This window comes from Mercenaria mercenaria, chromosome 17, assembly GCF_021730395.1.
Source record: "Mercenaria mercenaria strain notata chromosome 17, MADL_Memer_1, whole genome shotgun sequence".
Taxonomy (NCBI): Eukaryota; Metazoa; Mollusca; class Bivalvia; order Venerida; family Veneridae; genus Mercenaria; species Mercenaria mercenaria.
The window spans coordinates 50,936,621-51,080,799 of record NC_069377.1 but is presented as its reverse complement, the minus strand read 5'-3'; the positions used below and the strand labels follow the sequence as shown (position 1 = coordinate 51,080,799).

General features: G+C 34.5%; 6 protein-coding genes across 8 annotated transcripts; 3 read left to right on the top strand and 3 right to left on the bottom strand.

The window, feature by feature from the left end:
- The first annotated feature begins 9,558 nt into the window (after window positions 1-9,558).
- LOC123536703 (retinol dehydrogenase 7-like) lies at window positions 9,559-12,403 on the top strand. The gene is made up of 4 exons (XM_045320073.2): window positions 9,559-9,965; window positions 10,105-10,366; window positions 10,530-10,693; window positions 10,978-12,403. Exons 1-4 carry the CDS (start codon window positions 9,632-9,634, stop codon window positions 11,226-11,228), a joined length of 1,011 nt encoding a protein of 336 aa, XP_045176008.2. The 5' UTR covers window positions 9,559-9,631; the 3' UTR covers window positions 11,229-12,403.
- Window positions 12,404-24,244: 11,841 nt separating this feature from the next.
- LOC123535727 (protein PFC0760c-like) lies at window positions 24,245-28,986 on the bottom strand. Its single transcript, XM_045318476.2, has 2 exons — window positions 28,920-28,986; window positions 24,245-26,574 (listed from the first exon to the last, which is right to left on the bottom strand). Exons 1-2 carry the CDS (start codon window positions 28,984-28,986, stop codon window positions 24,245-24,247), a joined length of 2,397 nt encoding a protein of 798 aa, XP_045174411.2.
- A 3,988-nt stretch (window positions 28,987-32,974) lies between these two features.
- On the bottom strand, window positions 32,975-36,505 carry LOC123537157 (uncharacterized). The gene is made up of 2 exons (XM_045320736.2): window positions 36,352-36,505; window positions 32,975-34,823 (listed from the first exon to the last, which is right to left on the bottom strand). Exons 1-2 carry the CDS (start codon window positions 36,416-36,418, stop codon window positions 34,051-34,053), a joined length of 840 nt encoding a protein of 279 aa, XP_045176671.2. The 5' UTR covers window positions 36,419-36,505; the 3' UTR covers window positions 32,975-34,050.
- A 9,785-nt stretch (window positions 36,506-46,290) lies between these two features.
- On the top strand, window positions 46,291-48,661 carry LOC128550307 (uncharacterized). The gene is made up of 2 exons (XM_053529118.1): window positions 46,291-46,444; window positions 48,033-48,661. The coding sequence occupies exons 1-2, from the start codon at window positions 46,378-46,380 to the stop codon at window positions 48,482-48,484; spliced, it is 519 nt and encodes a 172-aa protein (XP_053385093.1). The 5' UTR covers window positions 46,291-46,377; the 3' UTR covers window positions 48,485-48,661.
- Window positions 48,662-60,247: 11,586 nt separating this feature from the next.
- Window positions 60,248-62,697, top strand: LOC123536891 (uncharacterized). Its single transcript, XM_045320383.2, has 2 exons — window positions 60,248-60,405; window positions 62,006-62,697. Exons 1-2 carry the CDS (start codon window positions 60,339-60,341, stop codon window positions 62,509-62,511), a joined length of 573 nt encoding a protein of 190 aa, XP_045176318.2. The 5' UTR covers window positions 60,248-60,338; the 3' UTR covers window positions 62,512-62,697.
- Window positions 62,698-67,640: 4,943 nt separating this feature from the next.
- On the bottom strand, window positions 67,641-105,414 carry LOC123536080 (mucin-3A-like). Of its 3 annotated transcripts, XM_053528155.1 has the most exons (17): window positions 104,435-105,405; window positions 98,978-99,214; window positions 92,765-95,887; window positions 92,275-92,462; window positions 91,542-91,710; window positions 90,589-90,797; window positions 87,548-87,735; window positions 86,928-87,025; window positions 84,788-84,885; window positions 84,361-84,445; window positions 83,930-84,050; window positions 79,553-79,598; window positions 78,202-78,320; window positions 75,239-75,295; window positions 73,020-73,042; window positions 71,967-72,091; window positions 67,641-68,922 (listed from the first exon to the last, which is right to left on the bottom strand). In XM_053528155.1, exons 1-17 carry the CDS (start codon window positions 104,511-104,513, stop codon window positions 68,314-68,316), a joined length of 5,574 nt encoding a protein of 1,857 aa, XP_053384130.1. In that variant the 5' UTR covers window positions 104,514-105,405; the 3' UTR covers window positions 67,641-68,313. The 3 variants fall into 3 exon arrangements, with proteins under 3 accessions (XP_053384130.1, XP_053384128.1, XP_053384129.1); XM_053528153.1 differs by having other exon boundaries at window positions 92,765-99,214; window positions 104,435-105,414; XM_053528154.1 differs by having other exon boundaries at window positions 83,930-84,020; window positions 92,765-99,214; window positions 104,435-105,413.
- Between the last annotated feature and the right edge of the window lie 38,765 nt (window positions 105,415-144,179).

The following is a 144,179-nucleotide window of genomic DNA, read 5'->3' as shown; positions in this document are numbered from 1 at the left end:
AAACACAGCATACTGCCAGTAGTGAGTATTTTTAGTCATTAATTATAATAAAACCTGACATTGCTTGTGCCAGTCCCCTGTCGCTCAATGCCGCCTACTTCGTATATTTTATAAGCTCATATTCTCTCATTTGCTCTACAGAAATCCATTTTAATATTCTGTTTAAAACGCATCAAAATACTTTGATATAGTTACACTCTTTATTTAATTCACTTCATTTTCGTACAGGTGGGTTTTGGTGATTCATTATGTTTTAGGTAAAACTGTTCGGCGTCTCTGCGTAGTTCGGTTATTTACATGAAACTCCAAGGACCTAGAATAAAACAGATATAGCTATTTTAAAAGGTACACTGTTTTTATGCTCCCCGAAAGAGGGGTAGGGGCATATAGTCACCATCTTGTTTGCCCGTCCGTCTGTCCGTGCATCATACTTCTTGTCCAGAGGACAATAAAAATATTAAAGGTACCAAGTTGTAACTTTATACAATGGAAGAGCTCATTGAGCGGAAGTGCAATGACAAGGGACCATAACAACACTGAATTATCTACCTGTTTTTGAAAACCTTGTCTTGGGCATAACTTGAATACTATGTAAGATATTGACTTCATACTTTAAATATTGATAGAGGTCAGTGAGAGGGAATGCAGTGACAAGGAATCATAACTCTAGGTGGTTCCGTTTTTGAATTATCTTCTGAAAAACTTGTATTGGTCATTTCGTTCCCCCAGTTTTCGGCCCATCTTTTCATACTTATTTTTGTCGAAGTTTGAATAACAGCTACGGCTAAAAAGTATAATAGCTAAAAGTGCCAGACCTTTCAGGATAACTAAGCACCACTTCAGAAGGACCCCTATTGTTTCTCTGGCAATATGTCAAATGACTATGTGCCACTGGAGGACTATCCCTATTGATTTTTGATTGGTAGCTCATAGGCCACAGAAACACGGATAACGCCCCCTCTAAATATTTTTGTTTAATGTCCAGTTCAGTTTTTCGGATCTGAATATCCTCACCCACACCCACACCGCTCCTCTCCCCCTCCACATTTTTTCTTACCTAGTCTGTTTTCTGTGTTTCTTTTTGTCCAAATGCCTCCACCTCTCCCAGACCCCAATTTCATTGCTGGGATGCCCATTTGACTGCCATGTTCTGTTCAATTTGTGAACGGATGTATTTATTAATGGCTCATTTAAAGACCTCAGGTTGAAAAATTTAGCTAGTTTGTTCATGTTTGTACTGATGTTTTTCATACTTGGCCCTTTCTAAATTCTGGACATGTTTATGATTAACTGTTAAAATAGTGTGTCCTTTGAACGGTAATACACAAAGTTTCTGTATCATTTATGTCACTAATGAGTTTACTAACCTCTAAATTATCATGTCCTGTCTATGATAGCAATGTGCAATAGGAGGGTAATTTCAACAACAGTAAACAGTGTACCGTCATTTTAAAATTTTGGAGATAACATTATCACATGCAGACGTCTGGAGTTAGAAGATAACCGACTTTAATCTATGATAACTTAATTTAGTGTAAGTGTTATCACACAATATACCATTAAACCGTCCTTTATTTTAACTTAACACTGAAAGTACACGTAACGTTAACCACTGTGAGTCATTTTTCAACGGATTAGTGACCAATTTTCAACGTTGAAAACTGACCCGTCCCGTTATTTAATGACCCACCCACACGTAAAAGAATGACCCTCGTTGAAAACTGATCTAGTCAGGTCATATTTCAATGTTGAAAACTGACCCCAACAATCTTACGCAATATGTCTATTACCATACAGATAAAAGATTAATATTTCTGTAATTTTCAGTAATAAACGTTTAGGTATACATTCGAGCGCGCCACGAGCTAATAATACTTCTAATTATTTGCCAATTCATCGGCAATAACTCTGCAGATACTGGTCAAAAAAAAAAGAAGTTAAAACACATCTACACATCTTTGGATGTTTATTAAAGAACTGATCAACTACAGTCTGGTCATATTTCAATGTTAAATTCAAAAGCTCTCATCGATTTTGGGCCGATGGTTCGAGTGTCAGTACTGACCTGATTGTTTATTACACATAATTGTATCACTAGTGTATATCTGATTATAATCAGACACAAAGAAATTATTTGTTTCCGTATTTAACGAGAGACATTGCCTAGTGTAAGATTAGACACTATATCAGTTTTTGGTGAGCAATTTGGCAAAATATTTGAAAAACATTTCTCTAGTTAGGACAAACGAAACATAAAACGACTTTTCATAATTTTCAGATTTTGAAGAAATTATCAGGTGGGACACCTTTAATTCCATGCTTTCAGCGAAGAGTAGGACACTTAATTGCTCTAAGCGTTTTGTGACTAGAAGAAGGCGTAGTTAACCGGCTAAGGGGGATAATAGTACAGTGAACTTAACCTAATTGTTAATCATGATATGTATACAGACTTTGGCTGTACGATTTCCGAATAAAGGTTCGGAATGTGCGCAATACTATTTCATTTCACAGACTGGTTCGACTTGATCCATCCATAATATATTAGGCATTCGTATCAGTTAGTGTTTTGCTTTTGGTCATGTAAAGGTGTTGAAAGTTATATTTAGACCCGGTCGGTAATTTACATAGGGGTCATTTTACAAGGTTGAAAATTTACCTCCTGGGCCATTTCAGCGTTACACCGCCATAACATGACAGACTATTTCTAAAAGCCATATCTGTACATTCTATGAATGAATTAAAACAGTAGATTTTACAAGTTCGTAAAATGACCCTAATTATGAGATAAATTTCAAACCTGGAAGACAAAAAAATATATCTCTTTGTGTTAAAGAGATATCACTATAATTTACAGGGATATCTCTCATACATACCTTGTTATAATCAGAAAATATGCTCCCTGTCGAACTCCGACCACGTCCAACCACCTATCGGAAATCATTGTGTTAAATTTTCGATAACAGTTCCCTGTCCAACATAAAGATGATCTTGCCTACCTACCTCGGCGAAATTGTCAGTCTGAGCCCGGGCTCGGCCTTGTGAAATTCTTTTTAAGAAGCTATCCAGCAAGCCTGTGATAGTTTCTGGTTCTTATCAGTGTGTTTCTCTACTACAAACAGACGATCGACGTTTAATTTAAATTTAGCTGTTAAAAAGTATGGCGTACCGTTAGGGTCGAAAATGCCGATTTAGCTTTAAGACAATTCGAATTAGTACGACTCTGGGTCGGACATATTCCAATTAGCTTTAAGCTAATTCCGAAATAGTATGACTCTGAATTAAGATAAATCTATTTAGCTTTAAGACAATTCGAATTAGTACGACCCTAGGTCGGACATATTCCAATTAGTATGACCCAGGGTCAGACATATTCCAATTAACTTTAAGATAATTCGGAATAAGTATGACCCTGAATTAAGATAAATCTATTTAGCTTTAAGACAATTCGAATTAGTACGACCCAGGGTTGGACATATTCCAATTAGTATGACCCTGGGTCGGACATATTCCAATTAGCTTTAAGACAATTCGGAATAAGTATGACCCTCAATTACAGCAGTCATCTTTAGTACGACCCTGGGTCGGACATATTCCAACTAGTATGACCCTGGGTCGGACATATTTACAATTAGTATGACCTTGGGCCGGACATATTCCAATTAGCTTTAAGACAATTCCGAATTAGTATGACCTTCAATTACAGCAGCCATCTTTAGTACGACCCAGGGTCGGACATATTCCAATTAGTATGACCCTGGGTCGGACATATTCTAATAAGCTTTAAGACAATTCCGATTTAGTATGACCCTCAATTACAGCCGCCATCTTTAGTACGACCCAGGGTCGGACATATTCCAATTAGTATGACCCTGGGTCGTACTAAATTGAATTAACTTAAAGACATATTATTTAGCTTTAAGACAATTGAATTAGTATGACCCTCGGACAAAATACCAGAATGCACCAAATTCACTGACCAATGAAATCAGGTGTTACATTTTCCTGTACATAATCGTCTATATCCAGAGGCCACCATAGGTCAGTTGAAATAAAATTTTGAAATCTTGAAAACAGTTATCATAAAATGTCGCTTTCAAGTACGCGTACACAAAACTGTGTAAATGATCAATCGATTAAATTATTCGCTTATGAGGCTTAATTAGTTGCTTTTAAACATTAATGCGCATATGTACCAGGTTCCAAGCTTATCACAGGCCAGTGCCATAAATACACATCTGATTCTTAATGGGACATCATGCTGACGAGACAACAAGCCTGAAATTTCAAAATCAAAATTGATTTCCAGCTGCAGACACTTGTCCTAGGCAAAATAACGTATCTGTTGAGAATGCATATATAGCCATATACCTGAATCACTGCAACAATCACTTAAGATTATTAGATCTCTATTACTGGTTGCAAAAAAGGAAAAATGTTACATAAGCAAGATCAAATAAATGGCACGAAATACAAATACAACAAAAATATAAATAATATTCTAACATGGCTCGATTTGATATCCAGTTAAACAAAGAAGAAAATCAAGCTCTATATATTCTGCGATAAACAACGGCTGACGCTCGAGAGCATTATGACGTCAATTATGACGTCAAATTGCCGCAAGAAGTCTGATACATTACTCCTCGCGTATGAAGTCCAGCATAATATTTATTAAAATGTATCAATGAGCATGTCAGACATATTCCAATTAGCTTTAAGACAATTCGGAATTAGTATGACCCTGAATTAAGATAAATCCATTTAGCTTTAAGACAATTCGAATTAGTACGACCCTGGGTCGGACATATTCCAATTAGTATGACCCTGAGTCGGACATATTTCAATTATCTTTAATTAAGCTAATTCCGAAATAGTATGACCCTCAATTACGGCAGCCATCTTTAGTACGACCCTGGGTCGGACATAGTTACAATTAGTATGACCCTGGGTCGGACATATTTACAATTAGTATGACCCAGGGTCGGACATATTACGATATGTCTGACCCTGGGTCGTACGAAATATGAAATAGCTTTAAGCTAATTCCGAACCTGGGTCATACTAAATACGATATGTCCGACCCTGGGTCGTACTAAATGAAATAGCTTTAAGATAATTCTCAACCAGGGTCATACTAATTGGAATATGTCCGACCCTGGGTCATACTAAATCGAATTGTCTTAAAGCTAAATCAGCATTTTCGACCCTAACGGTACGCCATAAAAAATGACCCCATTACTGATCAAAATTTAATGACTGATCAGATCTCAACGACATTTTGATCACAAATTAATGTTGAAATGTTGGCGGGGTCAATTCTCAACGTTGAAAAATGACCTAGGATCAATTCTCAACTTTGAAAAATGACCCATGGGGTCAATTTTCAACGGGGTCAAAAATTAATGTTACAGGGTGTAACCGGCATAAGCTGGATTAAAAGCTAGCAACGAACGGAACAATAAGACTATCTGAAAATAATTATCCAATGAAATATTACCCAATGAAATATTCACTAGTTTTGATAAAGTTCCACAAAGATCAACACGTACCGAACATTTGCATGAACACTGTCGAAATAAATCCAATAAAATCCTCTCTGGAAAAATAATAACAAATAATCATGTCTTCCGCACCACTGTGGTGGGAGACATATTAATTTACCCCTGTGTGTGTGTGTCCGTGTGTCCGTCCGTCTGTCACAAATCTTGTCCACACTCTAATTCGAACATTTTTCATCCGACCTTCACCAAACATTAATAAAATGTGTTTGCCAATAAGTCCTCGGCCAAGTTCGATAACTAGCCAAATCGGCCAAGGCCAAAGGGGTCCGACACGTGTGGGTCACCTTAATATGGCATAATAAATAGTCCTAAGGCACTGGGGGCAAAAACATTGGTCAATAGATATATAACTGTGACCAGGGAAATTGCTCTCTTTGGGCCCTTCAACTATCTCACTCTACAAAACCCCCAAAATTTTTAACACGCTTCGTTGCATCCATTGTTTCTCTCTGTGAATTACAGGGCTATGCATTGCCACTTATGAAAACACATAACTTTAATCCATGCCTTAAACGATGTTCATTTTCTCAAGCTTTGTATGTCACAATAACGAATAAATTTCGATCCATTTACACGCGTTCGTACACACGGAATGCATCAGTAAAATGAATCTTAAATTCAAATTATCGGCGAGTAATTGCTACAGATCGATAAACAAACATATTTTACTAACACTCACCACTGTTGAAATGTTTCTGTTTCACTTAACATAGACAAAAATCAGTTCCAAGTAAATTTCAAAACTTTTTCGCCAACATACTCCATTTTCCATGTCGCGTGCTATTGACAGAACCGGTGATGTAACAAATGATTTGATTGGCTAAGCGCTTTAAAATCACTTGTTACATCATCGGTTCTGTCAAATAGCACGCGCCAGTAAAGATGGAGGATGGTGGGGAAATATTTTTAAAATTTACTTGAAACTGATTTTCGTCTGTTTTAAGTAAAATATAAATATAACATTAGTGGTGAGTGTTAGTAAATATGTTTGTTTATCGGACTGTAGCAATTTTTTACCGACAATTTACGTTCAAGAGTCATTTTACTGATGCATTCCGTGTGTACGAACGCGTGTAAATGGATCGAAATTTATTCGTTATTGTGACATACAAAGCTTGACAAAATGAACATCGTTTAAGGCATGGATTAAAGTTATGTGTTTTCATGAGTGGCAATGCATAGCCCTGTAATTCACAGAGAGAAACAATGGATGCAATGAAGCGTGTTAAATTTTTTTTGGGTTTTGTTGAGTGAGGTAGTTGAAGGGTCCATAAAGAGCAATTTCCCTGGTCACAGTTATATATCTATTGACCAATGTTTTTGCCCCCAGTGCCTTAGGACTATTTATTATGCCATATTAAGGTGACCCACACGTGTCGGACCCCTTTGGCCAAGGCACTTCGAAATAACAGCCCTTGAATTACTGAACAAAAACCTACTCCTGAAGTGTAGTTTCAAAACTTACTCTTGAAGTGTACTTTTTTTACTATTGAAATGATTATGCAGCTGTGGGAGACATGCACTTTTCTCAAAAGCAGCTCTAGTTACACCTAATAATCTGCTAGTTAATCCTTTCAAACAGAATCCATTACTATATTTTAACTGCAAACCAAGGGTAGACAGATCAGGAAAGTGTTGCCTTGTATATATATAAGCTGAAAATATTTCTAGAACTGTCCTCGCTACTTCAATGCATAACTAGATGTTCTCTAGTTTCCAGAAATAATAATTTCTGGGGTCTTCGTCCACCATCAAACATGTGAATATGAATGTCATAAAGAAAGTGATTGTTTTGTTTTATCTGTGTAGAGACGTGAAATACCTCTCCGAAATATATAATTTTACATTAGCATTATACAGACCTTTGGTGATTTCAGCGAATACAATTTCATAAATCGTTATACACTTCCTTAAAATTGTTTCACATTTCATTACAAATTGGGTTCCCGCTACTTTTCAAGGTCATCATTTATTGCAAAAGACCCGACTTTGTCCAAAGAAGATTTTGCTTGCAGCATTTGAGTATTTTTCTGTTTAAATGTATTTGCTTATGTGCAAAGAAATATTTGCCAACATAATTATTTCAAAAATAGGCGAAAGTGGATCTCTTGATTGATCAAATTGAAAGTAAAATTTACCAAAATGCTCCATTTTCGCCTATAGAGATTTACTTAAGTAATAAATGCATTTGTATTTAAAGTAACTTAAATACATGTCTCTTTTTGCGGTAAAATCAATCGTAGCTTAAACTAGTACATGTTATTTTGTTTTTGTTAATTGTTCGCACTCTAAATTTAAAAATGAATGTCATAGTTTGATATGTTTACATCAAGTAAGTTATCTATCACATACAAAAGTATCACTACAACTGATAAAAACTGTCTGTACGTCTGTCTGTAAAGTGAATTAGTAACGAAAGTTTAAGGTCGTTTGACTTTCATGAAAAAGAAACGTGTGAATATAATTCCATTCAGTGTTAAGTTTAAATATATAGCGGAAGGCATGACTCTTCTGTACTACATGTAAGTGCTTGTAGCGGATCAAGTTTGAATAAATTGCAGAGATGCACCCAGAGATGAAGTCTACCCGCCCCTTTAGTTCAGTAGAGAGAGAGCGCAGATCTGCAGATCACTGGGTCATGTGTTCGATCCCCGGTCGAGACGTATATTCTTTGTGACGATTGTTAAAGGCATAATGCATTCAATCATTAGTCCTCCTCCTCCTCTGATAATGTGGAGAAGTTTGCAGTTATTTAATACGGAGAACAAGTTAGTCCTGGACTGGTTAGCTTCACTGCCCACCGTTACATAACTGAAAAAAAAAACTGTTGAAAAACGGTGCTATGCCAAAAACAAACAAACGAGCCACCGAAACATGTATTTACTATATGACCTAAGCTGTGCCGATTTGACCGAAACCTAACACAATAAACAATAACAAATAAAAGTGAAGCTGTATGTATCTAACTGAATTACAAAATCCTGGAAAAAAAACTTACACTTTACTTTATTTCTAGACATGACTGTAACATTTTTTTTTCATTTTTTTTTTGCACTATTAATTCTGATATCCATTATGGTAAATGTTTCATTCGGAATCTTGCATCATGTTTAATATAAGACACACATCAAAAGAATGTTAACTGTTAAGATCTGAAAGCATACCGAACCATTTAAAGACCCAAAGTTTGTTTAAATTTTTGATCTCCAAAAAAACCTTAATACTGACGAAGGTAAGAAAAACACCGAAAGAATATTACAGGTTTTATTATCACCAATTCACTGCGGGAAGGAAGATACAGACAACGGACCAAAGGACCTCACAGCAACATAATATATTGCGCGATGATTTGTTTATAATTACAATGTAATTAATTTGGAAAAGGACCACAAATCCAACCTATAATAACTGACCTGTTGTTAAGCTGATTTATAACGGAGTGCAGTAGTTTTTGTTTACTGTTGGTAAAACACTGTCCTTTCAAGACATAACATTTTTGCAGAATCACATTCATTACATCGGTTTATCTGTCAATATTCATTAAGGAACCTGATGAGGTGATTTTTTTACGCCCTATTCCTGTTAAACTTTAAGAAGAAAGTGACTGACTGAAAAACTATTTCATCTATCATACTTATTATTTTGGTCGTACCTGTACTGTTTTATTGTTATGTAGAATGAAATGCAGGTTACTAAATAAAATAGTGTGGTGAAAATGTAGCAAAAAGAGTTAAGATAATAGCAAGTATATATCGTGTTAAATAACAATATTTATTTTTTAAAGTCTGATTAATGTAAGCTTACATAATAAACACCCTCAACACTCTCTGAAACCTGTCATAAGCTTAAAATGCTAATTATAGAGTAAATTACATTGATAGATATAAGTATATATATTTTTGTTTTTAGATGTCTTACTACCTTAAACTGAACCCGTGACGTGTCTTTTTCTCACGTGATTTCAATTAAACTCATATATAAATTGACCGTTGTCCACGCTACCTACCTGTTGTCTCGCTTACTATCATTAATAAACATTGGTAACAAACAGTTTCAAAAAATAAATAACAATGTGGCTTTTTGCTGGATTAATGTTTGCTTTTGCATCAATAGTTATATTTTTGATCATTCTAACACACATATATATATCTAAAGCAGAAATTGAGTCTCTTGATAAACGCTATGTGTTCATAACTGGTTGCGATACAGGATTTGGGAATCTCTTGGCGCGTACCCTTGACGCAAAGGGTGTCAAGGTGATTGCTGGCTGTCTAACAGAAAAAGGCTCCAATGACCTGAAAGAAGTAACTTCATCCAGACTAAAAACTGTTCTTATTGATGTAACCGACAAAAAGTCCATCAAAGCTGCATATGAGTTTACTCTTGAACATACTGGAAATGAAGGTGAGAAGTTAATAGTCATAATATGGGCGAATGGTTTGAAGGAAAAATTTTCAAAAATGAAAAATGAAATGAAAATGTTATACCGTTAGTTGAATGAACTATTAAATAGATATATCAATACATTTATGTTCTTTTCTAGGATTGTGGGGATTGGTCAACAACGCAGGGATAATGCCGACATTCGCTCCAGTCGAATGGACACCAGTTGAAGATTTTGAAGGGGCATGCAAAGTAAACCTTTTTGGAACTATTTCCGTCTCTTTGCAATTTCTGCCTCTCTTGCGCCAGTCTCAAGGCAGGCTTGTAAACGTCAGTAGTGTGACGTCCACGTGCGCATACCCGGGTATTGCCAATTACGTCATCTCTAAAGCTGGCGTCAAGATGTTTTCAACCTGTTTACGGTACGTCTGTTTCCCATTTTGTTTATTCCTTTGAATATATTCTCTATAGTCTAGCATTAAAAATAATAGTATTCAAATTTCTTTTTATATAAAGATAGTCAGCGATAAATACCCTGATAACAGGCTATTGCGCAATCACCCAATTTCTGCTATTGTCTTACAGTCGTGAACTGCTTAATACCGGCGTAACAGTCCATTCAATAGAACCAGGAGGTTTTAAGACGAACATCACCGAGCAAGACCGTTTAATAAATATCTTGAAGAAAGCTTATCTGAGAGCGGAACCAGAGACAAGAGAATTCTATGGCGGTCAAATTACAACCCGTAGTAAGCAATCTATTAAAATATTCTTGTAAATGATCCAACCTATATCTTTAGAGATCATGTATAATTTAATCGTATCGACTACTTAATCAGTTAGTCATAAGAGTAAAAAAGGGTGATCAATCTTCTTTGTCACTGAACTTGAACCGGCCTTCTTCAAAACTCTGAATCATATTTGCTTATTTGAATTTATTTTCAAACGTGTGCATTACGTATAACAGTTTCTGTGTTTCGGTACAATTTGAAATAAAAAGAAAGTTTTGAAAATAGTTAAATTTATATTTCAGTAATCAATGGGATGAAACTGTCAGCAAAGCATGTGAGGGGTCATCCGCAGACTGTAGCGGACGCAATGACCCATGCTCTTGTTGCTAAGCAACCAAAACTGCGTTATCTTGTCGGGACGGACGCTCATCTCTTCTTTAGGCTCCTGTCTTGGCTGCCGGAATGGATTGTAGATCACATAATTGGATGGCCTGCTCCGTATGGCGAAGTAAGCCGAGACTTTGAAGAACTACATGATCTGAAAAACAAATGAAATCATCGATGTAAAAATGCCAAAGATAGGAGAAACATAGCTGCACGGAACAGATACAAGATATGCTGAGCGTGTTCATCTATTAGACGTATCTACCAAAGTTTCCATTTTTCATTTTCATTTAGTTTACTCATTTATTTGCAAGAGAAGTTTGTAATTTTTATTTCATGACAGTAAACGTAACATAAATCATGAAATAAACTGTTTTACTAATTTCCAGGAAAATGTGTACATGCAAGCTTTTTTCAAAACTCCTGTCTATATGTGTCATATATATGATAACTGTTCGTTTTTATTTGATACGAGTTTTTGTGATTCATATCCTTATGTTTTTTTGTATTGAAAAATGAAATATTAAAGAAAAAGATGGATACGTTGGATATAGATATGTATACGTGTTTATTTAAAAAGATGCAGACAGCCAATGGTTTTCGTTTTTACCCGACATAATTGTGTGTCTACTTTTATTTACATCCTAAAATTCTATTCCCCACAAATATAGGTGTTGTTCAGCAACTGTTATAATGAAGTTATTATGACATTTGATGCAAATGTGCAAATGCCCTCATTACCTCGTTTGTCTATTCTCAAATAATCAAACATTTTATGAAAAAGAAAACGAACTTTCTTGTTTAATTATACGATTATACTTTTATTCTGTGAAAATATGTAATTTGAGTGAGTGAGTTGTTTATGTTATGAGTACATAATTGCTTTGATTATGTTATGGGTACATGATTGCTTTGATTATATATGTCTAAAATTAGGCCTAACTGATGAGAATTATGACAGAAAATACTGAATAATGAGGTGTGTCCACATTATTTTCGTGTGAATTTCATAATGTATATTTCATCATGCAACAAAGCAATGCAATTTATATGCTTTAAGGTAGTGTATCCGTATTGAAAATCGGCAATTTCCGTGTGATTACGTATTCGTAAACGTTACTTTGGCATTGTTCGATCGTTACTGTGCCCCTTACGAGCACATGGTTTCCGATAACAACCGGAGAATGCCGAAGTCTCATACGGAGAATACGTATTCGGACAGAAGTTGCCGGTCAGTTTTTAATCTCAAATCCATTGTCAAGGATGTTTTGGTGTACATTTTGATGTTTATTTATTCATGTTTAAATTTTCACGGTGTAGTTACTTAGTAAAGGATAAAACAATCATGCTGTTGACTTATTTATTCAAATTCATGTCAGATAATATCAAATACAGAATGTAATCAATTATAGAATATACAAAGAATGTACAAAATCAACATTGGACATGATGTACAAAATCAACATTGGACATGATGTACAAAATCAACATTGGACATGGTGTACAAAATCAACATTGGACATGGTGTACAAAACTAACATTTGAAATGATGTACAAAAATAATATTTAACATGTTTTGTGGTTTCCCCATTAAGTACATTAATGATATATTGAAATAAAGGTAGGCAGTGGATATTTTAACTTGATTATGATTACCTACGAACGAGTAATACCATATTTATGAGCATAAGTTTAGTCAAATGTCGTAAGACATTCAATGGGTTAACAGACATCTTTAACAGTTGTAATATACTGTAGCTGGTTTTACGCCGTTTTGATAAATGAACAACAAGTCTGATACACAAAGTGCTCTTTATTGAAACTACATATGCAGTGTTCTAAACTGACAACCCCACCCCCCAACCCCCCCCCCCCCCCAAAAAAAAACAAAACAAAAAAAAACACATAACAACAACTGAGAAACAATCATCCAAGTAATGCACCGCCAGCAAACGAACATCGATAACGTCTGTCATAACAGTGAGGTTCCGTCATTCCTGTACATTTGGTACAGTCAGTCTTGTCTAAACAGTGTTCTGAAATACAGAAACATTAGGACAGCGTGTAAGTAGAGCAGGTCAAAATAAACAAGTACATTTTTGATATTGGTTTAAAGTGGAATTATGCGCATTTTTTCAGTTAAAATCCAGCTGAAATAGATGTGTGTGTGTGTGTGTGTGTGTGTGTGTGTGTGTGTGTGTGTGTGTGAAAAGGGTGGAGAAAATTAAAGCAAACACTTCCTGTTACTAGTACGAAATAAAAACTTTGCAAATGTGACTTCTTTTTTTGACTGGGGCAGTCTTTTTAAGAAAAGTGAAACTGCACGCAGGGGTTGCTTCCCTTCAACTTCAGAAATCTCTACCTAAGTAAGGGAGATCACTGAGTAGAAGATTGAAGAAAAGAACTATTATTTTATTAGTCCAATTTCTTTATTTCTAAAGCTTCAACTTCAAATTACCGTCAATTTAACACATTTAACTGTACAGCGACCAAAATGTTTTCTTTTATAAAACATTCACCAAAATACACTATGTGCAGTAAAATGCGCATAATGCCACTTTAAATTAAAATTAACGCGGTCATTGTTATGGCAATAGTCTATCAGTAAATCTATATCTACATGTTACTCCCGAGCAATCGTTAAAGAAACATAAATACTGACTGGTTCACACTTATCAAACATTTAATGTGTTTATATCTGTCTGCTTAGCTGGCACGTATAATGATCCGTAAGTTAAAAGTGCCGAAATATACAAGTTGTAGTGATTTATCTGTATGATATGAATGTTAAAATTGCGTTTTAAAGCCATTTTTCATCACAATAACGTCGTTATATGGGCGGTCAGAATATAGTTAAAGCCATGCCGAAGTATTGGACTCGTGCCTGAACTAAAACTTGGGTCTAACTAGGCTATCAATAACTGTAAAGTATCATATGACCTATAATTGTGTCGTTTTCACGTAAAACGCACCAAAAAAGATTAAGTTAACTCTTACCTGCGTTATCTACTTGGGGAACAATACAGACACACATGTGGACTGTTGTAGCACAGATTAAAGTGGAATTTTGTTCGCAGACTGTTACTCCTTGTTTAATGCAAGCTGCTGTGTCGGCACATCTCTCGGAATAAACCATACCTGATATTGCATTTGTAAGTGACTATTAAAGGTACATCGCAAATGGCTAGCTTTGGAACAACCTTCAGAGAAGTGAACATTTAAAATAAAAAAAGATGTTTTTAGCATTCCATCTGAAAACAAATGAAATTTTCCGGAACAAAATTGGCCGAAAAAAAATCTGTCAGTTGTGCATTTAGATAAAAAAAATATAGAAAATACCAAATATACTACACTTCGTTTTATAGCAATTCTCTTTAAAGCAAACTGTAATAGAATTTAATATAGATATTACCTGCTAAAGCAGCAGTTGCGAGGAGAATCAAAACACGCATTTTTCTGAAGTAGCTTTGACACAGAAGTACTTATCTTTCCGACTGATAAGCGGCAATATAAGTATCTTGGTATATATATACTAGTGAGAAAACACATTGCCATGACCTTTTAAGGTTTTTAACACAGTTAACGTCGTAATGATGACCACATCTTTTAACTCGGTACCTGAATAAAGGAACTTTATGAAATATTTTCAGACATCAACACGATAAGTTTATATTCATCGAAGAGCCGTTTGCAGCCCAGCTTTTAGCGTCGGTTTCGTACTGATAAAGGCCGTTTGACATGTACTATAACTAAAACGACACCGATAACAGTCATTCTGCTTTACTGATAAGTACAAAGTAAGAATACTTTACTTATTATAAGTATTATAAAGAATGTTTTCGAAAGTAACTATTTTACAAGTCGTAAATTACTGCATCAGTGTGTGTGTGTGCGGATATTAATTCCAGCTGATACCCAGCTAGCATTCTATATCGGTCCGATGTTAAACCGACGTCGTTGTCTATAACGGCCCAATATCGGCTTCAATTTCTGCTGCAAAAAGGAATGATGTCGACCCGACGGTATCGGGCCAGCATAATAATGACATTGGTCCGATATTGGAAAACGATATTTGGCCAACATCAAAATGATATAGGCCCGATATTGGCAGATCATATCGTGGTCGCGAAATAGTGTGACACGCAGTGCTTTATCAAAGTTTTCTTAAAATATACACTTTATAATTTCTCAGAGAAATTTTCTTGAGAACTGATGTGTCTCGCATTTTATTGATATAATATTTTTCAAAACTATATACTGCATGTTTTATACAGTTACGTAAGCTTTCTGTATATTCTTAACACTATTAAAATTGTTCAATTAGAACTTTAAACATATTTATATTTTAATTTTTTTGTAAATATAAATATTTCTATGGCGGCATTTTACATAAAAATAAAAATGCATCTTAATTATTACCTCCCTTTATTACCTATAAAATTTTGATAAATACCGTCTACAAATTTTATTTGGAACCTAGTTTGATTAATTCTGGTATGCATCATATTTGCTTAATAAATTAGCACATATAAACAATTAGATTGCTTTTTCAAGTTTATCAATACTATTTTAAAAAATATAGTTATAATAGAGAATCCAATATCGGCCCGATATCAATCCGACGTACGAAATAGTTACACTGATTGATGTCAATCTACCGATTTCAATATTTTGCGGCACTACAACGGCCCGACGTCGGCCCTACATCGGCACATTTTGCCGACATTCCGACATTATACCTATATCGTTCCGATATAGTCATGATGGCTGGGTTTGTCGTATTTCTTGCTTTTGTAGATATTTATTAATCACCAATTACCAAAACAGCAGTATTTAAATGCCATGTACCGGCTGTTATAAGTTTCCCCTTGGACGCAGTGTTATTATATTATCTGGTCATTATGCACATTATATACATTCTTGAAAGTGACTGACAACAAGCCCTTGCCTGAGGTATCAAAATCAGCATATACATGTTATATCCGCTATTTCAATAGGAAATGGAACCAAAACCATATTCAGTCGTGTCTTCTACATTTCCGCCGGGTGTTCGTTTAACATTTGTTTATGTACAATGATATAAATGCCATTGTTTCCATAAACAATAACTTACGTTATTTCACAAAATACTAAGCAGAAAATGGGTAAGAGTACGTGAATACCAAATACAGTAGTGGATATTTCTCAGAGGAGTAACAGCTCTCTCCGCTGTCAGCATCTAGTACATGATATATTTATTTTACTGCATAATTAAGATATCAGATAGAAAAAAAGAGAGATTTATTCGTCCTATTAAATAGCAAAATTATTATGTCTCGAATGGGGCGACACAATTTTGCAACATATGACAACATACTATATACATAGTATTTAAAGTTCGTTCCTTAAGGCTTTTAATTTTATGTTAAAACAGACAAAGCAACTGTTCTTTTAGACGATATGCATAATTACATGGTTTGAAAAGCACTACTTTCATTATTGCACATAAACGTACACAATTTGAGACAGAGGGGAAGTTATCATATACAATGGTTGTAATAGTATTTCCTACTATGTGGATTAATATTCAATTATGAGAAAACAGTAGGATTTTAACAAGAAAGAGACATATGTTTTCTTCATAGTGAAAATACACAAAAAACATTTTGAGCCTTTAACGGGAAATTTCTGTTATGGTCTTGAATGCTTCCTTCAGTCCAACGTAGTAGTACCATATATGAGATAAAAAGAATATAAAAGTAAAAAGCATCAGCTGTATTCATTCAAAATCAAGTACAAAAAAGATATATTTGGTTACATATACGATCCTTTGGACTATATACTATTATCTAATTAAAATAATCGTGTATTTAACCGTTCGGTTGAATTTGGATTGAAACAGCCTGGGTCTACGGAAGATCGTGCAGTATATGGATTTCGTACAGGTAAACTGACGTGCAGAGGATAATTGTTTGTTTCAGTGTAGGGTCGAAATTTCCTGCTTGAAATATATTTTGGAAAGAATTTCCGATTTTTTTCAAGTCATATATTTTCACATTCAAGTGTAGTTCCGTACCTGTAAAATATCAATTATTATACAATTTATTTTGAACTTCCTTGAAACATTGAAAATATCAATAATTGTATTTCACTGGACAGGTATATATTCCAAGTATGATCTCCACAATGAAATCATATTTAGAAATCCTACACTATGTCTAAGCACCGCGTGAAACTCATACACAAATGTATTTGCGAACATTAACTGCATTGAAGAAGTCTTTGTCGATAGATACCTTGCTGGACAATGATGATACCAACGTCTAACCCAGAAGGTCTGCGATAAGTCAAGTGTTTACTTTATTCTTACAGTTTTTTTCTCTCGTTACTTTGTTCATAAAAAAGAAAAGAACTTGGAGGGGCTGAAATTTTGCGTTAATGGTCAGGAATTGGGCAGTCCCAAACTGACAATATGTAGACATTAAAGCGGGTACCAGCGCTTGACATTATGCAAGTTAACAGTTGTAGTTCTAGGCCTTATTACTCATCAACTGATGGTAGAGAAATGTGTAAAATTTCTAACTCCTGTAGTATTCAAGAAACAAGAAATTCATTTTTTTTCAGTACAAAGAGGCCATAATTCTGACAAAAGTGAGAGTTAGCAAGGGCTCTTGGCCTATTTACTCATGTTTGATAAGTTTATTTCATTTCTTTCAGAAGATCAGAGACTCATGAGTATAATCAAACATATATACAAACATGGCGATAAAGCAGAAAAATATCATTACATATGATTATATGTACAAGTTATCATTTATCTGTTCTATGAATGTCTAGTTTTGGGAAAAATCATCAAGTTATTCATGAGAATATTTCAACAAAGTACGTTGGTTTAATGTTTCTTGGATGACTTCTACAGAAATAGCTTGTTTGATTGCCACAGTCATTAATTGGGGCAAATTTGTTAATGTTATATTGATACGTTTAAAAGCATAGTCACCATGAACATGGTTTATTTTCTCTATATGTCTTGGCAAAACAATATTATGTCACCGGCCGTTTAATTAAGACTATTCACACATTTTGATTCGTACAAAAACTACACCGCTATTTGATGGGAAATTGTTTCATATCTACTTTAAGTTATGAAATTCAGACGATCGATCTAGGACCATCATAGCCCTCTTGTTTAAAGATAAAATTATCTAAAGCACATGAAATCTTATCTCGAGTGCATAACATCTTATTTAGATCGCCCTTCGTCTTATTTCGAACGTACGGCATCTTGTTTTTAGTTGAAGGACAATTTATCTCGAGCACACCTCATCTTCTTTCGATCGCTCGACATCTATTTCGATCGCTCCACATTTTTTCGATCGCTCCACATCTTATTTGGAACTCGCGACATCTCAACAATTTATGTTAAGCGCAAGAGATCTCATCTTGATCGCTCGACATCTCCTTTCGAGCGCACTACGAGGGGTCTTCAAAAATACCCGGAAAATTGCTTTAAAATCACTAATACTCGTCCTATTTTTTGTGAAATTTGAACATATGATGGATACAAACATATCTAATGTGGATACTTTAATAGTCAGATATCAGGACATGATCACTCTTCATTTATTTTTTTCAACGGCAACATCACTTCCATTAAATTGTGTCGTTGTCATATCAAACAAAATGAGTCAATACAAATTGAGATTACCCGTGGTTCAATATATTTTTAACATCTTACTAAGAATATATTAATCTGTTAAAATAAGGATAACAATGAAATGGTTTTGCTGCGACTATGTTTTGTCATTTCTACGTCAGTGATAAGTCAGAGTCAGATAGGTAGAGCTTTTTGTCCCCTGCCTTTTTCGAACAAAATGGGACACACAGAAATGGGTTCAGTCGGTCCGTCACACTTCGTGTCCGGTCCATAACTCTGTCATTCATGAATGGACTTTGAAATAACTTGGCATAAATCGTCCATATAATTAGACAACATGTCGCGTGCAAGATTAAGACCCCAAGCTTCAAGGTCAATGTTAGAGTTGTCAATGTCAATGTCAAAGGTTAACAAGGTCTGTTCCAAGTTCGGTTCATTACTCTGCCATTCATCAAACGTAATGAGACGACATGCCATGCGCAAGGCCAAGGCCACTAGCTTAGAAGTCAAGGTCACACTTGGGTATCACTGTTTTAGAGCATCAATTTCGTGTCCTGTCCATTCATCTAGGGATTTCAAAATCACTTGTCAAAAAAGTTCCCAATAATGAGACAAATGGCAAGAGAAAGGTACCAGTCTCAAATCTGAAGGTCACACTTAGAGGTCAAAGATAATAGGTCATATTTGTTAGTCTTGTCAATAACTTTGCTTTGCATGGATGTATATCCAGGTAGCTTGGCACCAAAAAGTCATCATTACAAGTTAATTTGTCACATGTGAGGCCCAGACCTCAAGATCAAGATCACACATGGAGATAAAACATTTTTGGTCTATTTTTGTCTAGTTTCTAACTTTTCTTTGCATATGTATATGGATGTATATTTAAATAACTTCATCATCACAAGACAATGTGACATGTGCAAATGTCAAGGTCACAGGCACCCAAGTTAGCTTTTTTTCTTTTGTTGGTATATGCAATGGCTTCCCTTTTATATGATTAAGTACAATACTAATTTTTCCATAAATCAAAAATGAAATACTGTTTAAAGTATGATGATTGGTATAGATTGATATAAAAAAGCTATTAACAATTGTAGATTTCCAGAATGCAAACTCGGGGCACAAATTATAAACTTTTTGTATATTTAGGTAAATTCAGCATAACTGAGATTGTAAGGTTTATGGTCCATACAAATGTCATGCATTTCATTTGTTTATTAATTTCTTCCATTTAATATAAAACAAAACAATACATTTTCATTTACTTTTCCTTAACAATTTAAAAGCAAAATCTTTAAGATACAGATATTAACATTTGAAAGGATTGACCAATTGTCAATTATAGATTTCCAGAAATTATCATGAATATCATGATACATAGGTACAATTAATAAAGATTCTTATTATGTAGCCGTCTTTATTACATAATGTATTGCTACGCAGTACGCATGACTACGAAGTATGCATGAGAAAAATGGTCCTAGGCAGGGAACGTTGTTTACCATATGAGCCGTGCCATGAGAAAACCAACATAGTGGATATGCGACCAGCATGGATCCAGACCAGCCTGCGCATCCGCGCAGTCTGGTCAGGCTCCATGCTGTTCGCTTTTAAAGTCTATTGGAATTGGAGAAACTGTTAGCGAACAGCATGGATCCTGACCAGACTGCGCGGATGCGCAGGCTGGTCTGGATCCATGCTGGTCGCATACCCACTATGTTGGTTTTCCCATGGCACGGCTCATATTACAATTTCTTCTTGACCATAGTCAAAATAATACCATAACCAGGTTATCTTGCTATATCAAGACTATAACACATTTGTCAAAATCGAAATATCTTAGCAGTGTTTCAAATTCAGAGTCAGATCAATTCCATTTTAGGTCTGACCATCAATCTTGTGTTTTTCTCCTCTGCAGCTATGAAAGCCAGATCAGCATCAGTCCACATTTGTTGGCATAATAAGTTTGTCAAAATGAGAGTGTCATGAACATTTCACAACGTCACACGATTTTCCAACACTTGGTTTTGTAATCCAGGAGAATAGTTGTACATGTGATTCAGCAATTTTTTAGACAATCATACGGCATTCTAGAGGAAAACATTTATCAAACAACAGCAAGGAATGGTTTAAAAGGTACCTGAGTGCAGTGAAAACCGGTAAGTAATTATGATGTTGTTATTATCATGTATTTTAGAAATATAGGATCCATTTAAATGAGTTTTCACACGACCCTTAAGAAAGTTTGAATTCTAATATTAAAACTTGTTATTAGAATTAATTATATATTAACTTAATGTTATGTATTTTATGCGCAATCCTCTGAAGAAATTTACTGTTTACTGTTTTATTCTTATCAGTTGTTAATAGGGTAAAATGTCAAGGTCACCTTAACTGAGATCAATAACTGTACGACCTTTAGACCTACAGATGGCAAATATGCCACAAAACCAAAAATATTATAGTTTCCTCACTAGTGCCCAATTCATTAGCATAACAGATCTTCCCATGATGGATGGAAAACTTTCAAAAGAAAGTTGTATCTGTTAACATGATCAAACACAACCAGAGCATTTCCATAAGTTAGATATATCCTGGTTAATAATATAACCATTACACAACCATTTTAGTTCCTGCTTCTGACTGTCTTACAAAACCATATAATTGTTTTGATTAATATTGACCTTGGCCAAGGATGTGTTTATAATGGGAGCCATTCCACAAATGTTGTGCATTATTTTTCAGTCATGGTCAAAATATTGCTGTGAGAGAGCTAACTCATGGTCAATAACAATTACCAAAACCACAGTCAATTCAGTTCCAGATTCTGACTTGCTACCATAACCGTATCAAGGGTATGATTAATACTGAACATGGTCAGACACGTTTTCGCATTAGGGGCCAATTGGCAAACGCGATACATTATGTTTCAAGCATGGTCAAATATTTCCATAAGTGAGTTAAATCATGTTCAGTAACATCGGCCGAAACAAAGCCTTTTCAGAAGCAATTACTTACTGGCATGAAATTAGCATATCATGGTTAAAACTATTACTTAACTATCTCATGGTCATATACATCACCCCCTACTCCCCCCGCCCCCTCGCCACACCAAAAAAAAAACTCAAAAAGGCATATCCCTGTCTCAACTATCTTTGACCAGTGATGCATCATGGTCAAGTCACGTTTATTTTTGACCATGATCGAACTTATTTCTGGTAATGGGGACCATTTTACAAACGTGATATATCATGTTTCAAGCATGGCCATAATATGATCAGAAAAGCTCCTTCCTCGATTATCATATTTGTAATTATTTTTTTATCTTAACTCCTCTCTCGAATATGAAATAAAGAAAGTTGGTAAACTAAGAGTTGTCAGAACTTATAAACGTAAATATTACTACTGGGCGTTGCGATAACCCGTCATTCTGACATCACTGGTAAAATGAGATCTGCAATTAAGTAATTCATCTATGTTTGCAAAAAAAAAACAACATTGCTTGTGCAGAAACACAGAAATTCTTAAAGTACACACCGAAACGACGGAACCAAAGGCCTTATGACCAGCGAGGTTGTTGTCAGACCGGCTGTCATTTTTCCTGATAAAGTATTTTATACCTTAAGCCATACTGCAAACGCAGGGTACCTTAACCACGAAGGCCCCTTTTAGAATCGGCACCAAAATAATGAAAATACCGATAAAGCTTGTGGTTTTCTTTTAGATATTTATATTGATTTTTTTTCCTGCATAGGATATAATCTTAATTGCACGATTAATCAATTGCAATCTGGAAGCAGGTTTTTAACATCTTTTTTAAAACAGTTATATTGAAACTAGTACACAGTCTGTAAAAATGGTAAAATAAATCGACCGACGAATTGATAAAAAATATTCCGAGCTAATTAGAATTATACATTTATATATGCAGAAGAAAAAACAAATCAATTAAATTTTCGTTTTATTGTTAATACAACTTACGATAAACAATAAAATGTATATTAATTTTCAACAACATAAACAATTTTATCAATCATACTTTATATGTCAATCAAATACATTTTTAATATCAATTAGTACTGACGTACAAAACAATTAACTATATTGCCATTTTTTGTCACCGTGTATAATTAAACACGCATAAAAGACTTCTTATACAGTCCTCTAACTACAATCTATTTAACAGGTACACGCTTACATTTTAGACAACGTTTTTATTGTCTTCATTTACAAATATTCTAATGTTTGCATTTAGAAAAGAAGAAAAAATTGCATTTAGAAAACGATCTCCTCCATCTATTTCAAAGCGTTTTGAGTGTTTTATTCTTTTAATTCACAGCATGATAAGTTTATATGCTCACTATAAAGAACTGAACTTTTGTTAAATCATTTTGATTCGAAAAATGTCCGAGCGAGTTCGTTTAAAGCCATAAACTAGTTTTGCAAACTGGATTTATTACTTGTAAAACATGACTGATAATTGTAACTTAATCTATACATCATGCTTTCTCTTTGTTTCCATACTTGAGAAAATGTATTAAACCTACAAATTGTATTAAAAAGTGTAGACGTGAAATAAAAAAACTTAGTTTTTAAGTGTAATCTTCAATGTTCAGAGCAATATGAGAACAAAAAAGAAAAGGAAGAAAGAAAGAAAAAAAATCTAGAAATAACACGTTCTGTACAATATGAGAATATTGACAATGCCAGAATTAAAGTGATTCACACCATATGAGAATAATGAAAATGATAGAAGTAACATGTTCTATGTAATATAAGGAAAAGGACACCACTAGAATGTTCTGCGCAATATGAGAACAAGAATATTTGAATTTACATGTCCTTCACAATATAAAAATATGGACAATGCTAGAATTACATGCATCATATAGTTATAAGAAAATTGTAAATATGAATCCAATAATTTCAACTGACACATCAAATGTCATATGTTCCTTTCCCTGGATATGTTCCGCTTTTTTCCTGATTCTGCACAGACATAAGAGGAAACTAAAAAATAATCATGATTTGATAGAATGTTTTAAGAAATTGTGCACAATTAATTAAATATCCCTCAAATAGATAATGAGTGTTACCTTTTTTCCAAACAGCATCATTGGAAACTTTCACAATAAACGCAAGTGTTATAGTAATTAGATAGTACATTCTTTATAGAAAGTCACAGTGCTGTCTAAGGGGAAACAAGCCTCTTTCTCTATTATTGTCTTTCCTTTCATCGCAAAGGAATAAACGAAAAACACGAAAAGAAAATACAAAACAAATAAATTGAGATCATATCAAGAATGGAATTATGTCTAAAAAACGATACATTTGTCAGTTTCCATTCGCTCTGTAGTGTTAAGGTATTATAAATATTGATATATCTAATCTCATTACATGCAAAACATATACAAACTTTCAGCAGTATCTCGTATATAGGATTTCAAGAAATTAAAAACAGTGTAAAACGTGAATGAAGACTGGACCAGTTTAAACTTAGGCGCGATAAAAATAAAGAATGACTTGAAAATAATGTCATCATCATTTCCTTAGTTATTTGTAGATTTTACACTAGACCAGATATTGAGAAAGCTGCTCCAAGAGTTATCATTATCATTATTGTAGTCGTTACGATCGTCATCACCATCATCATGAACATCAAGATTATCATGATGATAAACATCGTCAAACCAGTTATTTTTATCATCATCCATGTCTTCTATCCGATCTTCAGTTGCCTCTGATTTATCTTCGAGGGCGTCCGCAACCTGTTCACCATGTGTGTTTTCAATCCGATCTACTTTATTGTCAACATAATCTTCTAGTCCGTCCAATTTATTGTCAACCGCTTTTTCACTGGAACCCCATATGTTCGATAAAAAAGAATTCCAACCACTTGATTGTGAATCGGTTTTGGTATTATTTAAACTATTCCACAAATTGCCATAGCCTCTGTCATTATTTATGTTATTATTGTCATAATGGTTATCAATTTTGTCTTCAACTTTATCTACCCTGTTTTCTATCACATCTTGTGTTGTATCCCATCTGTCTTCAATAATATCGACAGGATGGTCATCATGTGAGTTTTCAATCTGTTCTATTCTATTTTCAACATGTTGGATGTTTTTTAAACTATCCCATAAACTGACATAGCCTTTATCATTATTATACAAACGGTAGTTATTATTGTGATTGTCAGTTTTGTCTTCAACGTTATCATATAGGTTATATAAATTATATTTGTTATTATTGTTACCAATTCTATCCTCAACTTTATCTGCTTTATTTTCTATTAGATCTTTGGTTGTATCCCATTTGTCTTCAATAATATTGGCCGATTGATCACCAAGTGTGTTTTCAATCTGTTCTATTCTATTTTCAACACGATTATCTGTCGAGTCTAATAGATTGTCAACCGCGTCTTCAAAGGAATTAGATTCACCTCCTTGTGTATTGGTTTGAACATTATTTAAACTATTCCATAAATTTGAATAGACTCTAGCGTTATCATAAAGGTTATATGAATTGTAATGGTTGTTACCAATTCTATCTTCAACTTTATCTACCCTATTTTCTATTAGATCTTTGGTTATATCCCATCTGTCTTCAATAATATTGGCAGATTGATCACCAAGTGTGTTTTCAATCTGTTCTATTCTATTTTCAACACGATTATCTGTCGAGTCTAATCGATTTTTAACCGCATCTTCAAAGGAATTAGATTCACCTACTTCTGTACTGGTTTGAACATTATTTAAACTATCCCATAAATTTGAATAGCCTTTAGAGTTATCATAAAGGTTATATGAATTGTAATTGTTATTGTTGTTACCAATTCTATCTTCAACTTGGTCTATTCTATTTTCTATTAGATCTTTGGTTGTATCCCATCTGTCTTCAATAATATTGGCAGATTGATCACCAAGTGTGTTTTCAATCTGTTCTACTCTGTTTTCAACACGCTTTTCTGTCAACTCTAATCGATTACCAACCGTATCTTCAATGGAATCCCATCCATCTGATTGCGTATCGATTTTAGCATTATTAAAACTACGCCATAAATTAACATAGCCCCTGTCATTTTCATTTTTATCGTTGTTTTTATAGTGGCTGTTTATTTTGTCTCCAACTGTATCTACCCTATTTTCTATAAGATCTTTGGATGTATCTAATCTATCTTCAGTAATATCGGCAGGTCGATCATCGTGTATGTGTTCAAATTGTTCTACTCTATTTTCAACACGACTATCTGTCGAGTCTAATCCATTGTCACTCGCATCTTCATAGGAAATCCAACGGTTTGTTACAAAAGAGTCCCAATCGTTATTGTTGACCTGATTTTGTTTCTGTTTTTGGACCATTTCAGAATAGTTAGAGTCTTGTTCAACTCGACGTCCATCTTTTTCAGCGATATGATCTTGCAAATTTTCAACCCGGTTCTCTGTTTGGTCTTGTAAGTCTTCCCTCCTATTTGCTTGTGCAGAAAGCATACGACTTCGGCCTCCGAAAAGTGACAAACGTGAACCTTGATTATTTGTACCATAAACTGGCTTTGACTGGCGCTCGGCTTGTTGGTGCGATTGTCTATTCTGAATACCAAAATGAAGACCTTCGAAAAGTGACACACGAGGACCTCGAGAATAGCTACCATATTCTGCCTGCAACAGAGGCTGTGCTTGTTGAAGTGTCTGTGTATTTTGTATTTCGAAACCATGACCATCTGAAAGCAGCATACGAGAATCTAGCGGATAAGTACGATAACCAAAGTAAGACGGTGACTGAGGCTGTACTTCACGGTATGCCTGTCTATTCTGTCCTCCGAAACCAAGTTCTCTACTTCCTAACAATGATGCATCGTTACGAGTGTGATACTGTGCTGCAATGTTAAGAAAACAAATTAAGGCTAATATTAAATATTGTTTCATTTCATTGCATATAGTCAAATCGCAACTTAGCATTTTCATCACATACACTGTGCTGATACTATGTTCATGATCTGGGTCACCAAAATTGTATTCGTACAGAGACAATTAACTAAACAATTAAAGCTTCTAATTCTACAAAAGATCAGGAAGTGTTTATTCATCATTTGTTATATTTAAACTGTATCTTTGTCAAGATTTAATAGACATTGCGAAATTAATCTTAATTTCTTTTTTGTTTACTGTGAAGTCATTATTATTCGTGGGGGATTAATTTTCGTGGATTTCGTTGTTGAGCTCAACCTCGAATTTAAGTCCCAACAAATAAATTATGCCCACGATAATTTTAGTTCAAATAGTTGTACGCAAAGTCGCCAAAAAAGACACCATAGCGGTTCCATCTGATCCTTAGTTGTATGCATGCGGTAGTACTAACCTGCAGCTTTCGTGTAGTTTATGGAGGCTCCATCAACGATAAACATAGGTATGCGTGAAAAAAACGACTATTTTATTTAGAAATGTACCCGTGGTTTGTTTATATGACATGCTTGTCAAAGTAAAGGTAGATACTAAAAATAGAAGTTTGACGTAGCGCCACGTGCCAACCACACTATAATACGGCTCTTATTTGATTGTTCGGCCCTACTATGCGGTTTTTATACACTAGATTTTATTTTTACCGACATGTAGTAAAATACTACGACTTTGGAACTATTAAATATGATAAATTATTTGCTAGATTTGTGTCCGATGCATTAATACCTAATTTACACTACACGATTCTCGGCAGGAAATAACACATGCACAAGTTCAACAGCTTGTAATTTTAGATGCAGACGCGTATTCATTTTCCAAAAAAGAAAGAAAAATCGGACCAGTTTATAATAGTTGTTATAAGGATTTCTATGGTTACACTAGTACTGCGGAATAAAAACATTTTTATCTATAGTTTGTTTTGATTAGCAGTACAATAACTAGTTCTAGTTTAAAACACCATCAAATGATCAATGATCAACTTTATATTTGTTTCGATTATGAATGCTAATTGTGCAAAATGCTATGGTTTTGTCAATTTTTAATTGGCGCCGACTTTTCTTATTGAATATTTCACAGTTTTAAAAAGTTTTGCAAATTAGGGGTCGTATAATTATAGATAACGCGGTCATTAATTGGAACATCATCACTCGCTAATCTCCCGCGACGTAGATTGCAAACTCGGTAACCATGGTAGCGCTGTTTGACACGTGTAGGTTTCACATGCAAGGACAGAAGTACTAGTAGATCTATTCCTTTGGAATTTATGATTTAAAAAAAAAATGAAAATCCACGAATTTACGTCCCCACGAAACAGCCGTTTTGGCCAAAACCACGAAATTACGTGCCGACGAAATTAAATGATTTCACAGTATATTATCAGTGTCATGATGAGTTGTTAATATTTCTTTATTGTGATAATCATAATTTCAATTTACCCTGAAAATTGTTTGAAGGTTTACAAATTATTTCTAAAGGCAGTCTAAATTTTAAGAATGTGTATTAAGTATTTGTAAAGACATTGGGAAAGTAACAAATGGCGGGTTAGCTGTTTTGTTCAGTATATTTGTTTGTGATTTATGATATTCAATATTCTGTTTTTTAATTTTTGAATTTCGATGTTTATCTAGAGGCACTCACCTTTAATTAAGTTATAAAACATACTTTTGCAGGGGTAATCATAATCCCCTCTGTGATTTTCATTATAGATATATAGATATCAGTGCTCCAAATTATATTATGTTTGGTAAAGGTATTGTATTTACGTGCTTTATGCAGTAGACGTTTAAATTGTGTATAGTTGTATTTGAACTTGATGAAATAAGTAAAAATCGTAGAGGTAATTATGATAACCCCTGCAAAAATATGAAGGGGATTTTGTAACACCCTGTCATTTTTTAGTGAAGGGGATTTTGATCAAGGGGATTTTGATTGTCTCCCTATAAAACCAGATATGGAATGGTTAAGGTCGCTGACTACGAATCACTTGCTGTAGGTTCTAAACTTTGTAAGGTTTGCAAATATATTTCATATGAGGAAGCTATCAAGTTTGCTTACGGAAGTTTAATGGTTCTATCCAGGTCCACTCTTGCGCGGAGAGTCACCTATGTTCTTCCCAACATCAAAAGCTGTAAAGTCGCCATATGCTTTATAAATTGTGTCGATGCGACGTCAAATCCAACAAGAGCAAAAAAAAAATCAACAACAACATTATAGTAAAAAAAAAAAGACAAATAAATTTAACGTGACAAAAATATAAACTTACCTATGCAATACAGTGGTGTGAAAGTCAATATACAGAAGAAACGTATTGCTTTACTTAATATATCCATTTTCAAAAACTTTTGTTTCGATCTTCAGATAACAATACAGTCTCTTGACAACTTGTAAATGTAGAATGATCGGTTATATATACATATGATCGGCTATATATACATAAGGATCTAAGACGGAAGACGACATCTGTAAAAATGCTAAACAGATTGATGGGATCGTACATTAAAATGCATGAGCGGATGTTATAAGGTATCTCATGCATTTTGTTTATTTATATCACATATTATTAAATATTGATTAATTGCATACCAAGAGGAAATAAATAAATTATGAAGTCTGTTTCAATAATTCGATGTATCACCATATTCGGCAACATCGGTGACGTAGATGTTAAAGTAAACACACTGTGAGACAGTGAACTTCTCGGGTTAATAACCGGAAGCATTCTCTAGTCTAATAGTTATCGATAAGTGTTTGTAGACTATTTTCTAACTCGAAATGTTCATTAATCCCAAATTTTTAACAAGACTGGTATGAAACCATGACGTCGGAGTATTCATTAGACAGTCGTTTTTCATTGATATAAGAGGAAAATTCTAAGTTTTGTGATTTGGTGTTTTATGTTTATTTAGAAGTATCAATTTAATGAACGGGAAATGTTATGCTGCTTCTACGTGCATCTGTCTTCTGAAATTATGTCCGTCCGCAACATTTTCGCTGCGAATTTAAATATTGAACCAATGTGAATTAATGAGACCATGCAGTGTATTTTGGCACGGTCACTATTTTTACGCTTTTTTTCACTGCTTCTTTCTTAGCCAAGAATACTGTGACAGTCTTTTGCGTACAGATGTCTCCTGAACATCTAGGGACACTGAAACAGTGAAATCATTTAAAGTCTAAAAGATACTTTTTCATGGAAACATTTTATATTTTCATACAGTTGGTCCTGTCCGTGATACAATTTGATACATATGAAAAATTGGCTAGGGAGGTGGAGGTGGTGCATGGCTTGTGTTACTGGTTCCAATAAAAAACTGTTGCGCGAATGAGTGTACTTTGTTATAAAAATACACACATATAAGACAGCATCATGATGCGTTTTCATGGGTGATTTATGTCAAAGAATAATTTATGATAAGTTATGTGCCTTTGTATTTTTTGTGATCAAGTTCTTAAGACTAAGATATGTATTTAAGCAAAAGATAGACAACGTTCGTCAAGTCATGAAATAATCGAAAAATCGGGTTTCAGTTTGCCTGTCGTTCATAATACTGTCGACTGATTGATATATATATATATATATATATATATATATATATAGCGGCTATAGACACGTTCAGAATATATGTCAGTACAGATATTTTCTGCTGCCTGTTTTACTCTATCGTGTTCATGGGTTCGTACGTAAACTAACGATTAAGGAGTTTCAAGTTGATACGGATACAAAATACAGCTAAAAGCAGTCCAGGAAAGAGAGTTCTTTTTTACTGATTAAGTCTGTTTGCTGTCATCATTCATAAAACGACCGGGAACAGTATACGATGAAGGATCTAAATAACCCAGTAAAGTTGATATCACGATATAATCTTAGAAAATTACAAATTCTCAAAGATATGGTCGTTTGACTTTTGCGAACGTGATTGTTGGTTTAAAATTAACGAAGGTTTCTAGTTACTCTACCCCGAATTTCCCAGCTTTCGTTTCGTCGACCAATCATATTTACATTGACTTTGCTCATAGAATACGTTAATTTTTCCAGAATCATTGATTTTACCATTTTCATTCCAAAACCCCAGCCAAGTTCTTAGTGTTTTGAAAAACTGCATATCATTCTTAATATCGCTTTACATTAAAACTATCAAGATATTTTTATCTGAAAACATGCATAAGAATTATCCGACTGTGCAGTTTGCGTTTATTCAGCTGGCTCTTGCGAGTTTCCTACACATTTTAGTCAACTGAAAGTCACTAATCAAGATTCATCATTTGACTTATATTAGAACATTTTCACCAATCAGCATTTATATAATGTGGCTTTTCCTAACTTAGCACACATTTTCAGCCTGTTAACCTTTCAAACAGAATCAAAAAGATTCTAGAAAAAAAAAATCATTTTTTCCCCATATACTAGTACGTAACAAGGAAATTGACGTGAAATGAAATTTATGTTTTTTTTCACGTTTTGTCTCAATCGCATACCCGTTTTAGTGAGTCGATAATGTAGACATGTGACTGTCCCATAATAATACTGTCACGTTTGTTGATCTTGTGTTGTAGAGCTGCATGTGGAAATATATCGTTTTATATTTTAGTAACACGTATCCTGTGATATTTTCGATCATATTACCCTCCAATAAACGCAGTGGTGTACAGAGACACGTTCCGTTACAAGTTTTGTTGCAATCCCTCTCACCACTCATCATGGCAAAATAATCGTGTCGCGGTTCTTAATGGACAAAAGTGGTACAAGATAAGAGGCTCCAAGGTATCATAAATGTTTACGTAGTATGTTGGAAATTGAGAATACCATAATTTCAACAAAATCCGGCCGCAGTTATATTACCGTATACCGCTGTCATGTTCATGTCTCGAAAATGATCAAATGAACAATATTTGGTCTTGGTCTGGTAATGAATGTATTGTCGCTATTCTTGCATAAAAAACATTACACGACGACTTAATGCATTGTTTTCATATGTGATGACTTTACTATTCTGGTACATTTTTAGTTACCATTCGGTTGTTCTTGGAAACGGTAAACATGTTTTAAATATCCATAACCAGGGCACACATATCAACAATAATTCCAAAAGCGTGATTTGAAAGTTTTTGAGCATCTTATTTTTATTTCTAGTTATTACAAACGTTATATTACCCATAATTTTGCATATAACTTAACATTTGATTAACAGGAACACAATTTTAAGAATAATAAATTTACATTCGAATTATTTTGAGTACGAACACATTTAGAGTATGGATGAGTACCAGGGTAGTGACTAGCTTTCAAGGTTTATTATATGAATTCTGCGAAAAAATCAGGTAAAACATATCAATTGATACTAACAAAAATCATAAATATAATACCTAAAAACGAACAATAGCACAAGTTACACGCGATTCTTATTTATTCACACTTATTTACAAAAACTGAACAGACGCTTTGTAAAGGGAGTGAACTCTAGTGCGTACATTGATGGGGGGGGGGGGGGGGGGGGCAGTACGTTTGGGGTTGGAAACTGATACAGCTAAACATACTATGGATTACATTGTATCTATAATGCTACAAGATGTTGTTATGGAAGAAACAAGACGCAAATGCCAAATATCAGTGTGCGCAAAAACACATACTTTTGTCCCTGGCAAAGCATTTCAAAAATAAAAATCATGTATTAACAGCACGTGAATTGCCTTGTTTGCACACGATTTTTCTCCCGTTTATACATGGGCGGATCCAGTGAAAAAAGTAGTTTTTATGCAAGAATATATCTGAATACTTCTACATACTATCAATTCCAAATGTTCAATCTGTTGTGAAAGTATGTATTATATATTTTAACATTTCAGTTAAATTAATTAACTTGTATCAGGTCATATCAACTGTACGAGTCTGTATCAAAGGCGCATTGCTCTCCCTTTGTTTACAATAGCTAATATAGATGCACATCGCATTGGAAATTCCCTCTGGCATCAGATGCTATAACTGAAAACGAAAAGTAAATTATTCTATGCCTTGTTTTAATTTAAATTAACTAATGAAAACAGTGCCTATAGAAACAAAAATAAAATTACAATAACAACAGCAATAATACTGATGTAAAAATCATACAATGTATTGCCATTAAATTGGCTACTACTTTCTAATAAACAATAAAGTCAAAGTTTCTCGGGAGACAACGTCAATAAAGAAACTTCTTGCATTAAGGTCTTGGACCCGTAATAGAGTACCTTCTTTTTGAAGAGTATTCAATTCTTACCATAAACCTACTGTGTCTGCAATTTTCAAGGGCTTAGGTTCAAGCCCTACTGGGACAATTTTTTTTTCCATATTTTCCTTTTTTTCTAGTAAGTTTTTACTTCTTTCAAGACTAATTATGGATGTATTGTATAAAAGTGGAAAATTTTCATTTTATAAGCGATTTCTTGCTGTTCAAAGTGAATTTACCACTGAATCAGGAAGGGTAGAGTTAGACATCTTTTAAAATACTGAGTTACATGCGGTAAAAGTTATCTATTTTGCCTTCATTCTTTAGATTACATATTGTGGAAGAAATGCAGGTAGGTTTTACTTCTGCCCAAGGTTATTTTTTAATAAAGTGCGCAAAATTCAAAACAGACCCACAGGATTCCACCTTACTTTTTCAATGTTGGAGTTAAAATTCTGTCTCATTAAATCTGTTTACCTGAGACACCCTAGAAAAAAATGATATTTACAGTTTTATTTTGTGTTTTATAATTGTTTAACAATAGTTTTATGTTTCTTTTATCAAAATTAATGCTGTATTGAATTCTCTGCAAACGTTTTAGATAGTGGCCATCACATTGAAATTAGTTTTTACTTGAGCTTGAGGAAATTCCATAAATTATACAAAATTTACAAAAAAAAAAAAAACAAAAAAAAACAAAAAAAACGGCACGGTAAAAGTTGTTTAAAATTTGCAACACAATGCGAAACATGGTCAACTTTAAGAATATACCAAGCAAATGCCATTTTTAAACATTACTATTAGGGGTCCAATACCTTAAGAGATCACTTTTTCTGTTTCCATTGTTTTATTATACAACAAGTTTTTTTATGTTTTTAGATGCTCTCTTTCTGCAAGGTGTGATATAATTTATAAGGCTTTTTTGAAGCAACTAAATAAAGCTTTGAAGATTAGGGTTTAATGTCAGAAACTTTAATTTTCACTAAGCTGAATAGTTATATAAAATGTAGAGTCCGTATGTAGCAACGCGACGGTGTTTTAACTGCAAGATTCATTTGCTTTATGTTGTAAAGGTTATGCAGATTTCATGACATCAGCATTCAGTATTCATGCAATGTACAAAATATCAGCAATAGGATTTTAAACAGATGTATGTATTAATTATACGTTTTAAACGTTCATGTATGCAAATTATCTATCGTCATCATCGAAGTCCCAGTTATTTCTAGATCGTATTCTGGGCCAGGGATTGATAAAAATTCTTCGCAAATCATCATCATCATCATCAGAATCATCAGAATCAGAATCAGAATCAGAATCATCGTCGTCGTCAATATCTTCTAACCGATCTTCAACCGCATCCCACCTGTCTTCATAATCATCCATATCTTCTGAGCTATCGTCATCTGAACCCCATCTATTTGATAATATGGAACCCCGTCCACTTGCTCGTGTATTGGTTCGGGTCCGTCTGTTTCGTCCTCGGAAACCCAGTGACCTTAGAGAACCTTGACGGTTTCTACCGTACGTTGCCTGTGAGTGAGACCTAGCTTGGCTGGCCTGTCTATTCCGTGTTCGGTATCCACGGTTTCCAGGACGCAACCTATGAGAACCCCGACGATTTCTACCGTAAGTTGACTGTGAATGAGGCCTAGTTTGACGGCCCTGTCTATTCCGTGTTATGAATCCAAGGTTTCTAGAACGGGATACACGGGAACCTCGACGACGATTTCTTCCAGAAGTTGATGGTGACTGAGGCCGTGCACGTAGGTTTGTCCGTCTTTTCTGCCCTCCAAGATAAATGTCATCTGAACTTGACATACTATAACCTCGGCTATTTCTTCCATAGCTTGGCTGTGACTCAGGCTGGATTTGTGAATTCACCTGACCAGTCTGTCGTTCGTAAGTAAGGCCTCTGCCAACACTTCTTAACAGTGGCGGATCACTTCGATCGCGGCGATGTGCTGCAATTGTAGAAGAAAAAAACTAATAAGACTTGTTTACTTTTCTTCTCTCATTTCTGAAATAAATTGTTACATTTTATAAGCTTTTTCTTAATACCATATTTCAGCGAAGAAACTTGGCAATTGAATAAAAGTCAAACTGAAATAGGGTAATATTCATTTTCTTTATTTTACGTTAAATTGCATTTATGTCTCAATTAGCTTTTCATACGCTCAATCGGTATTCTAGTCAACAGAACATACATTATATTTGCAATGTAAAAACGTTGAAAACGAATATAATTAATTATTTAAGTATATATATGAAAATATTTTATCTGTTTATTAGCCACAAAGTTAAAATGGTAACTGCAGACATTTTTCCAAAATTATGTGCTAAACATTACCACTGCCATTGTATAATGATGATAATACATGACCAAATGATCAATCCTGAAACTTTAAATAATTATCGTATGTACACTGTGTTACAGTTGCATTAAGAGAAGGTTTTATTAACTAGGTGCTATTATGTAAAATATTGTAAATTTAAACGCGAATGAAAACAATTTTGAATAAAAAAATCGGCGCCATGCATATACAGTCCAACAACTAATGATGCCAATTATATTTTTAGCAGCGTGACATCAGAATGACTTACATTTACATATACATGGAAGTTCGGCGGATATGCTGACAATGTACGTTATCGAAGAATTCGAAGACGGATGAAAAAGTCTATATTGTTGTGCCTTGTGGGCTGCGCCGCCGCTCACATCTGACCTTAATAAAAGTATTTTGTGAAATAATCTTTTTGATAAAAATCATTTATAATTCCTTGGAAGTAGAAAAAATAGACGTGTGTGTAAAATAATTACAATTAGACATCTACAAATACTTTATTGAACTGAAATAAATATATTTATGTAAGTACGGGACGGTATGGATTTTAATGTTGTTCAGTTGCGGAGCAGGAAAAAATAGGCGCAAAGTATCAAGAACTTCAAAATCGCCAATAGAAGAGGTTCTAGCACGTACAGTTCTGATGTTTTACTACAATTTGATGCTGATGCTACGGAGCTCCAAAGAGATTACAATTTGTTTGGACAACCCTCGTATATTTACTATATTATCTAAAAAAATAAAAACCTACAGAGAAGTCAAAATAAGCCTCACTAAACATGACATTATGTAAACATTATTTAAAATGATTTATTATACGTTTTATCTCGAATGCACATTTATAGTAGCTGCATATTAGGTTAGAAGGCGGGTCATACGGTCTAAAAAAAATTTAAAGGCGAGTTCTAGCGAAGCTTCTAAATATTTTGTCCCGTGCCAAATTATCTACTTTTCATGTGACTCTTTTATTATGAATTCAGTTAAAACGTTAAAATACGCGTTTTCCGCCATTTGCAACCAAATTTACACAAAGCGCGGAAAATATACATCCGTGTTCCAATTTAGTTTTATTATCTGTAGCGTAATGTTGTGTGATTTGTCTTCAGTTAGTATTAAAATAGTTTTAAGTGGATGAAAGTGAACTTACCTCTAGAATACAGTGGTATAATGATAGCAAGGCAGAAGACACCTATCGCTTTACTTAAAAGTTCCATTTTCTAAAACGGTTGGTCCCGGTTTCAAGGTTTCAGTGTCCGAAAATCTTTAATTTCTGAAGTGCAGCGTGAATAATCGGTTATATATAAATGACGATGAAAGAAGGAAGCGTGCTGCACAGCTTGATGGATTAATGTGCACGAGCTTAGTTTTTTTTTTTTGTAATTGATACAGTATATGAGATATTTCAAAGTTTATTATCTTGGCCAAGAATTCATGTTTTTTCTTCTTTAAATCATGGCAAAAATCAACAGATTGAACACTTAATTACATACCTAGACGACAGAAAACAATTAATAACGCGCCACTGACAAAAATCTGTTTTATCTCTGTATATTTGATCCAAGTGTCCCATTCATGAAACATAATTTTCATTATGGGCGTGTTTGCGTTATTTCCTTATGATAATGATTTTACAGCGTTGGAATTTGAAATAAAATCATTTTTATAACCAATTAATATTGCAATATTTCTTCCAAACAGCAGTCATGTTGACCATTACATTACCTCTGACGAATAGCATCAATCAAATATGGTCTGCTATTGATTTACAGGGTTGCGTCCCTTGCTTCATCGACGCTCGGTAAATTCCGTTTTGTTTGTTTGTTTGTTTGTTTTGGATTTAACGCCGTCTTTTAACAGTATTGCAGTTATGCAGGGTCACTCAAATTTTTTGAAATCCCCGAGTTATGTAACGGCTGGCAGTTAACCTAACCGTTGTTCCTGTATTCTGTACCAGTATAAACCTGTTCTCCACAAGTAACTGCCAACTTCCCCACATGAATCAGAGGTGGAGGACGAATTATGTCAGACACAAATCGTCACGGAGAACATACGCCCCGCCCGGGGATCGAACTCGCGACCCCATATGATCCGTAGATCTGAGCGCTCAAGCGGGCAGGTGGTAAATTCCGTGCGATTATGTATAATTTCCGTATCTTACTTCTGTATTTTTCTTCCATTACTGTAACTAAATCAATCACGTGACGGGAAATGCTAAAATTACAAACAGATAATACGTTATCAATCGGAAATAACAGACCACTTCCATTACAAACAATCGTCAATTTTTCTTCTTTCCTTTTTGTTATTTTTTTTCATTGGTTTTCTTTTTCCATTGGACGCCCTGACACGTATTTTCGCAATATGGCATACAATGATATATCTTTTTATTTACCCTCCACCTGCGGTAAAAGTTTGACGTACACCGACACCATGTATTACATTACCAACATAACCAGTCTATTAGGTGTACAATTATTCAAACAGTTGTGTCAAAAAGCGTTTTATCTTTTGGTGGATAATATCTAAGGTCAAAGTATTCTCAATTAAAATAATGTATGCATAATTACCATCACAATAGTACGATATCATTATTTATGAATAGCTTTTACCTAATGTAATTTAATACATTCGTCTTCCGCATTTGTATATGATTTCATATATCATATTCATTTATAAAAATTGAATAAAACATTTTTACTATTCATAACTGTGTTCCATATTTGACTAAAATATTCATGTCATTTATAAAAATTGAATAAAAACAATTTTACTATTCATAACTGTGTTCCATATTTGACTAAAATATTAATGTCATTTTTAAAATTTGAATATTTTTTTTTCATATATACACTTGTGTTCCATATTCGAACTGAATTTACATGTCATTTTCAAATCGCCCCCACCCTTAATTATGAGTGAACACTGGTAGTCAATGTCTACCAAAAAGAATGGTACGATTTCGAACATCATTAGAATTTCATAAAAATGATTATTCTATGCAGATTTCGTGTACATCATGTAGAATTTTTTTTTTCAAGTGTGACTAAGGATTTTTTTTATGAATGACCTAGTTTTAAACCCAGATGAACAGATTCTAACTTGAACTAGATATCGTAAAACAATTATTCTTTAAATTAAGTTGGAAAACGGGTCTATATACCATTTAGAAAATGTATCTTTAATTTGATCTAAATTAGTGAGCTAGATTTTTACCAGATATGACCTAGAATCAATTATTTTAGAGTCTAAAGATTGCTGTTATGGAACAACAACTTGATCAAATGTATGTATTTTATTTCATATAACAGTAACGCTATTTCTTACATACTGAATTCATGATTAGATACTTGTCGGCTGAAATTCGACATGATAAATTCACTCTAACGAAAGAAGTATGAAAATCAATCAATACAGAAATGTATTAAGTCAGGTATGATCTTTTTTCTCTTTCGGGATCTTAGATTCATTCATATGATAATTGTTTGTTTGTTTGTTTTGGGTTTAACGCCGTTTTTCAACAGTATTTCAGTCATGTAACGGCGGGCAGTTAACCTAACCAGTGTTCCTGGATTCAGTACCGGTACAAACCTGTTCTCCGCAAGTAACTGCCAACTTCCCCACATGAATTATCAGAGGTGGAGGACGAATGATTTTAGACACAATGTCTTTTATCAAATCGTCACGGAGAACATACGCCCCGCCCGAGGATCGAACTTGCGACCCCGCGATCCGTAGACCAACGCTCTCCCTACTGAGCTAAGCGGGCGGGGACTCATATGATGATTGAGTTTAGGGTTAAGAAAGGAGACAGATAAATAATGAGATATGTGACGGAAATATGTAATGATCAATATTTATTGTATCATTTTTATAATCATTTCATGCACCTCATTAAATTAATCAACACTGACCTTCGATTGACGTTGAAAGTAATTTACATAGAATGAATCTTTTAGTTAATGAGTGGCTATATGAAATGAAATTCGTTTGATGAAAATGGATCCTTATTAAGTTCCGCATTAACGTATTTGATGTTTCTTAAATATATCTTTACTTAAGTATAAATATATCTAATCAGTTGGACAAAGTAATTAAATTACACCAATTGTTTATAACAATTTGATTTTTATGCCCCCGAAGGGAGGCATATAGTTTTTGAACCGTCTGTCGGTCTGTCAGTCTGTCCGCAATTTTCGTGTCCGGTCCATATCTTTGTCATCGATGGATGGATTTTCAAATAACTTGGCATGAATGTGTACCACAGTAAGACGACGTGTCGTGTGCAAGACCCAGGTCCGTAGCTCAAAGGTCAAGGTCACACTTAGACATTAAAGGATAGTGCATTGATGGGCGTGTCCGGTCCATATCTTTGTCATCAATGGATAGATTTTCAAATAACTTGGCATGAATGTGTACCACAGTAAGACGACGTGTCGCGCGCAAGACCCAGGTCCGTAGCTCAAAGGTCAAGGTCACACTTAGACTTTAAAGGATAGTGCATTGATGGGCGTGTCCGGTCCATATCTTTGTCAACCATGGATGGATTTTCAAATTACTTGGCATGAATATGTACCACAGTAAGACGACGTGTCGCGCGCAAGACTCAGGTCCGTAGCTCAAAGGTCAAGGTCACACTTAGACGTTAAAGGATAGTGCATTGATGGGCGTGTCCGGTCCATATCTTTGTCATCCATGGATGGATTTTCAAATAACTTGGCATGAATGTGTACCACAGTAAGACGACGTGTCATGCGCAAGACCCAGGTCCGTAGCTCAAAGGTCCTAAACTCTAACATCGGCCATAAATACTCATTCAAAGTGCCATCGGGGGCATATGTCATCCTATGGAGACAGCTCTTGTTCTTTCTCTATTTTGAGAATATAAGATACATATTTAGATACAATATCTGATTAAAGGATCAATGTATAAATAATGATGTCAATATTTACATGAATTAGGCTACATTTACATGAAACAATATCTTTACTGAAGTAGCATTCCTTAACGCTATTATTCTGCTCAAAGTTCACCCTTGTGGCAATGTATTACAGACGATTATATTTAAACTGTAGAAATTCTAGTCAAAAGCGCTTGTCAACTTATGGGCATTTTCTGTAGTACCAGCTTGAGCTGGTTAGAGAACTAACAGGATGACAATTGACAAACAGATAATTTGGTTAGAAAATATTCGATTAATGCTATTGCAGATTGTTAAACCAGGACTTTACCGGACGGTTAAATTAGAAATTAAGATTTTCTAGCAACTGAGTTATTACATGTATTTATCAGGTAAAACCCCAATATACCATATCGAAGATATTGCGGCATCTCATGCGAATACTAAAGGCGATCACTCTATATTTGAATTTCAAACACACAACAAATCAGGCATTGTTGATGATAACTGAATCTCATATGCTTGAATATCTTTTCGTAGCCGTCATGCTGCTCACTAAACACTCATTATCCTGATCACGTCCTGTCATGTATACAAAACGTATGATATCAGTCCATAGCCAGAAATTTCTGGTTTCTTATTATAACGCGCTTTTTATTTACATTATCTTCAGTTTCAGCCTTAAATTTTGAAATAATATAATTATCAGACGCCGAAATGCTCCTTATATATTTGATGACATCATTTTCATCTCTGTTGTCCTTTTCTGGATGTATCTCTACATTATTTGGATTTGCTCGAGGAGCAGGATTGGTAAGTGAGGTCGAACTTCCACACAGTAATATACATGTATCATTGTTCTGTTCACCGTTCTTTTAATGCGAAAACATTTTCATATTTAAAAAAAACACGAACAATTACTTCATATAGCTTATGTAAGCATAAAATTTACAAGTTTTACGTGTATCAACAGTACTATATGCATTAGGTTCTGTACAAATGTATAGAAAAACATAGTATATATGTGCACTACCACTAAAATCTGTCTGTTTTTTTTTTTTTGTTACTGCATGACTTTTAATTATGAATGTAGTTCTATATGCAAACTTAATTTATATATTAAGTAAAGTTAAATATATTTGAGCCGCGCCATGAGAAAACCAACATAGTGGGTTTGCGACCAGCATGGATCCAGACCAGCCTGCGCATCCGCGCAGTCTGGTCAGGATCCATGCTGTTCGCTTTCAAAGCCTATTACAATTAGAGAAACTGTAAGCGAACAGCATGGATCCTGACCAGACTGCGCGGATGCGCAGGCTGGTCTTGATCCATGCTGGTCGCAAACCCACTATCTTGGTATCCCCATGGCACGGCTCATTTAATGATTTTTTTTAAACATTTGAAGTAAATATCTAAAGATAAAATATTTTAGTGAAAGATGGCCATTGGTTAGCTTTAATGCCTTTAAACAGTGAAACTGTTTTTACATTCATTGAATTTATCTTACATAATATATATATATGAACGACATGTGATCAAGATAGTTTAGTACGATGGTTTTGACAGACTGAATGTGAATAACTTATCAGGAAAAGAAAGGTATAATTTTCATAGTTTATGGGATAGAATTTTTAACAACATAGGCTAACCATATGGGGTTCCGAAATATAAATTTCAGAACCTTTTGTTTCATCCTAACAGGAAAACGATCCAAGAGATCAAACTTTTTAATTTGTTAGTATACTAGAACTTTTCTCAACAACGTGGTTAACGATTTCTTTATGTAATTTTGTTTATGGGGCATAGATATAAGCACCACTTGTTAAGAAATGCAATATTATCCCTACGTTTCAAGAAACGCATTGTACATGTTTAAACTAGTGTAAGCGGGGTTGGTAAAATCTTTCGACGTCTCTATAGCTGAATAAAAAGTAAAATTTCATGATGATAAGAAATGATAATTACTAATATAAATAGTATAACCAAACAAGATTGAGGAATTTAGTATTTTAGTCAGGACGGGCCATCCCTCCGTCACATAAGCTTAACTACTCGCCCATCAATGCACTATCCTTTAACTCATTCCTTTCCTGATGGATTTTGACGGAGTATACACCACATAATTATGGACCTTTATCAAATCATCCAAGAATCACATGCGCAATTCATAGATTTGCAAAAAACAGTTTTACATATTGTGCATAATTAATCTATCCTTTACAACTTTTGTACACTCGCCCAAGATTTTTTAATTTAGAAACAAGAGTTGATAACCGTTGACTCAAGATTATTTATTCAAAATGCATGATGCCACATTAGGGTTTATTCGTTTGATACAGTATCATCTCAATTACTTATTATCATTTTAATTAAGAAATAACAAGTTCCCAAGTGTGGTTTATCGTAGAATAACCCGTGTTTTGAGTTCTTATGCGTAAGAATAAATCACGAAGGCCATAGGCCTGAGTGATATATCGTTTCACATAAGAGCGAAAAACTAGGGTTATTCTACGATAAATCACAATTGGGAACTTGTTATTTCGATTCTAAACCGACATACTAGTATCAACAGTGTAAGAAAAAATTGTAACTACTTTTTACGACCTACTTTACGACCTACGCACCTGGATCGGATGACGTCATTGCACGCGAGTGGTTTATTGCAGAATAACCCGAGATAGGTTTTGCTCTACATGTATATAGGTTATAGAATAACACATATACAATTTCAAAATTGCTGGACAACATGTATATGTTTAAAATGGAATGTTAGCCTTAAACGTAACTTTGACACAATTAAAGGTTATACGGCGACTTTTAAGCTTTTGGCGGTAGGTAAGAACCCTCCAGTCATTGTCGAAGTAAAGGCGGCGCTCTGGGTTGAACAATCGATAACCCGTAAGCCAGTTGGATGGCTTCCTCACGTAAAGAATTCTACAACCTAAGCGATGTTTCGAACTCACAGAGGTGAGAAGTTATTGATTTGAACACAGCGACCTTAACAACTCGTCCACAGAGACACTTATGATACCCTTTAATTCAAAATCTACTTTAAACTATACAATCGGAAGTAGATAATGTTTGAAAAAGATAGTGCGCTTACAAAATACTATAACACATGAAGAAGATGACAACATATTATAACACGATCCGATTCATTTTCCTATCAAACAAAGACGGCTGAAAACAGTGAATTATTATCAACAATTCACTGTTCTGACGTCACAATTATTACGTCATAGCGTCAAACAGCATAACGGCGCCGATTGAATACAGGCAAATATTTAATGAATGCCGTCAAGGATGTACTTTAAAGTCCTTGGTAACTTATTAGAATCGAAATAATATATCTCATTTAGTGATTTGCTCTTCGATCATCTGAACTCCAAACGATGATTTATTCAGCGACAAATCACTAGATCTAAATGAGATATATGATTTCTTACATAAATATTTTCGTCATGATAAAAATGAACTGGACATAATTACATTTTTAATTAAAAAGACAACATGCAATCGGAGGATGACAGCTCATTTAAAAAGAGGAGACCGATTTTATTGTGCAATATTAGACAGATGCGCAACTAAAAACATTGCAGACTTGTATATGAGCCCAGAATTTTAAGTGTTACTTGTGTTGCCCATGGCTTGTTATCGACGTATTAAGTAAAAGATTTTCATTTTCTGAAGAAAATAAAGTGTAGAATGGGTGAACGCAATGAAACATTAATAATAGGGCAGCCATATCTATTTCTTGGAAAACAAATTCAAAGAAATAATAAGACTACCTTGTAATAATCTACATTTTATACCTATCAAGTGTAAAAGTGGTCATGGAGGGAATTGGAATGCTGGGTGAATTGGATACCATCATGAACATAATACTATGATTCAATGGACATTATGTATGAAATTGTACGAATAAGCTGCAAGTTAAATAGCGCATTAGTCGGTTACCTTGAAAATAGTGTACATACTTTTTTAGGCAAGCCAAAACACTGTATTTAGTTTTTGTAGGTAATACGCTTTTTTGCAGATAATTATATAATAAAAAGGTATGCTTTTATATTACATAAAAAATGCAACTATGAGGTCGAAAATGTTTCAATGTGAACATTTGCACCGGTTAATAGAAGCAAGGAAAACATAGTTTAACGAAATTCATGATGACAAATACTTTAATTATATTCGGGTGGTCAGAGGTCAACAATATTAAATATTCATATGAAAACATTTTTGGTAAAACTCAAGGTAGTTACTTTTTACTTTGATGTTCTTGCATAAAGAATGAAAACGATTTGTCAGCGTCTGATACATTGGATTGTACTGGCATGCAAGTATGGTTATAAACAATACAGAAGAAAACAGATTAAGTTTTTACTGAGATATACCTCTTACTAAGACGAAAATAATATGAGCCGTGCCATGAGAAAACCAACATAGTGGCTTTGCGCAGTCTGGTCAGGATCCATGCTGTTCGCTAACAGTTTCTCCAATTCCAGTAGGCTTTAAAAGCGAACAGCATGGATCCTGACCAGACTGCGCGGATGCGCAGGCTGGTCTGGATCCATGCTGGTCGCAAACCCACTATGTTGGTTTTCTCGTGGCACGGCTCGTATATATCTATACTGAAACATTGTAAAAACTTGTAAGTATTGAAATAAGAATCATTAATATGTAAGTGTATGTAAACTGAACGGATTGACCGTGGTTGATATACATAGGCAAATGATGATGTTAATTTTAAGTGATATAGAGTCATAACAAAATCTATTTGCATACAAGTTTATTTTATTTATTTGGGTTTTACGGCGCACAAACACAGTTTAGGTTATATGGCGCCAAACAGGACTACAAATTTTGGTTCCACATCTCATTTACATGTATTCATAAACAAAGATCTTAGGTGCAGTTCTAATACAATTAATGAGGATAACAACAGCTAGATGACCTTCTTGGCGAATCCTAAATGGCCAATGCCCTTTAGCGCAGATAAAATAGTCATACTCGATTGATGACAAATAGGTAATATTGGACATTTTGCCATAATTCATGCTGTAACATAACATAACATAACATCGTGCTAAAATACAAAATAATGGTTTATATCTTATATGTCATATCGCATAAACATGGGATAATGCAATGAAAAAAACCAGCTGACCTTCAGTGGAAAATGTAAGAAATGAAAAGGGTAAATAGAGGATGATTGTTTGTTAAACCACAGCACCCGTAATAACAAGCGGTCATTTCTGTTTGAGAAGGTATCCTTTATAGCCATTTCGACATTTCACGAAAAGTCATGTGATTGTTTGTTTGAGCTGTATTAGTGGCGGAAGAATACCGAAATAAGTGAAGGAGATCTAGTAGTAGCACGGAAGTTGCCGAGCTTCATCACGGGTCCGCTATCTTTGTAAGTGACATAACTGAAAAATCTAGTTTGCAAAAGTTTAAAATGTGAAACATACATTTTTTCCGATTTATTTGCATAAATGTGTTCATTCATCATTAACCTTTTGTCTTTGTATAACATCACACGGAACATTTTATGCCAAACATGTGATAATGTTTATAAAGATATTTTTCTTTTCATTTTTATGCAAATGAGGGTAAACAAAACATAGTACTGTAACTTAATATATGTCAAATCTTCAAGAAGAAATAGAAATACCGACAAGCATTGTGTCCGAGTATGGGGTACTACGACCGACATATGGACATTGATTGGTTATAAGTGAAAACTTTTAAGCAGAAAGATTTTGTTTAACTTGCGACTCTGTATCATTTTCATCAGCATAATGCAAACCCTCTCAGTATAGAGATCATAAGCCATGAGCACTCCATAATTTTATATAGAAGACATTTGAAAGTCCACAATATATCAGTGATATAAAATAACACGGTTTTAGTTGAATAAAAGTCTGACGTCGACGTTCCTTTAAATAAACCAGCTGGTCGAATAGACATTACCTATAAAATGTACAGAAAGATGAAAGTTAAATGTTCCAGCAAGAAAAGGTAACCTGTGAGAAAACGAGTATTACGTTTGTGTGAATTTATTAACATTGATGCATCAATTCAATATGAAAAGACACTCATGTAATATGCTCTAATTCCGTCGCCTAGGAATGCAATTAAGCATTCAATCTGTTGCAAGGTCGTTCAATTTAATCCATCAAATTGTGCAGCACGCTTCCTTTTTAGATCGTCACACATATATATATAAAGCCGATCACGCCTAGTTCACTTCAAACTGGGACCAAACGTTGTAGAATATGGAACTTCTAGGGAAAGTGATAGGTGTCTTCTGTATTGCTGCCTTCATACCGGTGTGTTGCAGAGGTAAGCTGAATTTTATGAATTTAAAACTTAGCAGTATTTTTCGTAAATATAATGCATTGATGATTTCTATTCGTTTCACTTTTGTATGAGATTAATATGCTGTTGTTTTGGGGTATTTTCATGAAACTTATTCATAACATAAATGTACGGTTTCGCACAGTTTATGAAAAGAAAAGAGTAAGACAGAAGTAATTTTATCGAAGAAAATATTGTACTGAAGTTTGTTTTACGAACAATGAAGAATTAAATATTTTACACTGCTCTCTGTATTTCTCTTGATTGAAAATATTTTAGGAAAAAAACCACTATTACGCTACAGATAATAAAATTAAGCAAGGACTATATACTGTTGTACGCCTTCGAAGCGCCCTTAGTCTCAGGAATTTCACACAATACTAATAATACCTTTTAGCAGTTTTTACCATTATTTGGTACTACGAGAGGACACAGAATGTCATGGCACTTCAGTTTTGTCCTGTAGGATTTTGTATATTCAACTTTTGTCCTATCAGTAAGTCGACATGTCAAGAAATTATTAAACGAAACTGGTATATGTAATAAAAAAAGGAAGTTGATTTGAAGATTAAAATCCTTACTAATTTACAATGGTCTCACGATGTTATTGGAATATCTCTTGTAGGCAATCCGTTAAGGTGATTTTATTGAACAAATATTTTAAGTGGTCCTGCGTTCTTCTTTAGAAAATATGTTGTGTTAAATGCTTCCGTGTGTGAAAAATATAACATTTTGTAACTAAACTGCATGTATTTTTTTCACATTTCGAGTGATACCTTCCTAAGCACAATCCATTTTTAATTCATATTGACATTTGAGACTATGACAGTTACAGTTAGAATGAAAGGGTTAAAGGTTTAGTGAGTGTTTTGGGTGAGTAGGGGAAGGAGATGGGGTGGAGGGATGGAAACGTCTGTGTTTCATATAGACAGAAAATTTATTTACAAATTTAGATGTATGCATGTTATTCCAACTAGTTCATAATGCTGAAAGTTGGCTATTAACATTGATTGTTTGAATACAGTTAGTTAAAGTCATATCTTACTATAATACTGTTGATTTCTTTTTACAGAATTATCATTTAATAAATTAACAAACGTTGCAGGTTCCCTACTCACTTATTCAAAATTGCATTCAAATCCTTAGGGAATTATAAGTCTGAAGGTTGTTTTAAATTTGGTCATGTATAAATATCATTATTCAATTATGTCGGTTTGTGGTTTTGTTTAGCACTTGGCTTTTGAAAAAATATCTGCAGTTCTCTTTAAATCAAACGGTTATAAACCTATACGATATTTTGAATATACTTAAATAATTAATTCTTTACATTGCAAATATATTTCACGTGTTCTTAGGTAGAATACTAATCGGGCTTATGAAAAGCTAATTGAGACTTCAATGCAGATTATCCGAACGTTAAAGAAAAGAGAATATAAACATTATATGAAACTATAATTGCCAGGTTTCCTTTGAAACATTAAGAAGGGGTTTTAAAGAAGTTACTTAAGAAATAATGTCATAAATGAACGGAAAACAAAATTTTATATAAAAGTTTTTTCTTCTTCAATTGCAGCACAGTATCGCAATCTCAATGATTCGCCTTCGTTAAGACGTATTTTCAAAACCCTAAGTATCGAACGTCATGCCAGTCAGGGAAACCAACAAGCTGAGCCCGAGTCTCAGCCAGACTATGGAAAAAGTCATCAAGGATCCCGAATGTTACTTTCAGCTGTCCTTGGTTTCGGGGGGCTAAATGAAGTTGCCCGCCATTTAGCTCAGTCTCAATCACAGCCAGTTTACAGAAGAACTCGTCAAGCTATACATGACGACATCGAAGATAAATGGGATGATAACAAGTTTGATGATGATAATGATGATGACAACGATGATGACGATATTGATGACGATAATGACGGCAACAATGAAGATGATGGTGATGATAGTAAAGATGATGACGATAAAAGCGACAATAATGATGTTGATAGTAATGATGATGACAATGACAAAGATAATGATGATGATTAAGATGATTATGATAATTATGATGATGGTTATTATTACTATTTAGGCATATTTTTATAAACACTTGACTCAGAATACAATCTATAAATAATTGAGACAATTATGGTGTTGAATGATTTTACAGTATTTCAGCTGGATCCATACTTCACAGAGTTTTATGCGAATAAATATAAGCTTAAATCTGTTTTGTTTTCTTTTTGGGGGTGTTTAACGTCGCACCGACACAATTATAGATCAAATTGCGACTTTCCAGATTTTAATGGTGGACGAAGAACCCTGGTGTAGCTCCAGGATTTATTTATATTAAGGCATGAGAGAACTGGATAACTTCCTCAAATGAAAGAATTATACCCTAACCTCTAGCGATCCACAATTAAATCGATGATAAAAGCTGTTGACCGATAAAAGTATCCACATGGCGCGACTGTTGGACCATTCAACTGCGCATGTTTCAATTATTTTATTCTTTCTACTTTGCTAAAAAAATGCATTGTTAAGTACAGTACTACAAGTATATTCAGCTTGTCACTTTTCAACTGGGTACTCATTATGTCTCCCCCCAACACAGTGGTGTGGGACACATATTGATTTACTCCAGTCTGCGTGCGTGCGTGCGTGCGTGCGTGCGTGCGTGCGTGCGTGTGTCTGTCTGTGGGTCTGTCACAAACCTTGTCCGCACTCTAAGTCAAACATTTCTCATCCGACCTTCACCAAACTTTTACAAAATGTGTTTGACTATAAGACCTCGGCCAAGTTCGATAACTAGCCAAATCGGTCAAGGCACTTCGGAATTATGGCCCTTGAATTACCGAAATATGCTCCGGTCTTGGGAGCTAAAACGGCCCATATACTTCTAATCATTAGTAGTATAGGAGTCCCTTTGGGGCACTTTATGTGCGCTCTAACTGCAAGCTTCACCAAACTTGAACAAATGTGTTTGACTATAAGACCTCGGCCAAGCTCGATATCTAGCCAAACTGGGCCAGGCACTTCGGAATTAAGGCCCTTGAAATACCGAAACGGCGTTTTACTCTTGTCAACGGCGTTTTTGCTCTTGTCCGCACTCTAAGTCGAACATTTCTCATCCGATCTTCACCAAATTTAAACAAAATGTGTTTAATCATAAGACCTTCTAAGTTCGATAATGAGCCAAATCGGTCCAGGCATTTTGGAGTTCTTGCCCTTGAACTGTATTGAGTAAACAGTATATAAAGACTGACTTGCTATTTAGATGTTTAGGCAGTTCGTTTAGGCAGTAAGAGACATTCACTTTTCTCAAAAGCAGCTCCAGTTTAAATATAATTATCTCCTTGTTGTGGGCAGGGCAAATTTTAATAATCTAATATACTACAACATTCTGAGCTATCATTTCTCCTTGTACACCTTAACTGCAGTACTTTATTACCAGTCAGTAGCCGACTCTCCGGTCATTTAGACCTTTGATATTTTTTCGCGGGTATAAGTTTATTCCATTGTTAGTATATTTTTTAAAGATCATCAGAAGTATCAGAAGGGCAAAAATATTGTCTAAGTTGAATTAAACATCGCTGTTGTATTGTTTCATTCAAGTGTTTCAGGGTGGATGAATTTTCAAATCCATAAAATTTGATCTAATTTATTGCTTCAAGAAGCAATTTGTAAAAAATAAGATAGAGAAATATTTTATTCTCTGCAAGTTATATGGGTTATAATAGCAGACGTCTGTCTTTTGATATCACTATTATCAGGCTATCGATAGATTGGGGTGGAAGAAGTTCTGTAAATCTCATACCCCTCTAGCCCATACTGACTTCGCATGATAAAATTGATATCAAAGACAATAGCCGTTATTGCTAACTTCCTGATTGGTATGGTACAGATGGAGTAATGTAAACACCTGAGTATCAAAATAATAGAGGATAGGGAAAGTTACGTTTTCTATGATAACCTGTGTGTTTCCCTACTCTATCTATTACTAATCCCATTGATATCATGTAAAAATCTTGCTTTCCAGAGACAAAAGTGATGTACAATGTATATTAATATCTAAATATTTAATTATATGTAATACTGTTTGGTTTATTCTTATTTATTTAGAAATTGTCATAGGTCATTTTACTTAATATCATAGCCGTTAAAAGTACTACATTCTCTATACAGATAACGCATAATGTTATAATGTTGCAATTTTGCTAGCATTCCCTAAAAGCAATCAAACAACTCCTTTTAAGCAAGCTTTAGACCGGTCAATACAAATATTGTACAGATCAAGTTAAGTGTAGATCTATCAAGTGATGCATAAGAGGTCGTTTATTTTTTCTATTTTTAGCTCTGTCGGTCATTAGAAGGGGTCAATCGGAATTATTTGAATAAACTTGAGAGAAGTCCATACTAGGAGGCTAAAAGCTAAGTTTGGTGAAAATCCATAATGTGGTTCATGAGTTCAGTTGGCCCGTAAAAAGATGTCAAACGGAGTCATTTGAACTTGAGAGAAGTACGCTATAGACGGTGTTTGGTGTAATCCTGACTAGTTGTTTCAGAGCATAAGAGAAAAGTGTTAACAAAGTGATAATGAGTTAAAATCGTAAAAGTTCATGATAAATCTATACATTCTACGGTAACAATTAATTTTTTAATCCCCCGCCGTGGCGGAGGGCTTATAGGAATGGTCTGCGTCCGTCCTTCCGTCCGTAACAAAAACGTGTCCGGTCCATATCTCCTAAACCCCTTGAAGGATTTTCATGAAACTTGGGTCAAATGATCACCTCATCAAGACGATGTGCAGAACCCATGAGTTAGCCTTGTCGGTTCAAGGTCAAGGTCACAACTCAAGGTCAAAAGTTTGAGCCTTCCATTTCGTGTCCGCTCTATATCTCTTAAACCCCATGAAGGAATTTTATAAAACTTGGGTCAAATGATCACCTCATCAGGACGATGTGCAGGACCCATGAGTCAATCATGCCGGCTCAAGGTCAAGGTCACAACTAAGGGTCAAAGGTTTGAGCCTTCCATTTTGTGTCCGCTCTATATCTCCTAAACCCCTTGAAGGATTTTCATCAGTCTTGGGTCAAACGATCACCTAATTAAGACGATGTGCAGAACTTATGAGTCAGCCATGTTGGCTCAAGGTCAAGGTCACAACTCAAGGTCAAAGGTTTGAGCCTTCCATTTCGTGTCCGCTCTATATCTCCTAAACCCCTTGAAGGAATTTTATAAAACTTGGGTCAAATGATTACCTCATCAGAACGATGTGCAGAAATTATGAGTCAACCATGCCAGCTCAAGGTCAAGGTCACAACTAAGGGTCGAAGGTTTGAGCCTTCCATTTGGTGTCCACTCTGTATCTCCTTAACCCCTTGAAGGATTTTCATCAAACTTGGGTCAAATGATCACCTCATCAAGAACTCATGAGTCAGCCATGTCAACTCAAGGTCAAGGTCACAACTGAAGGTCAAAGGTTTCAGCTCTGTATCTCCTAAACCCCTTGAAGGATTTTCATGAAACTTTGGTCAAATGATCAACTCATCAAGACGTTGTGCAGAATTCATGAGTCAGCCATGTCAGTTCAAGGTCAAGGTCACAGCTAAAATCAAAGGTTTTACCCTTTCACTATCCATAGCAGTGGCGGGGGATTTAGCTGTCTTTCAGACTGCCTTGTCTTAATACAGACGTAATGATGTAAGGTCATGATATAGTTATGAATTCGCGCGTGTAAAATACGCATATTTTGGGGTTCAACAATTAATATTAAAAGAGCAGTTCTTTGTTTCACATGCAAGATAAAATCATTACCATCTTTTACGGTTTTACTCACGGCTGCGCCACTTGTAGGACTGACCATTTTGTCTTTTCTCGCTAGAGCTGATACCAGCTACCCATATATAATTTGGTACCTTAAAACTTATGATGAGGTTTCTATGGAAGCCCTTTTTCATAAAAAGAAACTACATAAAAGCCTTTTTATCAAAATTGCTACGTTTATTATATATTGTACAGATAAAAAAGAACATTTTTAAGATACAGTTCAAAATTCGAATGTCAAGAAATTTTAAATTCTCTTAAGATATGTCACAAAGATATTGCCATAATATCTAATACTTTATCAAAAGCATAGATGAAGAAGATATCGTTGAAGTCGTAGATATTCCCTATTCTACATATCTCCAATATGTCCAATTCTTTTCTTCCAAACACACAGATTAATTCGTCCCTTTTCATTGTGACAATGTTTTTGTCATTCAGTTTCCCAGTTATTGGGGACTCAACGTTCCTATATTCCTTTAAGAACTCTAGCTCCATACTTCCTCTCTTCCGCGCGTTCAAGGAGCAACATACCTCAATGATCAGTTGGCGTGGCTTATCATATTAGGGGCGCTTGAAGGTCACTGGTAAGAGTAAACCGAATGTTTCTGAACAGGAATGTAAGTGCGACGCCGAAGTGTGGTCATACTAATTATACAGAACGTCACAACATTTTTCTACCTTAAGATTAGATACTGCAACGATTCAGTCGCTCAGAAAAGTAAGATTAAGTATAGAACAGTTTTTTCGTTTGCTTCATAATAATAACAGATCATATTTTGATATAACGTTATTTCTTTTCTATTGTGCCTGTCAATAAAAAGTTACTCGACACCAACATCCATTCCTTGTTTAATGTAAAGGGAGGTAGTTTGACAATATTTAAGTTTTAAAATCGATATTCCGTCAATCATAACAAATTTTGGCTTTTTAATTTTGAGGATTTCTTCGTATTCAAATCACACAATTTACATTAAGAAAAGTTTATACCTTCCACTTAATAAGAACCAAATTTAGTGAATTGGTATCCACTGTGGGTAAAGGTTTCACCTTTGAAAAAGCAATGTCTGCCTACAGTGCCTAAAGTATTATTTTTAACGGACGTCAGTTTGGTCCTAAGGCGTCATTCCTTACTCAAGTGATTTAGTTGACATATTAAAATAAAAGTACTCATTTCAAACAGAAGTTATTTAATAAAAATGAAATATTTTATTTCTTAAGTAAAAGTGAAACAAGCCCGCCCGCTTAGCACAATAGAGAGAGCGCAGATCTACGGATCTCGGGGTCGTGAGTTCGAGCCCTGGGTGAGGCGTATATTCTCCATGACGATTTGGTAAAAGACATTGTGTCTTAAATCATTCGTCCTCCATCCCTGATTCATGTGGGGAAGTTGGCAGTTACTTGCGGAGAACAGGTTTGTACTGGTACGGAATCCAGGACCACTGGTTAAGCTAACTGCCCGCCGTTACATAACTGAAATACTGTTGAAAACGGCGTTAACGCCCCCCCCCCCCCTAAAAAAAAACAAAAAATGTGAAACAATGAACTTTATCCAAGCAAACCAGAATGTAACTCTTTATGCTTGATTTACTACTGTAAAATCCTCATTCCTATTTGAAGTTAGTTAAAACATATCAATGATTCAAAACTTGACCCAAGCTACACAAAATAAAACTAGCATCATTGTAAGCCCATTTAATTCAATAGTTTAGTTGAAATACCGTATTTCTTACTGAAGTTACTGAGTAAAAGCAATCTTTTATTTATTTTAAAGAGTTCTACTACACATACCCATTGATTTTTTTACATTGATAGATTGAATTTATCTTACATATTATATATGAACGACATGAGATCAATATAAAATCATTTTATCGCGATGGTTTTGACAGACTAAATGGGAAAAAAGGGTATAATTTTCATATGAGGTTCCGAAACATAAATTTCAGAACCTTTTGTTTCATCCTAACAGGAAAGTGATGCAAGAGATCAAACTTTTTAATTTGTTAGCTATATAGTTTACTAGAACTTTTCTCAACAACGAGGTTAACGATGTCTTTATGTAATTTTCTTTATGGGACATAGATAATCACCACTTGTAGAAGAAATGCAATATTATCCCTTTGTGCGTGTATAAACTATTGTAAGCGGGGTTGGTAAAATCTTTCGACGTCTCTATAGCTGAAATAAAAAGTAAAATTTCATGATGATAAGAAATGATAATTACTAATATAAATAGTATAACCAAACAAAAGATTGAGGAATTTAGTAATTTTATAGTTAGGACAGTCCGATGCTTAACTATTCATTCCTTTCCTGATGGATTTTGACGGGGTATACACCACATAATTATGAACCTTCAGAAAATCATCCAAGAATCACATGCGCAATTCATAGATTTCCCAAAAAAGTTTTACATCTTGTGCATAATTAGTCTATCCTTTATAACTTTTGTACACTCGCCCAAGATTTATTAATTTAGAAACAAGAGGTGATAATCGTTGACTCAAGATTATTTATTCAAAATGCATGATGCCATATTGTGGTTTATTCGTTTGACACAGTATCATCTCAATTAGTACTTATTATCATTTTAATAACATATATACAATTTGAATTGCTGGACAACATGTATATGTTTACAAGAGGGCCAAGACGGCCCTAGGTCGCTCACCTGAGAAACACATCATAATACACCATAACAGTGTAAACATAGACCTAGTGATTGCATGGAAAAAATATTCTGACCAAGTATCATTAAAATTGGAGCAAACACAAGTATTTCTTTTATTTGACCTAGTGACCTAGTTTTTGACCCCAGATGACCCACACACAAACTTGACCTAGATTTCATCAAGGCAATAATTCTGACCAAATTTCATAAAGATCAATTGAAAATTACAGCCTCTATTGCATACACAAGGTTTTTCTTTGATTTGACCTAGTGACCTAATTTTTGACCCAAGATGACCCATATTCAAACTTGACCAAGATTTTATCAAGGCAATCATTCTGACTGAATTTCACGAAGATCAATTGAAAAATATAGCCTCTATCGCATACACAAGGTTTTTCTTTGATTTGACCTAATGACCTATTTTTTGACCCCAGATGACCCATATTCGAAGTTAACCTAGATTTCATCAAGGCAATCATTCTGACCAAAATTCATGAAGATTGATTGAAAAAATACAGCCTCTATCGCATACTCAAGGTTTTTCTTTAATTTGACCTAGTGATCTAGTTTTTGACCCCAGATGACCCATTTTCGAACTCGGCCTAGATTTTTTCAATGTTATCATTCTGACCAAAATTCATGAAGATCACTTGAAAAATACAGCCTCTATCGCATACACAAGGTTTTCCTTTGATTTGACCTAGTGACCTTGTTTTTGACCCCAGATGACCCATTTTCGAACTTGGCCTAGATTTTATAAGGTTATCATTCTGACCAAAATTCATGAAGATTAATTGAAAAATACAGCCTCTATCGCATACACAAGGTTTTTCTTTGATTTGATCTAGTGACCTAGTTTTTGACCCCAGATGACCCATTTTCAAACTCTTCCTAGATTTCATCAAGGTAAAGATTCTGACCAAATTTCATGAAGATCAGTTGAAAAATACAGCCTCTATCGCATACACAAGCTAAATGTTGACGGACAGACGACAAACAGACGACAGACAGACAGACGCCGGACATCGAGTGATAAGAAAACCTCACCTGAACATTGCTCAGGTGAGCTAAAATAGAATAATAGCAACACAATTAAAGGTTATACGGCGACTTTTAAGCTTTTGGCGGTAGGTGAGAACCCTCCAGTCATTGTTGATGTAAAGGCAGCGCTCTGGGTTGAACAATTGATAACCCGTAAGCCAGATGGGTGGCTTCCTCGCGTAAAGAATTCTACAACCTAAGTGATGTTTCGAACCCACAGAGGTGAGAAGTTATTGATTTGAACACAGCGACCTTAACAACTCGTCCACAGAGATACGTATGATACCCTTTAATTCAAAATCTACTTTAAACTATACAATCGGAAGTAGATAATGTTTGAAAAAGATAGTGCGCTTACAAAATACTATAACACATGAAGAAGATGACAACATATTCTAACACGATCCGATTCATTTTCCTATTAAACAAAGACGCTGAAAACAGTGAATTATTATCAACAATTCACTGTTCTGACGTCACAATCATAACGTCATAGCGTCAAAACGGCATAGCGGCTCGCTGGAAAAGAAACCGATAAAAACAGGCAAATATTTAATGAATGCCGCCAAGGATGTACTTTAAAGTCCTTGGTAACGTGTTAGAATCGAAATAATATATCTCATTTAGTGATTTGCTCTTGAATAAAATCATTGTTTGTCGTTTAGATGCGTTTAGATGCGTATTATTATATCACTCGGGCTGCGCCCTCGTGATATAATTCCTTCGCATCTGAACTCCAAACAATGATTTATTCAGCGACAAATCACTAGATCTAAATGAGATATATGATTTCTTAAATAAAAATTTTCGTCGTGATAAAAATGAACTGGACATAATTACATTTTTAAATAAAAAGGCAACATGCAATCGGAGGATGACAGCTCATTTACAAAGAGGAGACCGATTTTATTGTGCAATATTAGACAGATGCGCAACTAAAAACATTGCAGACTTGTATATGAGCCCAGAATTTTAAGTGTTACTTGTGTTTACCATGGCTTGTTATCGACGTATTAAGTAAAAGATTTTCATTTTCTGAAGAAAATAAAGTGTAGAATGGGTGAACGCGATGAAACATTAGTAATAGGGCAGTCATATCTATTTCTGGGAAAACAAATTCGAAGAAATAGTAAAATAGAAAAAGTGGAAACTCCACAGGTCGCTCAACACAACAAAAACGAAAATGTTGCCGGCTCGGTTTGATTGAGCCTGTTCATGGACGGTAGTTAAAATGCATGCAACCGTCCACGCCCTCTAGCCTCGGGTTGAGCAGAACTCAACATTTACACATGCTAAAAGTACAAAAGAACAATCTAGAGACATCCGCAGATGTGTCACACGGCGGTGCACATGGAACCTTCAATGCTACACAAGCGTGTAATTCCATGAAAAGCGGCGTATGGTCCACAGTGTAATAATCTACTTTTTATATCTATCAAGTGTGCTTTTTCGATAAAGTAAATGTAAAGGTGGTCGTGGAGGGAACTGGGATGCTGGGTGAATTGGAAACCATCATGAACATACTATGATTCAATGAACATTATGTATGAAATTGTACGGAGAAGCTGCAAGTTGAAAACAGCGCATTAGCCGGTACCTTGAAAATAGTGTACCTACTTTTTAGGCAAGCCAAAACACTGCATTTAGTTTTTGTAGGGCAATACACATTTTTTTTGCAGTTAGTTATATAATAAAAAGGTATGCTTTATATTACATAAAAATGCAACTTTGAGGTCGAAAATGTTTCAATGTGAACATTTGCACTGGTTAATAGAAGCAGGGAAAAACATAGTTTAACGAATGTCATGATGACAAATACTTTAATTATATTCGGGTGATCAGAAGTCAACAGTAATAAATATTCGTATGAAAACAATTTTGATAAAACTCAAGGTAGTTACTTTTTACTTTGATGTTCTTGCATAATGAAAACGTTTTGTCAGCGTCTGACACATTGGATTGTACTGACATGCAATTATGGTTATAAACAATACAGAAATAACAACAGTTTTTACAGAGATATACCTCTTATTTAGACGAAAATAGTTTATACATATACTAAAGCATTTAAAATAAAACTTGTTAGTATTGAAATAAGTATCATTAATATGTAAGTGTATGTAAACTGAAAGGAATGACCGATGTTGATATACATCGGCAAATGATCATGTTGATTTTAAGTGATATAGAGTCATAACAAAATCAATTTGCATACATGTACTCATAAACAAAGATCTCAGGTGCAGTTCTAATACAATTAATGAGGATAACGACAGCCAGATGACCTTCTTGGTGAATCCTAAATGGCCAGTGCCCTTCGGTGCAGATAAAAAAGTAATACTCGATTTAAGACAAATAGGTAATATTGGACATTTTGCCATAATTCATGCTGTAACAAAACATAACATAACATAACTAATTTGATTTTAACTGGTGGTTTTCAGGATCAGATTAATGGAATTACGTACTTAGATATACAAATTTAGGAAAGTACGAAAATGTACGACCCTGATAGGCAGAAAGTACGAGAAAGTATGACACTGGACCGCGGAAAGTACGAAAAATGTTCGACACTGGTAGCCGGAAAGAAATCGTTCTAAAATACATAATAATGTCAATGGTTGGTAGATAATAAGTTGTCACTTCATTTAGGTAAAACTGAGTCAATCTTATTTGGATCTAAACATAGGATAAGGTCAAATCCAACTCTTGATATTACATGTGATGGTACAAATTTGAACCAACTTCTACTGTCAAATATGTTGGTGCATCCCTTGATCAGACCCTATCTTTCGATTCCATGGCTCGCTCCGTATTTAAAAGGCTAACGCAAGGTTAACATATCTATATCGGAAGAAACGCTATCTTACTCAACACACCAAGAAACTTCTTGTCATGGCCCTAATCCAATGTCATTTTGATTACGCCTGCTCTATATGGTACCTTAGTCTGACTCAGTTACTTAAATCCAAGCTCCAAACCACATAGAATAAGTTAACGAGGTTTGTTCTGGACCTTGATGCTAGGTCGCACATTGGCCCAGAACACTTTAAATGTCTCAACTGGTTACCAGTCAACAAACGTGTAGACCAGATTATCCTGTGTCATGTTTTTAAGATAAAAATGGCTTAGCCCCGGACTACATTGGAGACAATTTTATCCCACAGGATACTGTGCATTCATATAGGACAAGGTTAGGTCACAAAGGTGCTTTTGCTGTTCCAAAGGTCAAAGGTTTTGGGTTAAAGTCCTTTTTTCCCCGGTATTTCCCTATGGAATAAGTTGCCTGCTAGCATAGCACAGACTGAGAAATTACCTGTTTTTAAAACATTAGTAAAGAATTATTTACAAGACAGTTTAGCAAAATTACTTTAATATTTTTTAATAACTATTTAACGTGTTTTAGTCACTATTCATATGGCTTTCGATGTATGAACTCTTTAACTTAAGCTCGCATTTTACTTTTTGATATAGTTGTGCAATTTCCATCTAGTCACATAAGTCTTTAATTGATATAGTTGTGCAATTTCCATCTAGTCACATACTTCAATTTCCTTCTAGTCACATAATTCTGTAAACTCTGTTATGCCTCTCTATGTCATGCCACCAACACAAAGGAACACTGACAATGGAAATAAGGGTTTTAAATTTCTCTTTCTTATGTAATCCTTGGTGACGGTGTGCCTGTTATGGCTATTTATAATTTCATGTATGCATTACGTTATTATGTTGTATTTACTATACATGTTGATTTTAATTGTCCATGTATGTGCACTCCTTAACCGAAATAAATCTATCTAATGGTGAATGTCTTAAATGTCATATCGCGTTAACATGGGATAATGCAATGAAAAAACTGCTGACCTTCAGTGTAAAATTCAAGAAATGAAAAGGGTAAGTAGAGGAATATTGTTTGTTAAATAAAAATCTGACGTCGACGTTCCTTTAAATAAACCAGCTGGTCGAATAGACCTTGCCTATAAAAGGTACAGAAAGATGAAAGTTAGATGTTTCAGCAAGAAAATGTAACATGTGAGAAAATAAATATTACTTTTGTGTGAATTTATTAACCTTGGTGCATAAATTCAATATGAAAAGACACTCATGTAATATCCTCTAATTCCGTCGCCTAGGAATGCAATTAAGCATTCAATCTGTTGATTTTTTATATGATTTGAAAGGAAAATTAATTCATAGGTGAACACATCTTACGTATCAATTAAAAAACTGCAAGGTCGTTCAATTTAATCCATCAAATTGTGCAGCACGCTTCCTTTTTAGATCGTCACACACACACACATATAGGCGATCACGCCTACTTCACTTCAAACCTTGAAACCGGACAAAACGTTGTAGAAAATGGAACTTCTGGGGAAAGTGATAGGTGTCTTCTGTATTGCTGCCTTCATACCGGTGTGTTGCAGAGGTAAGCTGAATTTTATGAATTTAAAACTTAGCAGTATTTTTCGTAAATATAAGGCATTGATGATTTCTATTCGTTTCACTTTTGTATGAGATTAATATGCTGTTGTTTTGGGGAATTTTCATGAAACAAATTCATAACATAAATGTACGGTTTCGCACAGTTAATGAAAAGAAAAGAGTAAGATAGAAGTAATTTTATCAGAGAAAATATTGTACTGAAGGTTGTTTTACGAACAATGAAGAATTAAATATTTTACACTGCTCTCTGTATTTCTCTTGATTGAAAATATTTTAGAAAAAAAAACAACACTATTATGCTACAGATAATAATATTAAACAAGGACTCTATATTGTTGTACGCCTTCGAAGCGCCTTTAATCTCAGGAATTTCACAAAATACTGATGATACCTTTTAGCAGTTTTTACCATTATTTGGTACTACGAGAGGGCAAGAATGTCATGACACTTCAGTTTTGTCCTGTAGGATTTTCATTTGTATATTCAAGTTTCGTCCGATCAGTTAGTCGACATGTCAAGAAATTATTAAACGAAACTGGTATATGAAGTTGATTTGAAGATTAAAATCCCTACTTATTTACAAAGGTTTAACAATTCTATTGGAATATCTCTTGTAGGCAAGCCGTTAATGTGGCTTTGTTGAACAAATATTTTAAGTGGTCCTGTTTTTTTTCTTTAGAAAAATGTTGTGTTAAATTCTTTCTTGTGTGAAAAATATAACATTTTGTTACTAAACTGCATGTATTTTTTCACAGTTCAAGTGATACCTTCCTAAGCACAATCCATTTCTAATTCATATTGACATTTGAGACTATACTAGTTACAGTTAGAATGAAAGAGTTAAAGGCTTAGTGAGTGTTATGGGTGAGTAGGGGAAAGGGTGGAGGGATGGAAAGGTCTATGTTTCATATAGGCAGAAAATTTATTACTTTAGATGTATGCATGTTATTCTAACTAGTTCATAATGCTGAAAGTTGGCTATTAACATTGATTGTTTGAATAATACTGCAGACAGTTAATTAAAGTCATATCTTACTATAATACTGTTGATTTCTTTTTTCAGAATTATTATTCAATAAATTACCAAACGTTGCAAGTTACCGACTCACTTATTCAAAATTGCATTCAAATCATTAGTGAATTTTAAGTCTCAAAACTGTTTTAAATTTGGTCATATGTCAATATCACTATTTAATTATGTCGGTTTGTGGTTTTGTTTAGCACTTGGGTTTTGAAATTATATCTGCAGTTCTCTTTAAATCAAGCGACTTATAAAACCTATATGATATTTTGAATATACTTAAATATCAATTCTTTACATTGCAAATATATTGCATGTGAATACTAATTATTTAGGTATTACTTAGGTAGAATACTAATCGGGCGTATGAAAAGCTAATTTAGACTTCAATGCAGTTTAACTGAACGTTAAAGGAAAGAGAATATAAATATTACATGAAGCAATAATTGTCGGGTTTCCTTTGAAACATTAAGAAGGTGTTTTAAAGAAGTTACTTAAGAAACAATGTCATAAATGAACAGAAAACAAATTTTATATAAAGGTTTTTCTTCTTCACTTACAGCACAGTATCGCAATCTCAATGATACGTCTTTGTTAAGACGTATTTTCAAAACCCTAAGTTTCGAACGACATGCCAGTCAGGAAAACCAACAAGCTGAGCCCGAGTCGCAGTTAGACTATGGAAAAAGTCGCCAAGGATACCGTATGTCACTTTCAGATGACCTTGGTTTCGGTGGGCACAATGAAGTTGCCCGCCTACCAGCCCAGTCTCAATCACATCCAGTTTACAGAAGAACTCGTCAAGCTATATTTGAATACAGACATGGTGATCAGGTTGCTGACAACATCGAAGATAAATGGGATTCAAAAGAGGATCGGATAGAATACACTGTACATGATGACGATTACAATGATAACACATTTGATGCTGATAATGATGATGACGATGATGATGACGATGATGGCGGAAAAAATGATGATGATAATGATAATAGTGATTCTGATGACAATGATAATGATGATGATGAAGATGACTATGATAAATATGATGATGATGATTATTATTAACAGCATATTTTTATAAACACTTGACTCAGAATACAATCTAGAAATAATTTCAGTTCTATGTAAGCTAGATTTTTTCCGATTGCTTTTGATTGCTACTGTTCTTAATTTCTAAAATACACATTGTACACCTGCAAACTATTGTTGTAATAAAATCTGTAAGAACTATAAATTAATTTTTTATGCAAAATTATATTTGAAATTTCAAGAACTATTCATTTTCAAAACAAAAATATTTAATTCTTTGTAAATGCATGTTTTGAAAGGAAATAACTAAATACCTTTGTTGATGTAATGGCTCCTCCCAGAACTTCCAAAACATAGTCTATCACATAGAAGCGACTTTGAGTAATTGCTCATATACCCCGTCACAAGCATTTTGCAAATTGTTAGAAAACAAGATTTCTTCGCGAATCCTATACTAATTCCTAAATAATAACATCTAAATGTGCACAACAGGCGGTTACTACAGAATGACTGACAGAACTGTTTGTGAGTGTTTGTGAGAGAACACATGTAGATAACCTCAGTCTCCAAAGTAGGACGCCTCATTATCCGTAATTCTGTTTATGTTATCTGTGACAGTTGAGTTGTTAAGACCTTTAATCATATTTATGCCCGCCTTCGAAGAAGGAGGGGTATATTGTTTTGCAGATGTCGGGCGGTCTGTCTGTCGGTCGGTCGGTCGATCTGTATGTAGACCAATCCGTTTCCGGATGATAACTCAAAAACGCTTGGGCCTAGAATCATGAAAGTTGATAGGGAAGTTGGTTATCACTAGCAGATGATCCCTATTCATTTTGAGATCTGTATATCAAAGGTCAAGGTCACAGTGACCCTGAATAGTAAAACGGTTTCCGGATGATAACCCAAGAACGCTTGGGCCTAGGATCATAAAAGTTGCCATGAAGATTGGTCATCATCCGCAGATGACTCCTATTGATTTTGAGGCCAGTATGTGAAAGGTCATGGTCACAGTGATCCTGAATAGTAAAACGGTTTCCGTATGCTAAGTTAAATATGCTTGGGCCTAGGATCATGAATATTGATAAGAAGGTTGGTCATGACCAGCAGATGACCCCTATTGATTTTAAGGTCAGTATGTCAAAGGTCAAGGTCACAGTGACCAGGAACAGTAAAATGGTTTCCGGACAATAACTCAAGAACGCTTAGGCCTATTCTCAAGAAAATTGATAGTGAGGTTGGTCATGACCAGTAGATGATCCCTATTGATTTTGAGGTCATCAGGTCGAAGGTCAAGGTCACATTTGCCAGGAACAGTTAAACAGTTTCTGATCTTCTTGTCCAAAACCACAGGGCCTAGGGCTTTGATATTTGGTATGTAGTAAAATCTAGTGGTCCTCTACTAAGATTGTTCAGATTATTTCCCTGGGATCAAATATGGCCCACCTAGGGGCTCACATGGTTTATATAGACTTATATAGGAAAAAACTTTGAAAAACCTCTTGTCCAAAACCACAGGTCCTAGGGCTTTGATATTTTGTATATGACATCATCTAGTGGTCCTCTACTAAGAATGTCCAGATTATTGCCCTAGGGTTAAATATGGCCCCGCCCTGGGGGTCACATGGTTTACATAGACTTATATAGGGAAAAACTTTAAAAATCTTCTTGTCCAAACCACAAAGACTAAGGCTTTGATATTTTTAATGTAGTGTCATCTAGTGGTTCTCTACCAAGTTTGTTCAAATTATCCCTCTAGAGTCAAATATGGCCCCACGTCACGTGGTTTTCATATAGACTTATATAGGGAAAAACTTAGAATCTTGATGTTTATAACCTACATTATTCAAATTTGGAATACATGTATTGTTTTAAGTGGCAAGATGAACCTTGTCATGAGTTGACCTTGATCTTGACTTAGCGACCTACTTTCACATTTCTGTAGCTACAGCCTTCAAATTTGGACCACATGCATAGGTTTGTGTACCGAAACAAACTTTGACCTTGTTATTGACCTAGTGACCTACTTTCACATTTATGAAGTTACATGCTTCAGATTTGGACCACATGCATAGTTTTGTGTTCCGAAATAAAATTTGACCTTGATTTTGACCTAGTGACCTACTTTCACATTTCGCAAGCTACAGCCTTCAAATTTGGACCACATGTATAACTTTGTGTACCGAAATTAACTTTGATCTTGAGACTGACCTAGTGACCTACTTTGACATTTCTGAAGCTACAGGCTTTAAATTTGGATTGCATACATATTTTTGTTTTCTGAATTAAAATTTGACATTGGTTTTTACCTAGCATCTACTTTCACATTCCTTAAGCTACAGCCTCCAAACTTAAAGCACATGCATAGTTCTGTCTACCAAAATGAACTTTGACCTTGAAATTGATCTAGTGACCTACTTTCACATTTCTCAAGCCACAGCTTTCAAATTTGGACCACATGCATAGTGTTTTGTACCGAAATGAAATTTTGCCTTGATTTTGATCTTGCCCTAGTTTTGAAATTTTGAACATTAAAAAATGACTCAGTGGTCGGTGCCAAGATCACTCTGTGATCTCTTGTTAGGTTAATAGGTTAAATGGTCAAGGTCAGATTGGACCAGAACAGTAGGACTTTTGTTTACAGCGAGCTCATAATTTCTGCTCCTTGTGCAATTACTGAATGCATCAAGGGGGGGGGGGGGGGTGGCATTTCGTGTTCGACGAGCTCTTGTTTTCTGGCTTGGAGCTAAGGCTCCAAACCTATTGTATTGTTTTCGGTTATTTTGCCTCCCCAAATGTAGTCGTGTCTACTACAAGAAGCCGGGAAGCAAAATATATCCAAACGGCAGGATGTAAGAAGTCCACTGATTGGTCACACCTACATGCTTCGGTCCAACCGGCGTTTGCGTTTTATGACAGTCTGATTTAACAGTTATTCAGGATGAACACTTAGTCATTTCACTCAGAGCTACACAAGATATAAAGTAAAAAATTGAACACTTTCACCCAATTAGTGAGGTTTTGCATAAATCTTTTGTACAGCTAAAATACTTTATAAGTTATCGAGCAATCTGAGTTGCAAACTTAGTCACGTGGCATAGGTCATTTCAGGACAGGAAAATGAGCGTAATACGGTTGCGCAAAAATATCCATCAGGAAATGCCAAGTATCAGATAAGCAACTCTTCTTCCAACAAAAGCAGTGTATGATTTTATCGATCTGTGATAAGTTTATACACAGGCGAATACGTCATAAATAGTCGTGAACGTTTTACAGAAAGCATGCATGTATATGAATAGTATTGATGCAATACTTCCAACCACCAGCTAAAGCAGAAATATTGTGAATATACTAGTTTCTGTTATTCTGATGATCGAAATGAGATATTTGCAGTAGATTTTATTTCACATGTTGTTTTTTTGTAAGAACCATACTCGAAGGAATCCTGTAGGACGATATCCTCCCACGTGGACCCACTTACAAATTGCAAATAAATCGGGAAAATGTATATTTCACATTTTAAAGCAGATTTTTTTCATTTCTAGTTATGTCACTTGTAAAAGATAGCGGACCCATAACGAAGCTCCGCAATTTCCGTGCTATTACTAGATCTCCTTCACTTATTTCAGTGTTCTTTCGCCGCTAATTTCGGGTACAGTGATTTAACAAACAATCGTCCTCTAAATACCCTTTCCATTTCTTGAATTTTCCATTGGAGGTCAGTTTTTTCATTGCATTGCCCCATGTTTACGCGATATGACATATATGACATACACCATTATTTTATAGCACGATTTCGGTCAGTTAAATAAATTTCTAAGACATGAATGCTCGCACAAAGCTTCTCATGTTGCTATGTTTCTTGCATCTTCGACAGGTGTCGACAGTGGAAACCGTATGCCCGAGTGAATCATACATGCGGTCTATAACCGATTTGGATTGTTGAGTTATACTTAAACATAGTCTGGTATATGTTTTTTTTCGATTCTAGTATGTCTTTTATGTAAACAAATAGATGAAACAGGGAAGCATTATTGCATGGTGCATGTATGGCGCCAAATATAGGAGTACAACGTGACTTCAAAGCGTAACTATGTTTTAACAATGTCAAAATACGGAAAGTAACATTTCAGGAGTGTGTAACGTGTAATTAGTTCTTTTTCGTGCCATATAACCTATACAGTGTGTGTGAATTAAATATGACACCATTATATCATACCATTTCGATTTTTTCGTCTTTTATATAAAACGAAGTAGCATTCTGTCTAGGCGCCTGTATTATTATTAGAGCTAATACTGACACGCACAGCCCACCGAAAATTGTGTTACTGCTGTTTATGAATGTAATAAGAAAACGAATATAAAATACATCAATCACACGTCAAATTAATAATGATGTAGGCGACTGAATAGGTCATGGAGATTACCCTGTCAGTAGCCCATGTCGACCGTGTTGTCATGGATGATAAAGACTGTAAGTTTTATCACTGGCTATAAGTGCAGACAGGAATATCCGTCTCGAGGGTAACTGTCTAGGCGGTAATAAGGCTCTGCCTATTCCCATCTGTACCTGCAACCAGTGATAGAATCTTTTTCTTACATGTCATGGACGGTTACAAAGAAAACTGAGTCTGTCATCAGTCGAAATATTTTGACTTTTTGACTGCCAAAAGACTAGATGCAAACTGATAACGATATTCTTAGATAACCTTGAAAGTACATCAGTATCCTTACCCCCAACGCATGAAAGTTTAAATATTTTTGTATTGCCAACAAATAACATATGACCTACAATGATAGTAAGTACGGGCACCAGTGTCCTATGGAGATACATCTAGTTTAGTCTTCTGTAATCTTGGATTCATTCATAAAATAATCTATCTTGTGGTTAAAAGCGGAAAGATAGACAATTAATCAAATTATAAGGCACATCTTATGATGCAATATTTCAATATCATTTCATGCAATTCCTTAAATCACTGAATACTGACCTTCAAATGACGCTAAAATAGTTAGAGATCGTCTATAATGAGCGGCTGAATACAATGGACTTCGCTTGATGAAGTTAGATCAATATTCATTTTCATATTACATTATTTGAAGTTCCTTAAATATACTCTATTAGCAATAGAGGGCAGTTCGACAGATAAACTAACGGTACCACTAGCTGTTTGTGAAAATTTGACTTTTTATTTTGTAAATATAATATATATATTTATAATCAATTTTCGAATACATGATTAATATATAATTAACAATAATAATATTTACATAATTTGATAAACATAAAACAGTATCAATAGAAAGAACACTTTGCTGCCTTTTCCTTAACAGTATCATCGCGACTAAACATGTACAATTACTGAAATCGTAGATGATTTAGTCATGTGTTCGTTTACTACACAAAAGGCAAATACGAACCTGTCTCTCAAATCCAATCTTTTGTTTCTACATTCAAAACAAAATTTTGAACTAAAATAGTCATAAACTTCTGCAAGAGTGACATTTGTTAAAACTCTTTCATGCAGTAGCTAACTTAGTTAAACATAGTAGATTAACGCTATTTGCTTCGATAATGAAATCATAGGAGTGTTGCTGCTCAGCAAAATCAGAAATTAAGATTAACTTTCTAACGGCAGAACCTATATTCTACGCGATGAAGTCAAACTACTATCGGGTTTGTCCTAGACAGGAGTACAATCGGCCATGACACTGCTTTTCTAAGGCGATCATTATATGTGCGCTATCGGTTAAGTGAGACTCATCGTGGACGACTCGCAGCATATACAACACTGATTACCTCAACCCGATCCAGCAATAAGCACAGCGCATCAATAGATTTTACACAATATCAGTCATTGGTTTGGAATGAGTTTTGCGGTTTCTTCTTCTAATTGGTTTTTTGTTTATATCATCTTCAGTTTCAGCCGCCTTACCACCTTTAATTTCATCTCTTAGACTATGAAATAATTTATCAGACGCCTCTTCGGGCTTTATATTTTTAATAACATCAATTTCATCTCTGTTTCTGTTGTCCTTCTCTGGTTCCCTGTGTTTACGAATAGAATTACTTCTGTTTCGTTTAACATGTTGCATCTCTAGAGAATTTGATTTTGCTTGAGAAGTGGGTTTGTTAAGTGAGGTTGAACTTCCTCGAAGCAATAAATCATTATTCAAAACAGCAGAGACATTCCTTTTGTTTTGCAATTCGTTTGAATTTTTTTCAGATTTAGCAGATTCCAATCTTGCGTTAGGTATGTCATCCTTTGTTCGAATCACTATCGGTTTTGGAGCGTTTGTAGTGTATTTACCAGACTCTGATATATCACTTGTACTCTTTGAATTAGTCACGTCAAGATTTGCAGCCGGTCTTCTTACATAATTTGCAGCTTTATTCGATGTCAGTGGGCGTTTGTCGGGCTTGTAACCTAATCTTGTAACAACGGGCTCCTGTTAAATCAGACACGAAATCAAAATTAGGTTAAATTACATGTATAACATTACAGTAAAAGCATCAAAACTATTTAGGCTATCGGCTGAAGTGTGTGTGCTACATGCATTTGTATCCGAGGGTGCTCTACATCAACTGTTGTTTTTGTATGGCTAAGAGTCACACAAACACAGCTGGTCATATGCGACTTTTCAGATTGGTGAATGAAACCCACGGTGCCATTTCTGGCATTGTTTCAGGCATGAGTGGGTACATCTAGGTAGAACATCCAACCTTCTGTAAGTCAGCCTGATGGCTTCCTTGCAAAGAATGCTTCATTCGAAGCAAGGTTTCGAACTCATATCGATGTGGGGCAGAAATTCGAATTCTGTAACCTGAAACACTCAGCCGCGAATACCCTTTTCTGCATAAATAGAGAACCTCTCATTCGCTTTGACATCTTCCTATTGTAGACACATTCATATAACAAGAAATGTTTACAATTGACGGTCTGACATTTTGTGAATCGCCTTCAAACTTCCAAAAGTATCTTGCATAAATCAATTTACATGAAATGAACTATAGCGACTGTCAAAGTGCAGAACTTTAAATACATTAATTCCTGTCATAACTGGTCATTAATCACTCAATGTATTCCTTTATGCAAGACAGTTTTAATTTTAGTGGAAGCATACCTTTATGCATTTTTTGCACAATGCCTGCATATCTATTGCAGTCATTTATGAATATATCAATACTAATATGTCACTTCCTTCCTCAATGAGATGTTATTGATATATTTGCAACATTTTCCATGTTAAATTCATCTACTGTATGACAGTGTCTTACAGGATTTTTGCATATCTGAGATTCCAAATAAAATATTTCTTCAAAAGAGAACAATTTAGAACGTGCAATGATATGCAAAAAAGATGTGATTTGAATGCTCAAATATCATGGTTACATCCGTTATGGACGAATTATTTGTCTATATTCTGTGAGACTTAAAATATATGGTCTCTCGCCATGTAGTAAGATAACAAACAGCCAATATAGGCGTCACAGACTCAACGTACTGTCCTACAACTAAAATTAAAATCAGGTTTGGATGACATTGTAATCTGAAATGGGGGCCTCCGTGGCCGAGAGGTTAATGTTGCTGACTGCAAATTAGTTGTCCCACATCGATGTTGGTCTAAGTCTTGGGGCAAAGAATTCTTTATGCGCGAAAACCATCCGGCTTGCTTGCAGAGGGCCTGTGGTTTTACCTAGGTGCCCGTCCCCGATGAAATAATGCCCGTGGGCACCTGGGGTTACCCTGCACAATAAATGCTGGAAAGTTGCCATATGACCTAAGAAAAATAAACCGAGGGGCTATGTATCTGCTTTACTGAAAAAGCAGAAGCTATCTATTTAGCCTTGCACTATTTCGAATAAAAAAAGAAATGAAAACTGCAGGCACTTTTTGAGGAGTTGCCGATACATAGTACATAGTTGCACTGAAATCTAAGATATCAAAGTGAAGCGAAGGTTCAATGATATTATGAAACGTTTCTCTGTAATTGTTAAGATAATATTTCCAGCCCGCACAAAAAGTAATCATTATAATTTTTTAAAGCTTTTACCTAGCATTAAGCGTCTTAAGCAAATATACTTGATCTCATGAAAATGTTCCAATACTCTTGTTATTTACTAGATAATTTAATTGCAATGTGTAAAACGTGAACATAGAATTAAAATCATCCTTCAAAATCAGTCAATAGATCAGTAAGCAGTAAACCAATCCATAAATATTTCAAAGTGATAACTTTACAGGATTGGAAATATAATACTTTCAAATACATTACTCAGTTAAAATTAATCTTATTTTGCACTGATTTGACTCTTAGAGATATGTCCAAACAAATTTTCTCGTTTCGTTTAATGTCAGTTTGTAAGTAAACTTAAAATAAAGAAAGGTTTATCGTTCTTTAAAAGAAAGAAACAACTGGAAAGTCAAATGAAATGAAGAGCAGAGGTAGAAATAATTATCATATAAACTCGTAAATAATATACTTAAATAAGAACACAAAGCGATCTTGCAAAAGTCTGATTAACATGTTACCTTTTTAGAACAAATGTATTTTAGATAGATATTTTCTTTTCTATTCCGATCTTCTTAATCATTTGTATCTGTTTCTTACTGATGAAAAACTGAGAGAAATTACCAGGCTCATTATCAAAACAATTGAATTTTATTCGGACTTTGCATTCATTATCAAATTATACATATGAGCTGTGCCATGGGAAAACCAACATAGTGGGTATGCGACCAGCATGGATCCAGACTGGTCAGGATCCATGTTGTTCGCTAACAGTTTCTCCAATTCCAATAGGCTTTAAAAGCGAACAGCATGGAGCCTGACCAGACTGCGCGGATGCGCAGGCTGGTCTGGATCCATGCTGGTCGCACACCCACTATGTTGGTTTTCCCATGGCACGGCTCAATTATTTTCTAGCGATTCGCTTAACTTTGTTACAAAATAGAACTGCGTATGCTTAATATTAAGTTAACAGCGATCAACCTGATTTAGGCAGACATAATTAATTACATATATCTAACACCGAGGCTTAAAGCCATGTTTTGCTATCAAGAATCCTTTAGAACATTACGGTATTGATTAGGTTATAGCTACTGTGTTGAAAGAAGGATGAACTGTTGTCAATATTTTACATTCCCATGAACATAAATCACACTATACTAATAAGCATGCAAGAATGTGCTTTAATGCAAAGAATCATTAGAGACTGATATAAAACCATTTAATAACGAGAGTTTTGACAGGATGAATGTCAACAATTTATCACTAAGAGAAAGGTTAAACCTCTATATTTAGTTGCATAGAAAACTGAACAGTAAGATGAATTAAACATAGGTGGGCCGGAAGCATACATTTCGCAACATTTTGTTCAATCCTAAAGGACAATTGATCTAAGAAAGTCAAACTTTCAATTTTAAAGTTTTCCCATTTTCAAATTTGTCAGCGACGACATTTATGCGTTCTGTTAATTTACATAAACTTACCGGTTTCTGGGGCATAGAAATAAGCGCTACTTGGTCAGAAGCACGATATGGGCTCCATGTTTCAAGAAGCCCACTGTACGAACTAGTGTAAGCTGGGTTGGTAAAACCTTTCAATGTCTCTATAGCTGTAAAAAAGATAAAGATTCAAGATGATAAAAATGCTAAGTTCAGGTATATTAAACTTTGGACATTTTCTAACAAGCTATCAATTTACCATTAGGTCAGCACCTTATGCACTTTTTAAACCAGCAAGTTTAAAAAATCATATCAATATTAAAAGACAATGATACTTGTCACTCTGCTTGAATGTTCGGGACAATTATTTTTTGTTGAAAAAATACCAATAAAACATTAAACTAAATATTAGACAGTAATATAAATTTTATATCACTGTGTAATTTGCACAGAAAGGGGAAAATCAAACAAAATCTGTGTGTGACTCCTTTCTGCAAAATTGCACTCAAGATCTAACGTCATTCGTGAAAACAAATTGTACACAAAAATGGCTTCGTTTCATATTCGACAACAGAAATTTCAAAAAGAACATTTACTTTTAGCTCAAAGTCAGTGTTCAGATGGTAAAGACTAAAAAATAGTCAACTCGACTAGACCCAAGGATACTTTAAATTTATTTTTTTATCGATTTTACATTGGTGGTTGGTCTTAACTTTTCTATGTTACGGTTGTAAAGATCGACTGTGTGGCATTCATTATGATTTTCTTATTCTCATGTATATCTTTAGAACGCTACTGTAACAGTTCAACTATAAGGATCGGATGTTTATAAGCCAGATGGACACTGCTGGCTAATCCATGAACCACGCTAAATGTACAGTAATAACATTCAGTACTTAGATATCTGTTAATAATGTTATAAAATAGCCAAATTACGTACACGAAAAACTAATTGAGATATTTCGTACTCTGACCTGAATACCACTTGCTTCGAGTACTTTGTCATTTGTTGTATTCAAGCAAGCAGTAATGATATATTTAATCAAAATATCTCAACGGAATAAAAATAATAAGTGCATTTTGTGTTTGTTATATTACCTTTATCAACATCCACAACGTTCCTGAAAAATGTAAAATAGAGTTTTAGTTTACATAACCTGATCGGGAATGCCTTAAAACATAAAAAAATGTTTTACACTCATAAAATATTTCTTAACCCTCTAATAAACCTCTCAAGGGAGTGAATTATAAGTTCATTTATTTAGAAATAATAAGTTGTAATTTAGTGTCTCGGAGTTATTTCTTCAAAATACACGGTGTTACACAAGTGACAAACACATACGAAACATGTATGTGTAAGATACAAAATGTTACGTCTTTGACTGAAATGTATCTTTTTCTACATTTCTGGACCGTGAAAACTTTTGTAGAATGAATAAATTTCCTTGAGTAAAACTTACACTTAGTAACATATAGTGTCCGAACTATTAGTCCTTCAATAAGCCAAAACGCTTCTTTAAGGTATAACTATCTTTGAAGAATGATTTTGCGGGTTGACGTTCATATGCAATTATGTGCACTAAAACTTTGTAATTATACATCATAAAAAGGCAATAAATAATATCGTTTATTCATTATCCTATTTTGTTTCAAAAATATTTTAGTTGTTTGGCCAAAATATGTTTTACTACTATTTTTCTGTACACCAACATAAAGCACCATCACATTATCAAAAAGGTGGAGCAAGAAACTAAACACTAGCCAATACAATTATGACTGACAGCGTATTGTTTTAAATTCTACAGTCGAAACAAGTGGAATTATATAGAAAGAAGTTATTCATGCTAATTAATGTTAGGGGCCTCCGTGGCCGAGTGGTTAGAGTCGTTGACTTCAAACCATTTGCCCCTCATCGATGTGGGTTCGAAACCTCATTTGGGGCGTAGAATTCTTCACGTGAGGAAGCCATCCAGCTGGCTTACGGAAGGTCGGTGGTTCTACCCAGGTGCCCGCTCGTGATGAAAGTATGCACGGAGGGGCACCTGGGGTCTTCCTCCACCATTAAAGCTGGAAAGTCGCCATATGACCTAAAATTGTGTCGGTGCGACGTTAAACCCAACAAAATAAATAAAATAAATAATTAATGTTACATATTCGCTTGATACAGTCCTGCTTTCTTATTCTAAATAGTATGATGTGCATTCGAGATCATATCATACTAGACTGGGATTCTATCTTGTTAATTTATGCCCCATGTTCGTCCTTATAATAATCAAATATGTCATCTTTATCAATTATGTTCGTCCTTATAATAATCAAATATGTCATCTTTATCAATTAATATGCTGTAATATTCAATTGAAGTGGTATACAGTGGAACCCCTATAAACAGACCGGCCTCCGGACCAGAGTAAAAGTTCGGATTAGGGTTTTCGGTCTAGATGGGTTTTGTTGGTGTCCTACATTACATATATAGTTAAACAATTATCAAATAACCAGAGTCGTTTTAAATTCTTATCTTGTTTAGTTACAGTATGAAACAACACCATTCAAGTTGTTATGAACATATGTTACCAAATCGAATGAATTCTGGTGATCATGATGAAAGGTAAATGCAAAAATCCTGACGGCCTTGTTCGGTGTTCGGCAGAGAGGAGTCCGGGGAACAGGCGTATTTTTCTGATTAAATTAGAGTCCAATTTCGGACCGCAAATTTCGTTCATTTAGGAGGAATTTCTGGTATTCAGAGGTTTTATTTTACAGGAGTTTCACCGTAATTCTAAAGATATGCCATCTTATTAATTGATTTAATTTTTCAGGTTTGTAAAAAGAGAACAATATACTGCATTAAGACGATAGCACAAAAGATAACATGACGGTGAATTATCTTGACACGATACAAATTACCCATAACAACATTTAGAGATCAAATAAAGTACAGTATCTACAGAAGACAATTTGTCGATGAAAATGATATATTAAACCTCTTAAATGATATCATTTTAAAGATATGTACAAATTATGAAATATTAGAACAGCTTTAAGACAAGAAAATAAAGAAGATAAGATGACCATGCACAAAGTAATGATAAAAATAATATGACACATGTTTAACTCGACAAAATAACCTTTCAACGAGTAATTAAGCAATTAAACGAAAAGAATGCCATATTTTCGACAACATTAGACAGCTGCAGCGCTCCATAGCATTGCTTCATCACAGTTGCGACGGTCCAACATTGCTCTATCACTATAAATATAGTTTAGACTTGTTGCGTTGATCAATGTGAGCCCAGATTATCTGAAGTATTACTTACGTGGAAGATTGCCTACTGTTTGTAGATTTTTCATCATTACTAGTAGATGTTCCTTTTCTGAAATAATTCAAGTATAGAATAGTTTAGCTTGATGAAAGATGCTTATTAGGATCAAAAACTGAAACTGTTTCCGGAAAAAAAATATGTTCTGAGAAATAAGGACATACTTTAAATGTTAAATTTCAGATTCCAATACGAAAAACAAAATATAGGTATGTCAACATTAATGTATTTATGCCAATACATTATATGAAATTACTCTGTATTGAGATATAAACACACAATGGTATATGTGAAAATATTCCGAGTCCACAATGTTTAACATTATGTAGCAGTGTTGTTATGTGCTAAAGGTTTTTATGATTTATTGTCTACTAATTGCCTGTTATATAAACAACAACAAGTGTGACGTGAGATTAACAAGTCTAATTTCTATCTGTGGAATAGAGATTGTATAATAGTATGTAATTTGTGATTGTTCATAATATTTATAATACATCAATAGTCTATATGTGCTACGAATATGGCTTTACGTGATGATATTTTGCAGATTGTGAAGTTTCACCTTTTAGCTAATTCTTGAACATCTCGAATTATGCTTCAATGTAACACAATTTGAAAAATTAAAAAATAAGGCCCCAATGGCACTCTATAGCTCACCAGAGTTTCAGAGCTCAAACATGTATAACAAGAAACATTTCTACCAAATTATATTTTAAGATGACCGGTTCAGGAGAGTTAATTAAGAAATTCTAGACCTGCCAAGGGCGTATTTGTTTCCTTCAAGATAGTATTTAACAATGTTGGCTGTGTAATTGTTTTAAAATCGGCCATGTGTTCTAGGAGAAGATAGAGTTCAAACATATTTCTATTCTTAGCTCTGGCGGCCATGTTCATGCGACAAACTGAAATATTTTGGCAGACCTTCATCCAAGGAATATTTCTGCGCAATTGTTACAAAACTGAACCAACGGTTTAAGTTATGTTGTTTGTATGATATTTTATTTTGAGCTTTGGTGGCAGTGTTTTTGACGAAACACAATAACTGGAATAAATTTGGTAAATGGTCACCAAAAGAAACATTTGAAATATATAAAACTATACTTAAAACTGGGAGGAAGTTTCCAACGTGGAATTTAAAACAAATCCACTACATACGTAAAACGTAAAAGTAAATACGCCATCTGGCAACCACATTTTTTAAACATCTGATAAATATGAACACTCTTTGTAAAGGGTCACACAAGGGATATTCGTCAGCTTTTACTGTGTTTTAATTTCCAACTGTATAGATAGAAAGAAAATTTACCTTTAGAGACCCGAAAAACATTTTTGTGAAATTATTTTGAATCTAGACCAGTCGTTTAGGAAAAGATGATGTTTTAAGAGGTTTTTACTTTTAGCTCTGGATGCCAGGTATTTTCCAAGAATCAAAATAACTGGAGCCACCAAACGTTCATTTGTGTAAGACATTATTTTAAAGTCGGGCCAGCACTTGAAGATTCGGCTATATACAGAGACGAAAAAGATAGCATGCCCTTTGGCGGCTATGTTTTGCTGACAAGCTGGAATATGATCTTTGTAGAAGAACAATAAAGGAAAATTTATGTAAAATTATTTCTAAATCATCCTGCGGTTAAGGAAGAAATACTGTTTTATTACTAACGACTCCTATTTGCAACCAAACAAAAGCGTTTTTTTTTCAACTTTGAAAGAGAACCAACTAAGGAATATTCTGGTCATTTTTTATCAATTTCCCCTAAATAAATTTAGAGAAGATTGAAGAGTATGTTGTCAACAAAAGGTCGGTTGAACTGACGGCGAGTGATCAAAATAGATTACTTTGAACGCTCTGTGCTCTGCTGAGCAAACAACACACTAAATAACATAAACGGGGTACTTTAGTTCTGCTTCGTAAGTTAAGAGGTAGACTGTAATTAGCGGTTTTGGTTTTAACATTGAAGAAGTACTTGACTGAGGCATACGTGTCATTTTATGCCATTTTGAATCAACATGTCAAATTAAAAGGCGAAGATCGATCCGCTTCCGAACATATACTGCGACAACTTTTAATATACGTTGTTTGTTTATTAACATCGTCGAGTGAAAATAATTTGTCAACGTCTGATACATCGTATTGTACTTACATGAAATGATAAATATGAATAAATGCAGCACGAAGTAGGTCAAAATCTTAATAAGATATATCTTTCTTTTTAACAAAATTAATTAAATTTAATTCGAAATACACAGACAAATATAGTAAAGAATTAAATTAAGGATCATTGGCACATCAGACTGCATAACCTAAAAGGACTGTTTATTTTATTTTGTTGAGTTTAAAGTCGCAGCGACACAATTATAAATCATATGGCGACTTTCCAGCTTTGATGGTGGAGGAAGTCCCCAGGGGCCCCTCCGTGCATTATTTCATCACGAGCGGGCACTTGGGTAGAACCACTGACCTTCCGTAATCCAGCTGGATGGCTTCCTCACATGAAGAATTCAACGCCCCGAGTGAGGCTCGAATCCACATCGGTGAGGAGCAAGTGATTTGAAGTCAGCGACCTTAATCACTTGTCCACGGATCGAGGCCCATCTACAAGGACTGAGTTCGATCATTTAATGTGTTAGCTACGTATTAGAGTAACACTAAAACGACAGTCTGCATGTTGCAATTCCGAAATATCAGTCAGGCAAATTGCAAATGACCTGATTGAAACAAGTAAAACTGAACATATGGCAAGCATTTGATACTGTATATTTTTTATAATTCATGCATCATTATAGTTTGTGGAATAACACAAATGAAGCGAACTAATTTGAATTTTAGCTTGTGATTATTGACATATAACCGATCAGTAAATATATCCATTATGCTTTTTTTCAGAAAGTACGACAAAAGACTGGAAAGTAGTATGTACAAAGGGAAGTAACTGACCAGTAAACAAACATCTACAAACCTTAGGTCGTTTTCAGAAAAAGAACTTCTTGGAGATATCAATGAGAAAGCATCATCAAGTAGTTTATGCATCCTATTCCTTGCTTCTTCAAGATTCTCGTCTCCCGACGTGTTTCCATCCTGAAACATAAAGAATATATTCAAATGTAATCATCCGCAGCATCGGGTTTTACACGAGTATTTGATGTCATGTATAACGATGTAGCAATAGAAATAAAATTGACCGACATGCCTGTATGGGAGACATTTAAGCTAAATTATGATAATAGTAATCCAAAAAGCTGTGTATATACCATATCCTTTCCAAAAACTTCATAACTATTGTCTATTTGTGCGTTAAAACTATATCACAATTGATAGAAAAAAGGAAAAGGGCAAAATGTATTTGGTTAAGAATTTAGTAAACCAAATGTAACATCAATAGCAATTCAAACAGTGACTATTATTATAAATATAATAATAATTATTATTATAATTATTATCATTATTATACCACATTTATATTTACATTGACTACTGAATTGAACAAAGCTTTCCAAGACATCACCACAGATTACAAAAGAAGCGGTTCCCCGTAACGTTTGATTTCACGTAGAGGAAATTAAACTGTATTGCCACATTAGTTAAACACAAGTTAAACAGTTAAAAAAACTAGAAGTAGGCCTGCAATTAGTGTATTAATTTATACAGTAGATAATAAAGTTTAGAACAATGGAAATTAATAATTAAGTAACTTAAAAATGGTAAACGCATACTAGTTCTTAAGATACAGTTTGTACAGTAAATGTTACGTAAATTTTATAACAAAATGTTATGACAGTATTAAACACAAGGGTGACATTGTTAAACGTAAAAGCTATATGATCTAATTAATTATTAAATCAATTAACATAATTTAATATGCCACTGCTGCCCTTTCGATTTCTTAATACGTTTTTTGTAATTCTATTATCTTTGAAAATACTTATAAAGTCAATAACTTAGATAAATCATATGTATACATGACATTCATAAAAGTAAAAAAAACGTGACATGGTAATTATTTAAAAATAGCATATAAACATGAGGTCGCATGAATAACATTTAAAAAAAAATAATTATGAGTTAGTTAATATTAATTTATTTCGGTTCGCATGTGAAAAAAGTTTAAAATTTACATTTTAATTTGATCACTCTCGTAACCCCATTCCGGAAGGTATCCAGTTTCCATTTTATGTTTAGCGACAAACAAGAGTGCTAATGTTTACACTTTTATCGCTGATGCTATAACGGGGCCAGAGAGCGACCACCATCAGACTACCACGTATACAAGTACCAAATACAATTTATTAACAGAAGATATACAAACTTACAGAAAACTTTCTCGATAATGGTATTGGTTCCTTTGACGGACTCCCACTGTAAAATCAAAATGTGTCATTTTGATGTATATACAACGAAACAATTAAAAGAAAACCATGTGCAATAATTAGTAACATGAAATGTCACAAGAACAAGTAACGAGCATCAGTTCTATCTAGCTGAAATAAAAATATCAGCATATGCAATGATGAACAAATTAAAATAATAATTATTTAATGTTTTAGTAGGAACAGATATGTATACACACAAATGAGCAAGTGACCGAGAATTGCAGTAGCAATACAGATGTCCCCTACCGGTATAAAATTGTGTTAGTTCGTCCCTTGTGGTTGTTGGCAAGTGTTAAGACTAAAAATGCTTCAAGGCATTTAGGAGCTAAGAAACAAAAACTATTTTCACTGACCTTAACCTACTAGCATAGATCATGTACGCGACACATTTTCTCATCACGGGGAACATTTGTGTGCAGCACTAAGAAAATCCATCAATGAACATTAAAGTTATGGAGCGGAAACAATTTTACTTGACCTTCAGTAGTGACCTAGACTTTTGACCGACAACCATGGGCCATGTGCTCCACACATAGTCTCATCATGGGGAACAATTCTGTGTAGTAATAAAAAAATCCTTCAATGCAATTAAATGTTATGGGGCAGACACAAATATTTTACTTGCCCTTAACGTGACCTTGACCTTTAACCAACAAGTTGACACATTGTGTGCACCACTAAGAACTAAGATAATCCATCGATGCATACAAAAGTTATGGAGCGGAAACAATTTTAACTTAACCCTCAATAGTGACCTTGACATACAAACATGTCATGTACATGCATAATCTACAATTTGCCCTCTACTCGCATATAAAGTTTTATGAACTTAGCTTGAGTACTGTATAAATGATTGCAGGACCGTGATCTGCGGCCGGACAGACGGACGGACGGAGGGCATTCTTATGCAGGAGTTCGTAGGCGAACACAATGTCACGCAAGTAAAACATAAACGTCGTACTTCCATTAATTGTATTTATATAAGGAAAACCTAGGTGTATTATATGTATGAAATTCCGCTTCAAAGATCAACTTGATTTGTAATTTGTTTAGAATGAAACTATTCCCACAAGGTTAAATAAGCAAAAGCAACACTATGATGGAGTTTTGCTGTATCAGTTTTAACATTGACACAATAAAACACAATATAAACACCCAAACGCATCAGGACTAACCAATGAAAAGCATGAAATACACATGCTAACTGGCTTAATCAGTATATCTTTTTAGTCATTAAATGTTTTCCAAGTCCTCTAAAAATAGAAATACACTTTTGTCGTATCGACTTCCCCGTAACGAAAAAAAAAGAAAAAAAAGAAGAAACAAGAGCTGTCTCCATAGGATGACACATGCCCCCGATGGCACTTTGAATGAATAGACCTTTAAAGTCCAAGTGCCTCCTTGACCTTTGACGTACGGACCTGGGTCTTGCGCGCGACACGTCGTCTTATTGTGCCACACATTCATGCGTAGTTATTTTAAAATCCATGCATGAATGACAAAGATATGGACCGGACACGCCCATCAATGCACTATCATGAAAAATGACCTTTAAAGTCCAAGTGCCTCCTTGACCTTTGACGTACGGACCTGGGTCTTGCGCGCGACACGTCGTCTTACTGTGCCACACATTCATGCGTAGTTATTTTAAAATCCATGCCTGAATGACAAAGATATGGACAGCACATGCCCATCAATGCACTATCATGAAAAATGACCTTTAACGTCTAAGTGTGACCTTGACCTTTGAGCTACGGACCTGGGTCATGCGCGCGACACGTCGTCTTACTGTGGTACACATTCATGCCAAGTTATTTGAAAATCCATCCATGGATGACAAAGATATGGACCGGACACGAAAATTGCGGACAGACTGAAAGACTGACAGACCGACAGACGGTTCAAAAACTATATGCCTCCCTTCGGGGGCATAAAAACACACATAAAACATCATTTTCTGAGTAACTGTGGGCTACCTTTCTGAAACGAATGAACAACTGCTAAGAGAACGCGAGTCGAATGTTTTAGGTGTTCCGATATCGTATGAATTCACGAACAAATAATTCAAGTCCACACAGCTTTCATCCACTCGATCAAGTGACTGAGCACTACAAGTATCGTCTCGCATAACATTTATGTCTGGAATAGAATCTAAGTCAGGCTCTGGCTGTTCCTGTTGAATGTCGCAACCTGCTGCTTTCGGTGGATGGGGACTATCCACGACATGTGATGGTGTCAAATCTTTGTGTTGAATATCGTCTGTATTTGGGTCTTGTTTTGCTAGAATCTCGTGAATGACATTATCATTAAGCTGAATTTGAAAGGAAGTTTTTCTTTTCGGTAAAACATTGTTTTCGTTTCTTTTAAGTGTGGTTAAATCAAGAGAAATTGTTCGTTTAGTTGCTCCTTTTGTTCTCCTATTATCATTAAACATTTCTTTGGACCTAGATAAATCTTTGAAAATAACTTACTCTGGGTTGGAAAATACATTTTCTTCCGCAGTTTTATCCGTTATTTCTGTGTTATGTAATCGTCCAACCATTTTTAGAGTTTCTTGAAAGCGTTTAGGAAATGTTTCAGACTTTTTAAATGGCTTCTTTTGCTTGATTTTCGGCAAAACGCCTCTATTATCTTCCATAATTAATAAAAAAACTAAACGATTGTGGCTCTGTCTTAAATTATTCCAACATATTATGTCAACTTAATTTCACGTTTTCACCATGCACTAGTCCATTATCAATATTTTTGCCCTTTTGTGCATCTTTTAAACGCAGCCGTAATATCAATCCGCGACAGAAACCTATATACCCAGTAATGCATCACTCTGAATTATGCGCAGTCATGATGTTTTACGCTTAAAGTCAGAACGTCTGTTCTTTTTATACAAAAAGTCACTGCAGGAGGCCATTTATTCATTTTTTCTTCAGATGTTGGGTTTTATGCCAACATTTATGACTGAAGCGGTCCGACTTTGTTCTTTATTGACCGTCTACCTTACTTATTCTTTAGGTTAGATTGCTAATATATTCTGATTCATGGGTCTGATAGAGGTTTTTAATGTCATTAAATTGACTTACTACCAAGATTTATTGCAATTCGATATCGGACGTCTTGAAAAATGTGCCAACATTTTTGCATTTTCAGCAAGTATTTTTGTTCCTAACTTTTACTGTTTGATAGAATACTAGTATGAAAATAAAGACACAATTTTATTTTCAACTTTAGCGTTCTAAGTTACTTGATCAGTGTATAATATTGCAATATTAAAAGAATAGAAAAATAAAAATACAGGGTAATTGTTTTCGCAATTTTGGAACAAGACAAAGAATCCCATTCTGTTTTGAAACAAAAATTTTAAGGTGGAAATGTACAGATTTTATAATGAGTATAAATAATTCCCTTTGATAATTTGAAAAAACAAAAATCAAATCACTTTCAAAATGTTAGACGTGTCGCCATCATGTTTCTTAATGACCCTGTTAGAAGGAATCGGCCGCCATGATAAAAGATATCCTGATATCGACACAAAAAAGCAGCAAGGTCCGTCGAAAAAAGCCCACCTCACATGACTACACTGGATTGAAAATGAATTAAGGCAATTCTTTGTTTTTTCGAAACAAAACGTTCGTCATAACATATACAATTCTTCAAAACATACTAAATACAGTTTCCAGGTAAAGAGAAAGTCTTTAATTAGATTTACAACAATTATAAATTATTATATTTTCTATCGAAATAAAGATATATAAGACCGTGTGCATAGTTTATTTGGCAATGGTTAAAGAGAACCACATATTTGTAGCCGATTTTATTACAATATTGCATTTAGATTACATGAAATATTTTAATATCAAATTTAGTGTTTAGAAAGATAGTTATGTTGCCAGTTTTAGTTAACATAATAAATGGCAATTGAGCCGTGCCATGGGAAAACCAACATAGTGGGTTTGCTACCAGCATGGATCCAGACCAGCCTGCGCATCCGCGCAGTCTGGTCAGGCTCCATGCTGTTCGCTTTTAAAGCCTATTGGAATTGGAGAAACTGTTAGCGAACAGCATGGATCCTGACCAGACTGCGCGGATGCGCAGGCTGGTCTGGATCCATGCTGGTCGCAAACCCACTATGTTGGTTTTCCCATGGCACGGCTCGCATGTTTTATTTTTCAATATGCCGTACCGAGGCTTAATTACTTCATTTCAGGATAGCTGACAATAAACCATAGCTTTCAGAAAAACCATAAAAGCCTACAAACCGAAAATTATTCATCATCAAATCTCTGGTTCAATCATTATCAAATACAGAAAGCTATCAAATACCTTTCTATGACGAAACTTGGAACAGTAGTATTTGGCATTCCGAGGATGTTGTTGTCCGTGTTTTCTTTGCCTTTGTCTCGGTGTTTTGCTTCTGTGATTAAATTTTGAAGGATACACTGATCTGCTTGTATTAATTCAAAAGAGGTACTAAACATTAAAGCATTAGTTGATTAATGATAAAATGTTTGTTTTTGGACTCAGTGGTATTTTCATAATTTGTGCTTCGGGATCGTGTTCCATTTAAAATTCATTTATAATACAGTTCAGCTAAAGCTCGTGCTTTTTAGGTGTTGGGCTTTTCATAAACTGTCAAGAAAAGATTTAAATTAAACCCCGAGTCTGCTAATATATTGCTCACTGGTGGCGTTCTATGTTTTCAAAGTAACTTCTCATATTTTTATTAAAAGATTTAGAAAATTTCAAATTCGTACCTATTTCTTGTCCATATTTCTCACTCATTCTGTCCTTGTTTTTCTTTTTCTGCATTTTCAGTTGTTCCTTTGTATCATCGCTATCCTGTACAAAAGAAAGTGGTGGTGTCTCATTTAAACTACCATCGTATAATATTGACATGGAAACGGGTTATGGAAAGTCTTGCTGACTGTATGTATTTTGGTTACATAACAGTATCGAATGCACGTATTTCATAATGCATAATTTTATAATATATAAGAGATGTAACCCCAGCTCATCAGCAAACAATGGTTGAAAAATAATCGCATCTTTGAATAACAGTATATAACTTTCTTATATAGAACAAGCAAAATAATACGACATTTACTTACTTGTGGTCTAAATGGTCTATAGTTATCAGGACTTAAAGACATTATGGTCTACCTAAAATCTTTTCAGACATACCTCGGATACACTCGACTGGAACAACTGCGTTTTATCTGCTTCTAAAGAACCAAGCTTTTTAATATCGTTGTTAAAGTCAAGGTCTTCTGTTGCGGGACCTGTTATAAAGGTAAGACATTAATCTCATCTAAAACAATTTAATCCCCGGGCCATCAGGGGCATATTCGTTCACCTAAATAACATTGCTAGCATTTGTCCGTATTCATACAATATGATCATATCGAAGAACAATTATGAAACCACAGGCACTTTGGGTCTAGAAACCCTAACCCTCCTCCGCCCCTGCCAACTATTAGCCAATATTTTCAGCATTACAACACGACACGTACTAGTATAAGTGACAGTCATAAAAACGGGTTTAGTAACATTTTCAGTATGTTTTAAACATACACTTTTATACCTAAAATGCTCTGTAGAAGGAAAGTCCTTATAAAGAGCACTGATGGTTAAAATGTGTGTTTTTAAAACATGCTGAAAATGTAATTAAACCCGTTTTAATGACTATAACATATACTAGTACGTGTTGTAATGCTAAAAATATTGGCTAGAGCTGGCAGGGGCGGAGGAGGGGGTCCAGACCCCAAATGTCTGTGTATGAAACGATATCTTTCCAGCGGAAGTGAATTAGAACAATATTTGCTGAAGTTAGGACACGTAAATCTGACCTACCTGGCTCATATCACAAACATACCAAAGCTTTGCGGGTACTCATATACTATCTAAATATTCTTTGGTTTTGTGAATAAATGAAGGTGCATTTAGCATAGAGAAATGTACACTGTATTCATAATTAAGGACAACTATTTCTAGAACATCTGTTTGATCCGTCTCATTGTCTTACTTGACTGAAATCGTGCTGGTATCACATTTTGTCATATTACGGGAGTGATGAGGAAATGAAGATATGAGACTGTAAACATATTTAAATCCGTTATATTTTTAATTAAGGATACACAATTCTTGGTATGCATATATGAACTTATACATAACCTAACTTGAAGACGATCTGATAAGTGTTCACATTTTACGTAATATGATAAGGATTGGTGAAAAAACGAAGGCCTTTGAATGTATCATAGTGAAATAGAACATTTTTGATAAATCAAGAACGCATAACACTTTACATGCAAAGTTAGTGCAAGGGGAATTCAAGTTTTTCGTCCTTTTACGTAAGCATCCATGATATTTGTACTTTTGCGGTAAAGAAAATCTTATGATTATATATAAAAATATGTATTAACTTAGATCATTGTTATTTCGTTGTTTATATCAAGGTCTTAAAGTGTGCACTTGGAACATTTGACAAGTGTAAACATATCATAATGTCCAGAGATTATGTGCCTTTGATGTATATACATCAAGTGCACATAACCTCTGGATATACTGATTCCATTTCACACATTAATTAAGAAACAAAACCTTAATGTCATATATATATCTAAATAAGATTAGGTTAAGCAACAAATGAACTATTGAACTATTGAATACTGTACGAGTTTATAGTTCTAAAAAACTGATGGTCCATTCTTTTCCGTAATGAAACTTGATCGTGAAATTATGACCATTTAGATTATGTCTAAGCTAATAAAAATTGCTTTAGAAAGACTTTTTCTTAATGATAAACAAAGCGATTGTGGATGATAAGGGACAACGGTCATTAGTTCGTGCTATGGTGCAATAAAATGAAACACACTAGACAGTAAAGAATGACAAACGCTTTAAACACTCGGTATTGCCTAAAATGTTGCTTAAATGTTAACAACATCTTACATCTGTTTTAGTAAAACTTTCTATATTGTCTAATTGACTTATTCAACCGAACAGAGCAAAATAAAACGTTTTACTTCATCCCAAAAGTATATCGATTAGAATTTATCTGAATAATGTGTAAGTCTAAATATTGGATTCACATTAAGTGAATAAGGACCCTATGAGTTGCCCGTATATTTTACCTAAACCACAGATTATGTCAAGTTGATGCAAACTACGGCGGTATTCCAAAATGTACACACTAATCGGATATTACAATCAAAGTTTCTTTGTCAGTGGTAAAGGAAAATTACTTAAGAGTTGCCCCTTTTCATGTTATAATAAAAATTTAGAAATTTAAATACAATGTACTACTTCTGATTAATTTTACCTATGCTATTCTTACTGTTACGCCTTCCCTTTTTCACAGCTGGGGGAACCAGTTCCTTTTTAGGCATCATAGGGGTGACAGTGGCTGATCCGGTAATGCTAAAACGAAACAGACGGGAAAGTATTGATTCATTATTTAACAGTTTTCCTGACATATGCAATTACATATATAAATATACAAATTCAAATTTCTTTTGCTTTGAAATACTGGTATTCGAAACGATAGACCCGTTGTTACAATTCCACATAAACTCGCATTGACGTCACGAAACAGTGGAGCATTTTAGATGTCAAAACACTTGATTGGCAATGACTGTTTATATACGTCATGTCGTCACACGAGATTCGTGCATTTTAGTGCATGTTTTAAACAAGTCCATATCTTTCATACCATTAGGTTAACTGTTAAACTGCTTCTTACATGCCCTCAATGCTAATTGACAGAAACACTCTTAGTATGTTACAGTTTGTAAGTTGTTGAGTTGGAAGTGTTGGATAAAACACCTGTCGTCTATACCAACCATTAAAAATCAAAAGGCACTATGATAATAGTAAATGGTAAACCAGTCTTTGATCATTCTGTGAACAAAATATTTTATACATTGGCTGAATCACACTTACGAAGGAACTGGTGATTGTGTCTCCTTTTTTCTCGGGGATTTCAACAATGTTTGCTCTTCTGTTTCCTTTTCCGGCACATAGCCGTCATTTATCTGGTAAGTACGACCTTTCCACAAACTGAACTTGCTGCCTTGAGGAATGAGTGTTTTCTTTCGTGGAGTGGTAGGTAAAGGTCGCGCTGGCGATGTCTGTGATAGATACATGAAATGTAAAGGTAAACTTGTAATTGCTGGTCATCAAAGTCGTTTGAATGTATTTAGTTTGCTATCTTTGGCCATAGGTAGCAGAACTATTTGTGTGGTTCGTAATGCGCATGGTCTGAATCACAAATCTTACGGTTTTCCTAAGAATTAGGTTCTAAGTAAGAAATAATTTGGTATTTATCTGAAACAAAAAAATTTTTTTTTGATAATCACTGTGCAATCCCGTTTGAGTTAAGAGAATGCAGTTATCACAAAACTATGTCAGTGTTTGCATTTTATTGTTTCACGAACTTTTTTTCCATTTGGCAATCGATAAAGTGTTCAGATTTGTTATTACAACCCGACGTTGATCGATTCCTTGCCCAGATTTTAAATAATTTATAGGTGTTTTACCTGCGATTACACCTACTCTTTGATACATCTTTTAGTTCAATCACACGAAAGTAACTGCAGTACCAACTTAAAATACAGGAAGTCCAGTATTACGTCCCTTGCTCCGCAAACAAAATAATGAAGCCAAGATAAAATAACTGTAATATCAAATTTGATTTCAACCAGTCAAATGTTGCTTCCCTTGTTTATTAAACTCGATCATCATTTAAAATAATTTGACCTGTCTTTTCAGGTACAGCTTGAATAACAGATAGTGAACATACATCTTGTGAAAAGATCCGTCATTTACATTTGTCATGGTTCTGACATATATGAGATAGAAGAGCAAGCTGTTACTCATACTTCAACCTCTAGTCACCTTTCAATAGTTAATAAAAGAAAAAATGTTACCCTGTTTGCAAGTACTGAGCTAGCTTGATGTTTTTGATCAAGAAAATGAAGATTTGGCGAGACAATATTTAAGACTTGTCGTTCATATATAAAAAATAATACATAAAGGTCACTGTTTTGTGAAAACTGTCTTAGACAAACACTGACTGCATGTCTATAAACGCATGTATTTAGACGGTACTTCCATTGTTGTCCATAATGTATAATATACCCAACAATAAGTAGACTTTAGTGACAATGCATACTCAAACATGTCGCAGCTGAAACTGATGTTTATTTACAAGTTAGCCTTAACGGTTATGTTATACCGGACAGTTCATTCATAATTAATTTCATATTCTCCAAATGATTAAGAATTCTAAGGACCGTTTATACAAGTTTGAGGTCATGTAATATTTGAAACTTGTTCTCATAGTCTGGACATGCCCTACAGATATTTGTAAAATGAGCCGCACCATGAGAAAACCAACATAATGCATTTGCGACCAGCATGGATCCAGACCAGCTTGCGCATCCGCGCAGTCTGGTCAGGATCCATGCTGTTCGCTAACGGTTTTTCTAATTGCAATAGTCTTTGAAAGCGAACATCATGGATCCTGACCAGACTGCGCGGAAGCGCAGGCTTGTCTGGATCCATGCTGGTCGCAAATGCATTATGTAAGTTTTCTCATGGTGCGACTCAAATAATACCATACGAAATATTAGATGAAATAACAACAACTGGTAGATAACAAGCTGTTGCACAAAATAAAAATGAGCATGCAGTTTCAAATGTAGTTAAGTGTTAATTAGGGTATTGCGATTTTCGATACTGAAAATTAGCAAGCCCATTAATCATAAATTGACGCCTCTTTATATATATAATTGATAAAGCATCCATTAATATTTTAGCGGGATAATGTGAATTTGCTTTGTTGCTTTAATTCTCGAATTGTAAAGAATAAAGGTGGTGCTATAATGCTTTTGTTTTTTTCTATAATATTCGAGATAAATCGCGACTGTTATTCAATAAACACAAAATATATTAAAGGGTAAGGAAGGCCTGAGAATAAGTTAATCCCATATGAAAGCCGTTCTTAAGCCGTTTATAACGCTGAAAGAATTTTTAAAATCGGACCACTATTGAAAAAGATATGTTTTTTTGTTTTGTTTTTGTTGGATTTAACGTCGCACCGACACATGATAGGTCATATGGCGACTTTCCTGCTTTAATGGTGGAGGAAGACCCCAGGTGCCCCTCCGTGCATTATTTCATCACGAGCGGACACCTGGGTAGAACCACCGACCTTCCGTAAGCCAGCTGGATGGCTTCCTCACATGAAGAATTCAATGCCCAGAGTGAGGCTCGAACCCACATCGATGAGGAGCAAGTGATTTGAAGTCAGCGACCTTAACCACTTGGCCACGGAGGCCCCGAAACAAAGAAAAATATATGGTAGTTTGAAATTTAAGAAAATGGCTGATCATGGAGGTAGCCATTTTAGTGTGTTTATGACGTCATTTACACACTGATGAATTCTTTTATTTAGCAAATAACCTTTCAAAAGATTAATTTTTATATGTTTCTTGAGTGTAAGGTGTAAAACATGATAATTTTTTTCATTATAGCCGGAAAAAGTAGAGAAAATATTTTACAGAAATAAGTAAATACGATTCAAATTTGTATCAAAAAATTCAATAACTGCAATGGAAACAAAATGGCCGCCAATTTGATCAAATATTTAAATGCTCATAACTTTCTCATTTTTAGTCCGATTTGAAAATTCTTTCCCTTCTTTAAATGATTTAAGAAATCCCAGCTGACCAAATTAATGTAAAAACAACGTTGCCTTTCCCTTTAATTTATTGATTTACTGGACCAAAGAGTAGCTAAGACATTTTAATACCAAACTAATTGAACTTATAAAACACAAATTAACGAACAAAAATGTTCAGTGTTAAAAGGAGTAAAAAACGTACAAACCCAGGCCAGTTGTCTACATATACAAGTAAACATACCCTGTCTGGCATTATTCTCTATATCATTGGTTCAAGATAGAGTGTACTAATTCATACCTTTTGTTTAGATGGCTGCGGCTGTATGGACGTAAGTTCTGGCTCAGCGTCTTCTTCAGAGTTCTTTTGCCGACAGCATTTACAGTAGATACAGACGATGATCCATATCACAACGACTACCCCTGCTATAGATCCGGCGATTATACCGTAAAGCCATAGCTGGGAGTCATCTTTTACTGGTTCGTCTGGTTTGTCTGTTTGAATGTAGGCTGAACGACAAAATAATTCAACTATCAAACTGTTATACGGAAAACAAAATATAACTAAGTAAATACGAAAACAAAAGAGGAAACTCCACAGGTCGCTCAACACGACAAAAATGAAAATGTTACAAGTTCGGTTTGATTGAGCCTGTTCATGGACGGTAGTGGAACTGTTAATTTGAACATAATACTGAATTCTATCCGAAAATAAAAACTTAAAATTATTAAATGCCTGTGTTTCAACCAGTAACGTAAACTTGATCGGTTAGGATTGAAATGTATATTTAACACGTTAACATCCTCTCCTAAAACCCTGATAACAACAGCAGTTTTCTCCGAATAACGTCTTAAAAAAGAATACTTAATTTGATGCACACGTTTATCAGCATTTACTGTTTGATGTTAAGAATAGGTTATAAATATTTTATCCTCCGTGTCCGAGAGATTAAAGTCAATGGCTTCAAATCACTTGCAACTCACCGATATGTGTTTTAACCTCACTTGGGGCGTAGAATTCTTCATGTGAGGAATCCATGCATCCAGGAAAAGTCGCCATATAACCTACATTGTAATGGGGTGGCTTTAATCCTCGCCCCCCCCCCCCCCACCCCCAACAATAAAAGTTAATTTACCAAGGTTGTCAGTATTTTATAGGATGCACAGCTAGGTATGGTTTTATTACGATATATGTTTTAACAATTATAGGTCAATACTGCCGCTTTCGCATCAAAATAAAAATCTTCTACTAACCTTCAGCCTTAACATCAACCACCTGCTTCAGTAAGATGGCGAGCTCTTGTGTATCAAGCACTTCCAATGCTTCAACCGCTTCATCCGCTGTTAAAACTTTACCCGATTGCTCAACGGTATAGTCTGCCGCTACCGTGGTGGTGGCTTCAGTACGACTTAGGTCATGAATCTAAAAATCAGGAAAGATGGAAGAAGTCAAAAATATATGATCTTAAAATTCAAAACTGCAAGCACTAAACCCGTTTTGTAATGAAAAGTAATAAATTACAATATCTTATATAAAATAAAGATGGGAAAATTCCGACTTAAAGTGTCAAAAAAACCATTAATTATTCCTAGGAATAATGACAAACTAGTACTTATCGCCGAAACGTGCAAAAATTCCTGTTACGGGGCTCCATACCGACTACATACCAGGTCATTAAAACACATATATCAAGTATGAAACTCAGACAGAATTTCGCATTAGTAATTGATAATTTGTAAGACGTGTTCTTACCCGTCTTATTTGTACAGGTAATACCTACAACTGGGAAATGACACGGCTTAGTTACAATACCGTCTACAACAAATAAAACGAAAAAAGTTCGTTTTTGCTCACATTTGTCAGCAATTATCATACCCAGACAGATAATGAATATACAAGAATTAAAAAAAATCGAACTAATATAAAATATCTAACACCTGATATTTTTTTATTTCAGGAACGTATCTATACTTTTCAATTACTTACATGTACTGAAGCATCTCCAACGCTTGTATATCTCTTTCGGCGACGTCTCCTTCGTAAGGGCTCAAACTTGCCCTCGTCTACGAGTTTCTTCCTAATAAACGCCTCGTTGAATGCATTTGCTAAACCATTTTCCATGTTGCTCACAAAAGTTGGATCCGATACATTTATATTGCGCTGTATTTTCAATACTATAATAAAAGTATTAATTTTTCCATGTATCATTTGAAACAAGTAAAAAATAAATAAAAAGCAGGACTGAAATAAAAGGTTAACATTTATATTGCAAAAGTTTGTGTAACAGTAGTTTTCAAACGCCCAATCTCTGGCGGAATTGCTATATCACTTACAAAATCTTAATTTAAGATATATGTTCTACATTATAATTAGAATTATAACCACTGAAAATGATCAAAACATTAACTGGCATACCAAAGTTCTCATTATAAATTTCGAATGTTGACATCATAAAAAATGAATTTTAAAGACTTACCCGTTCTCACCCAATACCGTTCATTTGCATTTGTCCCATTTAGTGTTGTCGTTTTAGGTGGTATTGTGGTAGTTGGAATTATACTGGTAGTTGTCACTGGAGCACTACTTGTTACAGATACAGTCAATGTAGATGAATTTAATGACTCCATTATCATTGAAGAGACTGACAAAGATGGCGATATAGACAGTGTTGATCTCTCCATGTCAGATGTATTTGTAGACAGACCAGTAACCGATGAATATATTAATGACACAGTTGTAGAGTCAGCTTGGATTTGGCTTGTTATTTCTTCTGCGATACCGGAACTTTTACTTAGAATCGTTGAAACCAGAGCTGTTGGTGTAGATAGAGTAAGGGTCGATAGCAGAGTCGGTGCTGATAGCAGAGATTGTGTCGATTGCAGAGTTGGTGTTGATGACAGAGTTTGTTTCGATGCAAGAGTCAGTTTAGTTGACCAAGTTGTCGTAGATGTCAGAGTTGGTACTGATGGCCGAGTTGGCGTCGATGACAGAGTTGGTGTTGATGGGAGAGTTGTTGTCGATGACACAGATGACATCGATGGCAAAGTTGGTGTTGCTGACAAAGATTGTTTTGATAGCTGAGTCTTTGTCGATGGCAGAGTCGGTGTCGATGACTGAGTTGGTGTCATAGCCAAGGTTAGTGTTGATTGTAAAGTTGGTGTCGATGACAAAGTTGATGCTAATGACAGAGCTTGTTTCGATGACAGGGTTGGTGTCGATTGCCGAGGTGGCGTCGATGACAGAGCTGGTGTCGATGGCCGAGTTGGTTTAGATAGTAGAGTTGTTGTCAATTTCAGAGTTGGTGTCGATGACAGAGTCTCTGTTAAGGGCAGAGTTGGTGTCGATGACAGAACTGGTGTCGACTGCAGAGTTGGTTTCGATGATAGAATTGGTGTCGATTGCAGAAATGGTGTTGACAACAGGGTCGGTGTCAATCGGAGAGTAGAAGAATCTACAGTTAGTGTCGCTTGCAGAGAAGACGTCAATTTCTGAGAAGAAGTTTGTTTCAGTGTTAATGGAGAAGTGAGAGGTACTGTAGAAGGCAAAGCTGAAGGCAGAGTTGCTGTCAAAGCTAGTTCTGAGGTTGATTCGAGAAGTAGTGAAGATTCTAAAATCGATGTCGAAGTTATAGCTGAGGTAAAATTTTGTGTTACAGCTGATCCTGGCATAGTTATAGTAGCAGTTGATAAAGAAGAAAATGTTTGTGCCACCGACTGGGTCGCTTCAGAAATTTTTTCATTCGATGACGCGGAAAATTGTGGGCTTGGCTTTACTGTCAACGATAAAGGAGACTGAACTACAGATGTAGAAAATAGAGTCAATTTAGAATCAGAGGTTTTTGACATCAAAGACGTAAATCTAGAATTATATGTTCGCGATGACATGATTGTTTTCGACACTAACGGTGATAAAGAAAACGAAGATTCTAGGACTTTTGTTGAACTTTGCGATGTTGAAAATAAAGAGGCCGTTCTGGTCACTAATATTACTGTTGTATCGGATAAAGACTTCGAACTATGTAAAGAGTGCGGCGTTACAGCTGATGTTTCCACGTTTGAAAATGCTGGTGTAGTCTGTAATGATGTGCGAACCACAGTTCCAGTAATGGAGACTACAGATGCAGGTAACAACTCTGTTATTGATCGTGATGTTGATGATCTGAGTAATGTAGTTAAACTAGTAGGAATACTAGTGTTATTCAAGATAATTGATGAAAACGGTACCAAAGACACCGATTCTGTTACTGTTGCTGTTGAATAACTAGTGGAATATGTCACATCTGTAACCATTTCGGAAGTAGGTGAGGACAATGCTGAAACTCCTGAAACTGTTAAGTAAGATTGAGATGCACTCGAGAAATGTTCCGTAGATAACAGTGACAAAGTTGTCGGTGATTCTGGCAGTTTAAAAGTGATTGATAAGTCGGTGTTAAAACTCGCATGCGTTGTCGAAGATACTGTACTACTTTCTGTTCTAACAGTTAAAGGTATAAAAATTGTTATACTTTCCTCCATAGTTGAAGAACTAGCTAAGTGAGTGTACAAACTGCTGGAATGTGATGATAAGGATACTAAACTGCTATCTAGTCTCACAGTTGATGTTGGTTGTGCCACATTTATAGAAGTGTCCTTCTTTGTAGAAAATTCAACTGAATTGGTGTTTAAACTCAAGTGCGTAACTGAAGTTAATAAACTGCTGTCAATTCTAACGGTAGATATCGTGGGTATTGCACTTATAAAACTTCCATGTGTGGTTAAATAACTATCTGTTGTTGAAATACCAGGTAAGTTGGAATCTAAACTACTGACAAGAACTGAAGAAATTATTTCAATGCTTGAAAATGAAGAACGTGATGTCATTATTATCTGTGAGCCATTTTCTGCCGGAGTAGGTGTAAAATTAAATACATTTGAAGGTGAAATTAAAGACTTTGTAATATCAGTTACTGTTGACACTATTGTGCTTCCTACGAGTGTGACTAAAGTCTCTGATGAGATTGAAAGAAAGAATTCAGTGGTTGACTTTGAATCTGTTACGACAGCGAGTGTAGAAATGTCTGTAAAGTCTGGTGATGACATACTTAATTCTACCACACTAGAGAACGTTGAAGAAGTATTTGAAACAAATAATGTTGTTAGCAATGGGGAGTTTATACTATGACTACTCACTGAAAATATAGAAGAATTAGAATATATGTCAAATGTTTTATATACGGATGTTACTAGAGCATTTTGACTAAAACTTGTATTTGCAGTAAAACTTAGTGGTTCCGTTACAATTCCATAACTTGTAGAAATCAGTTCTACTGATGTTAAGGCTTCTGTTACATATGAAAACGATATACTACCAGATTCAAAAGACTGAAGTATGCTGTAACTTGTGATTGGAACCATAGAGGAACTGGAAAAAGTATCTACATATGCCGATTTATTTCCGGTCGTGGTAAGAACCGTTGTTGAATTTTCATTCTGAGAACTCGAAACTTCATGTGAAATACTAGTGGAAGCTTTCGACGGTGTTATTACTAGCGATGAAGATACCGTTAGTGTATTCGACAGGTCTGCAGTTGCTACTGTAGTGTGTGTTTGTAAACTTGCTTCTGTAAGAAAAGTAACACTATTAGAATTAGTTAATAGCGAACTACTTTGCTCTATATAAATCGTTGGTGATTTTAGCGAAGAAAAACTTAAATGTGAAATGACTGAAGTGTCGGTAGTGCTGAACCCGTTGATAGATAATCCAGTGCGTATTGATGAGTGACTATTAATTGAAGTATATGTGGCTAAGGTATCAGGTGTAAATGAAGTAAATAAAACCGCCGTTGATGACGAGTTGATTGGCAGTGCCGATGTTGGAACTTCAGTTTGGAGTGTCCGCAGTGAAGCGACTGTATCAGTCATTCCAAGAGTTGTCGCCTGGCTAGCGTCAGAAGATGAAAATGAAAGTGTTGCCGTGTTTTCTTGCACTTCTGTTGACATTGTCATTTGTTCGCTTGAGAATACACTGGGCATTGAAGTAAAAGAAGAGCTTATATTCAGCTGAGTGACTGTTGTCTGCCCTGGACTCGATAAAGATGTAATTTTGTCAAACACTGATGTTGCGGTAGATGTCGTTATATTTAGCACTGTCCTGTATTGATCACTTGATAAAAGTGATTTTGTGTTTGGTAGGTCAGACACCAAATATGCACTACTTGTTTCTGGTATTATACTTGACAAGAGTTCTGAAGTCTGGTATGATAGTTCTGAAGTAGTTGATACAGTTTGCATGCTTTCTAGCCGAGTTTCTGTTGGCAGGACCGCTGTGTTTGAAGTGGTCGATGTTGTCGTAGGTGTTATAGTGAGAAAAGAGCTCTGTGGCGAATACCAAAACGACGTATCACTTACTAGTTCTGCTGCTGTCCAGCTTACAGTCCTGCTTTGGCTTGGAAAACTATTGGTCTGGGCACTGTATTTTGTTATAATAGCTGACATTAATGGTGTACTTGTGGAATCACTTTGCTTGCTTTCCAAGGAACTGTGTTTGTCGGAATAAGAAAGTGTTTTCCCAATCTGTGATGAAATTATAGAGGTAACTGTTTGATTGAAGGTCGATGAAAAAGACATGTCACTAACTGACCATGAAGCCGATCGTACACTTGTTATCCGTGAATCCAATGATCTATTTGTTGCATCATACCTAGAAAAGGATGATGTTTCGGTGGTTGGTAACGTAATTGTGCTGTTGCTCACTGTAAGTTGAAATGTGCCACTGTAGTCAGTGTTCCGTAAAATTACAGATGTTTTCATATTTTCTGTTTCTGATGAATACATCTCGCTAGGCAAAGAACTAAGATGTGGGGTGATTGATACTTCAGTTGGTGAGAACAGTGACATGCTATTACCGGCATAAGAGGACAAAAAGGAAGACGTAAATGTTTCTGTGTCTAACAAACGTGAGGAAATAACTCGACTTGTAGACCTTATTGTTTCAGGTATATATTGGGACGTAAAGTCATGTGCCGTAGAAAGCGACGGAAGGATTGAACTGCTACCTTGAATCAAAAGATCTGTTGTGTCTCCTGACAAAGTTATAAAATCACTAGACAAATACACACTTTCACTAGGTAAAACGGTTGAAAAGTTATTAACACTATTTATACCTGTGATATATGTAAGAGTTCGTGTTCCTGTATAATACAGACTGTAATTTAAGAAATTCGTTGTACCGACCAGATCATTAGAATTACTCAATGTAATAAATGTTTCTGACGACTGCGTAACAGAAGAAAGTGTTTTGCTATAATGCAAATAATTTGAAAATAATTTAGAAGTCAACTTATTATCAGAACGCATAGAGCTAACTGTCTCATATTCTTGAGTGTTGTCTAAACTTAAGTCTACAGAAGTGTGTAAAAATGCTGTGTGCCTCACACTTGAAATACGTGACGCTGAATTAATTGTATTGGCTTCAGACGACATAGTTGGTGTGCTTAAAATCGTGATAATATTGGTGGTATCACTCATTCCAAATCCTGAGGTGACAAGTGAAGTTTCATCTAAGGTGTTGAAATAGTAAGAGAGTGAAGTATCTTTAGATAACATGCTGTTTCCAGTCGAAAAACCATCGCTAGACTTACCGGAAAGTATACTTGCACTTAAATCAGTTGACGAGAATATTCTGGGATTTGTAGAAGAATCTGAAGCACTCATTGATGATGATCTTTGTACAGAATCAAAATCTGTATCTATTTGTCCCGATGACGTAAATGAAGACATAGGCATAACACTTTCTAACATACTTAATGATTTCGAATCCGGGGACGGAGTAATATGTTTTAAAGATTCAGAAAGTAACATTGAGCTTTTAACTATTGATAAAGATTCTGAATAACTAGATCCTGTTGTCACTGGTTGTGAAAATTTAGACATTGAAACAAGTTTTTCATTCGTTTCAGATGAAGACAAAACTGATTTTGAAGCAACGTCCATTGTTTTCTGTACCGATGATAATGCAGGTGACGATGACAAGATACTTGACGAGCCTGAGTTGTCAAGTAATTCACTTACTATTGAATCATCTCCAGCTGAAAGTGTTGCAGATATCACAGATGTTATAAGCATGCTTAATGTTTCTGAAGATGCTAGAGATTCAGTATGTATAACACTGCTTAACATGGATGAATTTATTACATAGGATTTAACAGAACTTTCTAGAAATATATTTGAATTTTGTCTTGAAGATGATGATTGAAGTGCCTGCATTTTCGACGTAGATGATGAGGTGAAGATGTCGGTGAGAGAGTCACTTCCAATGGCACTTTGAATCACAGTCGCAGAAATCATCTCGGTGGTTTTAGAATTTCGAAAATTGTTTTGTGTTGTAGTAAACACTTGTGTTGCGGTGATATTCGCAGAGAGTTCGTGAAGTGAAGAATCACTTGACTCAACATTTATTTTAGAACCTTTCTGAGAATTTCCATAATATGTTGTACTACTTGGACCTATATTTTCCATTTTACTTGAATATGACACTATTTCTAATGAACTGGATGGTGATGCTGATATTATCAAAGAATTAAGTAGACTGTCGGTCGCTGTTAAAATATCAGTAAAACTAGAATGTAACTGATTTGTAGAATCAACATATGTTGTAGACAATGACTTGGCAATATCATGGATGGATGTAACTTGTATTAAACTGTCAGTACCTAAATTAGAATATTTGGAGCTTTCGCCGATAGTTTGGTCGCTAGTAAGTTTTGATCCAGGCATCGAAGGTAAATCTGTACTACTTGCTGTTATTGGTTGCATAGTTCGTACTGGCGGCGAAATGAGTGTCTGAGTTGTCTCGATCGTAAATGAAGAAGATGACGAATAATCAACATGTTTTGTTGTGTCTGCTCCAAGGTTTGAAGAAAAGTCAGGTGACGGAAGGATGGTAAAATCTGAAAAAATAGACATAAGACTGTTATATAATACTGGTTCTGTTTCGGAAAATCTTTTTTTATGAAAAAGGCGCCTGTTCTCAGCTGTAAACATCCGTAAAAGAACAGATTTATTTACATTTGTAAATGAGAAGTTTCTATAAATAAAGTTGATTGATTTAAGGTTGTAAAACACCAATCTCTCAAAACAAACACTGCTGTAAAATTTTACAGACGAAAGTAACAGGCGTAAAACCTTCCCCTCAAAAGTACAGTTTTGTTTTCTCGGAGAGCTGAAATTGTAAACCATCTCTTACGCATTTTGTTTGGTTAAAACTGACAATAAGAGAGACATCATAACGTCTTAAATATTGAGATTTTGATTTTAAATTTGAAATAACCATGACTCTAACTCTGAATCGAAATACAGTTCACACACTGTAATATTTGCTATTGATCGTGTCCTCTACGAAAAGCTATTCAGTGTAAATAGCAACGCTAACACCGTAAGCGAAACTGTGGAAGATAAGCAAATTATAAAATTAGTGAGGCTTTGTGGTTGTGTTTTTCAAAATGACCTCGATAGCTGGAAATGGGTAATGGAAACTTGGTTGACGATTAACTGCGATTTGTAGGTTTATTCTAAATTTTATTGTTACCATGTTTTCCGTAAGACAATGACCCACAATAGTGTTACGTTGGCTTTAATCTGTGTGTATCCTAATCGAGATTCCGGTACTCATACTATAGCAACAATTAATGTTTTAAGTAAATGAAATAAAGTATGTATGTGTTCACTGTGTACAAATCTTTAGATACGCCCCTGTAGGGTTTCAGTGTGTTAGGACACGGGGGGATTTTTTTAAAACTTGTTTGTTACTATTGCACTTTTGTACATTTTTTTCCACGCATTATTGGGTATGTATTAATTGATTGTGCTGACTCAGCCCGATAGCGTATTACGAGGTTTCTCGAGACGATTTGTGACCTTTTTGTGTCGATTCGCCGTAAAATCCAAACTCCTTCATCCATTTTGTGGTGCAGAACAAAGGTCTGTATATGTTTGTCGCTTTCCACAGAAAAGCTTTGGCTTAACTCAGCTTGTAAACTGATACATAGAAACAAACAAAAACTAAAAAAAATATATATAAAAAAGCGATTTTCTAGAATAGCATAATCAACTGTATATTTTAAGCACAGTTATTGCATTCTCGTATGTTACACGTTCTATACAAAATTTAATTCGCAGTGAAATCATCGCATTTGTAATGATCTCTTTTGAAAAAAAAACAACTCTTTTTTTTTTTTCGCATACCATGGCTCGTTTCGGGACTATGTCAAACATCCGCAATACACTAAGACTTGAAAAATAGATACATAGGAAAGAAACGTTAAATTTCGCTGTCTAGGGGTAACATTTTGTAGTATTAATTCTTTTAATAGCACCGTATCCCCAATCTTATATCCAGGCAGACAATTCACCAAAACAACCGTAAATCATAGTCTTTCTTTTGTCTCTTGATAATTCATTAACTATGTGTACGACATACATTTTTTAAATTACTGTACAAAATAGAAAATATCATTGTTGTGTTAATACAAAATGTAGAATGAAACTCCCCTCCAACCCATATACTTAAAGGTATGCTGGACCCAATTTTTATATATGAACAGTTTTTACATACAGTTTATATAAACATATAAAATTAAGTTTAAAACAGCACATAGAAGCGGCCTTTCATTTTATAAGTACAAGATACATAAGCATCTGTAAATGAGCCGTGCCATGAGAAAACCAACATAGTGGGTTTGCGACCAGCATGGATCCAGACCAGCCTGCGCATCCGCGCAGTCTGGTCAGGATCCATGCTGTTCGCTATCAAAGCCTATTGGAATTAGAGAAACTGTTAGCGAACAGCATGGATCCTGACCAGACTGCGCGGATGCGCAGGCTGGTCTGGATCCATGCTGGTCGCAAACCGTCTATGTTGGTTTTCTCATGGCGCGGCTCATTTAATAAACTTTACAACTTTCTTTTCAAAACTTCACTTCAAAAAGTTAGATATCTCCTGTTAACAACAGAAATGTAGTAGAACCTATAAAATACACGAGCTTTTTCCTAATACTAATATTGCACATTCAGTTTCAAAGTCGAATGTTATCTAGTAACTAAATGATAACTACATTGCTACATTTTTTAAATTGGGAAAAATATTGGTTGATTTTCTTAACGGACTGCTTTTGAACTTCTCTTGTTGGGTGTACATCTTGTAAGTGTTTAAAATGGAAATGAAGATATAAAACTTAAGAAAAAAAATGCAATTACCATGCGTAGTTAAACAAAACACCGTGTACGTCAAAAAAACCGGAAATAGACACAAGCGTTTATTCACCCCATTGTTTAGGAAAACACGGCAATAAAACAAACTAATTAATTATTTACACAGAATGTGTTTATGGGCAAACGTCACGCAAATATTGCAGTATGAAGTCTTTACAAAGAATGTAAATCTGTATAACGATAATTAACAGTGTTTTCTTGAATTCCCTTGAGGAAAGTCAAGACATTTCGATTGCATGAAGTGGTATCAAGGTATACAGCATATCTTATGCAAGATTAGATTCACACCATTGTAACTTACACGTAAACAACAATTTATGTCTCATATAAACATATTACATGACTCTTGCTATTAACCGGTTTATAGTTCAACACTAAATTTTGCTGGGCTGATGTAATTAACTTGCAGGAAAAAACAATATGAAAATAAATTTATTTCTGTTTCAGACTATTTCAAAATATTTGTTCGAAGAATACAGCATTCCTAAAAAGGAGCTAGAACACCTTTCTGAATAAAAACATAACTATACATTCTGTGTTGTGTAAATCTCACTTCAAAGAGATTATCAGATTTCCATGGTTCCGTATCGTCGAATTAACCCTCGACGCGCTGACAAACGGCAAAATATGTTGTAAAGATAAAGTAAAAAAGAGTGGTACGTCGAGGTCAGACAGTAAAATTTGTACAAATACTAGGATAGTCTTTAAAATATTGTAGAAAAGTTTCCCAGTTTTCTGCGTCAGTAACACGATAAAGTTAACAGAAAAATAGCAATACTTTTTATTATCATATTTTTAAGATTTCAACTTTATTATGATATTTGATATTTTATAAATACGTAACGGGATAATGTGTTTGTAGGCATGCTCATTTAAAATATGTCCTACTAGACAAACAAGGAACTTTTATTTAGCATATTTGTATGTTTTGTTTTTAAAAGAAAAAACTAAATATATCTTCACAACACGCAAAATGCTAATACGTTTCAACTTAAATATGTTGCAATAAGCAGAAATCTATATCGTGGCATTTGGCATCCTGTAATATTGACCTAAGTTGCGTTAATATTTAATGACAGCTTAATTAATGAATACGCAAGGTGTTCAACACCGGATAGAAAATTTGTTTTTATTTTTGTTTTCTCCTATCATAAAACAACGTGTCAAATACCAGCCAAAGCTGCATAAGTTTATATCTTTACTTATATTTCTTCAATAGACACACATAAAAAATACAGACACACAAAGCAGTAATATTCAAACTTTCAAAATTTAGCAACTAGTATGTGGCCATTCCATTAAGAATTTTAGGAGACTATTCAACAAGTGCGTTTTTTCACAATTATCATATCTTTAAAAACATGAACAAAAAATACAGTAAGGTAAGGAAAATGTAGAAATGATGTCTGTAAATATTTTTGAAATGAATGGCTGAAGGCAAATGAAATGATTTCAAGTGTAATCAGTTTGATAAATGGGGTAGAGGATGGCGAAGCGTTATGTATGCGGTATAATATTTGTGTATGCTAAATGTAAAACTTTATTATTTGATATAAGGTGTGGTACCTTTGAGAATATCTGTTATTTTATTCGTTCCTGTGGTAGAGTTTTGTGGGTGTTACTCGATAATAGTTGTAGAAAGAGGTTCCACCAAATTATGGTAGTTATTCCCGTTTTGTAGCCAAAGTATCGGTATGTTTCAAAATAAAGTTGTTAGAATTAATGCATTTGTTTACATGTTATGAAACATCAATATCATTAGATTAATATTAAATTTGGGCTGTTTCACTTTTTTAGTCATCGTATCGTTACCAATATAAAGACTGGTTTAAAACCAGTTATTAATAAGCAGACTGATACACGTTACAACGAGTTATATATAGTTGTTAAATTATACTACTATAACAGTATTAATCAATTTTATTTCACAATTGCCTTTTTAATAGTTGGAGGGTGGTTGTATCTGCCCGATGCTGCTGGAAGCAAAGAGCTTATAACGACTGCCAATGGACAAATAGGGCTGGTAAGAAATCACTTGTTTTTATATCTTTTTATTCCACTTCTTACTGATCCCTTAACATCACAAATCAAAATGCTTGAATATCGTACCGGCCCCATTTTTTGGTTTTGGCACTGATTTTTAATACTGGTCCTGTTTTCCTCATAATGGCTCAGCTGAATTTGGTATTCATATGAAATGCACAGTTTATCTAATATTAATTATGTTCAATATTGCAGAGTTGTATAATATTACTAATTAAGTGATTTCATATTGGCTTTCATACTGGCTTTGTCATTTAGTTAAGACCACCTAAGACCAAGTAATAAAGTCAGTAGGAAATAACTTAATTAATGGATCTTATTAATTAACGATACTGTGGCATATTTTTAAAGTAAATAGACATTATTAGTACTTTCAAGGAGGAAACACCCGGGCGCATTACGCTAAATGTTAAACTTTTTTTCTTATGTGATGAAAAACATGGCAGCCAAAGTTATTTTACAATAAGGTACTCGACAACAGCCCAGTTAACGCAATGTCTGATTCAATTCAGACCAAAGCTCCACTGCTTGTTTTAGAAAATGAATATCCTACTCCTGATTCCCCCAACCAGGACAATGTGAATTCAGCGACAGTCTTTCATAATCCACAACTCTTCGACCAATGCACAGGTAACTTGCGTCTCAAGAACGTTTTAACGTCTTGCAATAATCGCAAGTCAGGCAATAATCGCAAGTCAGGCAAGTCAGGCAATAATCGCAAGTCAGGCAATAATCGGGATATTGCGCAGTAAAATTAATATAGATTTACCCTTGTCCGTTGTCAGTAAATGATTTACATAACATTAATTGAATAACAAATAATGTGAAAGTACACACGTAAATCAAAGCTTACTTACCTGACGAGACAGTTGTGGATGACATACAACTCTTCAGTATCATAATTAGTATCCATGGTAACACTTTCCGATTTTTCATGTCCAGTTCTAGTTAAAAAACTTTAAATAGTGTACTGACGTCATTGCTCATATACAGTTCGTTTCATTCGATCTTCCCATTTCTATATGAAAAATGTCAGCGGTATTTTCACGCTAATTTTTTTTTTCAACAAGATATGTTTTATCTGTTTAAATCCAATTATGTGTGATGACGGAATGTAGTGTATTCTACTTTATTTGACTGAATCACAAATCGTTATCTTTTTAAACCACTTGAATCGAAGTATATGAAGTCTTTCCTAAAGCAATATCATTGACGATATCTAAATTTTTACTTGGCTTACATCTTCGTTTTTCCTCAAGTGTTGTCAAACTGGACTATATATCCAATATATATATACGGTCAATATTTTATTTGCTTTAGAAGATTTGTGTTTCAAAAGGATAATCCGTGATCAATAAGTCCCCTTATCATGTGTTTATATTTACACTTGTAATACTGAATCAAATACATGTGTTCCTAACTTTAAGATACATTTCACAAACAAATCACCGTGTTTCTTCTGAAGTACGCTATCTCTGTATTAACAATTCATTTCCATTCTATATCCTTCTTAGTATTATCAAATGTTCACATTACAAAATAAAGTTCAACACTGTTTTTTTTCTACATATTGCATAAAATATATATTATATATTTGCTATAAATAAAACGTTCGTTATTTTCTGTGTTTCTTTATTCATACGTATCGGATGACACACGTTCAATAACTTCTAAGCTGCAATGGAAATTTAAGCTGATTTCCCAGTAGCAAACTACGTTTCAAGTGAAAAGCTATATTATTCCATTTACACATATTGATAAAGATGACGGAACTGATTATCACGATTACTTCCATAGACAGTAATAAATTAGTCATGTCCTATACCAATCACAGGTGGGAGGGGTACATTGATTTATTTATAAAGAATGCTGACCATCTGTTGCCTTGTACAACACAATATTTTCCAATACAAACATGAATAATCTTATCGATTGTTGTAAAACAACAAAAATGTCATAAATCACGTATGTATATGTAGCATAAACTATCATAGGCCTGAATGCGCTCCTATTTTCATTGCTGTTACGTTTCTATGTGATGATTACATGAATCTGAGTCAACATAACGCGATGGCATAGTGCTATAATGAAATAAGTGCAAAATGGCACTTTGTAAAAACTGTCAACTGATTTTATTTCTGGTTTCGTTAAAAGGAAAATTGAAGGGGTTTCCGCGGTAATTCATCGTACCTATCCTTTTTAATAATAACAACCAAATCTTCTTAAAAAGTCGACAAATAAGCAACATTTGGCAGAGATGATATGCCATTATTTTAGTAAACGGGGTTATCTACCGCTTAAACCCCTTGAAACAAAGGGGTTTTTATCTACCAATTATAACCTTTTCCATTTCATTTTTTTCCATATCAAAAAGTTGCATCTTCCACTTACGACTCTGAAACTAACAGTGGGCCGTTTATCAATAACTTAGTGTAATACGAGAAACGTGCGCGGTCAATTTCTCGTAAGTTTAGATTTACGTGAAATCTGCATATCGCAATACTCGTAACTTTCTCGTAACTGGTTAAACACAGTGATACAGTCTATATTTTTTCAACACGGGCACATGCTTAGCAACAAAACAACCGGGATAATCTGAAAATAAACATTAAATCTTATCTTGTAAGCATATTTTACAATTTTTTCTTCCGCGAACAGGTAGATCTAGTTGTTTGAAATGAATGCGTTCAAAAACACTTACACAAATATTCGCACGGGAAAACTAAGAAGTTCAGATAATGTTCAAGTGCTCGTATTTCGACTTTTTGAATTCGGACCGTTTAAAAAGCAATTCTTATGCGCACATCGTATTCAGAAGATCATACATTTTAAAGTCAGAACTGTTAAGTGAAAATGATACAAGTCAAGACATTTGATTGCCGAACGGCCGAACTTGAACGTTGAGAAGGGTCTATTTAATGGACGCGATCTAACTTTGTATAAAAATTATGCATGTACCATGAAATAATGCATAAATTGTGTGCCTTTGGTACGGTCTGAGACTAGGTTCAAGTATCCTGGATGTTGATAAGCGTTACGGAGACGAAACGTTGGAATTTGAAGAAATGTCCATGCTTTGTAAGAAATAAAGAAAATATTGATCGTGTATAGGAGGTCAGGAACATACCCTGAACATAACTTGAGACATTTTTTGGACATCTAGGAAGACCATAGCGCTATTGACATGCTAGGATTCAAACTTTAAATCAAATCAGTACAACTGTTTTGACACAACCTGAAATGATTTCGGCCCGGTTCAATCCCCTATTATTGGGGATACACACTTGAAAAAGATTCGAATCACTTGCCTCGCGCCGCTTGAGTTCGAAACATCGCTAGCAGCGCTTTCTTTCATGAAAGGAAGTTGTCAAGATGGCTTACGGAAGATTAGTACTTTTTCCAAAGTGCTCACTCGTTCTTAAAAGAATGCCCGGATGGGCACCATAATTTGTCTAATCGAGGAAGGTTTCCAAGCTGGTTCAAGCACTTGTCGGCGAAATATACATGTCTATCTTACCCTGTCAAAATACTTGATGTTGAAAGAACAGGTGATAAGTACAGAAAAAATATTGTGAGTTTCGGCTTTCCGTATATTGAAGTATATTCTTGACATTATTGGGATACCTGGGCAAGCCAGTAAAGCTGTGCAAATCATTTTCTGTGATTTGAACTAGTGACGTAGTTTTTGCTCCCAGATGAACACTTTAAAACTTGAATTTATCAAAACGAAAATTCAGACCAAGTTTCATGTACATAAAGTAAAAAATGTGGGATTAGGTGTACATGTATTTTTCTGCGATTTGATCTTGTTTTTGATCCCAATTTCGAATTTGGTCTCGATTTTATGAAAACAAAAATGACTGTTTACTGTTTCTTCCTCACCAGACAGATGAACTGAAATACATACATATTTTAATCTGGCTGAAAGACTTCAACCCCGGTTCAAACCGTTGATGATTAGGTATATGTAAATCATGTGTGTGTGTGTGTTTGGGTTTAACGTCTTTTTCAACAATTTTTCAGCCATTTAAACGATGGTTTCTACTTGTAGCAGTGAGCGCAATGCCCAGCTTTATAGTGCTGCCTCACTGGTATAGCACGCCGTAGACACGTGATATGATATCCCACCCAGTCACAGTATACCGACACCGGGCTGACCTGTCCTAGCAATATCCTCTTAATGCTGAACGCCAAGCGAGGTACAATCATATGAATAAACATAGTATGAGGTACTTCAGGAATACATGCATGATAGGTCATGAATGTAGATAAGACATGGTTCAAACGTAGTCTGAAGAAAAGCTGTTTATAAAACAAATATATGATGGAGGGAACTGGCAATGTAAGTATGTTGTTGTGACCTTGACCTTTGATATCAGAAACAACAAGGGTCATGTACTGACTACAGGCTATCATCCAGTGAACTCCGATTGGCAAAAGCAGATCAGACTCCAGGTCACTGTGGCCTTGACCCTTAAGGTACTGACCTCAAAATCAAAATGGCTTATCTCCTGAAATATGACAGCCAGAAACCCATACGTTCTCCGTATCGTAAACGGTTTTCACTGTGACCTTGACCTATCAACAGCAAAATCATCAAGGGCTATCTGTTGAAAACAGAAAATAATTCTGTGAAGGTAAAAAGCAGAAGGAACAAGTGTTCTATAGTTATTAAGCAGAAACAGTTTTCAGTCTCATGGTCAGTGATCCTGACCTTCGATATACTGACATATAATATTATGGGTCATTTACTGACCTCGAGCAATCTCCCTAGGAAGTTTGAAATTTAATGACCACAGGTATTCATCCTGTGGTTTCAAGTTTGCCGGCCAAAACACTCTTGGAAGTATACCGCAGACAGAGTTTTCAGTCTCAATGTCATTGTGACCTTGACCATTAACCTACTGATCCAGATCAATAGAAGTCTACTGACCACAGACAATCCTATAAAGCTTGTTGGCAGTAGGCCAAAACACTCTTAAATTATAGATTGGAAACTGTTTTCAGTCTCAAAATTAATATGACCGTTAACCTTGTGGCCCACAAAAAATAATAAGGGTCATCTACTGACTACAGGCAATAATCCCATGAAGTGTGACTACTGTAGACTCAAGTATTCTTTAGTTACTGATCAGAAACCAAATGGTCTACCGACAGATCGACAATGAGCAAAACAATATATCACCTCTTTTTTTAGAGTTTGGCATACATGTCAATATGACCTTTTGACATGAATTTCCCCCTATGTGATGTTAAGACAAATCGTCTTGTTATAGCGTTTATATTTTCATCAATCATTATAAACTGAACTTCACGGCATGCATTTATGTTTGATACCAATTCATTTATGATTGATAACAATTTAACACAATGGTTAAGTGGTAGCTTAAAACATACAAGAAGTTGTCTATGCTTTTCAAATTGTATTTTCATTTTGAATTTTATAATTATTTTTTAAAAATCACTGCTCGGCTTTCAGTTCTGTAAACATCAGTCTTTGATGGATACCTGAAAATTGAAAAAAAGATATCAATTAAGATATACAAGGAGCTGTTTGTAAAACACATATGCCCCATGATGGGTTGTCCCATGTGATCAGTATGTCCTTGACCTACTAACTCCAAAAACATATGGGGTCATCTACTTCATAAGCCCAATCTTGCCATCAAGATTGAAAATACTGGGTCAAGTTGTTCTCAAATTGTTCAGAGGAAACGGTTTTCAAGGTTCAGGTCACTGTGAGCTTGACCTTTGACTTACTGACTCCAAAAACAGTACTGGTTCTACTTCATAAGCCCAATCATCCTAGGAAGTTTTAAAGGTTCTGGGTCAAGTGGATCTCACCATCCAGAAAATCTAATAGTTGTCAATATCTTGATCTTTGTAAACATCCATGACATGATTTTCAAAATTATATCAGTACAAATGTATATAATTAAGCAGGCAAGTGAATAGTTATTTTTTTCAAAGAAAGTTCTACCTAACTGCCGGGAGAAATAAAGGTTTTAAATGAGGATCTCATTAGGTAAAGTAGCCGCCAAGCATATTTAACATTTTGCATTCTTGCATCATATCCTATCCTACGGAATATCCAATTGACCTCCTTTTTGAAATAGTTATGTGTGATTAATCTGTTTTGAGCTGCATACATGTTTGAAATGTTTGGTTATTAAAAGGTAGTCAGCTAATATAACGATTCCGTATTAGTGTAAATGCTCTAACTCGTAACAGACATTTGACAACTTCTATACTAGAATAAAAAGTAGATATGAATGAATCCAGAACTAGCGTGATTTTCACAAAGAATAATCACCTCGTCCAGCCATATAACATGAAATACCTTAACATTTTACCGACTCAGGAGCTCTACCTACTAAGCTCGGCTACCGAGTTCTACCTGCCAAGTTCAGGGTAGTCTGTGTTCAGTTTCGTGGCAGTTTCTGAAGAAAGGCGAAATCAAGGAAGTTTTTAACAGAGATAGCTAAAATAAGACACAACACGCTGATGCTCCGTCGTCAGGAGTTAGGCCCGGGCGAAACGGCTTTAGCTAGGAGAACTACTCAAGCAATTGTCCATGTCCACCTTGCACAGAGTTCAAAACATTCATGTACGTATTCCTTTGGCATTCGTAAAGAGTGCACGAGAAATGCTGACAAAGAAAATAATTTGAATGTGGTTTGCTGAAGCTCGGACTGGTCTGTATACTATATTAGATAGAAGGTTCTTTTCACGTAAAAAGGAACTGAGCAGCAGGTTCACAGTCTTCTGATAAATAGAATATGTAAACTGACCTTCCTTTTTCAAAGTACACTAGTGTATCTTTGAAATAGCAATGTTCCCTGCCAGTAGACAGTACGTGTTACGTTGACAGTGAACACCCATAGGAGCTTGAAAATTTGGCTGCTACCTCCTGTAGAGGCGTACCATGTAAGGCTTATCGCACTGGAAAAAACGCACCATGGGTGAAATAGCCTTAGAGTGTGGTGTGAAATATTCTAAAGTGAAACGCGATGTGGGTTTGAACCTCGATGTGCAGCCCGTCTGGACGTGCAATTTAACGCATCCGGTAGCACTGCTAGCTGGAAACAGTGGTAACCCAACTACCATGTCCAAAAAAAGACCAAAAAAAAAAAAAAAACAACAAAAAAAAAAAAACAAAAAAAAAAAAAAAAACACAACAAAATGAACAAAACAACCCCCCCCCCCCAAAAAAAAAACCAAAAAACAAACACACCTTATTTATCTATTTATCAATATCATATCTGAATAAAGATTTCCTTTCGAACGAAACACAATGTTTAGAAAAATGTTTGTTACACAGCCATTTTACGTTTCCTTGTTCGGTTTGGCGTCTGAAGTATACAATTTAATTATATCGAGTCAGCAACAGTTTAATTTTTGGCGACTTGTTGGTTTTTCCACTTTTTCTATTTTCAAATGTCAACGTTCTGTTGCGGTTGCTGATTATGGCGATAATTCAATGTGTATTTTGAATAAATCTAAAGTGATCATGCAAACAGGAAATAGCACCTAAAACAGTTCAATCACATTCACACTATGTATCAAAATGCATAAATATACCTTTTCATCCCAATGACGTCAAAATATCTTCAATCACATTAATAATGCATGAATTACTTTATCTACATGTAAACTGTGTCCAATCAAGTTTACACCACTTTGCATGAACCAATGTTTAATTAATTTTGTACTAAAGTTTGCGTCAAATTATGTCATTGTTTTCGAACTGTAGAAAGTGCTTCCATTAGTAAGTAGTCATATATTTATACCACAAACAACGCTGTTCGTTGAGTTCTCGGCAGTACTCGTAATGACGCATTCTCATCAAGCAATTCGGCATTCGATAAAACTGGAGAATGCCGAGATTACATTCTGAATTTGGCGATTGTCATTATGGGTCAGCAACTTGAACGTTGTGTGTAAGGTTTGCAGACAATCTTCCATAGGCTTGAGCCATGCAGATTTCATGGAATGAATTTAACAGTACTTTAGATAATATTGATTAATTCGTGGTTTTTTGTTATTTTAGTATGCACTTCTTTCTATAGTTAGAAGTTAAATAAACACCAACAATGATTTTGCAATATCCATTTAAGTCTTGCCGAATCATTGTCTTGCTATTCCAGCTATTTAACTTGCTATTTATAGTAATATTTTGAATAATAATCGTTTTGATAACCTCGTGGTTAACCTGAAATCATTTAAGTATCACCTTATGAAATGATCTATTCGTCGGTATGCTTTGAAATATGTGCAGGCTTAAGTCAAAAGAATTGATTAGTTATGAGTCTTCAGCAGGAACATTATGAGCGATCCATGTACATTTCATTATATCAATGCTATAAATCTTGAATCAATATATAACATAACAGTTTTATTACTTATCAGAGCATAAAACTTTTATTTTCATGACTTTTGTACATACGCATTAATTGCATAACATTTCAACATGTAAATAAAAAAAATTATGGCATTAGTGTTTATTGATGATAAAATCCAACATTTCGTTAAATATTTCGTACTCAGAGCCCTTGTTAGGGGCAATCACTACATGTAGACCTCCTATGGTAAAATCAGTCAGAAGCTGCAGCATTTATAGACATTTCATAGAATAACTCGGAATTTTATCTGTTAAGTGACACAGATGTATACTTGAAAATAAGTTTCGACAAAACCTTATAATTACGATGCATAATGTATGTATGTTCTTATAGAAATATCTTGGACATCATTCTAACACCTACCTGTTTAACTGACAAAATACACGAGGGTTTTGAAAGAAAATACCATCGGTGTTGTTAATACGCGACAGTCTATATATTTTACCTGCAACGTTAACTGAAATGAATTATCTAAGGATGCATGTTTCAGAAGGAGTTTAGTTATGTCACATGAAATGCAAGCTTTACAAAAATATATCAGTTGGGGTTGTATGAAGATGAACATTTATATTTTTTACATGTTATACAATTTTGAAATCAACGATTGTTGAAGGAAATGATCTATTTCAAGGCAGGTGAGATAACCTATTTTTGAATGGCTTCTTTAGACCCAAATCACAGTTTTTCACTATTATTTTATTTCAGAGCAAACATTCAATAGATTTTGTGATGTATACATCCGGGTGGTGACAAAGACTTTTGAACATACAAATAAATGCAACACATCTGTAGACTCAAATAAATTGTATAGGTCCGTCTGCTTATTTTTCAGATATCTGTCCACGAGTAATGAGCTACGCTACACGCATTTTTTCAGCTAATTTTGATAGATAATTTGGAACTATTTCAAATGAGAAAATTTATAATGATCTATTTTTTTCTCTCGAAAGACAATAAATTTGCCGCATTTATAATTTTACATACATGTTGTCATTAAATAGTTGTATTCTGTTCTTTTCCATATGCCGGGAACTCATTGTAAATAATTATTTACTTGTCAATCGTTTAAAATTCAAAATTCCTCTTTATTTAAATGACATCACCAGAATCAGAGTACACCAAGTCCAGAGAATTAAGTGAGACTAAACTGTAGAATTAAGTTCAAAAAATAAATATGTCATCAATACAATCCTGTGTCATCATAAAAATGAACATATTTACAATAAATTGTAATAATATGCTGTCAAGTAAGGTTATTTATGGCACAGGCAATAGACTCTCCCCACCCATTTGCTTGAACAGTATAAGGTGTGAGTAGTGGTGACATGTTTAGTAGTTTCGCTGGGTCAATCAAAGTGAATACAGATAAGATGTAATGATACGTGTGAAATCTCAGTTCTAACCTAAAGCAAAATTAAGTTACACCCGCATATAAAACAAAATGGAGATAAAACGTTATTTTACAAAAAAGATATATCAGAAAATAAAATTGTGTAAATAAGCTTTTCCTTAATTCTTGGTCATGCGGGTGTGACTGCTTATTAACATATCACTACATCAATAATATTTTAATTCAACTGGCTGAAAATGGGTCTTACTTACATGTACTAAATAGTATTTTATCAGTGGCAAATGTGTCGATTGTCCTTATCAATCTTGTTATGTTGACATACAGTTTTGTTGCAACTTTCTTTGAAACAGGTCATTCGTGTTCAGATTACATAATAATATTCGTAAACAAAGGCACGATGTACCTTCTAGGCCTATCCCTATGACGTCATCATTGAAAAAAATGTGTGTAAACCGTCATCAATTACATGAATAATGCATTTCATAAGTGAAGAAATATTGATTTATTGCGGGCAAAAAAGTCGAACTGTAACACGCAGATTGAAAGATATGAAGGTCGTTAACTAGAAAACTCAGGAAAGTGAGCGAGTACCTCTAGTAGTTTTAACACCACAAAATGAAACGTCCATGGTAAGATTCTATTTGTACTTCATAAAATAATTTCATCGTGCTTTAACAGTTGCTGATTGACAAAATGTGGTCGCCACGACTCTCGAATCAAACTGGACCATTCAGATGATAAAATAAGGAAAAAAGGGTAATCTTATTTCGAAATAATTTACACGTTATATCCTTATAAATGGCTGTCAAGTTAACATGGAAAATACGTAAACAGTTCAACACTTTATTTGTGTCTCATCTTTGTGCACATTTATATGATACATTACATACATATACATTGTGTTGTAATATCTATATTAAAATTTTTCCACAAATGCCAATCTATAAAGATCTGCAAGAGACTATAATATACATTTGTTAAAACAAAACATTGTATAATAGTCTATTTTACCATATCATTGTTGGAGACTAAAAACATTATTTTTCTCATCATCTGTAAGGTTATTAAAATTTAGTTCTACAGCAGTAGATTAAAACTCTTGTCTTAAAACATGTCACTTTACAAAGAAATTATGTATTTTGTAAAGTTATTATAGGTGTCAATAAAAGGGGAAAAAGTAATATTTCTATTAAAAATCATTGAGTTATTTATATTTCATTAATGTTCGATTGCAAATTTTCTTTCCGGGAAGCGTTTTAACCAACATACATAGACACTTAAAAAAGGAGAAAGGTGTACTGTATTATAATTGTGTTTCAAGTCTGTGTCTAACATATCCCTGCTTTCCGGATTTATTTTTACATAATGATATATGAATGGTCGTGTCGTTGAAAAGAATATTTTTTTCTGGCCATTTTTGTTAGATGTGTTTTGCTATTTTTGACTTTACGCTTCACATGATTATTTTCTTATGTAAATATTCTCTTTAATTTATTCTTGATCTCCTTTTTTTTAATGAAATGTTCGTTGGTATAAAAAAACTATGTATCCTAGACTTAGTACTATCTGCTAAACTTGCACTTTAATCCTAGACTTACGTACTATCTGCTATACTTGCACTTTAAATCAAACATACGATTGTCTGTAACGTCAATCATTTGTGGTTTATGGAACCACAAAATATTGATTTATAGCACTGTTTTACCAAAGTCAGCTTTACAGGACGATTCAAATCTAATGACGAGCAATTAGAATCGCTCTTATTATGCTTGAAACTTACAGTTCACCGTTTGTTGCGTGTAAATTAAATCTATAAGAATATCTTTGAAAGGACTACCATGTAGGCAAACCACAAATATACCCTGTAAGAGAAATATGTAGCAGAACAAAGGGATGCCAATTTCTTCGATTTAAATAGCCCATGATTTAGTTAAATTATCGGCAAAACTACTTGTTTTTCTTATATTTTGAAGCTAACGCTAATGATTCAAGCATGTTTTCACTATTAATATGTAAACTCAAGATTTTAGTATGAGCAGTACTACAAGGTTACAGCGGTGTGATTTTGATACGATTTTACAGTAAGTAAATGTGACAAGAGAAATTTCTCTTAGAATATACATGACCCCTGTGTTTCTCTTCATTTCTTGTTAGATTTTTCATAATTCTTTTAAATGAGGTAAGAATTTGTACTCTCGAGGTGGGTTTTACAATATGTGGCAGCTCTATGAAAGTTTTGATTTAATGTAGAATATAATGTTTAGGCTTGTGTTATCTTACAGGTTCAATAGTAGTTGTCTGCAATACATATCTCCGTGATCCACTGAAATGTAGTCCACAATTTTGTCGTCTAGTAAAGGCCATTTTCATGCCAGATATAAGCTTTATTGATGTTTGATTGTAACGAGGAATGGCGGCAAACGATTTTAAGATACGTTGCATGCTTCCAAGTTGGTGCGGAAGCTGTTGGGTAAATAAAAGTAAAAGTTAGTATTTTCTAGCGTTTTATCACGTGTCTCAGTTACGTTACTATGGTTTCATTACATTATAGTTAACCCCACACTTTTAACTAAAATATGTTATACATAGAATAGTAGCGGAGACATTTAGTCCCATCTAACTTACAGTTTTGATAACGATAAATATTTTTTTCCAGAACTGTTCATAGGGTTGCTCTGGCTTTGGTTTGTGTATTGGTTATTTCTATGCTTTTAGAAACGTAGGCTAGCTGGTATATAGCAGAAGATGGAGACAAAGTTTATCCAAATACTTTTAAAATTGAGAGTAGTCTATTCTGTTGTAAAACATAATGGCTTTTTCGGCGACGCCGTCTAAATTCGTTTTCGTTACCTATGCCACATGACTTCAGTTAGCAAATCAAACTACTTGATAACGCATTATAGATAATTTATCAAAATGGAAGATTTATGCAACACACTGCCTGATTGGACGAGAGTGTCAATTTCTTTCACTCTATTGATTGTGCTACGCTGAGTGAAATGTAGACAAAGCGTCTATCCTAAACGACGCTGTTCACAGTTTTAAAGCTAACTTTGGCTCAGTATATTTAACAAGAATATTGATATATCTCAAAATGATAAGTAAGTTTAATAAATATGATAAAAACCTGTTCAAATACCAACATATATCAAATTAAAGAAAGAGCTGAATACGGTCTGCGTATCACATGAATAAGGGTGTGATAAGAGTCTTTTATGTAGAGAAGTGCTTTTTAAAAGATTTTCCTTGTTATAATTGTCGTCTGTATATGAAAAGGTTTCTTGCTTTTGTGACTTATTCAGACTGCATATTAAAATGAGTACTTGTTTGCTTTGATATATTTGTTATAAATTATTTAACTGATTTATTATATATGAATATCTTTCTTTAGTATGGTATGCAAATATTGAACTCAGTTGAAATCTGTTTTATTATATATATGCTATATAATGACCGAATCTCATTACACTGAGATGAAAGTACGCTGCATACAGTTTATCTATGTGATTTGACTACGGTCAAACTTTGCTTATGAAACAGAAATATTGAAATAATTACAATTGTATGTTTTGCTTGACCTTCACTTTTTTATAGGTGTGACGTCATTGTCCAAAGATTCATGAATAGCGAATATGCATTTGTTAAAGCGGGATCAGTTGGCCTATTTTAGAAATAAATAAAAATAATTAATAAAAAAAACCCTTTAATTGATTTTTTCTCATGTATTCTAATCAAACTTGATTTGTAGCATTTTTATTAGGCCCCGAGTGCAGCCAACTTTGTTCAGCTGGGACATTTAACCCTTGTAGGGGCTGCTAGAGCTAAAACTAGAAATGCCTTTATACAGCGTCTCATGAACAGCATGGTGGATCTTTGTCATACTTGGTCTGGAGCATCATTATAAGGTCCTCTTCCAAATTTATTTATATAGGAACTTGGGCCCTTTTAGGGACCACTATAGCTAAAAGTAGATATGCCTTTCTTCGCATTAACCACTAAAATGTAATGGATTTTTTCAAACTCGATGTGTAACAATATCGCAAGGTCTCTTGCTATTTTGTTACAAATGGGGATAGGGACCAATTTAGCTAAAATATAAACACGTTTAATGACCTTTTCTCATGAACCGCTTCATGAATCTTCATCAAATTACTGCTGTAATTATTCGTCTAAGGATAAACGAAACAAAATTGCAACCCTACGAAACCTTTGCGAAAAATTAAAAGAGAACCATTTAAATTGTTAAAGTGCGGTGTTTAGTTTTGCAAAATGTTAGATGAAAGATGAATGTTAGATGAAAAATTCATAAACTTCTTTCCTTATTATAATTCGCCGACCATCATTTTTAAAGATATTTCTTGTTTATAACTGAATGTAATCTTTCCTCCAAGTATACATAACTACATACATTTTGTTCCACGTGTTAGAGAAACGTCATAAAGTATTGTCAAACTTTCAAAGTTTAAGCAAAATGAAATAATTGAAAATGAAATGTTTACATTATTAACATAATTTAGGTAACAAGTAAATTTATCTACAACTGTTTCTATATATGTTTCGGTTGTATATAAAATATGCATTTATTTAGAGGTTAAAATTGTCTACAAGAATGATAATTGCAAGCACATTAAGTATTTTCATGAAAAAGAACTACTGTAAATATTTTCAGCTTTGATATTTGTTATAATAAATGAAAATAAAGCACATATACTACTTACTTTAAAATGTTTAAGCTACATGAGATAGAAAAGATTAAAGATAATATTTAATACTTTTTAAAATAACTTAATATAAAAGCAAGATATAAGTCATTTTAAATATCTCTATTTTCATGGTTACTTATGACTTTAAATTACGATAGGATATGATTTAAGCATTTGATATTCCCCTCATAAATTAACCTGATATTTCATTTAGGTCGTAAAGAAAATGAAATTGAAGCCGTTGACAGCCCCGAAATATGTAATTTCTTGAAAATGAGAGAGAATACATTACCATGGAAACATGTACACGGGCCCACAATATATACATTTTAGTTTGAAGTAGAAAATCACCAATACAAACATCAACAAAGCAAACTTCTAAGGAAAAAGTGAAACTGAAAGTGTTAAATATCCATAATTTCCCTCTCTTTTCAATATGATACTTGAAGTAAACATGAGCTTTTAGCAGCTAAAACACTTAATTATACGAAGTATAACGAATAGCTATAGTTCAATAAATTTGAATCTATCCAAAGGAAATCCTTAAAACAGAAGAATTATTTAAGTATTTCCTAAACAAATTACTTCATCATTATAAAATAAAGCACACATTTGCATATGTGCAAAGTGCATTGAAGAAATGTACAGTTTAGCATAGCCGGTACTGGGATAAGATATAAAACTGTTACATTTTATAATTAATTTGACAAGTGTGACTTTCTGATACCTATGAAATAAGTCATGCGACTGCCTTCCTAATTATGCATATTAAAGTTTTGAACAGACTTTGTTGATCAAGAAAAAGGACAGTCAGATTTGTTGGTGGGATCTAGCTGTAACACGCTTGACTGTCAAACCAGACACCCGGGGATCGAATCCCCTTCCAGGCACTTTAAATAGGCCCATTCTACTACCAGTTGTAAACTATTTAACCGCAGTTATCTCTTATTAATGATTATATTTCGAAAATGGATTTATGGTACACTTTTTGCTTGAAAGAAATACTTATGGTTAACCAAACAGACAAACATTTTTGAGGCTTAAGCACAATCATCAAAATGGTGTAGTTATGGTTGGGACGGAAGCGAACTCCACGGCTCTTTATAGCTGTTTTGCTGATCATCATTGTTGTACTTTAAGCAGATTTATTCTTAAAGCCTTTAAGCAGCCAGTTTCGTCTTTTCTCTCGACTGATTGCATAACACAGGTTTTATTGTGACTCTTGACTCACACTGGTGGCCTTAAATCTCTCGGAATATATGTATGACTAAAGACAACTTTCATAACTGGCTTATAAGTAACAAAACTAATTAAAACATCTGATCGCCATGACTGACTGTCTCCAAGATTCAGTTAGGACAGTTTGATTATACATTTCAAGTAAACATATATGAGTACAATGCAATACATCACCTTCTGTTTGATTAATCATTTTTGTGTCATTTATCAAACTGTCTTCAGCAAACATCACCTTGGAATAATATACATTAATTTATATTAAAGCAACTTGATCTTGAAGAGAAGATACAATGAAAAACATTGCAGTTAACAGTTCCCTGCTGATATGTATTAAAAACTTAGAAGCGACACCTCAATTTACGATGATATGGTTATTCCCTGTATATTTTCAAATGGAAATATCTATCTTTTTCTACACTCCGACATGACATTGTATTTAAAGATACTGTATTTTTGTAATATTTCTATGAGAAGTAGTATTTACGCTCGTATTTAAATGCTTTATGTACTTAAAAAATCTGATGCTAAGTATTTCGCCATCAGGACAATTCTGGTTCAAACGTTTTAAGGAAATTATAAGAAGACAAAAGATGGCATAATAAAGTTGGCAGTTTAACTATTTGTATGTCAATAGTATCTGTAAATTGCCTCTTGAATAGCAATTGTTTGCTCTCAAGACGTACAACAGAACATTCAATTTCTTTGAAAAGATAGCAAGTCTAGATATCATCAAAAGCCACGAATCAGCATTTTAAAGTCTATAGTTAGATGCTATGAAATTCTTCCTATTTTCCATTCAATTTTACTGAATAATAAACGGCATAACTGAGTAGCTTTTCAGACCTTCTCGCATATAACTAAAAACGCATAGAACTCACAGAATCACCCTAAACTGAGTTTGTATTTTATAATTGCTACCGATTAAAGGTAAATTCTAAAATTCTAAGTTACGTTGCCATATAAATGCATTATGAAATAGATGATTTGCAGATTTTGAGATATTTTAGTTAATCTTGAAAAAATAATATGAAAATAGAGACAACGGTGCAATAGAAACAGAGGAATCAGTAATTGTAACTAATATAATTGAATGTGACAGACACTGATCAATCGATTTTTGAATTTATATCAGTAATGTAATGAATCTTTCCGTAACGGAAAACACATCTCACATGTTAGTATTTACCTTCTATCAACTATATTTCAAATATCAAATTAAATCATTTTTAAAGAATGAATCAAGACATTTATAGCAGTTGAATTAATCAAAATGTCATGTTTATGCTTCCCTAATTACTACCATATGTCTCAGCAGTTTTCAAATATTCAGGTATTAAAAAAGTAATGTAGGTCGATTATTTTCGTATTTGTCAATAATTTGGTCATAAAAATATTTGAAGATAAACGTATTAACAGGTCACCAGTAGTTTATTTTAAAAACAAACAAGAACACATTTTCAATGCTTCAAAATTTATAATTTATTATGTGTTTCTTTCGGGAAGACGGTAAAACAGAAACAGTAGCCACACAAGTGTGTGTGTATTCGGGTTTAAGGTCTTTTTCATCGGGTTTAAGGTCTTTCTCAACAATTTTTCAGTCATATAAACGACGGTGTCTACTTGTAGCGGTGAGCACAATGCCCACATTTATAGTGCTGCGTCACGGGAATATCACGCCCTATACACATGACATGATATCCCACCCAGTCACATTATACTGACACCGGGCTGACCAGTCCTACTACTATCCTCTTAATGCTGAGCGCCAAGCGAGAAAGCTACTAGTACCATTTTTTATGTCTTTGGTACGACCTCCCGCACTCGAAGTGGACGCTCTACCACTAGGCTACCGAGGTGGTAGCCACACAAGTACTCTCATAATAAATATAAATGTACTTTTACAGTTGCCAGAGATGCACACGTATAATAACTGGCACCAGACCAGAAAGAAATAAAAAAAGACAACTGAACATGTTATACCCTACCCCTAGGTATACTATAAGAACCATGGTCATGAACAGGAAAACCTACTATCTTAAACCCATTTAAATCGGGGCCTTTCTAAATTTCTAAAGAGCCCAGTTCGGTAAATGGGTACTACCTCTATCGTGCGCCGGTCACATTGCCTTAATATTTCTTATTGCAGAGACACTCCGCGTACTTTATACTTTCATCAACGTGATAGAAAAAACTAGGATGAACTTCCCTAATGTAATTCTGAATTAATTCTGATTTTGCTAACATAGAAGTGTATATCAGTCCTCGTTTAACTACACGTGTACACTAGAATGCGCATATGTACCAAAAAGTGCAATGTGAATTAAATAAACAATACAAATGTATACCACTGCATAAATTAAAATTCAAAATCATTTCTAAAATGACTTTCATTTATGACTCTGAGTTTTATCGTATAACTGTGAATATGTTACATTCTGTTTTTGTTTGTTTACAGTTCGACGGTCATGTGCACACGGCCGTGTCGTCTAGAGCGGAAGTTCATTTTGAAAGTTCATCCAAGTGTTTTCTGTAACGTTGACGAATGCATAAATCTCTGCGATACGAAATATTTAGACATTATGAAAGATAAATTACCATTTGTTCAATATACGTAGTATCCATTTACTGATTTGTGCATGCATGTGAAAAATGCGCGATTTAAATGGGTAGGTACGTTCTCCCATTAATGACCATGGTTCTTATAATAGATCTAGGGGTAGGGTATAACATGCACAGTGGCATTTTCTTTCTGCGAATAATGACCGTTTATTTATTTATTATACCACATTTATATAGCACTCTTTTCATGCACATGTACACGTTCAAAAGTGCTTTACAGAATAAATTGCAAACAATACAAACAAGTGCGAATACAAAAATAATGCATTCTACATTAACAAAAATCATGAATGTAAGACATATAGATAAAACAAGACAAACATACATACATATTCAAAAGTATTTAAGTGACCCTAGGATAAAATACTGTTCTACGCCGTTTTATGAAGAAGAAAAAACATCAATGTATCGGTCAGTTAACGAAATATTGTACAAAGAAGTGGGGTTTTAGCAGGCTTTTGAAAGCAGCTAGCGCGTGAGCTTCCCTGATCTTGACGGGAAGGGAGTTCCAAAGCTTTGGAGCAGTGAACGAAAAGCTGCGATTGCCATACATCATGGCTTTAGTTTTTGGTATAACCAGTGACAGAGTGTCTTGTGATCTTAGGTTTCTGACCAGTTTATACACTTCTATCATATTCCTAATATAGGCAGGGGACTGATTGTGTAAAGCCTTAAAGGTGTGGGTCAGAACCTTGTACTGCACCCTGTATTTCACTGGCAACCAATGGAGCACCTTCAGATTCAGTGTTATATGATTGCGGCGGGGCGTCTTAGTGATGGCGCGAGCTGCCGTGTTCTGTAAATGTTGCAACTTGTTAAGTGTGCTGTTTGGAATACCACTTAACAAGGCATTACAGTAGTCTGATAAGGGTCTTTGTGGCATCACTGGTAAGATACCGTCTGATGTGACCTATTCTGCGTAGTTGTGCATATCCAGCCCGGCAAACAGAGTTGACTTGTTGTTCCATATCCATACTGTTGTAAAATACTGCACCAAGATTCCTAACACATCTTGTGGATTTTATCACAGTCACCGACCTTCACAGAGACGTCTTCAGTGTACTTGGAGTTACGCTTTGATGTGAATAGCATTACCTCCGTTTTATCAGCATGTTGCATAGCATCCACGAGACAATTTCAGCCAGACAGCTCTCAACGCGGCGCAAATCCTTACTTCTAGCCACTGCCTCTATCGGCTTAAAGGATAGGTTTAATTGAGTCATCGGCGTAGAAATGATGAAGTCCATGACGTCTGCAAATGGCACCCACGGGTTTAGTGTACATGATATAGTTCTTTGGACCAAGCACTGATCCCTGGGGCACACTGTATTTCGTCAACATAGGCGTCGACGATTCACCATCAACGCGCACAGTTTGATAGCGGTCACTAAGATAAGATGACATCCATACAAGTGGTTAGTCTGTGACTAAAAATGATGTTCGAGTCGGTGTAACAGTGTTTGGTGGTCAGTCGTGTCGAAAGCAACAGACAGATCGAGTAGCACGCGGACTGTTACAGAATTTTGGTCGAGAGATGTGAGGATGTCATTCTGTACCTTTATCAAAGCCGACTCATTGAATGAAACTTTCTGTAAGCAGACTGCAGTCCCTCATGTAGCTTATTTTCGCTTAAGTGCCGCTCAAGACGCGCATCTACTACCTTTTCTAAGATTTTTGAAATTAAAGGGAGATTAGACCCAGGCCGGTAGTTTTTGAGAATGTTTGGTTCAAGACCTGGTTTCTTAAGCAGGGGTCTTATCCTAGTACTTTTAAACTCTTTTGGTACATAACTTAATTTCATTGATGTATTTATGATGTTTGTTATCAAAGGCAAGAGCTCATCAAGACATTTCTTCAAAAGCCATGTTGGTAAAGGGTCAAGTTCACAGTATTTGTTTGTAGGTTTTTGTATGATTTGTATTACCTCTTCTATCGTTGCAGGAGCCAAATCAATAAGACAGTTTGCTACTTACTGGTGTTCTGAACAATGTAAGTCTACTGAATCACAATCAGTTTGGCTATGCGAAATAATGTCATTCCTAATGTTTTCAATTTTCTCGAAGGAAAGGTCATTAAACTTCTGCGCAAGTTCCTTTGATGATGAGTTAGAGGGACGGGAAGCATCATGGCTGATTTTTGGTTATCTTGGCCAAACTTTTGTGGTCAGTGCCACACGACATCAGTTTTTCAGAGAAGTAGTCGGTTCGGGCCTGAATTAGGAGTTTATTCACGGTAGCACATTAGTCCCGATAAAGTTGATGGTCGACTGTTAGTTTAGATTTACGCCATTTCCGCTCAAGCTTGCGTTTTAAGTGTTTAGCCTCATGAAGTTCGTCTGTAAACCACGGACAGCTAGGTCGAAGAACGATAGTTTTTGTGCGTAAGGGAGCATGTTTATCTATAAGTAAGGATAATCCTTTTGAATATGCATTTACTAGGTGATCCACCGTTAAATGTAAAACACAATGGAAAAAATAGACACGACTTAAATGTATATTGAGTACAAATATATACATTCCTACTTGACACATTAACGTGTGTAAACTGACTACAAATACACATCCTCAACGGAAAAAGGTGTACATATGCAATACCGCCATACACAAAAGACAAACAAAAGGCTAAGAAACTCAAGAACAATGACCACAATTATACGTGCAAAATATGCTACAGTTAAACCCTTTTAATCAGAAAAGTCTCTTGAGTAAAAGTTCGGTTGGTTGAAAAGGGATTCGGTTTAGACGGGTTCATGCTTGCACAAATTTCAAATATTTATATTCACTATAAATTTTAATTGCAAAGGAAAAAACTTTTATTTTCGTATAAATAACATTGTACAGTAATATCAAGGATACACCGAACAATCTGACATCATTCACCAAAAACATGGTCAAAACTGCGTCTCTCTAAAAACATTTCAAAATTGGACACCAACATTTCAAAAGAAAATTAAATTTTAGCAAAAAACTAATTCTTCTGACAGTAAGGATAAAATCTGAATCGAAACGATTATATGATTTTTCACTGGATCTAATGATGATTAAGATAAAGATCAGAAACTGTATTTTCATCGAAAGGCGAATTGTAATCAAATGTGGGTTGACCTTTTCAGCTTTTCTATTTGATGTTGAAAAGATCAATATCCTGACATTCATTTTGGTATTTTATACTCATGAAAGATAGCCATTTATTTTTTGAAGCAAGCATTCAATATTTACGAAATTACACAATGCAGAAAGCAATGACAGAAATACTAGTACACATTAACGATGAACGAATATAAATATTCAGAGTGACTTTATAATAAATAATAATATACATTTACAATGACCACAGATATAACTTTGATAAATTGACAAATATAACTCTGCAATAAACAAATTTATACACATACAATGATCATATTTATAGTACATAATAAAAATATATACATATACAATAACCACAGATATACATATATAATGATATATATAAAATCACTACAGTTACATATCTCCAATCGGCAAATATGAACAAGCGTATTGATCACTGATACACATACGCAATGGACAGATATAAAATGAGAAAATGGCGGCATACTAGTATTTGCATTTACATATATATAAAATGCGCAAGCACCACAATATTTACAAGTGTTAATAGACAATGAGCAAACATATGTACAATGCAATGACCACACATGCTTGTATACATTTACAATGCACAAAGATATACATACATCATGGTTGTAAATATAAATTTGCGACGGACAAGCATACGGGACGTTCGATGACAAAACCTGTATGAGTGGCACAATAATGAAAACTGAGATAACAAATTTATGAAGTTCATTTTTGCACTTTTCAAATCTCCAACTTTCAAGAAGTTATCTGTATATTTCAAAACGTGCAATGCTTTTAAGTAAGTCAACAAGTGCATTGAAAGACGTTACGTCAAGAACGTTATAAAAGCAATATTTGACGCCGTAGTGCTTGGCGTGTGTAATTCATGTCATTTGTGAGTCATGAGACAGAGTATGTCTACCACTAACATACTATCATGTTTTTGAGTATTTAGAGACAGTTTGAAATGACTTTACTGAAAAATAAATGTGTATTCATTACGGGCCTTTTATTTATGAACTTCTATGTATTCTCATGGTACATAAGTGCATCGGAATTTCAGTCGCCATGACAATAGAAATGATATTTGTTTGTAATATATATGGTAGAATTTAATTTGCCTTAGATAAACAAATATTGATACACTTGTTTCTAGTTTCTATATGGACACAAGAAAAAGAAAGATTTTCCATTATTTTAAACTATTTGTCACGCAATAATCTTGTCGGCTCTTGTCACTAATACAGGGTTTCTCATGGAATAGCTTATATACATTTACAATGACAAGAAATACAATTTCACATTATGTAAATGCATAAATACACAATGATGAAAAATATTAAGCTTATGATTATCAGTTTACATTAAAGATACCGCAAGTTTTTTAAATTTCAGTTAGATATAGAATATAAAAGTGTTTATGAATTTTGTTCTATTTGCACAGTTAAAAGGTAATTTTTTTAAGGGTCAGCAGTATTAAAAACGTAGCTTTTCCGATTGGATTTTGATCTTGTTTTCTTCTTTTTGAAATGTTCTGTTCTAGGTCAATAAAAATTTGAATACAATTGTTATAAAGAAAGTAATTTCTGGACACCAAATATGCACAATGACTACAAAATATGATTAAATCGGCACATTTTGCTTTTCTGTGCACGTGTACTTTATCACATTATCAGTTTGAATATGATAACTGTTTGATATTCATTCGAGCTAAGGTACTACAACGTTCAAAGTTGACTAGACGCTTAATTTGGCTTGCATTTCAAACCGTTCTCTTGTTGACAGACGAGAATATCAACATAAAAGGAAAGAAAATAAGAGTACTGTGCGGTGTATATAGTACACGAACACGCGATTTTTCGTTTAATTGTTTCAGTATTTCATATCTGATCATTTTTGGATCATGGAGTACACTCAATTTAACCTTGACAGAATTCCGCTTTAGAACTTTGCTTAAGCCGGAGCTAGGGTGCGTGAGAGGTGTTGCACATTTTATTTCCTCTCGTGAACAGAGTGGGTCAAACTGTATCTGCTATTATGTTGCTTGGTTGCACTCTATGCTTCTAAAGGATCTTTTCATAGAATATTCGCATAATAAATTAAATAATACATATCTGCGAATGATGATGATGCATAGAAAAAGGATAGGAGATTCGCTCTGTTGTCTTCACTAAGAATTTGACATTTACCTTAACAATGATCAATCTGATGATACCATCCTTATGGTTAACTACAATTGAAATTACGACTACTCATCTGACACATGACATTTAGAAATAGACATACAATCTAATTTCACTCACTCGACGTAAATAGTTCAAGCACCAATATTCTGAAACCTAGTTTGGATACCAAGCTTAGAATGCAGCTTTGAAAAGATTTTACAGTTACACAGAGAAACTGTCAAGCAGATGCTGGATTTTGAAACTTGTCTCAAAAGCTCAGCTTGGAGCGCCGCCAGGGCTATATGATGTTTGAACATGAATGTTGTTGTAAAAAGTATATATACATCCATGCTTTTGAATCATACATAGTGACCATAATAAATTGAACATGACTTCGTAAACAATAAAACACTTATATTAAATAGAACACATTTTGAGAAAGGAATTCAAATTTTGAAGTTTACTTACTTAAAAACAAAAAAAGGGGTTTAACTCCCTCCAGAATCATTAGAGCGAAATCGAAAGTCCTAGCCGGCGATATAATGTTCCGCAGCTTCCATTTATTAAACAAAAATTAGTTTGGAACATTAAATGATGGTTTTGAGCCTGAATCGGTAGCATAATAAGACCAAAATTTAGTTTATTAGATGACTTAAAGAAATTAACTGAAACACGCAATTAGGCAATTGATATGTCACTTTATCAACAACCAATAAAATTGTCATATGACGGAGTCTCGCAAATTTTGAAAAAAAAAATCTTTTAAAATGAAAGACTTTGGCATGAACTTACAAGCATGTGATATATTTTTCATGTACACTTGGCTTATTTTTCTGGGTAATACTCAACACAAACATAAAAACAAAGACGAAAAATCGATTCCCCAAAATTCTGCAGAAATACGCTTGGTGCAGTCAGTTCCTTTCTGTAGTAGTGTGAATAGTGACAACAATCAATATTTTGCATTAGTTTTACATATATTTAATATTATAATGCCATCAAGCAAGCGATTTCTTATTGGCCTTGTTATTTGTCTAAGAGTGGTCGTGTTGGCACAAGGCTGAAATCCCTCGATGAATTTGTCTTGAAAGCATAACTTTCTGCATAATTTCATCAAAAACAAGTCAAATATTTTTAGATTTTATGTGTAATCGAACAGCTTTGATCTATTTCAAATTGGCGTCATTATAAAAATCATATACACATAATGTTTAATACTTTAATGTACGTTATTGCCTACGTTATTTGTCTTAGAGCGGCCGCGTTGGCCCAAGAATGAAACCACTTATTTTATGATAGTTTCATCATTTGGCCATCAAACAAAGAGATTAATATAATTTCAGCAAAACCAAGTGTTATCTTTCAAGTCTTTAATTTATCCAGTAAATAATTGGTGTCATTATAAAATTCAACGGAAGTGACTTTCGTATTGGCACACTTTTTTAAAACTATAAAATGCCTAAATTCCACATTAACTCTGTTTTCTTACAAAATGTGGCCCTGATGTTGAAATATTGACTCAGCTGCGCTTGGTATCACACACAATAGGCATAAGAAATAGAGATCAATATGATTGCACCTTTACTAATCCTACCTGTTCTTTACAAAAGTGCTTCTATTGTGACATTTTGATACAAGCAAAACTGTATTATCTGCACTATAAAATACTGACTGTATTTCATTTTATTATCGGCTTGTTAAAAGTTAATTGTTTTATTAGCATATATTCAGATTGTTTAGAGTAACATAACGCGTGGATAATTACGACATCCGTGACGAAACTACTTGTAACCGAATTACTTGTAACCAAAATACATCTCCTTCTATACCCCTGCAGTGCAGTGCTTCACAACATTGAACATTGTATATAACTTGAGTTAAGCATAATTTATAGCATTTTTTTCGCGGGTATAAGCGATTTATTCGCGAGGGCCGTACTAGTTAAAATGTTTTGAACCAGAGCAGGCTAGGCTAACCAACATCATGCTGAATATGAATTGAGCTTAAAGTTCCATATTTGAAGTTTAAAGCAAAGCGATCATGGTGGCCAGTAACGTTTGCTTTATAAAAGAGTTCCGCTTAGGGCAGTGACAGGTGGAGTGACGCGTGCTTCATTGCATAGTTTAGCTGAGTTATAGCTTACACAGCAGTCTTAAGTGCCGTGTACTTTGACTCAGTATAGTCCATATTTCTGATCCTTTGGGATCATATGGTCGATTCAGTTTGAGTATTTCGGCAAATGCCGTACTAAGAACGAATTTATGACCTGGACCGACCCATGCCACGTGACTTAAGTTTGCAAATCAGACTACTTGATAACACGTTATAGATAATTATCAAAATGAAAGATTTATGCAACACTCTGCCTGATTGGAAGAGAGTGTCTAATTTTTTCACTCTGCTGATTGTGCAACGTTGAGTGAAATGTCAGACAAAGCGTTTATCCTTAATGACGCTGTTTACAGTTTTAAAGCTACGTTTCGCTCAGTTTATTTAGCAAGAATATTGATATACATAAAACTTGACAAGTAAGTTTAATAAATATAATAAAAACCTGTTCACATACCTACATATAACAATTTACAGAAACAGCTGAATACGGTCTGCGTATCACATGAATAAGGGTGTAATTAGCAGATCGATTTAGGTAGAGAAGTGTCTTCCAGACCACTGCTGTAATTCTTCGTCGTAGAAAAAGCGAAACAAAATTGCACGCCTGAAAAAATAAAAGAGAATCATTGTTAAAGTGTTGTATTTAGTTTTGCTATTTGTAAAATATTAGATAGATGATAGAATATCATAAATGATATGAAAACATCATAAACTTTTTGTCTTACTACAATTCGCCGACCATCTTTTTTTAAAGGTATTTCTTGTTTATATCCGTTTTAGGCAGTGCTAGTAGACGTGAGGCTTGTTGCATATTTCAATATTCCTTCTAAATCTCATCAAACCAACTCAGTTGCCACAGTTGACTGTACATTGTATATAAGACATCGTGATGGCTGACTGATTTTTTTCTGGAGGCAAAGGTGATCTAATTTGACTAATAATTCAACTCTTGATTAACATTTGTTTTTATCGTTTCGTGATAAACAAATGCTCGCATTTCTGTTATATCAAAAGTTAATAGCGTTCAAGCGAGTGATTTTACAGTGCACATTAGCTAATTCATATGCGTTTACGAATTGTTAATGAATAGAAATTGATGTTATATCCTAATCTAACCAATATTTACTACAATGTACTTAATAATAATCTAATTGTACTTGTGTGTCATTAATTTGAACTAGAATAAGTTCATTCAAGAAACCAACTTGGCTAGTACGATGCGTGTTAATAATTATTGTTTGATAACTTTATTAGACATTTACAAATTAAGACGAAGTGGACTGTGGACACCTGGGACGATCGAATTTATCAAGGGGAACAGCCCAACATAATTTGATTATATTATGTGCGGTAGGTAAAATGCGTATAACGGTAATATGGCCTAGGTTATTATGCCACCACGGGTTGGGGTATAGATTTGGCTTTGTCTGTTCGTCCGTCCGTCTGAGAAAATTTGTGTTACACATATCGCTAAAAGTATTGAACGACCGTCATGAAATTGTATAGCAGTGTTATTCAACATTAGAAGTTGTGCACCCGAGTCTTTAGCACATCTGAGTACAAAGTGCTCAAAGTGAGATATTGTGGTATCACTGTGTCCGTTATAGTAATACCTTGTTAACACTCTAGATTCCATTTTTTCTACTTGATCTGTTTTAGACTTGGTCAGGGTATTTGTTGTTGTAAACTTTACATCAAGTTTGAAACTGGATTATCAAGGGTCAAAAATTCATGTCGTTAGGTGAAGTTGTAGAGAAACGTTGTTAACATACTATGCCATGACTTACTTTCGTTCTTCATAAAACTAGGTTAGAATGTTTGAAATATATGTAAATCTAGATCTAATTTAAGTTAACTTTGAAATTTGGTCTAATAAAGATTTAATTGTATATCTGATCTAAACGAAACATAGTCAAATGTGTTTTTTAATCCAGCCTAGGTAAAGTTTGAACCTTTTGTCATCTAGCGTTAAAAGGTAGGTCAGTTAGTTAAATCATAGAAAAAAAACGTTTTAACACTATAGATGTCTTATTTTTTACATGGACTTAGTAAGAAATTCTTTATCAATTGAGTAGGCTATCTAGGATATAAAACTAGGTCACTAGGTAATATCAAAGCAAAACACTCTTAACAATTTTAATGCCTATTGTCTACCTGATCTATATAAAATTGGTCAGAAAGTTTGATTCTTATAAAATCTAAGGTCAATAACTAGATCGCTGGGTCATATCGACTTTCAGTGTGATCTTGTCTACTGGGCGTGCAATTATGTTAAAAAGCTAGACAAAATCAAATGATACTTTAACAAGATAACATAGCTTTTTGACATAATAAGACACTTTTTGACAAGTTACCACCACACTTTGACATGATAACATAGCATATTAACATAATAAGACACTGTTTTAACAAGTTTACAAGTTTACTCCACACTTTGACAAGGCTACATAGCTTTTTAACATAATAGCACGCCCGGTAGACAAGATGAAAAGGTACTTTGACATGATAGCATAGCTTTTTAACATAATAAGACTCTTTTGACATGTTAACACCACACTTTGACATGATAACACGGCATGTGAACATAATGAACATGATATGACAACCGAGCCTGCAACATTTTTGTTTATGCCATGTTGGGCTACCTGTGATTTTTCACTTTTTTATATTATTTGGACAAGAGAACAACATACTTAGACATGATAACGTATTATATTAACATAATAAAACACTGTTTGGACCAGTTAACACCACACTTTGACAGAATAACATAGCTTCTTAACATAATAATTATCAGGTTCGGTAGACTAGATCAAAGGGTACTTTGACATGATAACATAACTTTTTCACATAATGAGACACTGTTTTGACCAGTTATCACCACATTTTGGCATGATTACATGCCAATTTAACATAATAAGATACTATTTGGAAAAGTTAACATCACACCTTGACATGATAATATAGCATTGTAATATAATAAGACACTGTTTCGGTAAGTTAATACCACCATTTACAAGATAACATAGCGTTTTAACATAAGAACATGCTCGGTGGACAAAATCACACGGTACTTTAACAAGATAACATATTTTTCCAACTTAATAACAAGCTCTCTTGACAAGATCACACGATACTGTCACAAAGTATCATAGATTTATCATAATAACACACTCTGCAGACAAGTTAACACCACACTTAGACATGATAACATGGCTAGTAACACAATAAGACGCTTTTTGGCAAGTTAACATCACACTCAGACATTATAACATAGATTTCTAACATAATAAGATACTGTTTCAACAAGATTACACCACACATTGACAAGATAACATGGCTAGTTAACATAATAAGACACTGTTTCCACAAAATAACATCACACTTTAACATAAAAACATAGCTTTTTTTAACATTATAAGACCCTGTTAAAACAATTCCTTAGTAAAGGATATAGATGTTAAGTATACACAAGAAATATTTGCTTCTGTATTAAAACTGGATGTTTAATTTCGGATCTGTTCTAGTAAACTCTCACCTTAGAACAATCTTAATTTATTGGTGGGTGCTAGGTTATTTATATATATATACAGCCAAACCCGGCTGCAGAACCTCCCTTGGGGACTGAAAAATGCCGGTATTTGTGAAAACCTATATTTTCTCAAGACAGGTGACGTGTGACCATAGTAAGCAGGTTATATTTTTTGGAGGCTGTCTACAGTACGGGTCTGACTGCATAAGGGAGTTCATCGGTTCTAAAACAAAGGTGAATGTACCAAGTAATATAGCAAAAACAAAACAAAATTATGTGGGATAAGGCCGTACCTTTATTGTAAATTTTCAAATGAAAATTATGACATATTGTAAATACATGTATATAGCATATATATGTATATATATATATATGGTATATATGAAAATGATGAGAAAATATGAAAGACAAAGCTCCAGCTAAAATGACAGGAAGCAACATAGCAGCGCGAAGGTGCAGAAAACTATGAAAATAAGCGCAGAATATACCAGACCTAATAGGAAATTGTAGGTTCTAGTACTTCGCACTAATGAGAAACGAGGCAAAGATGCTCTCAGAGATCTCTATGACATGAGATGATATATCAACAAAAATATTCTTCCTAGATTAAGTAAATGCGAAATGAAACATAACACCAAGATCAAAATAAAATCTGATGTAAGTCAAGAAAGTCTTCAGCAAACAAACGCACAAAAATATTAAAATATTGAAAAAATTGTTTCAATGTAATATATGAACAAACGGACCGGTGCGAGGGAATGGTTATGGCAAACTATGCTACAATAATAATATAATCCATCCAAGCGATTGACTGAGCTAACCAGCAGACTGGAAACGTAAGAAAACAGGGGGGATTTACATGTCTGTTTCAACATAACCCATGTGTTAGAGGTTTGTAGCAAAGTGATCCACAAATTATAAAAATATGTACGGACCTACACGTACATATAACAAATGCAACTTTCGACTGATCACTAATAATCGTATGGCCGATAAGTTGAACAACCCTGTTTATATAAGACACAGTCAATCCATGGACCAGGTGAATGGCCGACCACATGGTACAAGGACCCCTCTAACGGTTAAAGAGCGCCCGCCCAATAACACCAATAATAAGAGATGACCAACCGAGCGCGAGGTTGCAGATACGAGATGGGTCAACCTAGACAAGTGAGCTTTTATTTTGATACTGCCGTAGTATACAATAATAAAATATTGTTCACAACACGGACAAAAATTAAAATGAAATTAGAATTGACTTGAGCAAAACATTTTAATAAAGAAGACTTTCTTTACTGTACCCCGAATACAGATTACAATTTGTAAGCGCCATTTAAGTCACGACAATAAAATAATTCTAAATTGGTGAAATCAGATCAATGCAAATAGTGTATGTTTACTAATAAAATCAAGTTTATATACGCATACACGCCTTATTTCTTTCCTTTACTATATAACTAATACCAAACAAACAACTTAAACTGGTTTCAAAGATTGTGGTTAACTACTGATCATATAACAATCAATATCCTAATAACACAATGCATCAATAGAACGCCTTCGAAATATATATAGACAGAAATATTATAATTCTTTCCAAATATGCATGTACTTAAGCAATCAATATGCCGAAAGAAACATAAAATATACCGGACTATTTATGAACATATGCAGTAAGACAGAATACAGAATGGACAATTCATATGTAATATGACAAATACTTGTCATGTTATCTTAATCTTTACGCATTATTATTATTATTATTTTTTGTTTTAATTTCATCTAAAAACTACCCAGAAAGACAGGTTAATCGTACGCTGCGAGCCGGCTGCCCCAACCTTAACTCTTTTCTATTTTTTATGATATTTTTATATAAGAGGGGGGAGGTAGGGAGAATCCGAGGCTCTGACCAGCGAAAAGGCTCTCTCCACCCCCTGCTTTCCGAGTATTTACTATCATCAATGTTTCTAGTAGATAAAATAAATGTGCCAAACAGAACAAAAACAACACGAAAACCTGGTAAATGTTCATGAGCTGTCATCGAATTATAAATCGATGTACAAAACGATGTCCTACAAAAATATTTCAATTATGTTTCTTTCTTTTTTTTATAGAATAAATGACATTAAGACCATCTCCTCATATTTCTGCAAATACAATGCCAGAATTTGGCGAACCTGCATGCTATCGCTTTGTGTAGTAAACCCGCACTAATCCATGATATCTTCGTGCTTAAATTCAAACCAAATTTAACATAAAAACAACAAACAAAGTACCAAAAAGAAAAAGATTAACATTCGGAATGTTTATAAATGAATACATGCAGTTAAAAATCAAGCTGGTTTCATTCAACCGTATTGTTCCATGATGCATACTAGCAAAATTGAGTTTATACAAACACACTGTAAAGAGTTTGTTCTCTAATATACCATAGATTACAGAAGCGGCGTGACATGTTTGGTGCAGCAGTACATTTTGTGGCAGGGTTCAGCAGTATGATTCACCATTGTGACCTTGAAACAGATTAAACTTGACGGCAGAAATATGTTAAACAAGAAATATTTTTAAAAATGATAGTCGGCGAATTGTAATAAGGAAAGAAGTTTATGAATTTTTCATCTAACATTCATCTTTCATCTAACATTTTTCAAATTGCAAAACTAAACACCGCACTTTAACAATTTAAATGGTTCTCTTTTAATTTTTCGCAATGGTTTCGTAGGGTTGCAATTTTGTTTCGTTTATCCTTAGACGAATAATTACAGAAGTAGTTTGATGAAGATTCATGAAGCGGTTCATGAGAAGAGGTCATTAAACGTGTTTATATTTTTAGCTAAATTGGTCCCTATCCCCATTTGAAACAAAATAGCAGGAGACTTACGATATTGTTACACATCGAGTTTGATAAAAATCCATTACATTTTAGTGGTAAATGCGAAGAAAGGCATATCTACTTTTAGCTATAGTGTTCCCTAATAGGGCCCAAGTTCCTATATAAATAAATTTGGAAGAGGACCTTATAATGATGCTCCAGACCAAGTATGACAAAGATCCACCAAGCTGTTCATGAGACGCTGTATAAAGACATTTCTAGTTTTAGCTCTAGCAGCCCCTAAAAGGGGTTAAATGTCCCAGCTGAACAAAGTTGGCTGCGGGCCTAATGAAGATGCTACAAATCAAATTTGATTAGAATACATGAGAAAAAAAAGCAAAGGATTTATTTATTTATTATTTTTGTTTATTTCTAAAATAGGCCAACTGATCCCGCATTAACAAATAGCATATTCGCTATTCATGAATCTTTGGACAATGACGTCACACCTATAAAAAAGTGAAGGTCAAGCAAAACATACAATTGTAATTATTTCAATATTTCTGTTTCATGAGCAAAGTTTAACCGTAGTCACATCACATAGATAAACTGTATACAGCGTACCTTCATTTCAGTGTAATGAGATTCAGTCATTATATAGCATATATATAATAAAACAGATTTCAACTGAGTTCAATATTTGCATACCATACTAAAGAAATATATTCATATATAATAAACCAGTTAAATAATCTATAACAAATATATCAAAGCAAACAAATACTCATTTTAATATGCAATCTGAATAAGTCACAAAAGCAAGAAACATTTTCATATACAGACGACAATTGTAACAAGGAAAATCTTTTAAAAAGCACTTCTCTACATAAAAGACTCTTATCACACCCTTATTCATGTGATACGCATACCGTATTCAGCTCTTTCTTTAATTTGATATATGTTGGTATTTGAACAGGTTTTTATGATATTTATTAAACTTACTTATCATTTTGAGGTATATCAATATTCTTGCTAAATATACTGAGCCAAAGTTAGCTTTAAAACTGTGAACAGCGTCGTTTAGGATAAACGCTTTGTCTACATTTCACTCAGCGTAGCACAATCAACAGAGTGAAAGAAATTGACACTCTCGTCCAATCAGGCAGAGTGTTGCATAAATCTTCCATTTTGATGAATTGTCTATAATGCGTTATCAAGTAGTTTGATTTGCAAACTGAAGTCACGTGGCATAGGTAACGAAAACGAATTTAGACGGCGTCGCCGAAAAACAACAAAGTTACTGTAATGGGAAGGGTGGGAGGGAATTTTTGTAAACGATCTGTCCTCTACGGATTTCCGATAAAGAATGTACTTGTCACTGCACTAAATTTGCCCATGAAAATCCCGTAGGATTAAAACTTGTCAGACTAGTATTTGAACTGATACGACTATAAATACAAATACAGGTGCGGATTAGCAGTGAGGCGTTATGTTAGACAAGACGATACCCACCAAAATTAAAACAATTTATTTCATAAGAGAACATAAATTTACTTAATCAATATTTGACATGGTTGGCAATTAATGTTATCCAGTTGTGGGTGTAAATCATTATATTAGTTATATAACTATCAGACGATAGTTGTACAATATATAATTATAACAGATTTGTTTTAAAGTTTCTTTTTGTATGATACAGAGGTAACATAACGGAAACAAGTGACTATAACAAATATACAGTGGCAGAACAGTGAAAGTTAAAAAACCTGCACTACTAAAGCTACACAGCTTTTTAAAATAAATAATTTTATAGATATATGTCTTGGTAAGACAAACATTTGTTTTTAATTTACTTGCTTTAGATCCATCAAATTGTGTTTTTTTCACTATCAGATGATTAGTATTTATTGAAACTCTTTTACATATGTTCTGCAATGTATATTGAATCATGTTCGATTTTACTAAAGCGGAAACTATCTCAGCTGAGGTTCAATTGCAGAAACATGCAGCCTAGAAAACAGGGACTCGACTCGAGAAACCTGCTCAAGTATATGTACACAAATACACTTGACAAATATCGGGAGTCGGCAATAATTATGAATAATTATAGACATCCACAAATTATTCCATAGAACTATGAAATTTATCATACAAATTGTCCATTTTCTGTAGCAAGGAACCGGCCTACAAAACATATGCATATGTAAATTTCGCATGTGTTATTTGGAAACCCGACATTTCATCGGCTATTTATATTTAAAAGCATTTTCCCGCGAGTGTTTACGGAAAACTTAAACGTCTCGACAGTAATTTTCCACCAGAGAGCACGCGCGGTTTTGGAAATACCACATTACCGGTTACGATTTGTGTTTATCTATGGCAATATTTCTGTGGTATCTATAGATTCGGGGAAACAGCTAGGGCTGCGCAAAGTAAAAGCGGCATTTCCCCTGCAACAATTATGAGTAAGTAGAATCTAATAGCCCCTCTGAAAATGGCAACGATGAAAGGTCACAATACCTTATTCAGTCTATGAGCAAAAACCAACATTTAACACTGCAAGCTGATATAAGAAATGTATTAACATTTTGAAAAATAGAAACGACATGTTTCTCAAGTCCGATAAAATCCTTCTACGAACATGGGAATTGTAATCAAATTAGAAAAATCAGGATATTTAGATAAATAATTATAATATTCACTTGAATTTTGACAAAGAGTGGCCGAAAAAAAAACACAAATAAATCATTTTATGACTGGGATTAAAATAAGAAATTCTTACTCGGAGAACTAAAAAACAATCCGAAAAAGGGTCTGCTGCTAGTAATCTTCGTCTTGGTAGAAGTGTCGGTAGGTGGGGTTTATAGCAGTTTTACTCTACAACAGCTCATCTTCATTCCTTATTGACACGGATTGTTTCCGTACTGTGATTTAAGTATTTAAAATTATAAAATATATGATATACAGTACATGAAAACAGATACCTACAAAACTTGTAACTGATAACACATGTTGTAATAGGTCCTCAACGGCTTAATACGAAGCTTGTTCAGTGAGATCAAAGAACATACTTTCAAACTGACGTTGTGAAATCAGAACTGCAAAAAACAGCATACATGTCTTAATTATTCCAAATGAACTTGTAATAATTTTACAATGTGTAATTAAATTGATGACGATTTATCATTCTCCTTGTTCTCCTTTTCTGAAAAAAAAATGAAGTCCAGTCAACTGATGCAAAACAGCATGCACAAAGGGTTTAATTAGTGACAGAATAACAAAATCGTTCAGTTATATGTACTTGTTTTGTTTAATATGTACATAGTATGTGTTATATCAAAACTTTAAACAAACAACAATACATGAACACCTCACTGCAAATAATTTATAGCAAAACCGTGCTTAACACCATATTTATTTCACGAGGGCGCAGCCCGGGTGCATTTATTTCGAACGACGTATAACAGACAGAGTGTATATATAGTGTTCAAACACGGTTTTGATGTAAATTATATCGATTTTATTGTCAGATGAAATAATACAAAACTTTTTCTTCTCGCATGTATGGCGCCCGCGCTTTGTTTATACACGCCAGGACCGGAAATGGTAATATACGTCTTGCAGAATAGTTCCATTAGGGCGTAAATGATGGCGAATCATTCTGCTCAGCGAATAACCAACCCAGTGTGTGTGCGTGCGTGCGTACGTGTGTTTGTGTGTGTGTGTGTGTGTGTTGGGGTGTGTGTGTTTGTGCGTGCGTGCGTGTGCATTAACCAAGAACGTTGTGCTCGTGATATTTCGTTTAAAACATGTTTTAAACTAAAATATTTGATCGAATTTGGAAACACTATTTCTCGATGCATACATGGCGCTAAATAAAACTTCGTCTTGACGGCGCCAACGTAATATCGTTGTGACGATTTAAGCTAGAATAGAAAAATATTAAAAAGTTGTCTTTGCTATACATTCGGAGTTTTCACTATTTTGTTAATCTACCCTTACCTTATATCTTTTATGTTGCCATAAATGTTTTGAAAGATACTTATATGATTAGGCCTACATGTATGGTGTTATATAATGTTTGCTTTTCTCTTTCCTTTTCAACAGTTCTGTCTTGAATTTCAATGCATTTGAAATTGATAAAATCTTTTATACTTACACATCTCGGTGTTAATAATTATGTACTCTTTTACGTTAAGGTGATTTAACAATTTAGTATTCTCTCGTAATATTGGAAAAATAATTGCACACCACGGCCATTTTCAGTGATAACTTATCAGCAAGAAATAGTAAAAAAAATAAATATTTCAATAGTCTGATCACATGGAGATCCATAGAAAGTGGTATTCACAAACTCAGACGCTATTCTAAATAAAGATCTTGCAAAACCAGCCAATCATATTTGGTTTTCATAAATGCGTAATCCAGTCAGCAGCCTCGATACATTTCGATAAATTATTTATTGACATACAGATACTAAGGTAGTACTTCGATGGATATGCCTCAGTGGTCCACTCAAATGTATTCCTGCACACAGTACTGGCGTTTTCGGTGATTTTACCCATACCGGCAAACCCCATCTGGCACCCCCATGCCAGATGACTTTCGTACTGTTAATGACAACTAGCGCTTCATGCATTGATTATATATTGTTTATGTGAACTACGAAAAAATCAGGTACCTTGATAGTTTCTCTCCATTCCTTATAGTATATCTCTCGATTCAAAATACGTTATTTAAGAAATAATATATCTAATTTAGTGATTTGTCGCTGCATAAATCATTGTTTGGAGTTCAGATGCGACGGAATAATATCACGAGGGCGCAGCCCGAGTGATATAATAATACGCATCTGAACGACAAACAATGATTTTATTCAAGATTCTAACAAGTAACCAAGGACTTTAAAGTACATCCTTGACGGCATTCATTAAATATTTGCCCGTTTTCAATCGGTTTCTTTTCCAGCGCGCCGCTATGCCGTTTGACGCTATGACGTAATAATTGTGACGTCAAAACAGTGAATTGTTGTAAAATAATTCACTGTTTTCAGCGTTCTTTGTTTAATAGGAAAATTAATCGGATCGTGTTAGAATTTACGGTAAGAACATACCGTTACGCTACAAACGATAAAACTAAAGTGAAACTTTGTTATTATGCGTCATTGAAACGTCATGACGTCACTTCTGCTTACGGACGTTAATTTCCCGCGCTATGTGTACATAATCTAGGTCTACTGTAAGAAAGAGTGCATTTCTATTTGCTTTATTCATTCTAATTTGTTTTGTAAAATATGGCATGCAAGAAAGATAATCTGCCAGAATAAAAAGCTTATATGTATAAGATATGCAAGAAAAAATATCAGTCATGTGTTTACTAATCGGATAGAAATATCCGTCCCTCGGCCACCTGCTCATGGGAGGTAATTCGGCAAGCCTCGTAACCGCCCAATGCGCAGGTGCCCTCGGGACGCATATTTTTATCCGATTCGTAAACACATGACAGATATTATTAGTCGATACCGATATACAGTTAGTGAAGGTCATTTTTTTGCCAGATATAGAGGATAATTGTTGGTTTCGGTGTAATATCACGTTATAATTTCACCGAGTGGGCACCAAAAGTGATATTTTCACGAGTGGCGCAGCCACGAGTGAAAATAACAACTTTTGGTGTTCACGAGTGAAATTACCGTGATATTACATCGATACCAACAATTTTTCTGTTTATTTTATGTCTAAAACTCTACTTTTGTTGTGTTTATTTCAATAAAATGTCGAAATTTGCGGGAAATTTTATCAGGAAGCATCGCAAAGATGACGTCATTTTTACGACGTCATCGTCATATTGTTTCCGGCTTTCAGTACGCTCGGTAAACTTTTTGGCGTTTATCCGGGTATCAGATTTGATAATTTTCACTGAGTGGCCAGTGAGTTTATCAGGATATAATTCACCGTTATATTTCGATAAACCACCGAAAAACATAAAATAAATAAGCTTTCTTAATGCTTGATTTTAAGCTACACTATTATGCTTCTAAATTTGTGTCGAAGCATCCAGATAAAATGAAAGTGAAAGTAGGTATTTCTTATGTCTACCTAGGCAATATAAGTGTTTGTTTCTAGTCGCGTGTCTCCCTCATGTGGCCATAATTTCATTGCGTTATGGTCATCCCCATGTTTTGTTTTTTTTGTTTTTTTGTTGTTGTTTTTTTTTGATTACCTAAAGATAGACCTTCAAAACAAGAGTATAAAGGCTGGGAATACTGATAAAAACACGTTTTACATTTTTATTTTTACAAACGAACTAATAGCGGATGCTAATATTACCTTCCAACGTAACATTTTCGGCACATGAACAATCTAACCATACTGCTCTTTTTCAGTGCAGTCATAAAATAAAATACTTGATGCATGGTAATAATATTGGTGAATATCAAAGTCTATGAACCTGATCAAACTGACATCACATTGGTCAGGTAAATAAAATTTTATAGTCGCATTATCACCATAAGAACTGTTTAATATGTAAACTGTCTTTGATTCTAAATATTGTCTGTTTATATCAAACAGTGACGAACTTTACAACTTCTGCTCACCAGAATTTGGTGTTTTGCATTATCTGTGCATAATTTGATTCCACTTGCATAATTTTGCCTCCACACACCTGTTGCGTTAAGTCAGCCTAAAATCAAAGGATGACATAATGATTAGCTTATCATGCAATAAATGATATTATTACATGAGTACCTATAAATAGTAACAAATTTGTGCTGAAAATGCTCCTGTTATCGCATTGCGTCGTGTATTATCACATTATCATAATAAGCCCCGGGGCCATTATCGATAATGGCCCTGGCGTTAGCGCGGGAAATTAACGTCCGTAAACAAATATGACGTCATGGCGTTTCATGGAGGTAAAACAGGGAATATTTCCATTTTATTTTATCATCTTGAGCGTAACATCGTGTATTCTTCGTGAAAAAGCGTATTTTTCTCCCTAAATTATGCAGTAAGCAAGAAAGTAAAACTATCCAGGTATTTGATTTTATACAGTAAATACACTCTTATACAAATAATATAGAAACTGAAAAGCTGAAATTTATTGTGCCAGAAGATGCAAGTACCCATATAAATGACACAAAAAACCACATTTCTTACTATATTATAGGTAAACATGTAATAAACAGGTAAATACATGGGAGAGCGGTGCCTTTGAGTGATAATGGCCCTGGAAGAAGATAATAGCCCTCGGGCTAAAGCCCTCGGGCTATTATCACCTTGCCAGGGCCATTATCACTCAAAGGCACCGCTCTCCCATTTATTAACCTATACTTATTATATACCTTACTATAAATAGTAACAAAAAAGCCGTTAAAAACGGTCATAACGGCCTCTGTTGACGAATCCATAATGGCGCACTGCGCCTCACGCGCCATAATCATAATGGCCCCGGGTAACCGGAACGTCAGCGCGTTCTGACGTTGACGTCATGTAGCAATGTCATTATGGCGGGTGAAAGTTTCAGATTGATTGTCAAATACTGATGGCAAAATGCTCCTGTTTTTGTATTGCTTCATGCATTATCACATTTTATTATATACGTTACTATAAATAGCAACAAAAAAGTCTTAAAAACGGCGTCTGTTGAAGAATCAGCCATGGCGCAGTGCGCCTTACGCGCCATTATCATAATGGGCCCGGGTAACCGGAACGTCAGCGTGTTCTGACATTGACGTCATGTAGCAACGTCATTATGGCGGGTGAAAAGGTGCTGAATCATTTTCCGATCGATTGTCAAATATTGATAGCATTGCTGATGAAAAGAAGTAATACAAATATTGCTTTTAAGTTTTTGGAAAATATGTGAAATGAAAATACCAAGATAAATATGAAGCGAAGGTATATAATAAAAAGGTCAATAAACGGCTGGTTGTGCCTTCTAGCCATAATGGCACACCTAATTTCATAATTTCACAATTATGACACTAGATGTGCCGCACAACCAAGCCGTATATTAACCTCTTATTATTATATATGTTACTATAAATAGTAACAAAGAAGCCGTTTAAAACGGTCATTACGGCCTCTATTGACGAAGCCATAATGGCGCATTGCGCCTCATGCGTCATAATCATAATGACCCTGGGTAACCAGAACGTCAGCGCGTTCTGACATTGACGTCATGTAGCAACGTCATATTGGCGGGTGAAAGGGTGCTGAATCATTTTCAGATCGATTGTCAAATATTGATGGCACTGTTTATGAAAAAATCAATACAAATGATGCTTAGGTCCCATAAGTTTGTAGAAAAAATATGTAAAATGAAAATACAGAGATGAATATGAAGAGAAGGTATATAATATAAAGGTCAATAAACGGCTGGTTGTGCCTTCTAGCCATAATGGCACACGTAGTTTCATAATGACCCTCGGGCAATTATGACACTAGGTGTGCCATTATGGCAAGGAGGCATAACCATGCCGTATATTAACCTCTTAATCATAATTGACCGCGGGGCCATTTTCGATAATTTATCCTGTCACTTGCAGTATTTTCGACCCGAT

Bases quoted from the DNA above. Each gene is read 5' to 3' on its own strand.
- LOC123537157 (XM_045320736.2), bottom strand. From the start codon at position 36,418: ATGGAACTTTTAAGTAAAGCGATAGGTGTCTTCTGCCTTGCTATCATT. The intron at 34,824-36,351 runs GTAAGTTCACTT...CTACAATTGCAG, and splicing joins TATACCACTGTATTCTAGAG to CACATCGCCGCGATCGAAGT.
- LOC128550307 (XM_053529118.1), top strand. From the start codon at position 46,378: ATGGAACTTCTAGGGAAAGTGATAGGTGTCTTCTGTATTGCTGCCTTC. The intron at 46,445-48,032 runs GTAAGCTGAATT...CTTCAATTGCAG, and splicing joins CATACCGGTGTGTTGCAGAG to CACAGTATCGCAATCTCAAT.
- LOC123536080 (XM_053528153.1), bottom strand. From the start codon at position 104,513: ATGAAAAATCGGAAAGTGTTACCATGGATACTAATTATGATACTGAAG. The intron at 90,798-91,541 runs GTTAGTAGAAGA...TTTGTCGTTCAG, and splicing joins GGTTGATGTTAAGGCTGAAG to CCTACATTCAAACAGACAAA. The intron at 87,026-87,547 runs GTAAGTGTGATT...GTTTCGTTTTAG, and splicing joins ACACAATCACCAGTTCCTTC to CATTACCGGATCAGCCACTG.
- LOC123536891 (XM_045320383.2), top strand. From the start codon at position 60,339: ATGGAACTTCTGGGGAAAGTGATAGGTGTCTTCTGTATTGCTGCCTTC. The intron at 60,406-62,005 runs GTAAGCTGAATT...CTTCACTTACAG, and splicing joins CATACCGGTGTGTTGCAGAG to CACAGTATCGCAATCTCAAT.
- LOC123535727 (XM_045318476.2), bottom strand. From the start codon at position 28,986: ATGGATATATTAAGTAAAGCAATACGTTTCTTCTGTATATTGACTTTC. The intron at 26,575-28,919 runs GTAAGTTTATAT...TTAACATTGCAG, and splicing joins CACACCACTGTATTGCATAG to CACAGTATCACACTCGTAAC.
- LOC123536703 (XM_045320073.2), top strand. From the start codon at position 9,632: ATGTGGCTTTTTGCTGGATTAATGTTTGCTTTTGCATCAATAGTTATA. The intron at 9,966-10,104 runs GTGAGAAGTTAA...GTTCTTTTCTAG, and splicing joins TGAACATACTGGAAATGAAG to GATTGTGGGGATTGGTCAAC. The intron at 10,694-10,977 runs GTAAGCAATCTA...TTTATATTTCAG, and splicing joins CGGTCAAATTACAACCCGTA to TAATCAATGGGATGAAACTG.